Source organism: Oncorhynchus clarkii, chromosome 6, assembly GCF_045791955.1.
Source record: "Oncorhynchus clarkii lewisi isolate Uvic-CL-2024 chromosome 6, UVic_Ocla_1.0, whole genome shotgun sequence".
In the NCBI taxonomy this organism is placed as follows: Eukaryota; Metazoa; Chordata; class Actinopteri; order Salmoniformes; family Salmonidae; genus Oncorhynchus; species Oncorhynchus clarkii.
The window spans coordinates 86,509,668-86,653,846 of NC_092152.1; the positions used below are offsets into that span (position 1 = coordinate 86,509,668).

At 46.8% G+C, this 144,179-nt stretch overlaps 2 protein-coding genes across 5 annotated transcripts in view; both read right to left on the minus strand.

The window, feature by feature from the left end:
* Positions 1–32,329: 32,329 nt before the first annotated feature.
* LOC139411753 (liprin-alpha-1-like) lies at positions 32,330–120,404 on the minus strand. 4 transcript variants are annotated; one of them, XM_071158454.1, is made up of 31 exons: positions 119,426–120,404; positions 110,537–110,794; positions 80,371–80,472; positions 79,271–79,435; positions 79,092–79,166; positions 69,867–69,968; positions 69,276–69,497; positions 68,646–68,792; positions 66,332–66,466; positions 61,897–61,938; positions 58,811–58,894; positions 58,354–58,485; positions 55,605–55,667; positions 55,143–55,225; positions 54,785–54,935; positions 53,821–54,047; positions 53,355–53,580; positions 48,478–48,507; positions 47,073–47,197; positions 46,280–46,479; positions 45,970–46,063; positions 41,770–41,851; positions 41,241–41,441; positions 40,039–40,101; positions 36,844–37,019; positions 36,158–36,273; positions 34,686–34,861; positions 34,441–34,509; positions 34,053–34,221; positions 33,754–33,821; positions 32,330–32,397 (listed from the first exon to the last, which is right to left on the minus strand). In XM_071158454.1, the coding sequence occupies exons 2-30, from the start codon at positions 110,792–110,794 to the stop codon at positions 33,763–33,765; spliced, it is 3,774 nt and encodes a 1,257-aa protein (XP_071014555.1). In that variant the 5' UTR covers positions 119,426–120,404; the 3' UTR covers positions 32,330–32,397; positions 33,754–33,762. The 4 variants fall into 4 exon arrangements, with proteins under 4 accessions (XP_071014555.1, XP_071014558.1, XP_071014557.1 ...); XM_071158457.1 differs by lacking the exon at positions 61,897–61,938 and having other exon boundaries at positions 36,176–36,273; positions 46,301–46,479; XM_071158456.1 differs by lacking the exon at positions 40,039–40,101 and having other exon boundaries at positions 36,176–36,273; positions 46,301–46,479.
* Positions 120,405–134,394: 13,990 nt separating this feature from the next.
* Positions 134,395–144,179, minus strand: part of LOC139412468 (ZP domain-containing protein-like) — an 11,900-nt gene continuing 2,115 nt past the window's right edge. The window contains exons 3-10 of the mRNA XM_071159256.1: positions 142,805–142,946; positions 139,505–139,648; positions 138,876–138,934; positions 137,729–137,919; positions 136,947–137,347; positions 136,517–136,616; positions 135,790–135,982; positions 134,395–135,414 (exon numbers count right to left, since the gene is read on the minus strand). Coding sequence (XP_071015357.1) covers positions 135,284–135,414; positions 135,790–135,982; positions 136,517–136,616; positions 136,947–137,347; positions 137,729–137,919; positions 138,876–138,934; positions 139,505–139,648; positions 142,805–142,946 — 1,361 coding nt within the window. The 3' untranslated portion in view covers positions 134,395–135,283. The remainder of the gene's footprint in view (positions 135,415–135,789; positions 135,983–136,516; positions 136,617–136,946; positions 137,348–137,728; positions 137,920–138,875; positions 138,935–139,504; positions 139,649–142,804; positions 142,947–144,179) is intronic.

The following is a 144,179-nucleotide window of genomic DNA, read 5'->3' on the forward strand; positions in this document are numbered from 1 at the left end:
CAAATAATTACAATTATGCAGATGTAAAGGTAGAGATATTGGTGTGCAAAAGAGCAGAAAAATAAATAAATAAAAACAGTATGGGGATGAGGTAGGTGAAAATGGGTGGCTATTTACCAATAGACTATGTACAGCTGCAGCGATCGGTTAGCTGCTCAGATAGCAGATGTTTGAAGTTGGTGAGGGAGATAAAAGTCTCCAACTTCAGTGATTTTTGCAATTCGTTCCAATCACAGGCAGCAGAGAACTGGAACGAAAGGCGGCCAAATGAGGTGTTGGCTTTAGGGATGATCAGTGAGATACACCTGCTGGAGCGCGTGCTACGGATGGGTGTTGCCATCGTAACCAGTGAACTTGGCTTGGGCTAGTTTAAGAGTGGGGGTTGGGCCTGCTGAGCATCTGGTACATGCCATTGGCTTGGGCTAGTGTAAGAGTGGGGGTTGGGCCTGCTGAGCATCTGGTCCATGCCATTGGCTTGGGCTAGTGTAAGAGTGGGGGATGGGCCTGTTTGCCTGCTCATTGCCTGGGCATATGTGTGACTTTCATGTTGAGGCCCTCTTTGCGGGAGTGGAGTGTATGGGGTGGTCAGGAGGGGCATAGGTTGGATGTAGGTCCTCCCAGTGTGTGTGTGGGGGGGGGGGGTCCCCGCAGGTCTGGCAGAGTGTCTTGCTGGTCTGGGCGGGGTGTCTATTGATCTGCTGCTCCTGTGTGAAGTGTTGGGGCTGCGTTTGAGGGCGATGTCCTTTAGGGTCCGAGCGAAGGTGGGCACTGCTGCCTTGTATAGGTGGACCTGGTCATAAGAGGCTGTTCAAGTCCAGGGTGGAGTGCTGGGCCAAATAAACATTTGGTTTTGAGGCACAGTCACAAGAAATACTTGCGTTTACCCTCTGTATGGAAGCAGGGTGGAAGTCTTTTCATGGTAGCAAGGTAGAGATAACCACGTCTCTCTCTCTTTTTCTCTCTCTGAGAGATGACTGTGTCCCCAATAACACCATATTGCTTATACAGTGGACTACTTTATACCAGGACCCATTGGGCTCTGGTCAAATGTAATGTGTCCTAACAGAGTGGTCTTCTTCTATATGTCTCAGCAGACTGTAGTGTCCCAACAGAGTGGTCTTCTATATGTCTCAGCAGACTGTGGAGTGTCCCAACAGAGTGGTCTTCTTCTATATGTCTCAGCAGACTGTGGAGTGTCCCAACAGAGTGGTCTTCTATATGTCTCAGCAGACTGTGGAGTGTCCCAGCAGAGTGGTTCTATATGTCTCAGCAGACTGTGGAGTGTCCCAACAGAGTGGTCTTCTTCTATATGTCTCAGCAGACTGTGGAGTGTCCCAACAGAGTGGTTATATATGTCTCAGCAGACTGTGGAGTGTCCCAACAGAGTGGTTCTATATGTCTCAGCAGACTGTGGAGTGTCCCAACAGAGTGGTTATATATGTCTCAGCAGACTGTGGAGTGTCCCAGCAGAGTGGTCTTCTTCTATATGTCTCAGCAGACTGTGGAGTGTCCCAACAGAGTGGTTCTATATGTCTCAGCAGACTGTGGAGTGTCCCAACAGAGTGGTCTTCTTCTATATGTCTCAGCAGACTGTGGAGTGTCCCAACAGAGTGGTCTTCTATATGTCTCAGCAGACTGTGGAGTGTCCCAGCAGAGTGGTCTTCTTCTATATGTCTCAGCAGACTGTGGAGTGTCCCAACAGAGTGGTCTTCTTCTATATGTCTCAGCAGACTGTGGAGTGTCCCAACAGAGTGGTCTTCTTCTATATGTCTCAGCAGACTGTGGAGTGTCCCAACAGAGTGGTTCTATATGTCTCAGCAGACTGTGGAGTGTCCCAGCAGAGTGGTTCTATATGTCTCAGCAGACTGTGGAGTGTCCCAACAGAGTGGTCTTCTTCTATATGTCTCAGCAGACTGTGGAGTGTCCCAACAGAGTGGTCTTCTATATGTCTCAGCAGACTGTGGAGTGTCCCAACAGAGTGGTTCTATATGTCTCAGCAGACTGTGGAGTGTCCCAACAGAGTGGTTCTATATGTCTCAGCAGACTGTGGAGTGTCCCAACAGAGTGGTCTTCTTCTATATGTCTCAGCAGACTGTGGAGTGTCCCAACAGAGTGGTTCTATATGTCTCAGCAGACTGTGGAGTGTCCCAACAGAGTGGTCTTCTTCTATATGTCTCAGCAGACTGTGGAGTGTCCCAACAGAGTGGTCTTCTTCTATATGTCTCAGCAGACTGTGGAGTGTCCCAGCAGAGTGGTTCTATATGTCTCAGCAGACTGTGGAGTGTCCCAACAGAGTGGTCTTCTTCTATATGTCTCAGCAGACTGTGGAGTGTCCCAACAGAGTGGTTCTATATGTCTCAACAGACTGTGGAGTGTCCCAACAGAGTGGTCTTCTTCTATATGTCTCTGCAGACTGTGGAGTGTCCCAACAGAGTGGTCTTCTATATGTCTCAGCAGACTGTGGAGTGTCCCAACAGAGTGGTCTTCTTCTATATGTCTCAGCAGACTGTGGAGTGTCCCAACAGAGTGGTCTTCTTCTATATGTCTCAGCAGACTGTGGAGTGTCCCAGCAGAGTGGTTCTATATGTCTCAGCAGACTGTGGAGTGTCCCAACAGAGTGGTCTTCTTCTATATGTCTCAGCAGACTGTGGAGTGTCCCAACAGAGTGGTCTTCTTCTATATGTCTCAGCAGACTGTGGAGTGTCCCAACAGAGTGGTTCTATATGTCTCAGCAGACTGTGGAGTGTCCCAACAGAGCGGTCTTCTTCTATATGTCTCAGCAGACTGTGGAGTGTCCCAACAGAGCGGTCTTCTTCTATATGTCTCAGCAGACTGTGGAGTGTCCCAACAGAGTGGTCTTCTTCTATATGTCTCAGCAGACTGTGGAGTGTCCCAACAGAGTGGTCTTCTTCTATATGTCTCAGCAGACTGTGGAGTGTCCCAGCAGAGTGGTCTTCTTCTATATGTCTCAGCAGACTGTGGAGTGTCCCAGCAGAGTGGTTCTATATGTCTCAGCAGACTGTGGAGTGTCCTAACAGAGTGGTCTTCTTCTATATGTCTCAGCAGACTGTGGAGTGTCCCAACAGAGTGGTTCTATATGTCTCAGCAGACTGTGGAGTGTCCCAACAGAGTGGTCTTCTTCTATATGTCTCAGCAGACTGTGGAGTGTCCCAACAGAGCGGTCTTCTTCTATATGTCTCAGCAGACTGTGGAGTGTCCCAACAGAGTGGTCTTCTTCTATATGTCTCAGCAGACTGTGGAGTGTCCCAACAGAGTGGTTCTATATGTCTCAGCAGACTGTGGAGTGTCCCAACAGAGTGGTCTTCTTCTATATGTCTCAGCAGACTGTGGAGTGTCCCAACAGAGTGGTCTTCTTCTATATGTCTCAGCAGACTGTGGAGTGTCCCAGCAGAGTGGTCTTCTTCTATATGTCTCAGCAGACTGTGGAGTGTCCCAACAGAGTGGTCTTCTTCTATATGTCTCAGCAGACTGTGGAGTGTCCCAACAGAGTGGTCTTCTTCTATATGTCTCAGCAGACTGTGGAGTGTCCCAACAGAGTGGTCTTCTTCTATATGTCTCAGCAGACTGTGGAGTGTCCCAACAGAGTGGTCTTCTTCTATATGTCTCAGCAGACTGTGGAGTGTCCCAACAGAGTGGTTCTATATGTCTCAGCAGACTGTGAAGTGTCCCAACAGAGTGGTCTTCTTCTATATGTCTCAGCAGACTGTAGTGTCCCAACAGAGTGGTCTTCTTCTATATGTCTCAGCAGACTGTGGAGTGTCCCAACAGAGTGGTTCTATATGTCTCAGCAGACTGTGGAGTGTCCCAGCAGAGTGGTCCTGAATTTCCCAGTTGAAATACCCCAGCTGTATATCTGACTGGTTGTATTTTCTCAAAATAATGGACCGTTAATGAACAACTAACATAGGGAAGTGTGTGTGCATTCCTGGACATGGGTGGGTCTGTATGGCTGTGTGTGCATGTGCGGCCATCTGTGTGTGTGTGGGCGTCCGTACATCTCTCTTACTCTCTCTCTCTGTGTGTGTAAAGGTTGTACTGGTACTAACAGTCAACAGTAGTGAATCCATCCGCCCTCCCCTTCCCCTGTCCATGGAATCTTACTCATAATGATAGAAAAAGACAAATGAATTCTAGATCAGCATTACTCTGTGACACTTTGTGAATTCAGGCCCAGAAGTCTTGTGTTAGTTCAGCTCCCTGAGCTAATGTTGCCCTAGATCAAATGTAGTCTTATAATGCTACAACGACCCAGGTTCAAACCCAGTCAAAAGCCTACATATGACATTACAATGAGTGGGGTAAACATAGAGATTCTATAATGTAATCCTATGGGTGTAAATACATTTTGGGCTCCTGAGTGGCGCGGCGGTCTAAGGCACTGCATTTCAGTGCTAGAGGGGTCACTACAGACCCTGGTTCGATCCCGGGCTGTATCACAACCAGCCGTGATCGGGAGTCCCACAATTAGCCCAGCGTCGTCCGGGGTTAGGGAGTGTTTGGCCATCATTGTAAAATAATAATTTGTTCTTAATTAACTGACTTGCCTAGTTAAATAAAGGTTCAATATTATTATAATATATTTTTTACATCTATCCTATCTCTTACACAGGCAGCCCAATTCTGATATGTTTTTCACTAATTGGTCTTACCAATCACATCAGATATTTTCAAATCAGATCTTGTTCAGAGCTGAACTGATTGGACAAAATACCAATTAGTGGGGGAAAAAGTTCAGAATTGGGCTGCCTGTGTAAATGCAGCATTAAATGTCCAGCTTCTAACAGGCAGACTAAAACAGATGTCTGTAATATTCGTCCCTCAACCCAGAATCCTGCTCTGTAGTTTTATGTGAGTTTTAACAGTGGCTTGGTAACGTTTAGAGTTCTTTCTAAAAATGAGTCCAGTGCATTAGGATGGATCTGGCCTGTTAAACATCAGACAGCGTGTGTGTGTTTGTGTGTCTGTGTGTGTCTGTCTGTTCAGAGAAACGATCAGATGAATCTACCGTCTGTTTCTAGAGAAATATTTAGAAAAAGGATGTTAGGCGAGACTCTCTCTCTCACACAGCACCGTTAATAATTACATATCGTTTTTATTTTCGAGTGTTTGTGTGTGGTGACTGTATGCGAGTAACGCTGTAGGAGTAAAGTTAGTCAGTATCGCCACCTGCTGTCAGGAACAAGAACAGCAGAGGTGAGAATTAGTAAGAGATTATCAACGAGGGGCTATTAAAAATAATGAACGATTTGTTTATTTTTATTTCACCTTTATTTAACCAGGTAGTCTAGTTGAGAACAGGTTCTCATTTACAACTGCGACCTGGCCAAGATAAAGCAAAGCAGTTCGACACAAACAACAACACAGAGTTACACATGGAATAAACAAACATACAGTCAATAATACAGTAGAAATGTCTATATACAGTGTGTGCAAATGAGGTAAGATAAGGCAAGAAAGAATGAACTATAGTCATTGAATTCTACCGTGCAAATATACCGTGCGTTATTTAAGCAATAAGGCCAGAGGAGGTGTGGTATATGGTCAATATACCACGGCTAAGGGCTGGTCTTATGCATCACGCAACGCGGAGCGCCTGGATACAACCCTTAGCCGTGGTATATTGGCCAGAGGAGCCGTATTGCTATTATAAACTGGTTAGCAACGTAATTAGAGCAGTAAAACGAAACATTTTGTCATACCCGCTGTATACGGTCTGATATACCATGACTTTCAGCCAATCAGAATTCAGGGCTCAAACCACACAGTTTCTAACAGTATATAACCAACAGGGGTCAGGAGAGGCTAAGGGAGGCCCAGTAGGCTGACTGGAGAGAGAGAAGCGTTTAAGGATAGAAAATGTATAAATGCTAAATGAACTTAGTTAAACTGTCGGACCCCATCAGAACCCAAAACACAAGCTTGTTTTACAAACACTGTAAACAAACACTGTAGCCTCAAAACACGTTTAAAAATATATAATTGAAGGTCAATCCTTGCATCCAAAGCATTTTCTATTAATTTTCAAGTGGTTACATTTCTCTAGCCCCATCCCTAAACTGTTTACCAAACCAGTGATGTCTGTCCGCTTTGTTGTTGTTTCAACAGCAGATTGCTTCTTTAAAAATCATCCTCCAAATCTGAATTTATTGATGATGACAACAATGTCCTTTAATATTTATAATACCACTGATGATTTTAGATGGGAGAAGAAGATATCTGAGAGATTTAAGGAACACATTTACTTATGGATAATGACAACAATTATTGAATATTATCAATAAAGTGGAATGGATTCAAAACATGTGGTCTTGTGAAGTAGGATGTATGTGGCTCTGTGAGTAGTGTTGTGTTCTTGTGAAGTGTGATGTATGTGGCTCTGTGAGTAGTGTTGTGTTCTTGTGAAGTAGGATGTATGTGGCTCTGTGAGTAGTGTTGTGTTCTTGTGAAGTGTGATGTATGTGGCTCTGTGAGTAGTGTTGTGTTCTTGTGAAGTAGGATGTATGTGGCTCTGTGAGTAGTGTTGTGTTCTTGTGAAGTGTGATTTATGTGGCTCTGTGAGTAGTGTTGTGTTCTTGTGAAGTGTGATGTATGTGGCTCTGTGAGTACTTTTGTGTTCTTGTGAAGTGTGATGTATGTGGCTCTGTGAGTAGTGTTGTGTTCTTGTGAAGTAGGATGTATGTGGCTCTGTGAGTAGTGTTGTGTTCTTGTGAAGTGTGATGTATGTGGCTCTGTGAGTAGTGTTGTGTTCTTGTGAAGTAGGATGTATGTGGCTCTGTGAGTAGTGTTGTGTTCTTGTGAAGTGTGATTTATGTGGCTCTGTGAGTAGTGTTGTGTTCTTGTGAAGTGTGATGTATGTGGCTCTGTGAGTAGTGTTGTGTTCTTGTGAAGTGTGATGTATGTGGCTCTGTGAGTAGTGTTGTGTTCTTGTGAAGTAGGATGTATGTGGCTCTGTGAGTAGTGTTGTGTTCTTGTGAAGTGTGATGTATGTTGCTCTGTGAGTAGTGTTGTGTTCTTGTGAAGTGTGATGTATGTGGCTCTGTGAGTACTTTTGTGTTCTTGTGAAGTGTGATGTATGTGGCTCTGTGAGTAGTGTGTTCTTGTGAAGTGTGATGTATGTGGCTCTGTGAGTAGTTTTGTGTTCTTGTGAAGTGTGATGTATGTGGCTCTGTGAGTAGTGTTGTGTTCTTGTGAAGTAGGATGTATGTGGCTCTGTGAGTAGTGTTGTGTTCTTGTGAAGTGTGATGTATGTGGCTCTGTGAGTAGTGTTGTGTTCTTGTGAAGTAGGATGTATGTGGCTCTGTGAGTAGTGTTGTGTTCTTGTGAAGTGTGATTTATGTGGCTCTGTGAGTAGTGTTGTGTTCTTGTGAAGTGTGATGTATGTGGCTCTGTGAGTACTTTTGTGTTCTTGTGAAGTGTGATGTATGTGGCTCTGTGAGTAGTGTTGTGTTCTTGTGAAGTAGGATGTATGTGGCTCTGTGAGTAGTGTTGTGTTCTTGTGAAGTGTGATGTATGTGGCTCTGTGAGTAGTGTTGTGTTCTTGTGAAGTAGGATGTATGTGGCTCTGTGAGTAGTGTTGTGTTCTTGTGAAGTGTGATTTATGTGGCTCTGTGAGTAGTGTTGTGTTCTTGTGAAGTGTGATGTATGTGGCTCTGTGAGTAGTGTTGTGTTCTTGTGAAGTGTGATGTATGTGGCTCTGTGAGTAGTGTTGTGTTCTTGTGAAGTAGGATGTATGTGGCTCTGTGAGTAGTGTTGTGTTCTTGTGAAGTGTGATGTATGTTGCTCTGTGAGTAGTGTTGTGTTCTTGTGAAGTGTGATGTATGTGGCTCTGTGAGTACTTTTGTGTTCTTGTGAAGTGTGATGTATGTGGCTCTGTGAGTAGTGTGTTCTTGTGAAGTGTGATGTATGTGGCTCTGTGAGTAGTTTTGTGTTCTTGTGAAGTGTGATGTATGTGGCTCTGTGAGTAGTGTTGTGTTCTTGTGAAGTAGGATGTATGTGGCTCTGTGAGTAGTGTTGTGTTCTTGTGAAGTGTGATGTATGTGGCTCTGTGAGTAGTGTTGTGTTCTTGTGAAGTAGGATGTATGTGGCTCTGTGAGTAGTGTTGTGTTCTTGTGAAGTGTGATGTATGTTGCTCTGTGAGTAGTGTTGTGTTCTTGTGAAGTGTGATGTATGTGGCTCTGTGAGTACTTTTGTGTTCTTGTGAAGTGTGATGTATGTGGCTCTGTGAGTAGTGTGTTCTTGTGAAGTGTGATGTATGTGGCTCTGTGAGTAGTTTTGTGTTCTTGTGAAGTGTGATGTATGTGGCTCTGTGAGTAGTGTTGTGTTCTTGTGAAGTAGGATGTATGTGGCTCTGTGAGTAGTTTTGTGTTCTTGTGAAGTGTGATGTATGTGGCTCTGTGAGTAGTGTTGTGTTCTTGTGAAGTAGGATGTATGTGGCTCTGTGAGTAGTTTTGTGTTCTTGTGAAGTGTGATGTATGTGGCTCTGTGAGTAGTTTTGTGTGAAACCTGAAGACTAGGCTTTAGCTCGGCAGGCTAACAGAGACACGCAGGACATCCAGGGTTTCTCGTCAGTCATAAAGTCCATAAAGGATATTGTTTGAATGATTAAGCAGGGACCTTCGTGTGTGTGTGTAAAACTGCACACTTTATTGCTTTGCAGGGACAAAGTCCCAAAACCCCGTTTTATCAGAAAACATTCATAGTGAAAGTTAGAAAAGAACAAGCCACGGAAAGCAAGAGCAAGTGACACAATTCTGTCGGATAAAATTAGGAGGCTTCTCTCAGGTATGTATGTGATCAGTGATTGGACATTGACAGTTACGGTACCTGTAGGTTGTTTTATGAGCATTCTCCTTTCTGGTTCAATGAAAAGTGAACCTCTTCAGAGGTTTAACAGCAGATTGATTTGCTTATCTGGCAGTTATTTTCTTATTGATCATAATGTGATTGTTCACAAATATGTTTCAGTTAATCAAAATAGAAAACATGTCAGATAACATACTGTATGTTTGTGACTATTACTACAATTTCTTAGTAATGTTATAGTGTATAATAGGTGTGTCTGTATCATGTCTCTTAGTAATGTTATAGTTTATAATAGGTGTGTCTGTATCATGTCTCTTAGTAATGTTATAATGTATAATAGGGGTGTCTATCATGTCTCTTAGTAATGTTATAGTTTATAATAGGTGTGTCTATCATGTCTCTTAGTAATGTTATAGTGTATAATAGGGGTGTCTATCATGTCTCTTAGTAATGTTATAGTTTATAATAGGTGTGTCTGTATCATGTCTCTTAGTAATGTTATAGTGTAAAATAGGGGTGTCTATCATGTCTCTTAGTAATGTTATAGTTTATAATAGGTGTGTCTGTATCATGTCTCTTAGTAATGTTATAATGTATAATAGGGGTGTCTATCATGTCTCTTAGTAATGTTATAGTTTATAATAGGTGTCTGTATCATGTCTCTTAGTAATGTTATAGTGTATAATAGGGGTGTCTATCATGTCTCTTAGTAATGTTATAGTTTATAATAGGTGTGTCTGTATCATGTCTCTTAGTAATGTTATAGTGTATAATAGGTGTGTCTGTATCATGTCTCTTAGTAATGTTATAGTTTATAATAGGGGTGTCTATCATGTCTCTTAGTAATGTTATAGTGTATAATAGGTGTGTCTGTATCATGTCTCTTAGTAATGTTATAGTGTATAATTGTAACGACGTTCGTCTGTATAAGGAGAAGCAAACCAAAAAGCAGCGTGGTGTTACTCATGTTCTTTAATGGAAAACTGAACGATACATGAAATAACTTAAATCTACCAAACAACAAACGGAACGTGAAAACCTATACAGCCTATCCTGTGACAACAAACACAGAGACAGGAACAATCACCCACAAACACACAGTGAAACCCAGGCTACCTAAGTATGATTCTCAATCAGAGACAACCAATGACACCTGCCTCTGATTGAGAACCATACTAGGCCGAAACATAGAAAAGCCCCAAAACATAGAAAAACAAACATAGACTGCCCACCCAACTCACGCCCTGACCATACTAAATAAATACAAAATAACGGAAATCAAGGTCAGAACGTGACAGTACCCCCCCCCCCCCCCCCCAAAGGTGCGGACTCCGGCCGCAAAACCTTGACCTATAGGGGAGGGTCTGGGTGGGCGTCTGTCCGCGGTGGCGGCTCTGGCGCGGGACGCGGACTCCACTTCATCATTGTCTTAGTCCGCCTTATTGTCCGCCTCCGTGGCTTTCTCACCATGGCCACCCCTCTCAATGACCCCACTGGACAGAGGGGCTGCTTGGGACAGAGGGGAGGCTCGGGACAGAGGTGAAACAGCTGCTCGGGACAGAGGGACAGCTGCTCGGGACAGAGGGGCAGCTGCTCGGGACAGAGGGGCAGCTGCTCGGGACAGAGGGGCGGCAGCAGCTTGGGACAGAGGGGCGGCAGCAGCTCGGGACAGAGGGGCGGCAGCTGCTCGGGCGGCCCCTGGCTGACTGGCGGCACTGGCGGCCCCTGGCTTACTGGCGTCCCCTGGCAGACGGGCGGCACTGGGCAGACGGGCGGCACTGGCGGCGCTGGGCAGACGGGCGGCACTGGCGGCGCTGGGCAGACGGGCGGCACTGGCGGCGCTGGGCTGACGGGCGGCACTGGGCAGACGGGCGGCACTGGCGGCGCTGGGCAGACGGGCGGCACTGGCGGCGCTGGAGAGGAGGAAGGCTCTGGAAGCGCCGGACTGAGTAGCTCTCGTAGCGCCGAACAGGCGGGAGACTCTGGCAGCGCTGGACAGGAGGAAGGGTCTGGTAGCGCCGGAGAGGCGGGAGACTCCGGCAGCGCTGGAGAGGAGGAATCCCCTGTAAGGATGGGCCGGAGAGACAGCCTGGTACGGGGGGCTGCCACCGGAGGGCTGGTGCGTGGAGGTGGTGACGGATAGACCGGGCCGTGCAGGCGCACTGGAGCTCTTGAGCACTGAGCCTGCCCAACCTTACCAGGTTGAATGGTCCCGGTCGCCCTTCCAGTGCAGCGAGGTAGAATAGCCCGCACTGCGCTATGCAGGCGAACCGGGGACACCGTGCGCAAGGCTGGTGCCATGTAAGCCGGCCCAAGGAGACGCACTGGAGACCAGATGCGTAGAGCCGGCTTCATGGCACTTGGCTCGATGCCCACTCTAGCCCGGCCGATACGCGGAGCTGGAATGTACCACACCGGGCTGTGCACCCGCACTGGGGACACCGTGCGCTCCACAGCATAACACGGTGCCTGTCCGGTCTCTCTAGCCCCCCGGTAAGCACAGGGAGTTTGCGCAGGTCTCCTACCTGGCATAGCCATACTCCCCGTTAGCCCCCCCCCCCCAAGAAATTTTTGGGGCTGACTCTCAGGCTTCCATCCACGACGCCGCGCTGCCTCCTCATACCGGCGCCTCTCCGCTTTCGCCGCCTCCCGTTCTTCCTTGGGGCGGCGATATTCTCCTGGCTGAGCCCAGGGTCCTTTACCATCCAAATCTTCCTCCCATGTCCATTTCTCCAAATAGTGCAGCCTCTCCCACTGCTGCTGCTGCTGCTCCTGTTGCTGCTGCCTCTGTTGCTTCTCCTGCTGCTCCTCTTGTCGTTGCCCGTTACCACGCCGCTTGGTCCTGTTGTGGTGGGTGATTCTGTAACGACGTTCGTCTGTAGGAGGAGAAGCGGACCAAAAAGCAGCGTGGTGTTACTCATGTTCTTTAATGGAAAATGAACGATACATGAAATAACTTAAATCTACAAAACAACCAACGGAACGTGAAAACCTATACAGCCTATCCTGTGACAGGAACAATCACCCACAAACACACAGTGAAACCCAGGCTACCTAAGTATGATTCTCAATCAGAGACAACCAATGACACCTGCCTCTGATTGAGAACCATACTAGGCCGAAACATAGAAAAGCCCCAAAACATAGAAAAACAAACATAGACTGCCCACCCAACTCACGCCCTGACCATACTAAATAAATACAAAATAACGGAAATCAAGGTCAGAACGTGACAATAATAGGTGTGTCTGTATCATGTCTCTTAGTAATGTTATAGTTTATAATAGGTGTGTCTGTATCATGTCTCTTAGTAATGTTATAGTTTATAATAGGTGTGTCTGTATCATGTCTCTTAGTAATGTTATAGTTTATAATAGGGGTGTCTATCATGTCTCTTAGTAATGTTATAGTTTATAATAGGTGTGTCTGTATCATGTCTCTTAGTAATGTTATAGTTTATAATAGGTGTGTCTGTATCATGTCTCTTAATGTTATAGTTTATAATAGGTGTGTCTGTATCATGTCTCTTAGTAATGTTATAGTTTATAATAGGTGTGTCTGTATCATGTCTCTTAGTAATGTTATAGTTTATAATAGGTGTGTCTGTATCATGTCTCTTAGTAATGTTATAGTTTATAATAGGTGTGTCTGTATCATGTCTCTTAGTAATGTTATAGTTTATAATAGGTGTGTCTGTATCATGTCTCTTAGTAATGTTATAGTTTATAATAGGTGTGTCTGTATCATGTCTCTTAATGTTATAGTTTATAATAGGTGTGTCTGTATCATGTCTCTTAGTAATGTTATAGTTTATAATAGGGGTGTCTATCATGTCTCTTAGTAATGTTATAGTTTATAATAGGTGTGTCTGTATCATGTCTCTTAATGTTATAGTTTATAATAGGTGTGTCTGTATCATGTCTCTTAGTAATGTTATAGTTTATAATAGGTGTGTCATGTCCTAGGAGGCTGGTGCTGCAGTGACTCAATCTGTGTTGTTGGTCTGGTGTTATCTCCATTCACAGGGTCTAAAGGTTTCACATTGTTATATGGTCTATGGCAGTTACAAATAATGGTATTATAATGCAGTCAATTTCTTATAATTGGTCCCAATAGCTCTTTCTCAGATCTACATTCAGTTAGATGTATTGAAGAAGGGTTTCATTGATCTATTTTATACTTATTCTTTAGTCTGTGTATATTTCTTCACCTTTCAACCCTTATTGGTGGGTCGCGACTCAACAGACACCGCAGTTGGTGGGTCACGACTCAACAGACACCTCAGTTGGTGGGTCGCGACTCAACAGACACCTCAGTTGGTGGGTCGCGACTCAACAGACACCGCAGTTGGTGGGTCGCGACTCAACAGACACCTCAGTTGGCGGGTCGCGACTCAACAGACACCTCAGTTGGCGGGTCACGACTCAACAGACACCTCAGTTGGTGGGTCACGACTCAACAGACACCTCAGTTGGTGGGTCACGACTCAACAGACACCGCAGTTGGTGGGTCACGACTCAACAGACACCTCAGTTGGTGGGTCGCGACTCAACAGACACCTCAGTTTGTGGGTCGCGACTCAACAGACACCGCAGTTGGTGGGTCACGACTCAACAGACACCGCAGTTGGTGGGTCACGAAGCAAAATATGTGAGAACTCCTAGTCTACATAGATAGACCATATAACAATCTGAAACTTTTAGGTGGTTCATTATGCATCTTGTACTGTCTCACTGTGTTGTTATAGGACTATAATATGTGTCTGTGTACTGTCTCTCTGTGTTGTTATAGGACTATAATTAGGTGTCTGTGTACTGTCTCTCTGTGTTGTTATAGGACTATAATAAGTGTCTGTGTATTGTCTGTGTTGTTATACAACTATAATAGGTGTCTGTCTACTGTCTCTCTGTGTTGTTATACAACTATAATAGGTGTCTGTGTACTGTCTCTCTGTGTTGTTATACAACTATAATAGGTGTCTGTCTACTGTCTCTCTGTGTTGTTATACAACTATAATAGGTGTCTGTGTACTGTCTCTCTGTGTTGTTATACAACTATAATAGGTGTCTGTGTACTGTCTCTCTGTGTTGTTATAGGACTATAATAGGTGTCTGTGTACTGTCTCTCTGTGTTGTTATAATAGGTGTCTGTGTACTGTCTCTCTGTGTTGTTATAGGACTATAATAGGTGTCGGTGTAATGTCTCTCTGTGTTGTTATAGGACTATAATAGGTGTCTGTATACTGTCTCTCTGTGTTGTTATAGGACTATAATAGGTGTCTGTGTACTGTCTCTCTGTGTTGTTATACAACTATAATAGGTGTCTGTGTACTGTCTCTCTGTGTTGTTATAGGACTATAATAGGTGTCTGTATACTGTCTCTCTGTGTTGTTATAGGACTATAATAGGTGTCTGTGTACTGTCTCTCTGTGTTGTTATAGGACTATAATAGGTGTCTGTGTACTGTCTCTCTGTGTTGTTATAGGACTATAATAGGTGTCTGTGTACTGTCTCTCTGTGTTGTTATATGACTATAATAGGTGTCTGTGTACTGTCTCTCTGTGTTGTTATACAACTATAATAGGTGTCTGTGTACTGTCTCTCTGTGTTGTTATACAACTATAATAGGTGTCTGTGTACTGTCTCTCTGTGTTGTTATAGGACTATAATAGGTGTCTGTGTACTGTCTCTCTGTGTTGTTATAATAGGTGTATGTGTACTGTCTCTCTGTGTTGTTATAGGACTATAATAGGTGTCGGTGTAATGTCTCTCTGTGTTGTTATAGGACTATAATAGGTGTCTGTGTACTGTCTCTCTGTGTTGTTATAATAGGTGCCTGTGTACTGTCTCTCTGTGTTGTTATAATAGGTGTCTGTGTACTGTCTCTCTGTGTTGTTATAGGACTATAATAGGTGTCTGTATACTGTCTCTCTGTGTTGTTATAGGACTATAATAGGTGTCTGTGTACTGTCTCTCTGTGTTGTTATAGGACTATAATATGTGTCTGTGTACTGTCTCTCTGTGTTGTTATAGGACTATAATAGGTGTCTGTGTACTGTCTCTCTGTGTTGTTATATGACTATAATAGGTGTCTGTGTACTGTCTCTCTGTGTTGTTATACAACTATAATAGGTGTCTGTGTACTGTCTCTCTGTGTTGTTATACAACTATAATAGGTGTCTGTGTACTGTCTCTCTGTGTTGTTATAGGACTATAATAGGTGTCTGTGTACTGTCTCTCTGTGTTGTTATAATAGGTGTATGTGTACTGTCTCTCTGTGTTGTTATAGGACTATAATAGGTGTCGGTGTAATGTCTCTCTGTGTTGTTATAGGACTATAATAGGTGTCTGTGTACTGTCTCTCTGTGTTGTTATAATAGGTGTCTGTGTACTCTCTCTCTGTGTTGTTATAATAGGTGTCTGTGTACTGTCTCTCTGTGTTGTTATAGGACTATAATAGGTGTCTGTATACTGTCTCTCTGTGTTGTTATAGGACTATAATAGGTGTCTGTGTACTGTCTCTCTGTGTTGTTATAGGACTATAATAGGTGTCTGTGTACTGTCTCTCTGTGTTGTTATATGACTATAATAGGTGTATGTGTACTGTCTCTCTGTGTTGTTATAGGACTATAATAGGTGTCTGTATACTGTCTCTCTGTGTTGTTATAGGACTATAATAGGTGTCTGTGTACTGTCTCTCTGTGTTGTTATAGGACTATAATAGGTGTCTGTATACTGTATCTCTGTGTTGTTATAGGACTATAATAGGTGTCTGTGTACTGTCTCTCTGTGTTGTTATAATAGGTGTCTGTATACTGTATCTCTGTGTTGTTATGATATGTGCCTGTGTACTGTCTGTGTTGTTATAGGACTATATTAAGTGTCTGTGTAGTGTCTGTGTTGTTATACAACTATAATAGGTGTCTGTGTACTGTCTCTCTGTGTTGTTATAGGACTATAATAAGTGTCTTTGAATTTTCTGTGTTGTTATACAACTATAATAGGTGTCTGTGTACTGTCTCTCTGTGTTGTTATAGGACTATAATAGGTGTCTGTGTACTGTCTCTCTGTGTTGTTATAGGACTATAATTAGGTGTCTGTGTACTGTCTCTCTGTGTTGTTATAGGACTATAATACATGTCAGTTAAGAACAATTTCTTATTTACAATGACGACTCTCTGATGAGAGTTTCTCTCTTCTGGTTTTCTGTTCCCTCCAGTTGTATGTCAGTAACATCAATGACGACTCTCTGATGAGAGTTTCTCTCTTCTGGTTTTCTGTTCCCTCCAGTTGTATGTCAGTAACATCAATGAAGAGTGACCGTTCAATGGATTCCCCTCGTTATTTCAAAGAGAGAGAAAAGGTCTCTCAGCCAAAAGCAGAGTAAGACCCTCTATTCTACCTTCCAAAACAGAGAAACTACAAGGATGCTACTGCTTTACCTCATTATAATAAAATATTAAAGGATGCTACTGCTTTACCAGCCTATAATAAAATATTAAAGGATGCTACTGCTCTACCTCATTATAATAAAATATTAAAGGATGCTACTGCTTTACCAGCGTATAATAAATTATTAAAGGATGCTACTGCTTTATCTCATTATAATAAAATATTAAAGGATGCTACTGCTTTACCAACATATAATAAAATATTAAAGGATGCTACTGCTTTACCTCATTATAATAAAATATTAAAGGATGCTACTGCTTTACCAGCGTATAATAAAATATTAAAGGATGCTACTGCTTTACCAGCGTATAATAAAATATTAAAGGATGCTACTGCTTTACCTCCATATAATAAAATATTAAAGGATGCTACTGCTTTACCTCATTATGATAACATTAAAGGATGCTACTGCTTTACCTCATTATGATAACATTAAAGGATGCTACTGCTTTACCAGCGTATAATAAAATATTAAAGGATGCTACTGCTTTACCGCCATATAATAAAATATTAAAGGATGCTACTGCTTTACCTCATTATGATAACATTAAAGGATGCTACTGCTTTACCAGCGTATAATAAAATATTAAAGGATGCTACTGCTTTAACAACATATAATAAAATATTAAAGGATGCTACTGCTTTACCTCATTATAATAAAAAATATTAAAGGATGCTACTGCTTTACCTCATTATAATAACATATTAAAGCATGCTACTGCTTTACCTCATTATAATAAAATATTAAAGGATGCTACTGCTCTACCAGCGTATAATAAATATTAAAGGATGCTACTGCTTTACCAGCGTATAATAAAATATTAAAGGATGCTACTGCTTTACCTCATTATAATAAAATATTAAAGGATGCTACTGCTTTACCAGCGTATAATAAAATATTAAAGGATGCTACTGCTTTACCTCATTATAATAAAATATTAAAGGATGCTACTGCTTTACCAGCGTATAATAAAATATTAAAGGATGCTACTGCTTTACCTCATTATAATAAAATATTAAAGGATGCTACTGCTTTACCAGCGTATAATACATTATTAAAGGATGCTACTGCTTTACCTCCATATAATAAAATATTAAAGGATGCTACTGCTTTACCTCATTACGATAACATTAAAGGATGCTACTGCTTTACCTCATTATAATAATATTAAAGGATGCTACTGCTTTACCAGCGTATAATAAAATATTAAAGGATGCTACTGCTTTACCTCCATATAATAAAATATTAAAGGATGCTACTGTTTTACCTCATTATAATAACATATTAAAGGATGCTACTGCTTTACCTCATTATAATAAAATATTAAAGGATGCTACTGCTTTACCAGCGTATAATAAAATATTAAAGGATGCTACTGCTTTACCTCATTATAATAACATATTAAAGGATGCTACTGCTTTACCTCATTATAATAAAATATTAAAGGATGCTACTGCTTTACCAGCGTATAATAAAATATTAAAGGATGCTACTGCTTTACCTCATTATAATAAAATATTAAAGGATGCTACTGCTTTACCTCATTATAATAAAATATTAAAGGATGCTACTGCTTTACCAGCGTATAATAAAATATTAAAGGATGCTACTGCTTTACCTCATTATAATAAAATATTAAAGGATGCTACTGCTTTACCTCATTATAATAAAATATTAAAGGATGCTACTGCTTTACCAGCGTATAATAAATTATTAAAGGATGCTACTGCTTTACCAGCGTATAATAAAATATTAAAGGATGCTACTGCTTTACCTCCATATAATAAAATATTAAAGGATGCTACTGCTTTACCTCATTATAATAACATATTAAAGGATGCTACTGCTTTACCAGCGTATAATAAAATATTAAAGGATGCTACTGCTTTACCTCATTATAATAAAATATTAAAGGATGCTACTGCTTTACCTCATTATAATAAAATATTAAAGGATGCTACTGCTTTACCAGCGTATAATAAAATATTAAAGGATGCTACTGCTTTACCTCATTATACTAAAATATTAAAGGATGCTACTGCTTTACCTCATTATAATAAAATATTAAAGGATGCTACTGCTTTACCTCATTATAATAAAATATTAAAGGATGCTACTGCTTTACCAGCATATAATAACATATTAAAGGATGCTACTGCTTTACCAGCATATAATAAAATATTAAAGGATGCTACTGCTTTACCTCATTATGATAACATTAAAGGATGCTACTGCTTTACCTCATTATGATAACATTAAAGGATGCTACTGCTTTACCAGCGTATAATAAAATATTAAAGGATGCTACTGCTTTACCGCCATATAATAAAATATTAAAGGATGCTACTGCTTTACCTCATTATGATAACATTAAAGGATGCTACTGCTTTACCAGCGTATAATAAAATATTAAAGGATGCTACTGCTTTAACAACATATAATAAAATATTAAAGGATGCTACTGCTTTACCTCATTATAATAAAAAATATTAAAGGATGCTACTGCTTTACCTCATTATAATGACATATTAAAGGATACTACTGCTTTACCTCATTATAATAAAATATTAAAGGATGCTACTGCTCTACCAGCGTATAATAAATATTAAAGGATGCTACTGCTTTACCTCATTATAATAAAATATTAAAGGATGCTACTGCTCTACCAGCGTATAATAAATATTAAAGGATGCTACTGCTTTACCAGCGTATAATAAAATATTAAAGGATGCTACTGCTTTACCTCATTATAATAAAATATTAAAGGATGCTACTGCTTTACCAGCGTATAATAAAATATTAAAGGATGCTACTGCTTTACCTCATTATAATAAAATATTAAAGGATGCTACTGCTTTACCAGCGTATAATAAAATATTAAAGGATGCTACTGCTTTACCTCATTATAATAAAATATTAAAGGATGCTACTGCTTTACCAGCGTATAATACATTATTAAAGGATGCTACTGCTTTACCTCCATATAATAAAATATTAAAGGATGCTACTGCTTTACCTCATTACGATAACATTAAAGGATGCTACTGCTTTACCTCATTATAATAATATTAAAGGATGCTACTGCTTTACCAGCGTATAATAAAATATTAAAGGATGCTACTGCTTTACCTCCATATAATAAAATATTAAAGGATGCTACTGTTTTACCTCATTATAATAACATATTAAAGGATGCTACTGCTTTACCTCATTATAATAAAATATTAAAGGATGCTACTGCTTTACCAGCGTATAATAAAATATTAAAGGATGCTACTGCTTTACCTCATTATAATAACATATTAAAGGATGCTACTGCTTTACCTCATTATAATAAAATATTAAAGGATGCTACTGCTTTACCAGCGTATAATAAAATATTAAAGGATGCTACTGCTTTACCTCATTATAATAAAATATTAAAGGATGCTACTGCTTTACCTCATTATAATAAAATATTAAAGGATGCTACTGCTTTACCAGCGTATAATAAAATATTAAAGGATGCTACTGCTTTACCTCATTATAATAAAATATTAAAGGATGCTACTGCTTTACCTCATTATAATAAAATATTAAAGGATGCTACTGCTTTACCAGCGTATAATAAATTATTAAAGGATGCTACTGCTTTACCAGCGTATAATAAAATATTAAAGGATGCTACTGCTTTACCTCCATATAATAAAATATTAAAGGATGCTACTGCTTTACCTCATTATAATAACATATTAAAGGATGCTACTGCTTTACCAGCGTATAATAAAATATTAAAGGATGCTACTGCTTTACCTCATTATAATAAAATATTAAAGGATGCTACTGCTTTACCTCATTATAATAAAATATTAAAGGATGCTACTGCTTTACCAGCGTATAATAAAATATTAAAGGATGCTACTGCTTTACCTCATTATACTAAAATATTAAAGGATGCTACTGCTTTACCTCATTATAATAAAATATTAAAGGATGCTACTGCTTTACCTCATTATAATAAAATATTAAAGGATGCTACTGCTTTACCAGCATATAATAACATATTAAAGGATGCTACTGCTTTACCAGCATATAATAAAATATTAAAGGATGCTACTGCTTTACCTCATTATGATAACATTAAAGGATGCTACTGCTTTACCTCATTATGATAACATTAAAGGATGCTACTGCTTTACCAGCGTATAATAAAATATTAAAGGATGCTACTGCTTTACCGCCATATAATAAAATATTAAAGGATGCTACTGCTTTACCTCATTATGATAACATTAAAGGATGCTACTGCTTTACCAGCGTATAATAAAATATTAAAGGATGCTACTGCTTTAACAACATATAATAAAATATTAAAGGATGCTACTGCTTTACCTCATTATAATAAAAAATATTAAAGGATGCTACTGCTTTACCTCATTATAATGACATATTAAAGGATACTACTGCTTTACCTCATTATAATAAAATATTAAAGGATGCTACTGCTCTACCAGCGTATAATAAATATTAAAGGATGCTACTGCTTTACCTCATTATAATAAAATATTAAAGGATGCTACTGCTTTACCAGCGTATAATAAAATATTAAAGGATGCTACTGCTTTACCTCATTATAATAAAATATTAAAGGATGCTACTGCTTTACCAGCGTATAATAAATTATTAAAGGATGCTACTGCTTTACCTCCATATAATAAAATATTAAAGGATGCTACTGCTTTACCTCATTACGATAACATTAAAGGATGCTACTGCTTTACCTCATTATAATAATATTAAAGGATGCTACTGCTTTACCAGCGTATAATAAAATATTAAAGGATGCTACTGCTTTACCTCCATATAATAAAATATTAAAGGATGCTGCTGCTTTACCTCATTATGATAACATTAAAGGATGCTACTGCTTTACCAGCGTATAATAAAATATTAAAGGATGCTACTGCTTTAACAACATATAATAAAATATTAAAGGATGCTACTGCTTTACCTCATTATAATAAAAAATATTAAAGGATGCTACTGCTTTACCTCATTATAATAACATATTAAAGGATGCTACTGCTTTACCTCATTATAATAAAATATTAAAGGATGCTACTGCTCTACCAGCGTATAATAAATATTAAAGGATACTGCTTTACCTCATTATAATAAAATATTAAAGGATGCTACTGCTTTACCTCATTATAATAAAATATTAAAGGATGCTACTGCTTTACCTCATTATAATAAAATATTAAAGGATGCTACTGCTTTACCTCATTATAATAAAATATTAAAGGATGCTACTGCTTTACCAGCATATAATAACATATTAAAGGATGCTACTGCTTTACCAGCATATAATAAAATATTAAAGGATCCTACTGCTTTACCTCATTATAATAAAATATTGAAGGATGTTACTGCTTTACCTCATTATAATAAAATATTAAAGGATGCTATTGCTTTACCAGCGTATAATAACATACTAAAGGATGCTACTGCTTTACCAGCCTATAATAAAATATTAAAGGATGCTACTGCTTTACCTCCATATAATAAAATATTAAAGGATGCTACTCCTTTACCTCATTATAATAACATATTAAAGGATGTTACTGCTTTACCTCATTATAATAACATATTAAAGGATGCTACTGCTTTACCAGCGTATAATCAAATATTAAAGGATGGTATTGCTTTACCTCATTATAATAAAATATTAAAGGATGCTACTGCTTTACCTCATTATAATAAAATATTAAAGGATGCTACTGCTTTACCTCATTATAATAAAATATTAAAGGATGCTACTGCTTTACCTCATTATAATAAAATATTAAAGGATGCTACTGCTTTACCTCATTATAATAAAATATTAAAGGATGCTACTGCTTTACCTCATTATAATAAAATATTAAAGGATGGTATTGCTTTACCAGCGTATAATAACATATTAAAGGATGCTACTGCTTTACCAGCCTATAATAAAATATTAAAAGATGCTACTGCTTTACCTTCATATAATAAAATATTAAAGGATGCTACTGCTTTGCCTCATTATAATAACATATTAAAGGATGCTACTGCTTTACCAGCCTATAATAAAATATTAAAGGATGCTACTGCTTTACCTTCATATAATAAAATATTAAAGGATGCTACTGCTTTACCTCATTATAATAACATATTAAAGGATGCTACTGTAGTGAAACAGATCAAGGTTATTATATACTGAACAAAAATATAAGCGCAACACACATGTAAAGTGTTGGTCCCATGTTTTCATGAGCTGAAATAAAAGACCCAAGAAATGTTCCATAAAAAGCTTATTTCTCTCAAATGTTGTGCACAGATCCATACAAATTTGAATGGGTGTCCACATACTTTTTTTGTATACTGTATAGTGTACATTTCTGCAACAACTAGGAACGTTGAAGTATGACTCTAAACTTCTCTGCTGTTTTGTTCCCGTAGCTACCGCGGTTAGCAGAGTGAAGCGCACCCCGGCACATGCGCAGATTCTCTGTGTGATCGTGTGAGACCAAAGTCTTGCATCGTCTCAATGGCCGATTTTGGGCGGATCACTTTTGTCAAGTCTTTCAAAGTGTTTTACATTCTGGGGATAAAAATGTTCTGACTGAATGTCGAATTGATGAACTTGACAAAAAAAATCATGTGATCTAAGATCATGAAGTGTCGACTGCAAGTTTCTGCAGTTGCTCTTCAACTTCATCCTGTTGCATTGTGGGAGGATCATGTAGTTGATAGAATGTGTAGTAAATCTAACAGGTGTTTTTATTGATTCATGTAGGTGATAGAATGTGTAGTAAATCTAACAGGTGTTTTTATTGATTCATGTAGGTGATAGAATGTGTAGTAAATCTAACAGGTGTTTTTATTGATTCATGTAGGTGATAGAATGTGTAGTAAATCTAACAGATGTTTTTATTGATTCATGTAGGTGATAGAATGTGTAGTAAATCTAACAGATGTTTTTATTGATTCATGTAGTTGATAGAATGTGTAGTAAATCTAACAATGTTTTATTGATTCATGTAGGTGATAGAATGTGTAGTAAATCTAACAGATGTTTTATTGATCCATGTATTTGATTAGTAGGTCATTCCTCTTTTCTTTTCCCAATCAATAACCAGACCAGGAGAACCATGTGACATCTGCTCTGAGCGCAAAGCCATGAAGCTTTGTCTGACCTGCTCTGTCTACTACTGTGAGAAACACATTAGGAAGCACTTCATAATACAAGCACTGAGGAGACACGTCATGGTGGATGTCACTGAAGAAGTCGTACTACAGAGAAACACCTCGGAGAAGAAGAGGAGAGAGGAGCAGGAGGAAGAGGGAAGGAGACAGGGACAGGAGGAGGGGCTGAGGTGGCAGACGAGGAAGGAGGACTTTAGGGAAGAGGAGAGGGGGCACCAGGAGGCTGGGGAACAACAGTGCAGAGAGGAGAGGAAGAGAGAGCGAGAGAAGGAGAGGGAGAAAGAGAAAGAGAGGGAGAAGCAGCAGCAATCGATAGGGGACTCCTATGGCTATACTGGCCAGGTCCAGCCTGAGACATCCAGGGTAGACAGGGCAAAGTCCAAATCCATTCCTGAGCTGGACCATGTGGAGAAACCAGAGATCAACGTGACTAGCAGTGATGGGCTGGGTGAGGCATCATGGATAAAGGGCCAGCAGACCCTGCCCAAGGCGCAGCTGGAGAGGCAGCAGATCATGCCCAAGGCGCAGCTGGAGAGGCAGCAGATCATGCCCAAGGCGCAGCTGGAGAGGCAGCAGATCCTGCCCAAGGCGCAGCTGGAGAGGCAGCAGATCCTGCCCAAGGCGCAGCTGGAGAGGCAGCAGATCCTGCCCAAGGCGCAGCTGGAAAGGCAGCAGATCCTGCCCAAGGCGCAGCTGGAGAGGCAGCAGATCCTGCCCAAGGCGCAGCTGGAGAGGCAGCAGATCCTGCCCAAGGCGCAGCTGGAGAGGCAGCAGATCCTGCCCAAGGAGCAGCTGGAGAGGCAGCAGATCCTGCCCAAGGAGCAGCTGGAAAGGCAGCAGATCCTGCCCAAGGAGCAGCTGGAGAGGCAGCAGATCCTGCCCAAGGAGCAGCTGGAGAGGCAGCAGATCCTGCAGATGAAAAAGAGAGTCAGACTACGCAACGACAACAGCTGGATCCGCCAGTGTTCCACCAGCAAGCCTCCTGCCGCCGGACTCATCAGGAAAGGCAAGTCTCTCGACAACCTGGACATCTGCTCTTCCTGGCACTCGTCGTGGACACCGGAGAGCACCTCCTCCATCCTCAACTACAGTTGGCCTCACTCTGCCCTCAACAGCTACATCGGCCGGGTCGGAGGTCATTCCGGCTCAGCCACTATGTCCTCTCTCTCCATGAGCTCCCTCAGAGGAGCCGGGGTTGGAAGCCCCAAGTCCCAGTCATTCCTCTCCGTGCATGAAAGCAGCAGGACAGTGAGTGGCAAGGAAATGTGTACGTTGTGTGGCACGGCGCTGGTCAAGGGAGCCGCCATGGTCATCGAGTCCCTGGGGCTCGTTTATCATTTGATGTGTTTCAAGTGCATCAACTGTAAGTCCGAGCTGCTGGGCGCATCGGAGGTCGGAGCGGAGGTCAGAATACGGAACCGACGCCTCTTCTGTGACTCCTGCTACGTGACTGAAAAGTGGACAGTCAACCTCCGTGAGAAACGAGTCAAAAGATTTTCAGAAGTAAAGCAAGATACACCAGCAGTGTTGTTTCCAAAGGGAGCAAATGAAACACAGTGGGCAGAACAAGGAGTTTCAAGTGAAGTTTTATTGTCACATGCACAGGATTAAGCAGGTCTAACACAGTACAGTGAAACGTTAACTTGTGAACTCTTTCCCAACGATGCACAAGGAAGCCAGTGAGAAAGAAATAAAAACAGGACATGAGAGAAGAAACATGAGGATGCTGTTATATACAGGTCTGATATACAGGTCTGATATACAGGTCTAATATACAGGTCTAATATACAGGTCGTCTGATATACAGGTCTGATATACAGGTCTGATATACAGGTCTAATATACAGGTCTGATATACAGGTTGTCTGATATACAGGTTGTCTGATATAAAGGTCTGATATAGAGGTCTGATATACAGGTCGTCTGATATACAGGTCGTCTGATATACAGGTCTGATATACAGGTCTGATATACTGGTCTGATATACAGGTCTAATATACAGGTCGTCTGATATACAGGTCTGATATACAGGTCTGATATACAGGTCCGATATACAGGTCCGATATACAGGTCTGATATACAGGTCTGATATAGAGGTCTGATATGACCTGAGAATGGGCATAGAGTGAGTGCAGATAGTCTGTGGTAGAGAGGAAGGACATTGGTAGTTATATATACAACAGTTTTATGGCCTGGGGAAAGAAGCTACACTGAACTAAAATATAAACACAACATGTAAAGTTCTGGTCCCATGTTTCATGAGCTGAAATAAAAGATCCCAGAAATGTTCTACACGCGCAGAAAGCTTACTTCTCTGAAATGTTGTGCACAAATGTGTTTACATCCCTGTTAGTGAGCATCTCTCACTTCGCCAAGATAATCCATCAACCTGACAGGTGTGGCATATCAAGACACTGATTGAACAGCATGACTATTACACAGGTGCACCTTGTACAGGGGACAATAAAAGGCCAGTCTAGACATCTGTGGCATTGTGTTGTGTGACAAAACTACTACAACTTTTAAAGTTAAGGGAGAGTGCAATTTGTATGCTGACTGCAGGAATGTCCACCAGAGCTGTTGGCAGAGTTTCACGTTAATTTCTCTACCATAAACTGCCTCCAATGTCGTTGGTTGGTTGTTGGTTGGTTGGTCGTTGGTTGGTTGTACATCCAACCGGCCTCCCAACCGCAGACCACATGTATGGAGTTGTGTGAACGGTTTGCTGATGTCAACGTTGTGAACAGAGTGTCCCATGGTGGCAGTGGGGTTATGGTATGGGCAGGCAAAAGCTACGAACACAATTGCATTTTATCGATTGGCAATTTGAATGTTCTAAAAATACTGCGACGAGATCCTGAGGCCCATTTAAAAATGCTCATCTGTATTCCCAGTCGTGTGAAATCAATAGATTAAGGCCACATTAATTTATTTAAATTGACTGATTTTCTCGTATGAGCTGTAACTCAGTGAAATGGTTGGAATTGTTGCATGTTGCGTTTTTGTTCAGTATATTTCGGAGCCCGTTGGTCCACGACTCGATGCTCCGGTACCGCCTGCCAGGCAGGAGCAGATAGAACATTCCATGGCTCAGGCGGCTGGAGTCCTTGTCAGTTTTTCGGGCATAAATGTATTGGATGGCCGTTGGCACCACCCTCTCTAGGGCCTTGCGGTCGTGGACGGAGCAGTTGCCATACCAGGCGGTGATAAAACCAGTCAGGAGGCTTTCGATGGTACACCTGTAAAAGTTCCTGAGGAACTGAGGGGCCAAATCTCTTCAGTGTCTGAAGGGGAAAGAGGCACTGTCACACCTTCTTCATGACTGTGCTGGTGTGAGAGGACCATGTTAAGTTCTCAGTAATGTGGACGCCAAGGAACACAGGTATTCCTCGTTTCTCGGCGGGAGAGGACAGCGTGGAGTGAATTTGAGATTGCATCGTCTGTGGATCTGTTGGGGCCCCAAATTGGAGTGGGTCCAGGGTGTCTGGGATGATGTGTGCCACGAACAGCCTTTCAAACCACTTCATGATTACAGATGTGAGTGCTACAGGGCGGTAGTTATTGAGGCAGGTTGGGAACAGGAATGATGGTAGTCAACTTGAAACATTGGGATTACAGACTGGGACAAGGTGAGATGGAAAATATCTGTAAAAGATGCCTCCCAGCTGGTCTGCACGTGCCCTGAGGACACAGCCTGGAATACCGTTTGTCCCTGCGTTCTTTTCGGTGTGTTGACCCGTTTGAAAGCCTTATGTCAGCCTCGGAGAGTGATATCTCCCAGTCCTCCGGATCAGCGGGCCCTCATGCAAGGCTCTGTTGTTTTTATAGAAGAGTGCATGGAAGAAACAAATAGAGAAAACATTTTGTACAAAACAGCAAAGTTGTGTCGAAGCTCACAAGACCATACGACACAGCGACATCTTGCAGGTGGGCAGAGCCAAGCGCGGTCTAGCAGGTATTTGCATATTTCCGTTATGGAATGCCTACTCTGTGAAGTGTGCGCGTGCAGTAACTCAATTCGTCCTTGCTCTCCTAAATAATGCAATTTCAAAAAAAAAATTTTAGTCAAGTCTACAAAACTTAGTCCACTCTGTTCACTACAGATTTTTGATTTTGGAACAGAAAACTGCATTGAGATCGAATGTTTCATCGATGAGAGAATTAGCAAAATGTCAGCCAAGTTTCATCGAGCTTCAACTTCACCCACAACTGGACTTCTAAACGAATGCTTCAGATTCTTTCATCCTGCGAGAGATCTTGCTCCTTGTTACTACAGACACCCTGGTTTGAGTCCAGGCTGTATCACAACCCGGCCGTGATTGTGAGTCCCATAGGGCGGCGCACAATCGGCCCAGCGTCGTCTGGGTTAGGCCGGTGTAGGCTGTCATTGTAAATAATAATTTGTTCTTATTAATTAACTTGCCTTGTTAAATAAAATGTTAAAGAAATATTCTGTGACACTGTGCTACAGCGGATAGAGGAAGAGATGCCATGAACACTGCAACCAGCCATAAACACTTCACTAAATGACAACTGTAGTAGATGTTATAAATATATAAATATAAAATGGCCACAACATTGTACATCAGAATTGACTATGAATTAATTCAGGGTTGGTGTTTGATGTGATCTAAAGTAGACTCAGTTTAAAACAATACTTGTCTCGGGATTTTTTAAACAGACAATTCTTGTTTGTTTTACTAGCCATTCAGAGAAAGAAAAGGGGGGATACCTGTACAACTGAAATGTGTCTTTCCCGACAATGATACCTGTACAACTGAAATGTGTCTTTCCAGACAATGATACCTGTACAACTGAAATGTGTCTTTCCAGACAATGATACCTGTACAACTGAAATGTGTCTTTCCGGACAATGATACCTGTACAACTGAAATGTGTCTTTCCGGACAATGATACCTGTACAACTGAATGAATTCAACTGAAATGTGTCTTTCCGGACAATGATACCTGTACAACTGAAATGTGTCTTTCAGGACAATGATACCTGTACAACTGAAATGTGTCTTTCCGGACAATGATACCTGTACAACTGAAATGTGTCTTTCCGGACAATGATACCTGTACAACTGAAATGTGTCTTTCCGGACAATGATACCTGTACAACTGAATGAATTCAACTGAAATGTGTCTTTCCGGACAATGATACCTGTACAACTGAAATGTGTCTTTCCAGACAATGATACCTGTACAACTGAAATGTGTCTTTCCGGACAATGATACCTGTACAACTGAAATGTGTCTTTCCGGACAATGATACCTGTACAACTGAATGCATTCAACTGAAATGTGTCTTTCCGGACAATGATACCTGTACAACTGAAATGTGTCTTTCCGGACAATGATACCTGTACAACTGAAATGTGTCTTTCCGGACAATGATACCTGTACAACTGAATGAATTCAACTGAAATGTGTCTTTCCGGACAATGATACCTGTACAACTGAAATGTGTCTTTCCAGACAATGATACCTGTACAACTGAAATGTGTCTTTCCGGACAATGATACCTGTACAACTGAAATGTGTCTTTCCGGACAATGATACCTGTACAACTGAATGAATTCAACTGAAATGTGTCTTTCCGGACAATGATACCTGTACAACTGAAATGTGTCTTTCCGGACAATGATACCTGTACAACTGAAATGTGTCTTTCCGGACAATGATACCTGTACAACTGAATGAATTCAACTGAAATGTGTCTTTCCGGACAATGATACCTGTACAACTGAAATGTGTCTTTCCGGACAATGATACCTGTACAACTGAAATGTGTCTTTCCGGACAATGATACCTGTACAACTGAATGAATTCAACTGAAATGTGTCTTTCCGGACAATGATACCTGTACAACTGAAATGTGTCTTTCCCAACAATGATACCTGTACAACTGAAATGTGTCTTTCCCAACAATGATACCTGTACAACTGAAATGTGTCTTTCCCGACAATGATACCTGTACAACTGAAATGTGTCTTTCCCGACAATGATACCTGTATTTTTTTTATTGCACAGTTCTTCTCTTTTATATAGATATTGCAACAGATACAATTCTGGACACTGGACACATTTTAAAACCAAACGATAGCTATTCCATGTTAAAGTGTTCATATACATTACTCTGTATCTTGAAAATCAAATTACATTTGAATAAAACAATAAAATAAAGACCCATTACCAGTCACACCAGAAGATGCTCGTTATTTGTGAAATCATGTCATCTTGGTCTTTTACATTTGAAGCACCATGCAATGGCTCAGACATTCTCCCCGCTAGGTTTGGAACAGAATTGAAGGAGTCATGAATTGTTCAGTAGGAAGGTTTAGCCCAAACAATAACTATAGGTGCCAAACTGGTACAAAGAACTGAAGAGGAAAAATATTTACATTTTACACCATAAAACAATGCAGTTGTTTAATAGAGCAATTCATTTGAATCAATGGGATGAAGTGAAATGGCTAGTTTAGGCTGTATTGAAAGGTTATGACCACATCATTTGCCACTAGATGGCCTCTTTAACCACAGAAAGAGATCTTGATGACAGCTCACTGCAGTTGTAAAGATCATCGGTCACTCGTTACTTTCATGTTCACTGTGAAATTCACGAGGGCTTTGTGAATCGGGCTGCAAACACACGGCTCAAAAAAAATAATCTACATTTCCTTGCAACCCCTTTGGCAAATATAATTTCCAAATAAAAAGTTGACAACGCTGAATCTAAAGCATTGCCAAGCGCCAGCTGAGCGACCAGGGTTGTGAAATCCCAGTAACTTTCCCCAAATTCCCAGAAATAAACAAGAAATCTGGAATCGTCCATCCAGGAATTCTGGAGGAAACATGGGACATTTAAGTAAAGTTACCAGAATATTTCAACCCTGTGAGCCACAAATGACAATATTTCTGTATTTTCTTCCCCTTCATGTGTAATCAAAGTTAGCAGGGGAACCCTCGTCATCATGTGTAATCAAAGTTAGCAGGGGAACCCTCGTCATCATGTGTAATCAAAGTTAGCAGGGGAACCCTCGTCATCATGTCTAATCAAAGTTAGCAGGGGAACCCTCGTCATCATGTGTAATCAAAGTTAGCAGGGGAACCCTCGTCGGGACATACAGTGGTGTACAACTACAAGCCCCAACCGAGTCACTGGAAGGTGTTTCTAGTCTTTACAGTCGTGTTAAGAACCACGTGTTAAGAACCACGTGTTAAGGCAAGAGATGCATTAAAAACACAAAGACTTCAGCTTTTTATTGGCAGTGGAAAATAAGTTTCAGTATTTTATTGAAAGTAAATCCATAAATAATACTGTGATAAAATAGTTAAGTACTCAGACTGTACATCATTTTGTTACCAGAGCAGGAGAATAAAATGGGGGAAAACTGAAGATTAAAAAATAATAATAATAATAATATCAGCATTTGCATTGTGCATTATAAAATGACTAAATCACAAAGGGAATAACATAACTAATGTAGGGTGGACAGGAAGTCTTTGCCTCCGTGACATTATCTGTCTTGAAAAAGTATTGCCACGGCAACCTGTGTTAAAACACTCAGAAACAGCTTTTAAAAAATGGCAACTCCTAAAAATCAACTGAGAAAGCAACAAACACGACGACGGAGATGACGAATAAATAAGACAGCCAGAGAAATAAGGTAAGAAAAACTCCATCAGGCTGGATTAGAAGTGTCCGTAGTAAAAATAGTTGGTTAAAGATTTGTGGGTAGATCGCTCCACCTCGGGTGAGTAGCTAGTCGCTGGGATCAGTTTAGGCCACAGTGGACTTGGTCCGTCGATAGTAGAGCCGCCACGCTTTCGGCTCGGGTACAAGCAAATTAATCTTCACGCACGTCTGGCCTCCCGTTAGCGCGCTCCAGGGGGAAGGCAGGGAAAAGAGAGGGATGAGGAGAAGGAGGAAAAGAGGAATGGAGAGTTTGGGCATGCGAGGTTGACTGGAGAATGGGAGATCCTACACAGTGGAACGGTCTCTTACCAAGCGATGCATCTGAAAACAGCCCTGGTCTTCACTACTGTTTATGGCTTTTGTTTCAGTCTTTCTACAGGTTTGGTTTCACAGGAAAATAACAAAGAGAGTTGTTTCACGTGTCACCTGTCGTCACAGTTACCTAGGGCCTTGTTGTGGTTACGGTCCGCCCGGTGCTTAGCGACCACAGCGCTGTAGCAGTTGGTGAAACAATGTCAGTCAGAACTCCAGCAATATTTCTGATATTCACATATTCTCATTGTCCTATAAGAGCTGCATTTACAAATAATCACCATGGATACGCTTGAAGATAACAGGCTGGGGTCGAAGGGAAATGGGGTCCAATTCAGATAGAAAGTCACTTATTAAAGTCACTTGATCATCAGTTCAATGATTAAAAACAACAGAGGACAGAGAAATAAAAACATACATCTGGTCAATACAAGATCAGGAATATATATATATATATATATATATATAAAATGATTAGATAATGTCTGTTGAAAAAATATACAAACTCCAGACCATCTAAAAACATTCAGTTACATCTGAGAGTTAACCTTGATAAGGACACAGTTGGAACAGTTTTTTAGAAAATAGGGATATTTCCATTTAGCCGGGAGACACGGGTGAAGTAACAGATAGATACATAACAAATCTAAAATCATTCAAATGTCCCACCAGCTTTCTAACATAAATAGAACTATAAAGATTGATACATCTAGGACACGGGCCCTCTAGTACGGAGATTGGTGATGTGGTTGCTACTTCTTCTATCGCTGTGATAACAATAAAACTCTGTGTCCTTGCAGGGTCAGCAGCTGCTCCTGATGGGGGGGGGGGGGGGGGGGGGGGAGGAACTCACCCCTCATCCGCCAACCAGCAGTCACCTATAGAAATAATGAGGATCAACTAAGACAAGAGGAGAGAGAAAGAGAGAGAGGTAGAGAGAGAGAGGTAGACAGAGAGAAAGAGAGAGAGGTAGACAGAGAGAAAGAGAGCGAGGCAGACAGACAGAGGTAGAGAGAGGCAGACAGAGAGGTTGAGAGAGGCAGGGAGAGAGAGAGACAGAGAGAGGTAGACAGAGAGAAAGAGAGAGGTAGACAGAGAGAAAGAGAGAGGTAGACAGAGAGAAAGAGAGAGGTAGACAGAGAGAAAGAGAGAGAGGTAGACAGAGAGAAAGAGAGAGGTAGACAGAGAGAAAGAGAGAGGTAGACAGAGAGAAAGAGAGAGGTAGACAGACAGGTTGAGAGAGGCAGAAAGGTAGAGAGAGACAGAAAGAGAGAGAGAGACAGAAAAAGAGAGAAAGAGACAGAAAAAGAGAGAAAGAGACAGAAAGAGAGAGACAGAAAGAGAGAGACAGAAAAAGAGAGAAAGAGACAGAAAAAGAGAGAAAGAGACAGAAAAAGAGAGAAAGACAGAAAAAGAGAGAAAGAGACAGAAAGAGACAGAAAGAGACAGAAAGAGACAGAAAGAGACAGAAAGAGACAGAAAGAGAGAGACAGAAAAGCAGCAGATGAAGATGACAGAGGAGTAGAGGAGGAGAATGGAGGAGGAGAGGAGGAGAATGGAGGAGTAGAGGAGGAGAATGGAGGAGGAGAATGGAGGAGTAGAGGAGGAGAATGGAGGAGGAGAATGGAGGAGGGGAGGAGAATGGAGGAGGAGAGGAGGAGGAGAGGAGGAGGAGAGGAGGAGAATGGAGGAGGAGAGGAGGAGTAGAGGAGGAGAATGGAGGAGGAGAGGAGGAGAATGGAGGAGGAGAGGAGGAGAATGGAGGAGGAGAGGAGGAGAATGGAGGAGTAGAGGAGGAGAATGGAGGAGGAGAGGAGGAGAATGGAGGAGGAGAGGAGGAGAATGGAGGAGGAGAGGAGGAGAATGGAGGAGGAGAGGAGGAGAATGGAGGAGGAGAGGAGGAGAATGGAGGAGGAGAGGAGCGTAGACATGCATTAATATAGCCAAGACCACAGAGGCACAAGAAGCTGCTTGAACAGAAGAGATCCACTGTGAAGTGTGTGTGTGTGTGTGTGTGTGTGCGTGCGTGCGTGCGTGCGTGCGTGCGTGTGTGTGTGTGTAAACTTACTGTGTTGTGTTAGCAGGAGTATGTCCTGACAGTGGCAGTGTGTGTGTGTGTGTGTGTGTGTGTGTGTGTGTGTGTGTGTGTGTAAACTTACTGTGTTGTGTTAGCAGGAGTATGCCCTGACAGTGGCAGTGTGTGTGTGTGTGTGTGTGTGTGTGTGTGTGTGCGCGCGTGCGTGTGTGTAAACTTACTGTGTTGTGTTAGCAGGAGTATGTCCTGACTGTGGCAGTGTCCAGCCTCTGTATTGCAGACTGACTCCCTACATCCCCACAGCAAAACCACATGCAGAAACATGCTGTTAGTTAGTCACTCACAACCTCCGGCATAACACACCCACCACACACACTAGAGCTGGGAGAACACGAACCCATTGTTGACAGCATGTTGTGTATCGGTGGTCTCCGTAACAAGACGCAGCGGTGCCATGCCTAACCACACACAGACACAACGAGCCCTCATTCCCCCGTGGACCCAAACCCTTTGGTCCTACCGTCCATGTGGCTCCTTTTCGTCTGCGTGGAGGGGGACGCTGCGTTGCTATTGGTCAGTCTGAAGTTGGCGGGCAGGGTGTCGGCTGAGCCCGGGGACATCCCCCGTGCGTCTTTGGGCCGGAACTTCTTCCTCCAGGAGGGGGCGCGCCGGAAGTTGTTATCGTCCTCCTGGAAGAGATTCAGAGAGAGGAGGAAGCAGGAAGGAGATAAGGATGTGGATATACACGGAGGAGTGATTTAGAAGGTGTGTGTGTGTGTGTGTGTGCGTGTGTGAACGCTTTAGAAAGTGTGTGTGCGCTCGTGTGAGTGAGTGTGCGCGTGTGTGTGTGTGTGAGAGTGAGCTTTAGAAAGTGTGTGTGTGTGGTCCATCATATGTGTGTGTCTCACCTCATCCAGTCTCCTCTCTGTACCGATGGCCAGTAGACTGTTGTACTCACTCTCCAGAGCTGCTCTCGCCTACAACACAGGAAGGAGGGAGAGACAGAGAAAGAGACAGTCGATGAATGAGTGTGTCTCCTCTCTCTTCGGCGCGGAGGAGACGAGAGCGGACGTCTCAGCTGGGAGCACCGTTTGACTGGCAGGGTGGTTCACCGCCACCCACCAATGCTGGTAGTGTGTGTGTGTGTACCTACCTGTGTGTTCTGGGTGGGGATCTGCAGCAGCAGGGCCAGGGCGTTGTGGTCGAAGGTTTCATCCAGGGCCAGCAGGGCTCCGTGCACGCCGCTCTCCAGCAGGTTGTTACTGTACTCCTTCAGCCCCATGGCCTGCACCCAGCTGATCACACGCTCGTTGCTCCACACCAGCACGTCTGCTCAGGGTACACAAAATGGTAACCAGTTGGAACAGAAACGTTTGGGGAATGATCAGGGAACACAAAGAGAATAATTCCTCTGTAAGAAAAATAACAATGGAAGGTGACATTTTCGACTGGGAAGTATTTCTCTATGTGTTAGAAAAACGTTGATACGATCAGGAAATAAATCCGGAGGAGAAGTCCAAAGAAATCCAATGTACAAAAAAAACTATCATTTCTAAATGTGTATATGGACGCAATAGAAGGAAAAATACTAACACACTTCAGATTCTCTTGTTGCGTTATTAGCTTAGCGTAGCTGACACTTCAGATTCTCTTGTTGCGTTATTAGCTTAGCGTAGCTGACACTTCAGATTCTCCCGTTGCGTTATTAGCTTAGCGTAGCTGACACTTCAGATTCTCCCGTTGCGTTATTAGCTTAGCGTAGCTGACACTTCAGATTCTCCCATAGTGTTATTAGCTTAGCGTAGCTGACACGTCAGATTCTCCCATAGCGTTATTAGCTTAGCGTAGCTGACACTTCAGATTCTCCCATAGCGTTATTAGCTTAGCGTAGCTGACACTCCAGATTCTCCCATAGCGTTATTAGCTTAGCGTAGCTGACACTTCTAATTCTCCCATAGTGTTATTAGCTTGGTGTTATTAGCTTAGCGTAGCTGACACTTCAGATTCTCCCATAGCGTCATTAGCTTAGCGTAGCTGACACTTCAGATTCTCCCATAGTGTTAATAGCTTAGCGTAGCTGACACTTCAGATTCTCCCATAGTGTTATTAGCTTAGCGTTGCTGACACTTCTAATTCTCCCATAGCGTTATTAGCTTGGTGTTATTAGCTTAGCGTAGCTGACACTTCAGATTCTCCCACAGTGTTATTAGCTTAGCGTTGCTGATACTTCAGATTCTCCCATAGTGTTATTAGCTTAGCGTTGCTGACATTTCTAATTCTCCCATAGTGTTATTAGCTTAGCGTTGCTGACATTTCTAATTCTCCCATAGTGTTATTAGCTTAGCGTAATTAGCTTAGCGTAGCTGACACTTCAGATTCTCCCATAGTGTTATTAGCTTAGCGTAGCTGACACTTCAGATTCTCCCGTAGTTTTCTTAGCTTAGCGTAATTAGCTTAGCGTAGCTGACACTTCAGATTCTCCCATAGCGTAATTAGCTTAGCGTAGCTGACACTTCAGATTCTCCCATAGCGTTATTAGCTTAGCGTTGCTGAGCTAACTAAATGATGAGTGAATCTGAACAGTGTGGTCATTTCTCCCTTTGGTCGACTGTCATTTTCTCTCACCGTTATCCCAGCTGTTACCTTGCAGCTCCAGCTGGGTCTCGTCACGCCTCCTCTCCAGCTCCTTCCTGTCGTAGTTCAGTCTCCTCAGACACATCACCCCACACTGGAAACTGTTCCTGTTACACAGACACATTGACTGGTTAAACATTTAGACAGAAACAAAATTAACATCCCTAGTTGTCCATGGCACCATTTTGGCCCTTAATAGTGGGAACTGTCCACCATTTATTTTGGCCCTTACCTATGGAAACTGTAAACCATTTTGGTTCCTAATACCTGTGGAAACTGTCCACCATTTTGGTTCCTAATACCTGTGGAAACTGTCCTCCATTTTGGTCCCTAATACCTGCGGAAACTGTCCACCATTTTGAGCTTTTTACCTGTGGAAACTGTCCACCATTTTGAGTTTTTTACCTGTGGAAACTGTCCACCATTTTGAGCTTTTTACCTGTGGAAACTGTCCACCATTTTGAGCTTTTTACCTGTGGAAACTGTCCACCATTTTGAGCTTTTTACCTGTGGAAACTGTCCACCATTTTGAGTTTTTTACCTGTGGAAACTGTCCACCATTTTGAGCTTTTTACCTGTGGAAACTGTCCACCATTTTGAGCTTTTTACCTGTGGAAACTGTCCACCATTTTGAGTTTTTTACCTGTGGAAACTGTCCACCATTTTGAGCTTTTTACCTGTGGAAACTGTCCACCATTTTAAGCTGTCCCCTCATGTCCTTCTTGGTGAGGTGGTCCAGCATGCGTGCGTCTACCAGGGACTCCATGAAGTAGGACCGGTACTGGGGCAGACCCAGGCTGGGCAGCCACTCGTTACCAATCCACTCATGGTTCATGTCTCCATACGCCAGCGTCTGTGGGAGGGAGGGACAGGGGCTAGGTCAGTGTTTGGAGTCTATTGAAGAGTCAAAAGTTAGTGGGGGATGGCTAACATCGCTATGAAAGAAAATGGCTAGGTGGGAAAGTGATGGAAATCACCCCATTAAAATCTAGAGTGTGCACGTGTCTGTACGATCATGTTTGTGTGTAAGTTACAGCAGGTTTAAGAGCAGCTACGACCACAGATCAGAACTAGGGCCAGTGAGAGAACTAGACTGATCTGTGTGTTCTGATAGGTGGGAGGTCAGAGAACTAGACTGATTTGTGTGTTCTGATAGGTGGGAGGTCAGAGAACTAGACTGATTTGTGTGTTCTGATAGGTGGGAGGTCAGAGAACTAGACTGATTTGTGTGTTCTGATAGGTGGGAGGTCAGAGAACTAGACTGATGTGTGTTCTGATAGGTGGGAGGTCAGAGAACTAGACTGATGTGTGTTCTGATAGGTGGGGGAGGGGAAGGAAGTAGCCCAACTGTAAACAACTTCTAAACAGCAGAGGCTTCTAATAAATCTCTCCTGTCCTGTCTGTGGCTTCTAAACAGGACATCTGAGTAAATGTCTGTCTGCCACCACAAGAATTTGATGAAGAAGCCTTATCACAATGTGTATAACTACATTATTCTAGCTGCAATATCCTCTGTCTCCCGATACCTCCAGATTTACATGCAGGTTAAATGTGCAGCTGACTAAAGTAACGGAGACCAAGAGCCATACTGTTGTCAAGGATCCGTGCAAGGAAAAAAACAAACAAAAAAACTATCCGTCCAACTGAAATAAGGTGAAATGTCCTCGTCGTCTACCACAGCCAGAGAAAAGAGACAGACAGGGGTGTGCAAACCTGGGCCCAGCTGCCCTCGTCATCATCCTGTTGTTAGCATGGTTAGCATGGTGAGAGAAGAGAAGCGGGTTAGAGTTAGTGACTGTGGCAGTGCTGGGTTCGGCAGCTCAACATCAACATGCTACTTAACCCGTGTTAATGTTAAGACAACTGGACATGCAACCAACAGCTCATGCTTTAGGCTACATTGGCGTCCCGTTGTCAATGAACCTGGGATTGATCTAGAATTCATTTTAATATCTAATACCACTATTTGACCCGTTGAAGCATCCATTGTACCACATGTATTAGTAAATCCCAGGTTGAAACAGGACTGTAAATATAGCATTGAGCAAAAGTGTTTAAATGAAATACAGTTTTATAACTTGACATACAGGGGCCTGCGAAAGTATTCCCCTTTGGCATTTTACAACCTGGAATTAAAATAGATTTTTTGGGGGGGGTTTGTATCATTTGATTTACACAACATGCCTACTACTTTGAAGATGCAAAATATGTTTTCTTGTGAAACAAACAAGACAACAAAAAAAACTGAAAACTTGAGCGTGCATAACTGTTCACCCCCCCCCCCCCAAAGCCACCTTTTGCAGAAATTACAGCTGCAAGTCTCTTGGGGTGTGTCTCTATAAGCTTGGCACATCTAGCCACTGGGATTTTTGCCCATTCTTCATGGCAAAACTGCCCCAGATCCTTCAAGTTGGATGGGTTCGCTGGTGTATAGCAATCTTTAAGTCAAACCACAGATTCTCAATTGGATTGAGGTTTGGGCTTTGACAAGGTCATTCTAAGACATTTAAATGTTTCCCCTTAAACCACTCGAGTGTTGCTTTAGCAGTATGCGTAGGGTCATTGTCCTGCTGGAAGGTGAACCTCTGACCCAGCCTCAAATCTCTGGAAGACTGAAACTGTATTTAGCGCCATCAATCATTGCTTCTATTCGGACCAGTTTCCCAGTCCCTGCTAATGAAAAACATCCCCACAGCATGCTGCCACCACCATGCTTCACTGTGGGGATGGGTATTCTCGGGGTGATGAGAGGTGTAGGGTTTGCGCCAAACATAGCGTTTTCCTTTATGGCCAAAAAGCTAAATTTTAGTCTCATCTGACCAGAATACCTTCTTCCATATGTTTTGGGAGTCTCCCACTTTAGCTGAACACCAAACGTGTTTGCTTATTTTTTTCTTTAAGCAATGGCTTTTTCCTGGCCACTCTTCCGTAACGCCCAGCTCTGTGGAGTGTACGGCTTAAAGTGGTCCTATCGACAGATACTCCAATCTCCGCTGTGGAGCTTTGCAGCTTCTTCAGGGTTATCTTTGGTCTTTTTGTTGCCTCTCTGATTAATGCCCATCTTGTCTGGTCCGTGAGTTTTGGTGGGTTGGCCCTCTCTTGGCAGATTTGTTGTGGTGTCATATCCTTTCCATTTTTTAATAATGGATTTAATGGTGCTCCGTGGGATGTTCAAAGTCTCTGATATTTTATTTTTATAGTCCAACCCTAATCTGTACTTCTCCACAACTTTGTCCCTGACCTGTTTGGAGAGCTCCTTGGTCTTCATGGTTCCCCTTGCTTAGTGGTGTTGTAGACTCTGGGGCTTTTCAGAACAGCGGTATATATATACACTGAGATCATGTGACAGATCATGTGACACTTAAATAAAAGTCCACCCGTGTGCAATCTAACAAATGATGTGACTCCTGAAGGTAATTGGTTGCACGAGATCTTATTTAGGGGTGAATAGATATGCACTCATCACTTTTCCGTTGAATTTATTTAAATTTTACATTTGAAACATGTTATTTTTTTCATTTCAATTCACCAATTTGGACTATTTTGTGTCTGTCCATTACATGAAATCCAAATAAATCTATTTAAAATTACAGGTTGTAATGCAACAAGGCCTGAAACATAAAGACAAGACAAATCTATATGTTAACCAGTCATTTCTGTTCAAAAGCTAAGTCAGTACTGAACTTAGCCTTCAACCAAACTGACAGACACACAGAAAACACACGTACTGACACCAAAAGCCCAAACCAAGATACAGACATGGACAAACAGGGCCGTGAGAAAAGTACACACAGGGAGTAACACCCAACTACCAACCAGATCACTACCAGTCGCCTGCGTCAGTGACTGCCCAATGGCTTGGGGAGACTAACCGTGGAGGGCGTGGCCGCTAGGCACTCCAACTCTTCGTGCGTGACCCACACGTTCCCCGTGGACTGATCATGTGACAACCCCAAGAGTCACCAGTGATGCAAGCGTGTGAGAAGAAAGGGAGGAGGGAGAGGAGAGGGAGGAGGAGGGAGAGGAGAGTGAGGAGAGGGAGGCAGGGGTGTGAGGATTTGTTTATATTAAGAACAGAGGGAAGATGGGAAGGAAAATAAGACCAAACAGTATTGTTATTATCACATCACATGATTCAGAGAGAGAGAGAGAGGGAGAGAGAGAGAACGAGAGAGAGAGTTTTAGAGAGAGAGACAGAAAGAAAGAGGGACAGAGACAGAAAGAGAGAGACAGAAAGAGAGAGACAGAGAGAGAGAAAGAGAGAGCGAAAGAGAGAGAGACAGAGACAGAGAGAGACAGAGAGAAAGAGACAGAAAGAGAGAGAGAAAGAAAGAGAGAGAGAGAGAAAGAAAGAGAGAGAGAAAGAAAGAGAGAGAAAGAGAGAGAGAGAGAGAGAAAGAGAGAGAGAGAGAGAAAGAGAGAGAGGCCCCAATCAGGGCAGTCCTTGTGAGTGAGTGATGCTCCGTGAACTCTGATTGGTGGAAAGGTTACAGTGAGAAACGCTATTAGCTGGTTAGAGGAGTGACAGCAGCATGCTCCAATCAGGTGGTGAGGAGAGGAAGAAGAGGGCAGGGCCCTCCAGGGTCCACGGCTGCACTGGACTTCTTTGGACGGTCTTAACTTTGGAGCTACCAGTATCTTTGGTGTCTGTGTGTGTGTGTGTGTGTGTTGTCGTGTTTGTGTGTGTGTTTGTGTGTGTGTGTTTTGTCTTGTGTGTGTGTTTTGTCTTGTGTGTGTGTGTGTGTTTGTGTGTGTGTGTTTTGTCTTGTGTGTGTGTGTGTGTGTTGTCGTGTTTGTGTGTGTGTGTTTTGTCTTGTGTGTGTTGTCGTGTTTGTGTGTGTGTGTTGTCGTGTTTGTGTGTGTGTGTTTTGTCTTGTGTGTGTGTTTTGTCTTGTGTGTGTGTGTGTGTTTGTGTGTGTGTGTTTTGTCTTGTGTGTGTGTGTGTGTGTTGTCGTGTTTGTGTGTGTGTGTTTTGTCTTGTGTTTGTGTGTGTGTGTTGTCGTGTTTGTGTGTGTGTGTTTTGTCTTGTGTTTGTGTGTGTGTGTTGTCGTGTTTGTGTATCTCTCTCTCTTACGGTTCTGGAGGTCGGGGGGGCAGAGGGGGAGGTGAGAGACATGATCTCCTGGATGGCCAGTCTCAGTTTGAGGCGGTGCAGGGGGTTACTGATGCCAATCTCCCTCTGGATCTCTGTGTCTGACAGGGCAGACATGATGGCACCGCTCTTCACATTGGCACGACACGCCGCCACGTACCAGGCTGGCATACCCACCCACAGCTACAGAGGAGACAGAGGGGGCAGGGGGGGACAGAGGATGGGAGGGGGGGGGGGGGGGGGCAGAGGATGGCAGGGGAGGACAGAGAGGGGACAGAGGATGGGAGGGGGGGGGGGGGGGGCAGAGGATGGCAGAGAGGAGACAGGAGAAAGGATTGGGTTATTTTTGTGTTTTGAATGTGTGTGCGTGCACATGATCGTTTTTGTTGTGTGTGTCCATGTGAGAGTGATGGTGTGTGTGTCCATGTGAGAGTGATGGTGTGTGTGTCCATGTGCGAGTGATGGTGTGTGTGTCCATGTGAGAGTGATGGTGTGTGTGTGTGTGTCTCACCTCCAGCCAGACCACTACAGTAGGGCCATCCCACTGGGCGAAGGGAAGACTCTGCCTGCGAGCCTCCTCCAGCAACTCATGCCTATAACAACACACATGGTTAGAGAGAGAGAGACACACACAAACACACAGAGAGAGAGAGCCCGTTTCACCAAACACACACCTCAACCTGCACACCATGAAAACACAGTACCTCACACACACATGCACACAGACACTGTTGTAAACATGCCGAGGTAAAAGGGAGAGAAAGCTGAGGATTTTAACCCTGCGGCAGGTCAGACCTAGAGAGAGAGAGGGAGAGAGAGAAAGACCAACCCCAGATCATTTCCAGAACATTCTGGCCAGGTAAACAGGTCAGAAGTTTAAAAGCTGTTGACCACTTCAAAGCTTGGCAGGAGTCCCATTTAAATCAATACATTTGGTGGACGATTCGTGTTCCTCAGTCTAGAAGGAGACCCACCTTTATGCCAAGCCACTGTTACATAACCAGTATCTTTGTGGCCAACAGACTAAAGGCATCATGGGAAATGGAGTTCACACAACGGTTCAATACTAGGGGAAAACGTGTGTTAGAATGCAACCATAAGACAACAGTCAGTAGAGGACAGAATACATGCAATAAAATACATGGGGAAAAACCTTCAGATGGTTTGTCTATTTTTGTGAGTAATATATTTTTGGTCCACAAGATGGCACCATCCCACCACTTAATTATAATAGCAGCATCGCATTAACCTGTGGAAAGATCCCACTAGTGTCTGACCTAGAAACCTGGCAAGACTGACTCCGTGTCTTAGTGGTCACTTCCAGGGGTTGTTAGTCTACATCTGTGTTTACCAAACACGTGACAAAATATAACATTTGAATTCAGGAAGTACACTGAAAATCCAATTCTCTACCGTGCTTTTCAAATTAGGACATTTTGGAATTGAGTTGACTTTCTGAATTGAAATGGAATTGACACCAACCCTGATAAGATCATCCTAGAACCTTAACACCGGAAGAGGCTCAGAGAAAGCTTTGTAAAAACAGCAGGTAGACACATTCCTGTTAGTTGAGATGGTACTGTAGGTATAGCAGAGAGGAAAACACATCAGGTCTGAGGAGAGCTGGTGAGGAGAGCTGGTGAGGAGAGCTGGTGAGGAGAGCTGGTGAGGGCAGCATGAAGCCAACTGTTTAGAGCCAAAGAAGGCAAAGCAACAAGCAACATGGAGGAGATGACTCACCCTGTCGTTGGACTACAGATGGAATGAGAGAGGGATGAAATAAGAGTCAGAATCAGCTAAATAAAAAGAACTGAAGCCAATTAAAAATAACCTAACTAGGCCATGGAGAGCTCCTGGTGGCGATGGCCAATGAGAACCAAGCTTGGACTCCTGGTGGCGATGGCCAATAAGAACCAAGCTTGGACTCCTGGTGGCGATGGCCAATAAGAACCAAGCTTGGACTCCTGGTGGCGATGGCCAATAAGAACCAAGCTTGGACTCCTGGTGGCAATGGTCAATGAGAACCAAGCTTGGACTCCTGGTGGCGATGGCCAATGAGAACCAAGCTTGGACTCCTGGTGGCGATGGCCAAATGAGAACGTAGCTTGGACTCCTGGTGGCGATGGCCAATGAGAACCAAGCTTGGACTCCTGGTGGCGATGGCCAATGAGAACCAAGCTTGGACTCCTGGTGGCGATGGCCAATGAGAACCAAGCTTGGACTCCTGGTGGCGATGGCCAATGAGAACCAAGCTAGGACTCCTGGTGGCGATGGCCAATGAGAACCAAGCTTGGACTCCTGGTGGCGATGGCCAATGAGAACCAAGCTTGGACTCCTGGTGGCGATGGCCAATGAGAACCAAGCTTGGACTCCTGGTGGCGATGGCCAATGAGAACCAAGCTTGGACTCCTGGTGGCGATGGCCAATGAGAACCAAGCTTGGACTCCTGGTGGCGATGGCCAATGAGAACCAAGCTAGGACTCCTGGTGGCGATGGCCAATGAGAACCAAGCTTGGACTCCTGGTGGCGATGGCCAATGAGAACCAAGCTTGGACTCCTGGTGGCGATGGACAAATGAGAACCAAGCTTGGACTCCTGGTGGCGATGGCCAATGAGAACCAAGCTTGGACTCCTGGTGGCGATGGCCAATGAGAACCAAGCTTGGACTCCTGGTGGCGATGGCCAATGAGAACCAGTCTTTGACTGTATCAAACTAACGTAGCTCTATCAAAAGTGTCATTAAATGTTAGGTTCAAAACACCAAACTAATTCAACCGCCTTATATTTGAAAGACATACAGCTATGATCAAGTCACCCCTTGATTACCTAAAGGAAGAAGGGGGACATTAGTTCAGAAACATGAATGAAAGTGAAATGGAAGCCTGGCTGATACACTGCATCACATCAAGCTGAACTAGAAGCATGAAGCTGTACAAACAGACAGGGCTGGTTTCCCAGACACAGGTAGAGTCCACCTCTGGACTAACAAGCATTCATTAACAGGAGACCGGGAAACTGGCCCTTACAAAATCACATCCTGGCAGAGTGGCTGAGGAGCTGCAGTGAATTGTATGATGGGAGATCGAGTTTGTGTGGACGGGACAGGCGGGGGCATGAGGCCAGGACCCTGGGAGGGACAGCATGGGGCGTGAGACCAGGACCCTGGGAGGGACAGCATGGGGCGTGAGACCAGGACCCTGGGAGGGACAGCATGGGGCATGAGACCAGGACCCTGGGAGGGACAGCATGGGGCATGAGACCAGGACCCTGGGAGGGACAGCATGGGGCGTGAGACCAGGACCCTGGGAGGGACAGCATGGGGCATGAGACCAGGACCCTGGGAGGGACAGCATGGAGCATGGGGCATGAGACCAGGATCCAGGGAGGGGCGGCAGGGTAGCCTAGTGGTTGGACTAGTAACCGAAAGGTTTCTGGATCAAATCCCCGAGCTGACAAGGTAAAGATCTGTTGTTCTGCCCCTGAACAGCCAGTTAACCCACTGTTCCTAGGCCGTCATTGAAAATAAGAATTTGTTCTTAACTGACTTGCCAAGTTAAATAAAGGTTAAATGAATAAATAAAAAAGGGACAGCATGGAGCGGGGGCTGTGTGAGAGAGAGAGAGTGGCAGTATGCTGCACGGCAGGGTGAACATAGAGCAACACAGGGCTGTTACAGTGCTGGGGTCAGATCTACAACGGACATATAGAACACACAAGCATAAACAACAGCATGGCTGGAGCCATCAACCAGATCTATCTGAGCAAGATTGACCTCTCTAGTACAGCAAGATCTATGGTTGATCGAGTAGATTCATATCTATTGGATGGAAGCAGAAAACACCAGTCCCTCTACCGTTAACGAGAGGGAACCAGTCCCTCTACCGTTAACGAGAGGGAACCAGTCCCTCTACCGTTAACGAGAGGGAACCAGTCCCTCTACCGTTAACGAGAGGGAACCAGTCCCTCTACCGTTAACGAGAGGGAACCAGTCCCTCTACCGTTAACGAGAGGGAACCAGTCCCTCTACCGTTAACGAGAGGGAACCAGTCCCTCTACCGTTAACGAGAGGGAACCAGTCCCTCTACCGTTAACGAGAGGGAACCAGTCCCTCTACCGTTAACGAGAGGGAACCAGTCCCTCTACCGTTAACGAGAGGGAACCAGTCCCTCTACCGTTAACGAGACGGAACCAGTCCCTCTACCGTTAACGAGACGGAACCAGTCCCTCTACCGTTAACGAGAGGGAACCAGTCCCTCTACTGTTAACGAGACGGAACCAGTCCCTCTACTGTTAACGAGACGGAACCAGTCCCTCTACTGTTAACGAGACGGAACCAGTCCCTCTACTGTTAACGAGAGGGAACCAGTCCCTCTACTGTTAACGAGAGGGAACCAGTCCATCTACCGTTAACTAGACGGAACCAGTCCATCTACCACTAGTACTATCTTCTGTTAACGAGACGGAACCAGTCCCTCTACTGTTAACGAGAGGGAACCAGTCCCTCTACTGTTAACGAGACGGAACCAGTCCCTCTACTGTTAACGAGAGGGAACCAGTCCCTCTACTGTTAACGAGACGGAACCAGTCCATCTACCACTAGTACTATCTTCTGTTAACTAGATGGAACCAGTCCATCTACCACTAGTACCACTACTGATGTATCTATGTTGCGTCACTGACAGAAGTGGTGACAAGATGTGGCAACACCTACTTCTTCTGCAGTTTCCTGTTCTTCTCAGCGGGGCCGCCTAGTTTGCCCAGCCCCAGTGCATCCTGGGGAGAGGTCTCTGCCTCGGGGGTACCAGCTGTGAGGAGAGATGGAGGGTCAGAGGTTAAAGTCAGTGCAGGTAGTCCCTTCCTGTTTCAGCTTGTTTTCTTCTGTTTGCTGCCTAATGAACTTGAACCAGCAGGCATGTTTTAGGGAGGGGGGGACTGACCATGGCTGCCAGGGGACTGACCTTGGCTGCCAGGGGACTGACCTTGGCTGCCAGGGGACTGACCTTGGCTGCCAGGGGACTGACCTTGGCTGCCAGGGGACTGACCTTGGCTGCCAGGGGACTCCTTGCTCCCTGGGGGGCCTGGTCGACCCTTCTCCTTCTTGCCGAAGAGGCGCCCGATGGAGGACTTGATGCTCTTCTTCTTGGCTGCCTTGTTCAGAGAGTCCTGACTGCTATTGCTGCTGCTGGGGTTACTACCCTGGCCGTCCTGTAGGGTGGTCATACTGAGACAGAGAGAGGAGGGGTGAGAGGAAGAGCGAGATGGGGGGAGAGGGGAAGAGGGAAAAGGTGGACGAGAGAGAGAAAAAGGGGAGCGAGAGAGAGAGAGAAGGGGGAGCGAGAGAGAGAGAAGGGGGAGCGAGAGAGAGAGAAGGGGGAGCGAGAGAGAGAAGGGGGAGCGAGAGAGAGAGAGAAGGGGGATCGAGAGAGAGAGAGAAGGGGGATCGAGAGAGAGAAGGGGGAGCGAGAGAGAGAAGGGGGAGCGAGAGAGAGAAGGGGGAGCGAGAGAGAGAAGGGGGAGCGAGAGAGAGAAGGGGGAGCGAGAGAGAGAAGGGGGAGCGAGAGAGAGAAGGGGATCGAGAGAGAGATTAGGGGATCGAGATGAGCATGAATGCATAAAGAGATATACAGAGAAAGAAAGAGAGAAAGCGAGGGAGAGAGATAGATAGATAGATAGATTGAAAGATCAGAAACAGAGGGATGAAGGGATGGATGAACGGGACAGATAAGAGAACGACAGAAGGAGAGAGAGAGAGAGAAACATGGCTATTGTAGAAAACAGAGTGAGATATTGGTTAGGCAGAAAGGGGCTTCCTACCTGCGGATGTCCCTGATGTCCTCATGGCTGGCAGTGTGGCTGGCCCCCTTGTGCAGGCGCATGGAGCGCGGGGTGGTGGGAGGAGACGTCTCACACTGGATTGTGGTCTTGTCGTCCTGGGCAGACTAGACATAACATGGGGACAACTCAGTCAGTCACTGTCTTCTAAACGGGAAAAGGGGGTAGAGGAGGAGAGCTTTTAAAAAGCGACTCCTCCCTCTCTGTATTGAGTGGATGAGGAGGAGAGCTTTTAAAAAGCGACTCCTGCCTCTCTGTATTGAGTGGATGGGGAGGAGAGCTTTTAAAAAGCGTCTCCTCCCTCTCTGTATTGAGTGGATGAGGAGGAGAGCTTTTAAAAAGCGACTCCTGCCTCTCTGTATTGAGTGGATGGGGAGGAGAGCTTTTAAAAAGCGTCTCCTCCCTCTCTGTATTGAGTGGATGAGGAGGAGAGCTTTTAAAAAGCGTCTCCTCCCTCTCTGTATTGAGTGGATGAGGAGGAGAGCTTTTAAAAAGCGTCTCCTTCCTCTCTGTATTGAGTGGATGAGGAGGAGAGCTTTTAAAAAGCGTCTCCTCCCTCTCTGTATTGAGTGGATGAGGAGGAGAGCTTTTAAAAAGCGACTCCTGCCTCTCTGTATTGAGTGGATGGGGAGGAGAGCTTTTAAAAAGCGTCTCCTCCCTCTCTGTATTGAGTGGATGAGGAGGAGAGCTTTTAAAAAGCGTCTCCTCCCTCTCTGTATTGAGTGGATGAGGAGGAGAGCTTTTAAAAAGCGTCTCCTTCCTCTCTGTATTGAGTGGATGAGGAGGAGAGCTTTTAAAAAGCGTCTCCTCCCTCTCTGTATTGAGTGGATGAGGAGGAGAGCTTTTAAAAAGCGTCTCCTCCCTCTCTGTATTGAGTGGATGAGGAGGACAGCTTTTAAAAAGCGTCTCTTCCCTCTCTGTATTGAGTGGATGAGGAGGACAGCTTTTAAAAAGCGACTCCTCCCTCTCTGTATTGAGTGGATGAGGAGGAGAGCTTTTAAAAAGCGTCTCTTCCCTCTCTGTATTGAGTGGATGAGGAGGAGAGCTTTTAAAAAGCGTCTCTTCCCTCTCTGTATTGAGTGGATGAGGAGGACAAGAGGAGAAGACAGACTAGTTCTTCAACCTAGAAGAAAATAACGGTCTCCCCTCTCTTTGTGACATGTTCATTTCAGGATGTTCAAGACACTCAGGGTTTGGGAAGTGCAGAGGTGAGACACGTGTGACGGGGGGGTCAAGGTTTGAGGAAGTTAGGGAGTGTGGGGTTGGGAAGTCACGTTTTAGGGGGGGGTGTAGAGACTAGACTACAGGTTATGGTTGGGAAGGTGCAGGCAGGCAGGGTAGAGGTCAGAGAGAGAGAGAGCAGTAACTAGCGAGGTCTCTAGATTACCTTCCTGCGGTGCTTGCGCAGGTCACTAGGCTGAAGCATGGCAGCGGAGGAGGAGAGAAGAGAGGACATTAGATACACACACTACCAGCAGAACAGAAAGCCCAGCACAGGATACACACACTACCAGCAGAACAGAAAGACCAGCACAGGCACACACACTACACAAGGTGTGTGTGGAGGGGGAGTGTCTTCCAAAGAGACACACACACACACAGAGACACACACACACAGAGACAGACACACACACAGAGACAGACACACACACAGAGACAGACACACACACAGAGACAGACACACACACAGAGACAGACACACACACAGAGACAGACACACAGACCAGTGAAAAAGTAAAGTCCAACATGCAGTTGAGGACAAAACTGTGGAAATCAGGTCGACCATGTTACACACACAGGCCTCTACTGTCTGTCTCCCCCACCACCCTGCATTACTACATCAATCTACCGTCTCCTCCCTACCACCACCCTGCATTACTACATCACTCTACTGTCTCCCCCACCACCCTACATTACTACATCACTCTACTGTCTCCTCCTACCACCACCCTACATTACTACATCACTCTACTGTCTCCCCCCCTACCACCACCCTGCATTACTACATCAATCTACCGTCTCCTCCCTACCACCACCCTACATTACTACATCACTCTACTGTCTCCCCCCTACCACCACCCTGCATTACTACATCACTCTACTGTCTCCCCCCTACCACCACCCTACATTACTACATCACTCTACTGTCTCCTCCCCTACCACCACCCTGCATTACTACATCAATCTACTGTCTGTCTCCCCCACCACCCTGCATTACTACATCAATCTACCGTCTCCTCCCTACCACCACCCTACATTACTACATCACTCTACTGCTCCTCCCCTACCACCACCCTGCATTACTACATCACTCTACTGTCTCCCCCCTACCACCACCCTACATTACTACATCACTCTACTGTCTCCTCCCTACCACCACCCTGCATTACTACATCACTCTACTGTCTCCCCCCTACCACCACCCTGCATTACTACATCACTCTACTGTCTCCTCCTACCACTACCCTACATTACTACATCACTCTACTGTCTCCCCCCTACCACCACCCTGCATTACTACATCACTCTACTGTCTCCTCCCTACCACCACCCTGCATTACTACATCACTCTACTGTCTCCCACTGCATTACTACATCACTCTACTGTCTCCTCCCTACCACCACCCTACATTACTACATCACTCTACTGTCTCCCCCCTACCACCACCCTACATTACTACATCACTCTACTGTCACCCCCCTCCCTACATTACTACATCACTCTACTGTCTCCCCCCTACCACCACCCTGCATTACTACATCACTCTACTGTCTCCTCCTACCACCACCCTACATTACTACATCACTCTACTGTCTCCCCCCTACCACCACCCTGCATTACTACATCACTCTACTGTCTCCTCCCTACCACCACCCTGCATTACTACATCACTCTACTGTCTCCTCCCTACCACCACCCTGCATTACTACATCACTCTACTGTCTCCCACTGCATTACTACATCACTCTACTGTCTCCTCCCTACCACCACCCTACATTACTACATCACTCTACTGTCTCCCCCCTACCACCACCCTACATTACTACATCACTCTACTGTCACCCCCCTCCCTACATTACTACATCACTCTACTGTCTCCCCCCTACCACCACCCTGCATTACTACATCACTCTACTGCCCCCCCCCCCCTATATTACTACATCACTCTACTGTCACCCCCCTACCACCACCCTACATTACTACATCACTCTACTGTCTCCCCCTACAACCACCCTACATTACTACATCACTCTACTGTCTCCTCCTACCACCACCCTGCATTACTACATCACTCTACTGTCTGTCTCCCCCCTACCACCACCCTACATTACTACATCACTCTACTGTCTACATTACTCTACACAGTCTGAAATCTGGGGAAATCACACTGAGGTCAAAGATCAGAGGAGGGAGCAGAGTGAAACCACTGCAAAACACTCTCCGGGAGGGGGAGGGATTCAGTCTGCTCGTAGCTAATGGCTGAGCTACTACTTTATGGGGTCGCACTCACACAGAGACCGTGCCCTCACACAGCGACCGTGCCCTCACACATGGGTGTTCTTAAAAAACAAACATTTGAGTATTAATTGGTTTAAGTTGATAAAGAAAATGAAACACACAACAGACTGTTTACCTAAAGGAACGGGACTGTTTACCTAAAGGATCAGGACTGTTTACCTAAAGGAACGGGACTGTTTACCTAAAGGAACGGGACTGTTTACCTAAAGGAACGGGACTGTTTACCTAAAGGAACGGGACTGTTTACCTAAAGGATCGGGACTGTTTACCTAAAGGATCGGGACTGTTTACCTAAAGGATCGGGACTGTTTACCTAAAGGAACGGGACTGTTTACCTAAAGGAACGGGCCTGTTTACCTAAAGGATCGGGACTGTTTACCTAAAGGAACGGGACTGTTTACCTAAAGGATCGGGACTGTTTACCTAAAGGAACGGGCCTGGGTAGTGTTCAGGGGGCACAACATGAAGAAAACCAGCATCAACGTGTCCAATTTTGAAATGTTTTGCCACGGTGTGCCCTACTGAACACAACCTAGGACTGTGGTAATAATATTTGACTCGTGTCATGTGACAGGGGATTGAGGCAGAAAGGGATATGGGACTCGTGTCATGTGACAGGGGAGTGAAGCAGCCAGGGATATGGGACTCGTGTCATGTGACAGGGGAGTGAGGCAGCCAGGGATATGGGATTCGTGTCATGTGACAGGGGATTGAGGCAGCCAGGGTTGATGTGCCCCTGCAAGCCTTTTCTCCAGCTTGGCATCTCTAGAGTAAATAAACAAATGGAGTATCAGCACATATTTCCACGGAAGGTTCTCCTCGTCCTGCTCCGAACACAGGAAGAGATAAGAGAACCAGGAAAGGGGGGGGGAGGACAGAACTCAAACGCAGAACTTAATCAAGCTGAGGGGAAAAGACTTCATGTAACTCTGTCGTGTCTGAAATGAAGTCTGAATTGAGCACAACAAGGCTCTACTTTAACTGATATCAAAATCAACAGCCATTCTGTCTGGCGTGTGATGAGCCAACAGCCATTCTGTCTGGCGAGTGATGAGCCAACAGCCATTCTGTCTGGCGAGTGATGAGCTAACAGCCATTCTGTCTGGCGTGTGATGAGCTAACAGCCAAACAGAGTTTTTCCATTTGCTCCGCATCTTCATTGGTTAAGCTACCTGCCTGATCTTTTTCTGAAGTCCAATGGGGGCCCAGCATTCTAGGACAACTTCAAAACCCTCCCATGCGAGGCTAGTGAACAGCTAGTGATTACTGTGTGGCCCCACAGATGGACCGTGGGACAGGGGGCGGTGTGTGTGAGTGCGACCCCAGGCTGACTGAACCCTGCCTGGGTAAGAGAGGACGACGGTAGGGGGGTGATACCTGGAAGTAGCATGGAGCATAGCTACAGGCAGGGGGGGCAGGTAAGCTAATGCTAGCAGCAGGGTAGGGCAGGTAAGCTACTGTCTGCTGGTGGGACAGGGACCTCTGGATCACATAGGGGTTATAGAGGTAGTGCTGGGGGAACACAGGTACAGATTACACACACGGCACCTACCAAATACAAAACGCCAAACGAGTAGCTAGTTCCATGAACGTGTCAGAAACACTGAACAGATGAAAACATTCGATTCTAACAGACACAGATGTGACAACACAGATCTCCTGGGACTAGTATGAACAGGGGGTGGTATTATGATCCAATAATGACATATGACAGTTAGAGAAGCTCAAGGAGTGGCGAGAGAGAGAGAGAGAGAGAGAGAGCAGAGATGAGATAGACAAGAGAAGGAGGACGAGGTCAATCTAGACAAAGGTTATTCTAGAGGAGGGCGAGGTCATTCTAGGGGAGGGCGAGGTCATTCTAGACAAAGGTCATTCTAGAGGAGGGCGAGGTCATTCTAGACAAAGGTCATTCTAGGGGAGGGCAAGGTCATTCTAGGGGAGGGCGAGGTCATTCTAGGGGAGGGCGAGGTCATTCTAGGGGAGGGCGAGGTCATTCTAGAGGAGGGCGAGGTCATTCTAGGGGAGGGCGAGGTCATCCTAGGGGAGGGCGAGGTCATCCTAGGGGAGGGCGAGGTCATCCTAAAGGAGGGCGAGGTCATCCTAAAGGAGGGCGAGGTCATTCTAAAGGAGGGCGAGGTCATTCTAAAGGAGGGCGAGGTCCTCCTAAAGGAGGGCGAGGTCCTCCTAGGGGAGGGCGAGGTCCTCCTAGGGGAGGGCGAGGTCATCCTAGGGGAAGGCGAGGTCATCCTAGGGGAGGGCGAGGTCATCCTAGGGGAGGGCGAGGTCATCCTAGGGGAGGGCGAGGTCATCCTAGGGGAGGGCGAGGTCATCCTAGGGGAGGGCGAGGTCATCCTAGGGGAGGGCGAGGTCATCCTAGGGGAGGGCGAGGTCATCCTAGGGGAGGGCGAGGTCATCCTAGGGGAGGGCGAGGTCATTCTAGGGGAGGATGATTGAAAGGCTGCTTGTTTCAGAGAGGAAGAAAGAGGAGCTGGTTGATCAACATGGATGGACTGAAGCTGAATGAGTAAAAGGAGACTGATGATGGATGGAGTGTAGGGCCCAATCTCAACTCCCCTCTAAACCCTACGCCCTGCACCCTAAACCCTACGCCCTTGTGGAGAACAGAGGATATAACAAGCGTAGGTAATATGATGAGAGCTCCACTTGTTCTCTGATAGGCTAGTTGGAACTTTCACCAATCAAATCCTCTCAGATCTCCACAAGGGCATAGGTCTCTCTCTCACCAGGGTCATGACTCCCATGCGGTCCACCTCTCGGTTGGGGCTGCGGTTGGGGATGCGTCGCGGGGTGGAGGAGCCTGAGCCGGGGGGCGACGAGCCCCCCATGGAGGAGGGGGGGATGGAGCTCATGGAGCGGAAGCGGCTGGCCCCCAGGCTGTCCCCGCTGCCCACACGGCTCTCCATCTCCTCTGCCAGCATGGCTGTGTTCTCCTTCTCCTCCTGAATCATCCTGGAGGGGGGTGGGGGGGAGGAGAGAGAAGGGAGAGGAGAGACGAGGGGGAGAGAGAAGGGAGAGGAGAGACGAGGAGAGGGAGAGCGAGGAGAGGGAGAGCGAGATGTTAGTGCTAGCATCACCTTGTTTTCTCTAAAATAAGAAAGGGAAAATGCTGCTCAACAAATACTAGAATGAATCTCCAGAATGATGTTGAAATACATCCAACATGCTGATAGTAGGGGTGCGTGTGTGTACCTGATCTCGTTGTTGATGGCGTCCAGCTGCTCCTGCAGCATGAGGGCCAGGGTCTGAGCGTCGGCCTGGCCGGCAGGGGACAGCAGGTCCACGGAGCTGAAGATGGTCTCGCGCTCATCGTCCTCCAGGTCTGACGTCTCCAGGTCAGACTCAAACGCCTGAGCAACGTTGGCCAGAACATTAGCCTGCTGCACGCGCTCCCACTCCTGTTCATTCAGAGTCTGGACCTGAGGAGAGAAGGGGGAGGGAGGGAGAAGGGATGGAGTGAGAGGAAGTAAAAGTTACAGAGAAAGTTAGCCTAACCGTATCAGAGTCTCCAGAATATCTTTCAGCCATGCTCTGTAAAACACACTCCACAGCAATGACTACAGACCAACACTATCAAATCAACCTCTCATCATTATGGTTGTCTTCACTCTGACTTACATGTCTCTGATGTCCAGAGAGGAAGCAGAGAGAGAGAGAGAGAGAACACCATCAGATACAGAACAAATGAGAGGAAGCAGAGAGAGAGAGAGAACACCATCAGATACAGAACAAATGAGAGGGAAGGAGAGAGAGAGAGAGAGAACACCATCAGATACAGAACAAATGAGAGGGAAGGAGAGAGAGAGAGAGAACACCATCAGATACAGAACAAATGAGAGGGAAGGAGAGAGAGAGAGAGAGAGAACACCATCAGATACAGAACAAATGAGAGGGAAGGAGAGAGAGAGAGAACACCATCAGATACAGAACAAATGAGAGGGAAGGAGAGAGAGAGAGAACACCATCAGATACAGAACAAATGAGAGGAGACAGACAACAGTTTGTGGGCCGGAGATGACTTCAACACAGACAATAGATATCTGAGCTGAATGATCTAGAACATCAGTATCTAGATCCACCAGACAGACAGACACCAGCTGTCAATATTCCATTTAAACTGTCCCTCACTAGGACACACACGGCTGCGGGGGTTCACCTTGGAGGGTTCGTCCCGTAGCGCGGCGAGACGCCCCTTCTGGGGCCGCCTCAGCACCAGCGCGCTGCCGTAGTGGTCCGAGTGGCTGTCCATCATGGAGGAGGCCGACACCGGGTACCGGAAGTCTGGGGTGCTGCCTTGGTGAGACCGTCTGAGAGTGCACATACATCACACACACACATACATCACACACACACATACATCACACACACACAGACATCACACACACACACAAGGACAGACATGCAACACAAAATATAAATCACAAAGAAAAAAGGTGGACAGAGAGGCCAGAGCACTGGCCAATCGTGTGTGGGCCAGAGTCCAGGGTAGCCAATGAGAAAGCTGATTATTTTACCCATGGTGCAGCAGTGAGTTGCTCCTGTTCCTGCCTTGCTCGTTCTCCGCCCGCATCGTCTCAATCTGGATCAATAGCTGCTCCTGAAGGAGGGAGAGAGGAAGCGAGGGAGAAAGAGAGGGAAGGAGGGGGAGAGGTGGGGAGGAGGAGATAGGAAGAGAGGGAGGGGGAGGGAGAGAGGAGGGGGGAGGAAGCGGGGGAAGGAGGGGGAGAGGGAGAGGGAGGGGGAGAAGGGGGAGGAAAAGGGGGAAGGAGGGGGATAGGGAGGGAGGAGAGAGGAGGGAGTAGGAAGAGAGGGAAGGAGGTAGAGAGGGAGGGGGGAGAAGAGGGGGTAGGAAGAGAGGGAGAGAGAGGGGAGAAAGACAGACATGAGGAGTGTCATTGGCAATGAGAATCCAAACACAGTGATGACAACTCTCCAGTTGTTCAGAGGAGACAGCAGCCAGAGTCAACAGTCCTTACCTTCTCATGGTGCGTTTCCTCAACCAGCTTCTTACTGTGCTCCAGATCTCTGATCAGGCCGTTCTGGTGGAGGACACACAGCACATGGAGAATCAGCACAGCATTGTCCCAGATTGGTTCAGCTATAGATAATGACCACAGCATTGTCCCAGCTTGGTTCAGCTATAGATAATGACCACAGCATTGTCTCAGCTATAGATAATGACCACAGCATTGTCCCAGCTTGGTTCAGCTATAGATAATGACCACAGCATTGTCCCAGCTTGGTTCAGCTATAGATAATGACCACAGCATTGTCCCAGCTTGGTTCAGCTATAGATAATGACCACAGCATTGTCTCAGCTATAGATAATGACCACAGCATTGTCTCAGCTATAGATAATGACCACAGCATTGTCCCAGCTTGGTTCAGCTATAGATAATGACCACAGCATTGTCCCAGCTTGGTTCAGCTATAGATAATGACCACAGCATTGTCTCAGCTATAGATAATGACCACAGCATTGTCTCAGCTATAGATAATGACCACAGCATTGTCCCAGCTTGGTTCAGCTATAGATAATGACCACAGCATTGTCCCAGCTTGGTTCAGCTATAGATAATGACCACAGCATTGTCTCAGCTATAGATAATGACCACAGCATTGTCCCAGCTTGGTTCAGCTATAGATAATGACCACAGCATTGTCCCAGCTTGGTTCAGCTATAGATAATGACCACAGCATTGTCCCAGCTTGGTTCAGCTATAGATAATGACCACAGCATTGTCTCAGCTATAGATAATGACCACAGCATTGTCTCAGCTATAGATAATGACCACAGCATTGTCCCAGCTTGGTTCAGCTATAGATAATGACCACAGCATTGTCCCAGCTTGGTTCAGCTATAGATAATGACCACAGCATTGTCCCAGCTTGGTTCAGCTATAGATAATGACCACAGCATTGTCTCAGCTATAGATAATGACCACAGCATTGTCCCAGCTTGGTTCAGCTATAGATAATGACCACAGCATTGTCCCAGCTTGGTTCAGCTATAGATAATGACCACAGCATTGTCCCAGCTTGGTTCAGCTATAGATAATGACCACAGCATTGTCCCAGCTTGGTTCAGCTATAGATAATGACCACAGCATTGTCTCAGCTATAGATAATGACCACAACATTGTCCCAGCTTGGTTCAGCTATAGATAATGACCACAGCATTGTCTCAGCTATAGATAATGACCACAGCATTGTCTCAGCTATAGATAATGACCACAGCATTGTCTCAGCTTGGTTCAGCTATAGATAATGACCCCAGCATTGTCCCAGATTGGTTCAGCTATAGATAATGACCCCAGCATTGTCCCAGATTGGTTCAGCTATAGATAATGACCCCAGCATTGTCCCAGATTGGTTCAGCTATAGATAATGACCCCAGCATTGTCTCAGCTTGGTTCAGCTATAGATAATGACCACAGAATTGTCTCAGCTATAGATAATGACCACAGCATTGTCTCAGCTTGGTTCAGCTATAGATAATGACCAAAGCATTGTCCCAGATTGGTTCAGCTATAGATAATGACCACAGCAGTGTCTCAGCTTGGTTCAGCTATAGATAATGACCACAAGCATTGTCCCAGATTGGTTCAGCTATAGATAATGACCACAGCATTGTCCCAGATTGGTTCAGCTATAGATAATGACCACAGCATTGTCCCAGATTGGTTCAGCTATAGATAATGACCACAGCATTGTCTCAGTTTGGTTCAGCTATAGATAATGACCACAAGCATTGTCCCAGCTTGGTTCAGCTATAGATAATGACCACAGCATTGTCCCAGATTGGTTCAGCTATAGATAATGACCACAGCATTGTCCCAGATTGGTTCAGCTATAGATAATGACCACAGCATTGTCCCAGATTGGTTCAGCTATAGATAATGACCACAGCATTGTCCCAGATTAGTTCAGCTATAGATAATGACCACAGCATTGTCCCAGAGGTACAGAGGTACGGATATAATGACATGCCATTTAGCATGTCCCACCCACCTTGTCCTCTAGGGCAGACATCCTCTCCTTGAGGTGAAGCTGTAACCTAACCCACCCACCCACCTTGTCCTCTAGGGCAGACATCAGCTGTAACCTAACCCACCCACCTTGTCCTCTAGGGCAGACATCCTCTCCTTGAAGGGAAGCTGTAACCTAACCCAGCCACCTTGTCCTCTAGGGCAGACATCCTCTCCTTGAGATGAAGCTGTAACCTAACCCACCCACCTTGTCCTCTAGGGCAGACATCAGCTGTAACCTAACCCACCCACCTTGTCCTCTAGGGAAGACATCCTCTCCTTGAGGTGAAGCTGTAACCTAACCCACCCACCTTGTCCTCTAGGGCAGACATCAGCTGTAACCTAACCCACCCACCTTGTCCTCTACGGCAGACATCAGCTGTAACCTAACCCACCCACCTTGTCCTCTAGGGCAGACATCAGCTGTAACCTAACCCCCCCACCTTGTCCTCTAGGGCAGACATCCTCTCCTTGAGGTGAAGCTGTAACCTAACCCACCCACCCACCTTGTCCTCTAGGGCAGACATCAGCTGTAACCTAACCCACCCACCTTGTCCTCTAGGGCAGACATCCTCTCCTTGAGGGGGAGCTTTAACCTAACCCACCCACCTTGTCCTCTAGGGCAGACATCAGCTGTAACCTATCCCACCCACCTTGTCCTCTAGGGCAGACATCAGCTGTAACCTAACCCACCCACCTTGTCCTCTAGGGCAGACATCCTCTCCTTGAGGTGAAGCTGTAGCCTCTCGTTGGACTCTGACAGCAGCTTGTCCACCGTCTCCGACAGACGCCTGTTGTGCTCCTCGTTCATCTTCTCCCTCTGGCGCGCCTTCACAACACAAACACACACGCTAATCAGAAGAGCTCCCAGGCAGAGAAGGAAAAACTACCGCTTCCTTTATGACAGGAAACATTTCACAACACACATTTTAATTGTTTTCTTTCCATGTTCTGTTAATTAATGGATCTTTCAGTTATATGAGGTAAAATCTTCACTGACTTATTTGAATGAGAATGAATATATTGTCTACAATGAAAGTGCAATGCTAAATGAAGACAGTCCAATGACCACATCGGTAAACAATTTCTGCCCAACAACACAGACTGACTGACTGCCTGCCAGACAGACGACCTTTGACCCTATCTTGTCTCACCCTGAGCAGTTCCTGGTTCTTCTCCTCCAGCTGAGCCTCCATCTGCCTCACCCTCTCCTCCACGTTGCCATGACGCTCCTCCGCCTGCGGGACAGACAGAGTCAAACACCTCATACTTGCAAAAAAACAACAACCAAAAAACATTCCCTAACCTCTACCCTTTAGGAATTTGTACAGATCTGAGAGGGCTGGGTCGGTGTAAGAGGACTGGAGAAGTTGAAGAGGGCTGGCTAGGTGTGTAGCTTCTTTCAGATCAATACAAATGACCCTGGAGAAGGATGGAACTGAAAAGGCCCAGTCAGAGGCTTAGTACCATATAGGTTCATGTTAGGGGTTATGGGGGGTTGAGGTGCCCATCTACCCACAAACACCAGCACCAAGAACCAGACACCAACCAACTGCAGCCAACCAGTAGCAGCCATGCACCAGCAGAGACAGGGGACACAGAGCAGTACAGTCAGCCAGTAGCAGCCATGTTGCAGCCATGCACCAGCAGAGACAGGGGACACAGAGCAGTACAGCCAACCAGTAGCAGCCATGCACCAGCAGAGACGGGGGACATGGACACAGAGCACTGCAGCCAGCCAGTAGCAGCCATGCACCAGCAGAGACAGGGGACACATCAGTACAGGCAGCCAGTAGCAGCCATGCACCAGCAGAGACAGGGACACAGAGCAGTAGTCAGCCAGTAGCAGCCATGCACCAGCAGAGACAGGGGACATGGCAGAGGGACACAGAGCAGTACAGCCAGCCAGTGGCAGCAGAGACAGGGGACACAGAGCAGTACAGTCAGCCAGTAGCAGCCATGCACCAGCAGAGACAGGGGACAGGGACACATAGCAGTACAGCCAGCCAGTAGCAGCAGAGACAGGGGACACAGAGCAGTACAGTCAGCCAGTAGCAGCCATGCACCAGCAGAGACGGGGGACAGGGACACAGAGCAGTACAGCCAGCCAGTAGCAGCCATGCACCAGCAGAGACGGGGGACATGGACACAGAGCAGTACAGCCAGCCAGTAGCAGCCATGCACCAGCAGAGACAGGGGACACATCAGTACAGGCAGCCAGTAGCAGCCATGCACCAGCAGAGACAGGGACACAGAGCAGTACAGTCAGCCAGTAGCAGCCATGCACCAGCAGAGACAGGGGACAGGGACACAGAGCACTACAGCCAACCAGTAGCAGCCATGCACCAGCAGAGACAGGGAACAGGGAAACAGAGCACTGCAGCCAACCAGTAGCAGCCATGCACCAGCAGAGACAGGGGACAGGGAGACAGAGCACTGCAGCCAACCAGTAGCAGCCATGCACCAGCAGAGACAGGGGACACATCAGTACAGCCAGCCAGTAGCAGCCATGCACCAGCATAGACAGGGGACACATCAGTACAGCCAACCAGTAGCAGCCATGCACCAGCAGAGACAGGGGACAGGGACACAGAGCACTGCAGCCAACCAGTAGCAGCCATGCACCAGCAGAGACGGGGGCCAGGGACACAGAGCAGTACAGCCAGCCAGTAGCAGCAGAGACAGGGGACACAGAGCAGTACAGTCAGCCAGTAGCAGCCATGCACCAGCAGAGACAGGGGACAGGGACAGTAGCAGTACAGCCAAGCCCCATAAAAGCACCATGACTACATTCCAGACAGAATACACAGACTAGAAACAAGGGGATCTGAGAGGGGGAAGAAGGGGAAACTGTTGTCATGTTAATGGCTCTACAATGTGCTTAGACACATGTGGAAAGGGGAGAGAGTTAGTGGCTAAAGGGAAGTGTACTGTAGCTAAAGGGAAGTGTACTGTAGCTAAAGGGAAGTGTACTGTAGCTAAAGGGAAGTGTACTGTAGCTAAAGGGAAGTATACTGTAGCTAAAGGGAAGTGTACTGTAGCTAAAGGGAAGTGTACTGTAGCTAAAGGGAAGTATACTGTAGCTAAAGGGAAGTGTACTGTAGCTAAAGGGAAGTATACTGTAGCTAAAGGGAAGTGTACTGTAGCTAAAGGGAAGTGTACTGTAGCTAAAGGGAAGTGTACTGTAGCTAAAGGGTAGTGTACTGTAGCTAAAGGGAAGTGTACTGTAGCTAAAGGGAAGTGTACTGTGGCTAAAGGGAAGTATACTGTGGCTAAAGGGAAGTATATTGTAGCTAAAGGGAAGTGTACTGTAGCTAAAGGGAAGTATACTGTAGCTAAAGGGAAGTGTACTGTAGCTAAAGGGAAGTATACTGTGGCTAAAGGGAAGTATATTGTAGCTAAAGGGTAGTGTACTGTAGCTAAAGGGAAGTGTACTGTAGCTAAAGGGAAGTGTACTGTAGCTAAAGGGAAGTATACTGTGGCTAAAGGGAAGTATATTGTAGCTAAAGGGAAGTGTACTGTAGCTAAAGGGAAGTGTACTGTAGCTAAAGGGAAGTGTACTGTAGCTAAAGGGAAGTGTACTGTAGCTAAAGGGAAGTGTACTGTAGCTAAAGGGAAGTGTACTGTAGCTAAAGGGAAGTGTACTGTAGCTAAAGGGTAGTGTACTGTAGCTAAAGGGAAGTGTACTGTAGCTAAAGGGAAGTGTACTGTAGCTAAAGGGAAGTGTACTGTGGCTAAAGGGAAGTATACTGTGGCTAAAGGGAAGTGTACTGTAGCTAAAGGGAAGTGTACTGTAGCTAAAGGGAAGTGTACTGTAGCTAAAGGGAAGTGTACTGTAGCTAAAGGGAAGTGTACTGTAGCTAAAGGGAAGTATACTGTAACAATCCAGTGTGGGGTGGTCCAATGTAACCAAGAACATTTAAACATTAAAATAAAAAGGGCGAGTTTGGAGAACAGAATTAGTCCGGAGAAAGCGGTCTCCTTAGTGTCCGGGCACTATTCTAAAATCCTGATGCCCCCCATCAGGGGGGAGGGAATTAAGTAGCACTTCCTGTTTTTGTTAGATCATAAACTATTTTTAGAGGTTGGGGGAGGGGAGTTGTGCACAGAAATAGACTTTAAACATAGATCAGCAGTACCAAGCTAGGCAGGCAGAGTTAGACCACTGGGCGGGGGTAAGAGATGGGGCTGGGATGTGAGGGTATAGGGGGAGGTTTAGGGGTGATTGTAGCCAGTCTACCTTCCTCTGTGTCTTGGCGTCCTTAGAGACCGAGGCGTCAGGCTAGGGGGGGTTGGGGAGGAGGGGGAGGTAAAGGTTGAGGACAGGCCAAAGGAGGAACAGAGAGGAGAAGACGACAGTGTGAGAGATGAGAGCAAGACAGAGAGCAGGAGGTACTTTAGGACAAGAGGGAATAGAGTTTTAGTGCAGCTAAAGACCGCGGACCGGCCGACAGGACTAAAGACCGCGGACCGGCCGGCAGGACTAAAGACCGAGGACAGACAGGACTAAAGACAGAGGACAGACAGGACTAAAGACTGCGGACCGGCCGACAGGACTAAAGACTGCGGACAGACAGGACTAAAGACAGATGACAGACAGGACTAAAGACAGATGACAGACAGGACTAAAGACTACAGACAGGACTAAAGACTGCGGACAGGCCAACAGGACTAAAGACCGCGGACAGGCCGACAGGACTAAAGACCGCGGACAGACAGGACTAAAGACCGCGGACAGACAGGACTAAAGACCGCGGACAGACAGGACTAAAGACCGCGGACAGACAGGACTAAAGACCGCGGACAGACAGGACTAAAGACCGCGGACAGACAGGACTAAAGACAGAGGACAGACAGGACTAAAGACAGAGGACAGACAGAACTAAAGACCGCGGACAGACAGGACTAAAGACTGCGGACAGACAGGACTTCAGCAGAGATTCCTAGACAGGACTTAATGACAATAACAAGAGACTGGAGGATGATAAGTGGTGGAGGTAGCTGGGTGGTTGGGTGGAGGTAGCTGGGTGGGTGAGTGGAGGTAGCTGGGTGGGTGAGGAGGTAGCTGGGTGGGTGAGTGGAGGTAGCTGGGTGGGTGAGTGGAGGTAGCTGGGTGGGTGAGTGGAGGTAGCTGGGTGGGTGAGTGGAGGTAGCTGGGTGGGTGAGTGGAGGTAGCTGGGTGGGTGAGTGGAGGTAGCTGGGTGGGTGAGTGGAGGTAGCTGGGTGGGTGAGTGGAGGTAGCTGGGTGGGTGAGTGGAGGTAGCTGGGTGGGTGAGTGGAGGTAGCTGGGTGGAAGTAGCTGGGTGGTTGGGTGGAGGTAGCTGGGTGGTTGGGTGGGTGGAGGTAGCTGGGTGGAGGTAGCTAAAGGGCTGGGTGAAGGTAGCTGGGTGGAGGTAGCTAGAGGGCTGGGTGGTTGGGTTGGTGGGCGGCGGTAGCTAGAGGGCTGGGTGGGTGGAGGTAGCTGGGTGGTTGGGTGGGTGGAGGTAGCTAGAGGGCTGGGTGGTTGGGTGGGTGGAGGTAGCTAGAGGGCTGGGTGGAGGTAGCTGGGCGTTTAGGTGGAGGTAGCTGGGCGGTTGGGTGGAGGTAGCTGGGCGGTTGGGTGGAGGTAGCTGGGCGGTTGGGTGGAGGTAGCTGGGCGGTTGGGTGGAGGTAGCTGGGCGGTTGGGTGGAGGTAGCTGGGCGGTTGGGTGGAGGTAGCTGGGCGGTTGGGTGGAGGTAGCTGGGCGGTTGGGTGGAGGTGGCTGGGCGGTTAAGTGGTGGTAGCTGGGTGGTTAAGTGGTGGTAGCTGGGTGGTTAAGTGGTGGTAGCTGGGTGGTTAAGTGGTGGTAGCTGGGTGGTTAAGTGGTGGTAGCTGGGTGGTTGGGTGGGTGGAGGTAGCTGGGTGGAGGTAGCTAAAGGGCTGGGTGAAGGTAGCTGGGTGGAGGTAGCTAGAGGGCTGGGTGGTTGGGTTGGTGGGCGGCGGTAGCTAGAGGGCTGGGTGGGTGGAGGTAGCTGGGTGGTTGGGTGGGTGGAGGTAGCTAGAGGGCTGGGTGGTTGGGTGGGTGGAGGTAGCTAGAGGGCTGGGTGGAGGTAGCTGGGCGTTTAGGTGGAGGTAGCTGGGCGGTTGGGTGGAGGTAGCTGGGCGGTTGGGTGGAGGTAGCTGGGCATTTGGGTGGAGGTAGCTGGGCGGTTGGGTGGAGGTAGCTGGGCGGTTGGGTGGAGGTAGCTGGGCGGTTGGGTGGAGGTAGCTGGGCGGTTGGGTGGAGGTAGCTGGGCGGTTGGGTGGAGGTAGCTGGGCGGTTGGGTGGAGGTAGCTGGGCGGTTGGGTGGAGGTAGCTGGGCGGTTGGGTGGAGGTGGCTGGGCGGTTGGGTGGAGGTGGCTGGGCGGTTGGGTGGAGGTGGCTGGGCGGTTGGGTGGAGGTGGCTGGGCGGTTGGGTGGAGGTAGCTGGGCGGTTGGGTGGAGGTAGCTGGGCGGTTGGGTGGAGGTAGCTGGGCGGTTAAGTGGTGGTAGCTGGGTGGTTAAGTGGTGGTAGCTGGGTGGTTAAGTGGTGGTAGCTGGGTGGTTAAGTGGTGGTAGCTGGGTGGTTAAGTGGTGGTAGCTGGGTGGTTAAGTGGTGGTAGCTGGGTGGTTAAGTGGTGGTAGCTGGGTGGTTAAGTGGTGGTTGCTGGGTGGTTGGGTGGAGGTAGCTGGGCGGTTGGGTGGAGGTAGCTGGGCGGTTGGGTGGAGGTAGCTGGGCGGTTGGGTGGAGGTAGCTGGGCGGTTGGGTGGAGGTAGCTGGGCGGTTGGGTGGAGGTAGCTGGGGGGTTGGGTGGTGGTGGCTGGGCGGTTGGGTGGAGGTGGCTGGGCGGTTGGGTGGAGGTGGCTGGGCGGTTGGGTGGAGGTGGCTGGGCGGTTGGGTGGAGGTGGCTGGGCGGTTAAGTGGAGGTGGCTGGGCGGTTGGGTGGAGGTGGCTGGGCGGTTGGGTGGAGGTAGCTGGGCGGTTGGGTGGAGGTAGCTGGGCGGTTGGGTGGAGGTAGCTGGGCGGTTGGGTGGAGGTGGCTGGGCGGTTGGGTGGAGGTGGCTGGGCGGTTGGGTGGAGGTGGCTGGGCGGTTGGGTGGAGGTGGCTGGGTGGTTAAGTGGAGGTGGCTGGGCGGTTGGGTGGAGGTGGCTGGGCGGTTGGGTGGAGGTAGCTGGGCGGTTGGGTGGAGGTAGCTGGGTGGTTAAGTGGTGGTAGCTGGGTGGTTAAGTGGTGGTAGCTGGGTGGTTAAGTGGAGGTAGCTGGGTGGTTAAGTGGTGGTAGCTGGGTGGTTAAGTGGTGGTAGCTGGGTGGTTAAGTGGTGGTAGCTGGGTGGTTAAGTGGTGGTAGCTGGGTGGTTAAGTGGTGGTAGCTGGGTGGTTAAGTGGAGGTAGCTGGGTGGTTAAGTGGTGGTAGCTGGGTGGTTAAGTGGTGGTAGCTGGGTGGTTAAGTGGTGGTAGCTGGGTGGTTAAGTGGTGGTAGCTGGGTGGTTAAGTGGTGGTAGCTGGGTGGTTAAGTGGTGGTTGCTGGGTGGTTAAGTGGAGGTAGCTGGGTGGTTAAGTGGAGGTAGCTGGGTGGTTGAGTGGTGGTAGCTGGGTGGTTAAGTGGTGGTAGCTGGGTGGCTAAGTGGAGGTAGCTGGGTGGTTAAGTGGAGGTAGCTGGGTGGTTGGGTGGAGGTAGCTGGGCGGTGTGGCAGTGACAGGTTCTACACTGAACTCTCTGCCTCTTAAATAGTTAAAAGGAAGAGAGGAAAGAGACATGTTTTTTGGTATCCTTCCCCAGATCTGTGCCTCGACACAATCCTGTCTCGGAGCTCTACGGTCAATTCCTTTGACCTCAATTCTTGGTTTTTGCTCTGACATGTCTTGTCAAATGTGGGACCTTAAATAGACAGGTGTGTGCCTTTCCAAATCATGTCCAATCAATTGAATTTACCCCAGGTGAACTCCAATCAAGTTGTAGAAACATCTCAAGGATGATCAATGGAAACAGGATGCACCAGAGCTCAATCACGAGTCTCATAGCAAAGGGTCTGAATACTTATGTAAATAAGTTATTTCAGTTTTTATCTAATGGCAAAAAAATTGTTTTTTTTGCTTTGTCATTATGGGGTATTGTGTGTAGTTGATCAGGGGGAAAAATATATATTTAAATCTATTTTAGAATAAGGCTGTAACGTAATAAAATGTGGAAAAGGTCAAGGGGTCTGAATACTTTCTGAATGCCCTGTATATAGTCTCCCCATTTGAACATGTTTTATTTCTCTTCAATAAGTATTTTCACAAATTCCCTTCTAGTGTACTAAAGTCATCCAAAGGTTAGTATTTGGTCCCATATTCCTAGCACGCACTGAATACATCCAGCTGGTGACTACAAACTTGTTGGATGCATTTTAAGTTTGTTTAAGGTTGTGTTTCAGATTAGGTTTTTTGCCCCAATAAGAAACTGAATTGTGAACTACGTATTGTGTCACTTTTATTGTAAATAGGAACCGAATATGTTTCTAAACAATTCTATATTTAAAAACGTGGATGCTACCGCGATTATGGATAATCATGAATGAATCCTGAATAATGATGTGGGAAAGTTAGAGGAACGAAGCACGTGCACACACACACAAGCACGCACGGGGGGGATGAGAAATGGAGGAGTCTCTCTCAGGAGGCATGATGTTTGACGGCGTGGAGGCGGGACTGACCTTGGTGAGGGCCGCCACCCTCTGGGCTAGCTCCGCCTCCACCTCGGGCAGAGTCTCCGCCTTCCTGATGGTCTGCTGTAGCTTCTGCTCAGCCAGCTCTAAACGCTCCTGCAGCTGCCTGTTCCTCTCCTCAGTCTGTAGATCAAACACAATAATCAATCATATTAATCAACACATTACAACGGTTCCTCTCCTCCGTCTGTAGATCAAACACAATAATCAATCATATTAATCAACACATTACAACGGTTCCTCTCCTCAGTCTGTAGATCAAACACAATAATCAATACATTACAACGGTTCCTATCCTCAGTCTGTAGATCAAACACAATACACAGTGTTTAGGTACCGTCTTGTTGCCCTGGGGGATGATACAGTGTTTAGGTACCGTCTTGTTGGCCTGGGGGATGATACACGGTGTTTAGGTACCGTCTTGTTGGCCTGGGGGATGATACACAGTGTTTAGGTACAGTCTTGTTGGCCTGGGGGATGATACACAGTGTTTAGGTACCGTCTTGTTGGCCTGGGGGATGATACACAGTGTTTAGGTACCGTCTTGTTGGCCTGGGGGATGATACACAGTGTTTAGGTACCGTCTTGTTGGCCTGGGGGATGATACACAGTGTTTAGGTATCGTCTTGTTGGCCTGGGGGATGATACACTGTTTAGGTACCGTCTTGTTGGCCTGGGGGATGATCCAGTGTTTAGGTACCGTCTTGTTGGCCTGGGGGATGATACACAGTGTTTAGGTACCGTCTTGTTGGCCTGGGGGATGATACACAGTGTTTAGGTACTGTCTTGTTGGCCTGGGGGATGATACACAGTGTTTAAGTACCGTCTTGTTGGCCTGTGGGATGATACACAGTGTTTAGGCACCGTCTTGTTGCCCTGGGGGATGATACAGTGTTTAGGTACCGTCTTGTTGGCCTGGGGGATGATACACAGTGTTTAGGCACCGTCTTGTTGGCCTGGGGGATGATACAGTGTTTAGGCACCGTCTTGTTGGCCTGGGGGATGATACACAGTGTTTAGGCACCGTCTTGTTGGCCTGGGGGATGATACAGTGTTTAGGCACCGTCTTGTTGGCCTGGGGGATGATAGTGTTTAGGTACCGTCTTGTTGGCCTGGTGGATGACTTGATAAACTCCAATCTGGATGTAATCTCCCTGCTATAACAAGGCTAGCTATTTTCTCTGTTAGCCGTTTCCCTCCCTCCTCTCCCCTCCCCTCCAGCAGCGTGCTGGCCCAGTTCTGGCAGCATGGAGGCCCAGAATAAAAGAGAAACCACCAATAGAGATTAGAAAAAGAGAGAAGAGATCGAGGCAAGAAAGAAAACAGAAGGGAGGGGAAGAGGACATACAAGAGAAGAGCAGGCAAACCAGAGAGAAAACAGAGAGAGAAGTGAATGTGCCTGCTGCGTTGGGCAGTCTGTGAATGCACGAGAAGGGGTCCAGGACCCCGCAGGCTCATCCTGCTGTCGGAAAGAGCCGACAATCACACTAACCCCCCAAATACACAAATCCTCAAAACACACACACACATCCAACCAAAATTGAAAAACCTATGTGGGAAAACTCAACTGAGGCTTTCTTACTAGTGGGCTGTAGACCTGAGATACTCTAGGCTTCCTTACTGGTGGGCTGTAGACCTGAGATAGTGTAGGCTTCCTTACTGGTGGGCTGTAGACCTGAGATACTGTAGGCTTCTACTGGTGGGCTGTAGAACTGAGATACTGTAGGCTTCCTTACTGGTGGGCTGTAGACCTGAGATACTGTAGGCTTCCTTACTGGTGGGCTGTAGACCTGAGATACTGTAGGCTTTCTTACTGGTGGGCTGTAGACCTGAGATACTGTAGGCTTCCTTACTGGTGGGCTGTAGACCTGAGATACTGTAGGCTTCCTTACTGGTGGGCTGTAGACCTGAGATACTATAGCTTTCTTACTGGTGGGCTGTAGACCTGAGATACTGTAGGCTTCCTTACTGGTGGGCTGTAGACCTGAGATACTGTAGGCTTCCTTACTGGTGGGCTGTAGACCTGAGATACTGTAGGCATCCTTACTGGTGGGCTGTAGACCTGAGATACTGTAGGCTTCCTTACTGGTGGGCTGTAGACCTGAGATACTGTAGGCTTCCTTACTGGTGGGCTGTAGACCTGAGATACTGTAGGCTTCCTTACTGGTGGGCTGTAGACCTGAGATACTGTAGGCTTCCTTACTGGTGGGCGTGTATAGTCTCTGTACAGTATGACTGCTCTGATCTTTCTGTTGGTTCGATGTGTGTGTGTGTGTGTGTGTGTGTGTGTGTGTGTACTGACCTGTCGGAACAGGGACTCCTTGTTGGCCACTTCGCTCTCCAGCTTGTCGTTGAGGTCGTGTACGGAGGTGGCCTCTCGCTGCGCTGCCAAGTACCTCTTCTCCAGGGTGACGATACGCTCCTCTATGTCCTCCTTCTGGGCCATAGACTAGACGGGACAGAGAGAGAGACGGATACGTTTAGCACACACACTACACCCATATACATACACACACACACACACTACACCCGTATACACACACAGACACACTACACCCGTATACACACACAGACACACTACACCCGTATACATACACACACACACACACACCCGTATACACACACACACACACACACTACACCCGTATACACACACACACTACACCCGTATACACACACACACACACACACACACACTACACCCGTATACACACACTACACCCGTATACACACACACATCATTACACAAACATACACAATCCTTACATGAAAACACATCTGTCTCTCTGCAGGTGTGTTAATGCTAGTAATGTTAACATCCAGTACGTACCTCTCGTATGTCTCTCTGCAGGTGTTAGTAACGTTAATATCCAGTACATACCTCTCGTATGTCTCTCTGCAGGTGTTAGTAACGTTAATATCCAGTACATACCTCTCGTATGTCTCTCTGCAGGCGTGTGTTCACGTCTTCACTCTTGATGAGGTCCTTGCGTGCCGTGTCCAGGTCCTCCTCCAGCTCGCTGATGCGTCCCGTCATGGCCGCCATGCGCTCCATCATCTGCCCCAGGTCTGACGTCTGTCTCGCCACCACCTCCTGCAGCTCTCCCACCTTCCCCTGGTCCTCCTCCTGGCTCAGAGAGCCATCTGACGACCGCTAGGGACAAGACAGGGTTTAGGTTCCTTAAATATAAACAGACACAACTAGGACATGACCTATAACCCCTGACCCTTCCCCTGGTCCTCCTCCTGGCTCAGAGAGCCATCTGACGACCGCTAGGGACAAGACAGGGTTTAGGTTCCTTAAATATAAACAGACACAACTAGGACATGACCTATAACCCCTGACCCTTCCCCTGGTCCTCCTCCTAGCTCAGAGAGCCATCTGATGACCACTAGGGACTAGTTGAGAGAGGAGGACAGTAGATATTAAATGCTGCAGGGCACGGCCTTGGAGGCTTGTGGTTGTTTTATCTTCCTTATTTAAATGCACTGACTAAGTCTCTCTGGATAAAAGGTTTCCTACCTTGCCGTTTGTGCTTGGGGTGTTTTCAGAGTTGTGGTTGAGCCCTTCCATTCCATCGCCTAGCGACCTCTTCTGGATGTTCTGCTCTCTCAGGTAAGACATCTAGGAGAAGATGGTACTTTAATAAATACCCCAAATTGGGGACATTTGATTGGACCAGCCAATACATAGAAGACCAATAAATACCCAAGAAAAACACAACAGAACCCAGACACTAACAGCAGCACATCATTAATGATTAGAAAAAACTAAGGGTTCATGTTAAAGAGACTCCTATCACGGAACGCAAACCGGCTGCGCCAAGGTGCATAAATGTAACCCCCCCCCCACATCAAACACGACATCACGACACGCAGGTTAAAATATCAAAACAAACTCTGAACCAATTACATGAATATGGGGACAGGTTGAAAAGCATAAAACATTTATGGCAATTTAGCTAGCTAGCTTGCTGTTGCTAGCTAGCTTGCTGTTGCTAGCTAATTTGTCCAGGGATATAAACATTGAGTTGTTATTTTACCTAAAATGCACAAGGTCCTCTACTCCGACAATTAATCCACACAAAAAAACTGTCTACCGAATCGTTTCTAGTCATCTCTCTTGCTTCCAGGCCTTTTCTTCTCTGGACTTTATATAGCGATTGGCAACTTCCATAAATTAGGTGCATTACCGTCACCGACCTCATTCGTCTTTGTGACCCACATGGGTATAACCAATGAGATGGCAGGTGGGTACCTGCTTCTATAAACCAATGAGGAGATGGGAGAGGCAGGACTTGCAGCGCGATCTGCGTCACAAATAGAACTGACTTCTATTTTAGCCCATGGCAACGCAGATGCTCATTGGCACGCGCGAGCAGTGTGGGTCCAATAATTGAATAATATAGATTTCTACATTTATTTTGTAACACTCGCGCACGCGACGCGAGCGGTGTAGTCTGGGTATAAGGGACTCCACAGTCTGATCAGAGCACTGTTAAAAAGCCCCCTAAGGGACTCCACAGTCGGATCGGAAGTCTTCTCAAAGTTAGCAGGCTAACTCATTCATTGATCCCACTTTGTCAAATCCCCAAATACAGATGACCCTCTCTGACATTAAAACACACACACACACACACACACACACACACACACACACACACACACAGACACACACACACACACACTATTGCTTTAGAGGCAAGAGAAGATTCCTACTGAAACGTACAGCTGAACCGTGGGGGGTATCACAGGAGGTTGGTGGCACCTTAATTGGGGAGGACAGGCTCGTGGTAATGGCTGGAGTGGAATCCGTGGAATGGTGTCAAATACATCAAACACGTGGTTTCCATGGTTTCCTTGACTTTGATGCCATTCCATTCGCTCCGTTCCAGACATTATTATGAGCCGTCCTCCCCTCAGCAGCCTCCCCTGGTGTGTGTGTGTACTTGTGTGTGTTGTCTGGCCACCATTTTAAAAACAGTGAGTGAACTCATGAGACTGAAGCACCAGGGAAGAGTCCAGCTTGGGCCGTGAGCCTGACCACAACTATTCTAGTGCCGCCGGCCCACGGTCAGGGACCAACCACACAAACGCATATATCCCTCCACTGACGGGCAGACACGCTCTCCCCATCTTTCACAGGTCAGACGGTAGAGCTTGCAACTCCAGGATAGTGGGTTTGATTCCCGGGACCGGCAGCACGTAAAACATATTTCACACATGACTAAAGTCCCGTTGGATAATAGTGTCTGTTAAACGCCCAACTCACACACATTCATGCAGGCTGACACACATAAGGAGAAGCGTAAGAGAAGTGTGTGTGTGTGTGTGTGTGTGTGTGTGTATGTGTGTGTGTGTGTGTGTGTGTACTGCTAGGCTAATTCCCTACTCTCTGAGAAGAAGAGAATCATAAGGAGAGATGTAGAGGACAGGAGAGAAATCTAGTCCACTTTCCCATGATCCTCGAGCCCTTTTGTCCATTCGAATCCCACTCACGACTCATCTCCCCTGAGAGCGCTGTGCATTCTGTGTGTGTGTGTATACGTCCATTCGTGGAGTCCCAGTATCAGGCTCTCAGTTAATAAGTCTCATATCAATGTGTGACTCATGTCCCTATAACACCTGTATCTGTGTACAGTGGAACATTACAGATACTGTGTAACCACAAGACAACATTACAGATACTGTGTAATCACTAGACAGTATAACATTACAGATACTGTGTAACCACAAGAGAACATTACAGATACTGTGTAATCACTAGACAACATTACAGATACTGTGTAATCACTAGACAACATTACAGATACTGTGTAATCACTAGACAGAATAACATTACAGATACTGTGTAATCACTAGACAGAATAACATTACAGATACTGTGTAATCACTAGACAGAATAACATTACAGATACTGTGTAATCACTAGACAGTATAACATTACAGATACTGTGTAATCACTAGACAGTATAACATTACAGATACTGTGTAATCACAAGACAACATTACAGATACTGTGTAATCCCTAGACAGGATAACATCACAGATACTGTGTAAACCCTAGACAGAATAACATTACAGATACTGTGTAATCACTAGACAGTATAACATTACAGATACTGTGTAATCACTAGACATAATAACATTACAGATACTGTGTAATCACTAGACATAATAACATTACAGATACTGTGTAATCACTAGACAGTATAACATTACAGATACTGTGTAATCACTAGACAGTATAACATCACAGATACTGTGTAATCACTAGACAACATTACAGATACTTTGTAATCACTAGACAACATTACAGATACTTTGTAATCACTAGACAACATTACAGATACTGTGTAATCACTAGACAGTATAACATTACAGATAATGTGTAATCACTAGACAGTATAACATCACAGATACTGTGTAATCACTAGACAACATTAGATACTTTGTAATCACTAGACAACATTACAGATACTGTGTAATCACTAGACAACATTACAGATACTTTGTAATCACTAGACAACATTACAGATACTGTGTAATCACTAGACAGTATAACATTACAGATGCTGTGTAATCACTAGACAGTATAACATTACACATACTGTTTAATCACTAGACAGTATAACATTACAGATACTGTGTAATCACTAGACAGTATAACATTACAGATACTGTGTAATCACTAGACAACATTATAGATACTGTGTAATCACTAGACAACATTACAGATACTGTGTAATCACTAGACAGAATAACATTACAGATACTGTGTAATCACTAGACAGAATAACATTACAGATACTGTGTAATCACTAGACAGAATAACATTACAGATACTGTGTAATCACTAGACAGTATAACATTACAGATACTGTGTAATCACTAGACATAATAACATTACAGATACTGTGTAATCACTAGACAGTATAACATTACAGATACTGTGTAATCACAAGACAACATTACAGATACTGTGTAATCCCTAGACAGTATAACATCACAGATACTGTGTAATCCCTAGACAGAATAACATTACAGATACTGTGTAATCACTAGACAGTATAACATTACAGATACTGTGTAATCACTAGACATAATAACATTACAGATACTGTGTAATCACTAGACAGTATAACATTACAGATACTGTGTAATCACTAGACAGTATAACATCACAGATACTGTGTAATCACTAGACAGTATAACATTACAGATACTGTGTAATCACTAGACAGTATAACATTACAGATACTGTGTAATCACAAGACAACATTACAGATACTGTGTAATCCCTAGACAGTATAACATCACAGATACTGTGTAATCCCTAGACAGAATAACATTACAGATACTGTGTAATCACTAGACAGTATAACATTACAGATACTGTGTAATCACTAGACATAATAACATTACAGATACTGTGTAATCACTAGACAGTATAACATTACAGATACTGTGTAATCACTAGACAGTATAACATCACAGATACTGTGTAATCACTAGACAGTATAACATTACAGATACTGTGTAATCACTAGACAGTATAACATTACAGATACTGTGTAATCACTAGACAGTATAACATCATAGATACTGTGTAATCACTAGACAGAATAACATTACAGATACTGTGTAATCACTAGACAGTATAACATCACAGATACTGTGTAATCACTAGACAACATTACAGATACTTTGTAATCACTAGACAACATTACAGATACTGTGTAATCACTAGACAGTATAACATTACAGATAATGTGTAATCACTAGACAGTATAACATCACAGATACTGTGTAATCACTAGACAGTATAACATCACAGATACTGTGTAATCACTAGACAGTATAACATTACAGGTACTGTGTAATCACTAGACAGAATAACATTACAGATACTGTGTAATCACTAGACAGTATAACATTACAGATACTGTGTAATCACTAGACAGTATAACATCACAGATACTGTGTAATCACTAGACAGTATAACATTACAGATACTGTGTAATCACTAGACAGTATAACATTACAGATACTGTGTAATCACTAGACAGTATAACATTACAGGTACTGTGTAATCACTAGACAGAATAACATTACAGATACTGTGTAATCACTAGACAGTATAACATTACAGATACTGTGTAATCACTAGACAGTATAACATCAGATACTGTGTAATCACTAGACAGTATAACATTACAGATACTGTGTAATCACTAGACAGTATAACATCATAGATACTGTGTAATCACTAGACAGAATAACATTACAGATACTGTGTAATCACTAGACAGTATAACATCACAGATACTTTGTAATCACTAGACAACATTACAGATACTTTGTAATCACTAGACAACATGACAGATACTGTGTAATCACTTTACAGTATAACATTACAGATACTGTGTAATCACTAGACAGTATAACATCACAGATACTGTGTAATCACTAGACAGTATAACATCACAGATACTGTGTAATCACTAGACAGTATAACATCACAGATACTGTGTAATCACTAGACAACATTACAGATACTTTGTAATCACTAGACAACATTACAGATACTGTGTAATCACTAGACAGTATAACATTACAGATACTGTGTAACCACAAGACAGTATAACATCACAGATACTGTGTAATCACTAGACAGTATAACATTACAGATACTGTGTAATCACTAGACAGTATAACATTACAGATACTGTGTAATCACTAGACAACATCACAGATACTGTGTAATCACTAGACAGTATAACATTACAGATACTGTGTAATCACTAGACAGTATAACATTACAGATACTGTGTAATCACTAGACAGTATAACATTACAGATACTGTGTAATCACAAGACAACATTACAGATACCGTGTAATCACAAGACAACATTACAGATACCGTGTAATCACTAGACAGTATAACATTACAAATACTGTGTAATCACTAGACAGTATAACATCACAGATACTGTGTAATCACTAGACATAATAACATTACAGATACTGTGTAATCACTAGACAGTATAACATCACAGATCCTGTGTAATCACTAGACAGAATAACATTACAGATCCTGTGTAATCACTAGACAGTATAACATCACAGATCCTGTGTAATCACTAGACAGAATAACATTACAGATACTGTGTAACCACAAGACAGTATAACATCACAGATACTGTGTAATCACTAGACAACATTACAGACACTGTGTAATCACTAGACAGAATAACATTACAGATACTGTGTAATCACTAGACAGTATAACATCACAGATACTGTGTAATCACTAGACAGAATAACATTACAGATACTGTGTAACCACTAGACAGTATAACATCACAGATACTGTGTAACCACTAGACAGTATAACATCACAGATACTGTGTAACCACAAGACAGTATAACATCACAGATACTGTGTAACCACAAGACAGTATAACATCACAGATACTGTGTAACCACTAGACAGTATAACATCACAGATACTGTGTAATCACTAGACAGAATAACATTACAGATACTGTGTAACCACAAGACAACATTACAGATACTGTGTAATCACTAGACAGTATAACATCACAGATACTGTGTAACCACTAGACAGTATAACATCACAGATACTGTGTAACCACTAGACAGTATAACATCACAGATACCGTGTAATCACTAGACAGTATAACATCACAGATACTGTGTAATCACTAGACAGAATAACATTACAGACACTGTGTAATCACTAGACAGTATAACATCACAGATACTGTGTAACCACAAGACAGTATAACATCACAGATACTGTGTAATCACTAGACAGTATAACATCACAGATACTGTGTAACCACTAGACAGTATAACATCACAGATACTGTGTAATCACTAGACAGTATAACATCACAGATACTGTGTAACCACTAGACAGTATAACATCACAGATACTGTGTAACCACTAGACAGTATAACATCACAGATACCGTGTAATCACTAGACAGTATAACATCACAGATACTGTGTAATCACTAGACAGAATAACATTACAGACACTGTGTAATCACTAGACAGTATAACATCACAGATACTGTGTAACCACAAGACAGTATAACATCACAGATACTGTGTAACCACTAGACAGTATAACATCACAGATACTGTGTAATCACTAGACAGTATAACATCACAGATACTGTGTAATCACTAGACAGAATAACATCACAGATACTGTGTAATCACTAGACAGAATAACATCACAGATACGGTGTAATCACTAGACAGTAGAACATTACAGATACTGTGTAACCACTAGACAGTAGAACATCACAGATACTGTGTAATCACCACACGAAGCCTGTTCTTCTTTGTTAAACATGGGGATGATGACATAAGGTCCATAGTCATTTGAGATGGATTGGTTTTTTATTCCCCCGGGAAAACGAGTGAGGACTGTTGTCATGGATACGATTTGCTGATTGTCGGGCGAGAGTGAGTCGCCATTGGCAAGATGACTGGGAACATGGTTGAATCCCTCCACGAGGCAAACAAACAGGCAAAATGTCAGTACAGAGACAAAGTGGAGTCGCAATTCAACGGATCAGACATGAGATGGATGTGTCAGGGTCGATAGACAATCAACTGATTACAAAGGGAAGACGAGCCACGTCACGGAGACACCGATGTCTCGCTCCTCAGAAAAGACAAACAGCTTCTTCACCCGCTTTGAGGACAACACAGTGCCACCATCGCGGCCCGCTTTGAGGACCACACAGTGCCACCATCGCGGCACGCTTTGAGGACAACACAGTGCCACCAACGCGGCCCGCTTTGAGGATAACACAGTGCCACCATCGCGGCCCGCTTTGAGGACCACACAGTGCCACCAACGCGGCCTGCTTTGAGGACAACACAGTGCCACCATCGCGGCCCGCTTTGAGGATAACACAGTGCCACCAACGCGGCCCGCTTTGAGGATAACACAGTGCCACCATCGCGGCCCGCTTTGAGGACAACACAGTGCCACCCCAACGCGGCCCGCTTTGAGGATAACACAGTGCCACCAACGCGGCCCGCTTTGAGGATAACACAGTGCCACCATCGCGGCCCGCTTTGAGGACCACACAGTGCCACCAACGCGGCCCGCTTTGAGGACAACAGTGTCACCAACGCGGCCCGCTTTGAGGATAACACAGTGCCACCATCGCGGCCGCTTTGAGGATAACACAGTGCCGCCAACGCGGCCCGCTTTGAGGATAACACAGTGCCACCATCGCGGCCTGCTTTGAGGATAACACAGTGCCACCATCGCGGCCTGCTTTGAGGACAACACAGTGCCACCATCGCGGCCCGCTTCCAAGGAATGTAAGGGCTTGTTCTCAGTGGCCGACGTGAGTAAGACATTTAAGCTTGTTAGCCCTCGCAAGGCTGCCGGCCCCCCTAGCCGCGACCTCAGAGCATGCGCAGACCAGCTGGCTGGAGTGTTTACGGACATATTAAATCTCTCCCTTTCCCAGTCTGCTGTCCCCACTTACTTCACGATGTCCACCATTGCTCCTGTACCCAAGAAAGCAAAAGGTAACTGAACTAAGGCTTGGGGCTAGTTAAGGATCACATCACCTCTACCTTACCAGACACCCTAGACCCTCTTCAATTTGCATACCGCCCCCAATAGATCCACAGACGATGCAATCGCCATCGCACTGCACACTGCCCTATCCCATCTGGACAAGAGGAATACCTATGCAAGAATGCTGTTCATAGACTATAGCTCATCCTTCAATACCATAGTACCCACCAAGCTCATCACTAAGCTCAGGGTCAAGGGACTGAACCCATCCCTGTGCAACTGGGTCCTGGACTTCCTGACGGGTCGCCCTTAGGTGGTGAAGATAAGAAACAACACCTCTTCGCTGAACCTCAACACTGGGGCCCCACAAGGGTGCATGCTCAGCCCCCTCCTGTACTCCCATAACTGCGTGGCCAAGCACCTCTCCAACTCAATCCTCAAGTTTGCAGATGACACAACGGTATTAGGCTTGATTACCAACAACGATGAGACAGCCGACAGGGAGGTGGTCAGGGCTCGGAGTGTGGTACCAGGTAACCTCTCCCTCAACAAAACTAAGGAGCTGATTGTGGACTTCAGGAAACAGCAGAGGGAGCACGCCCCTATCCACATCTTCGGGACCGCAGTTGAGAAGTTGAAAAGCTTCAAGTTCTTCGGACTTCATCACTGACATCCTGAAATGGTCCACCCACACAGACAGTGTGGTGAAGAACGCGCAACAGCGCCTCTTCAACCTCAGGAGGCTGAAGAAATTTGTCTTGACACCTAAAACCCTCACAAAAACTTTTACAGATGCACAATTAAGAGCATCCTGTCGGGCTGTATCACCGCCCGCTACCGCAGGGCTCTCAAGAGGGTGGAGGCCAACAGACTGTTAAATAGCCATCACTAGCCGGCTACCACTCGGTTACTCAACCCAGCACCTTAGAGGCTGCTGCCCAATATTCATAGACATGGAATCACTGGTCACGTTAATAATGTTTACATACTGCTTTACCCATTTCATAGGAATATATTGTATATTAGCCTACTGTATTTTCGTCTATGCCACTCCGACATTGCTCGTCCTAATAGTATATGCATCTTAATTCCATGATTGTACTTTTAGATGTGTGTGTACACAGGGTTACCACGGGGTCACCACAGGGTGGTCCGATGAGGCTTACCTCTTTGTGTTGTGATGTGAGCTGTTCTTCCAGTTGGCTGCATCTTTCTAAAGCCACACGCAGTCTCTCCCTGACCTGGAAAACAGACAATTATTAGTCTCCATCATTTTACACACTTGCCATTACATCTCTACAAAAGAAGAGATTAGCAGGCAGACGATGTCCTCCACTCTACCAACCTTCTCGTCCAGGGCTTTGTGGTGTTCGAACAGGGACTTGAGTGCCTTGAGGACCTCTACCTCGCTGGAGACCCCGGCAGGAGACTGGGCCTGCCTCTTCACCACCGTCATCCTCAGACTGCGTTCATGACGAGACACCAGACACTCCAGATGCTCCAGGAGAAGCTACGGTCATCACAGAACACACATCAGATGTTACACACACACACCTTCCAGGAAAAGCTACGGTCATCACAGAATAAACAAGTTTCAAACAGCTTGTTCACGCCACACACACACACACACACACACACACACACACACACACAGGATTGGGAAATAGTACAGACATGTCTACACACGAGTGTGTGTTGTGCTCAATCCCATGTGGTTCAGCAGCTCAGGGGGGTCCCATCAGAGCTGCAGGCTGACAAAGCCCAGACTCTTCCCTTAATCTCCCCTTCCCCCTTCATATCCCCCCTCTCTACCCCCTTCCTCCCATATTCTACCCTCCCTCTCTCCTCCCTCTCATATTCTACCCTCCATCCTCCCTCTCCCCTTCCTCCCATATTCTACCCTCCATCCTCCCTCTTCCCTTCCTCCCATATTCTACCCTCCATCCTCCCATATTCTACCCTCCATCCCCTCTCCTCCTCCTCCCACCCCCTCTTTCAATTCCTCCTCCCTCCCCTCTCTAATTCCTCCCCCTCCCTCCTCTCCCCAGTCAGTGTCCATCGTTCCTAATTAGACTGACCCAGACTCTGCTCATTGCAACTGGACTGGCAGGCGGATTAACCAGTTAGAGCCGTCATCTGCCACTAGGCCTGAGCAGAGAAGTGACAGACAGGGGAATTATCCTATGGCTGTCTGCACTGTGACCTGGGAGGGCGGGTGCTCTGTCAACCACTCATTAGGGGTGACCTAATCCTCAGAACAAAGATCAAGCCCTCTCTTAAAAACACTCGTAAATACACACACACACACACACACACACACACTACTAAAACACAAACAGAAACGAATACTCACAGGTCAAACCAGTGGGAGTCTGACACTGTTAATGGACTATGCTAGGGACTGGAAGGGGACTGTGTGTGTGTGTGTGTGTGTGTGAGACTGACCCGTGTGTTGTTCCTCTCAGCCTTGAGCTCAGCGATCTCCTCCTCCCTCTCCATCAAATGCTCTCGACACACATTCACCTCCTTGGTCAGCGCAGCAAACTCCTGGACAACAACAACAACACATTAACACAACGTTAGAGACAGCAAACTCCTGGACAACAACAACACATTAACACAACGTTAGAGAGACAGCAAACTCCTGGACAACAACAACAAAAACACATTAACACAACGTTAGAGACAGCAAACTCCTGGACAACAACAACAACACCACATTAACACAACGTTAGAGAGACAGCAAACTCCTGGACAACAACAACACATAAACACAACGTTAGAGAGACAGCAAACTCCTGGACAACAACAACAACAACACATTAACACAAAGTTAGAGACAGCAAACTCCTGGACAACAACACATTATCACAACATTAGAGAGACAGCAAACTCCTGGACAACAACAACAACAACACATTAACACATTGTTAGAGAGACAGCAAACTCCTGGACAACAACAACAACAACCACACATTAACACAACATTAGAGAGACAGCAAACTCCTGGACAACAACAACACATTATCACATTAGAGAGACAGCAAACTCCTGGACAACAACAACACATTATCACAACATTAGAGAGACAGCAAACTCCTGGACAACAACACAACATTAGATAGACGGCAAACTCCTGGACAACAACACATTAACACATCGTTAGAGAGACAGCAAACTCCTGGACAACAACAACAACCACCACATTAACACAACGTTAGAGAGACAGCAAACTCCTGGACAACAACAACAACAACCACATTAACACAACATTAGAGAGACAGCAAACTCCTGGACAACAACAACAACAACACATTAACACAACGTTAGACCGGCAGGTCAAATCAATCAAATGGATTTTAGCCCTTTTAAGTCTTTCATAAAGTTAAGTCTGTTGTTATGGAAACTCTTCTCAACACTTAACAGGAGTAACAAGCTGCATCTGAATTGGCACCCTATTCCCTATATAGTGGCACTACTATAGACCAGAGCCCTATTCCCTATATAGTTCACTACTATAGACCAGAGCCCTATTCCCTATATAGTGCACTACTATAGACCAGAGCCCTATTCCCTATATAGTGGTACTACTATAGACCAGAGCCCTATTCCCTATATAGTGGTACTACTATAGACCAGAGCCCTATTCCCTATATAGTGGTACTACTATAGACCAGAGCCCTATTCCCTATATATAGTGGCACTACTATAGACCAGAGCCCTATTCCCTATATAGTACACTACTATAGACCAGAGCCCTATTCCCTATATATAGTGGCACTACTATAGACCAGGGCCCTATTCCCTATATAGTGGTACTACTATAGACCAGAGCCCTATTCCCTATATAGTGGCACTACTATAGACCAGAGCCCTATTCCCTATATAGTACACTACTATAGACCAGAGCCCTATTCCCTATATAGTGGTACTACTATAGACCAGAGCCCTATTCCCTATATATAGTGGCACTACTATAGACCAGAGCCCTATTCCCTATATAGTACACTACTATAGACCAGAGCCCTATTCCCTATATATAGTGGCACTACTATAGACCAGGGCCCTATTCCCTATATAGTGGTACTACTATAGACCAGAGCCCTATTCCCTATATAGTACACTACTATAGACCAGAGCCCTATTCCCTATATAGTGGTACTACTATAGACCAGAGCCCTATTCCCTATATATAGTGGCACTACTATAGACCAGAGCCCTATTCCCTATATAGTACACTACTATAGACCAGAGCCCTATTCCCTATATAGTTCACTACTATAGACCAGGGCCCTATTCCCTATATAGTGGTACTACTATGGACCAGAGCCCTATTCCCTATATAGTGGTACTACTATAGACCAGAGCCCTATTCCCTATATAGTGTACTACTATAGACAAGAGCCCTATTCCCTATATAGTGGTACTACTATAGACCAGGGCCCTATTCCCTATATAGTGCACTACTATAGACCAGAGCCCTATTCCCTATATAGTTCACTACTATAGACCAGAGCCCTATTCCCTATATAGTGCACTACTATAGACCAGAGCCCTATTCCCTATATAGTTCACTACTATAGACCAGAGCCCTATTCACTATAAAGTGGAACTACTATAGACCAGGGCCCTATTCCCTATATAGTGGTACTACTATAGACCAGAGCCCTATTCCCTATATAGTGGTACTACTATAGACCAGAGCCCTATTCCCTATATAGTGTACTACTATAGACCAGGGCCCTATTCACTATATAGTGGTACTACTATAGACCAGAGCCCTATTCCCTATATAGTGGTACTACTATAGACCAGAGCCCTATTCCCTATATAGTGGTACTACTATAGACCAGAGCCCTATTCCCTATATAGTGGTACTACTATAGACCAGAGCCCTATTCCCTATATAGTGGTACTACTATAGACCAAAGCCCAGAGGCTGCATACATAATACGTTTCCATGTTGGTAAACAGGTAGGGTAACTACACACATCCTGACAGTCAACAGGTAGGGCAACTACACACATCCTGACAGTCAACAGGTAGGGCAACTACACACTTTCTGGCAGTCAACAGGTAGGGCAACTACACACATCCTGGCAGTCAACAGGTAGGGTAACTACACACATCCTGACAGTCAACAGGTAGGGTAACTACACACATCCTGACAGTCAACAGGTAGGGCATCTACACACATCCTGACAGTCAACAGGTAGGGCACCTACACACATCCTGGCAGTCAACAGGTAGGGCAACTACACACATCCTGGCAGTCAACAGGTAGGGCAACTACACACATCCTGGCAGTCAACAGGTAGGGCAACAACACACATCCTGGCAGTCAACAGGTAGGGCAACAACACACATCCTGACAGTCAACAGGTAGGGCAACTACACACATCCTGGCAGTCAACAGGTAGGGCAACTACACACATCCTGACAGTCAACAGATAGGGCAACTACACACATCCTGACAGTCAACAGGTAGGGTAACTACACACTTCCTGACAGTCACCTTTCAGCTGTATGTTCATGTGAGAATTTAATAAAAAATACGATTGAAGTATTGAACGAGTATTACCACGAATCTGACTGAAAAATACAACTTGGGTTTCAGAGTACGTTCCCTCACTAAAATTATAATATATCTATTCAGAGAGGTCGAGTTCTCCATCTCTCAGAGGACCAGGTGGACACAACCACAGTAAGAGCAGCACACACTGACTACAACCATCAGGAGAGGAGGAGAGATGGAGAGGGGACAGTAGAGGAGGAGAGATGGAGAGGGGACAGTAGAGGAGGAGAGATGGAGAGGGGACAGTAGAGGAGGAGAGATGGAGAGGGGACAGTAGAGGAGGAGAGATGGAGATGAAGAGGGGACAGTAGAGGAGGGGAGATGAAGAGGGGACAGTAGAGGAGGGGAGATGAGGGAGAGGGGACAGTAGAGGAGGAGAGAGGGAGATGGAGGGGACAGGAGAGGAGGACAGATGAGAGATGGAGGGGACAGGAGAAGAGGACAGATGAGAGATGGAGGGGACAGGAGAGGAGGACAGATGAGGGAGAGGGGACAGTAGAGGAGGAGAGAGGGAGATGGAGGGGACAGGAGAGGAGGACAGATGAGAGATGGAGGGGACAGGAGAAGAGGACAGATGAGAGATGGAGGGGACAGGAGAGGAGGACAGATGAGAGATGGAGGGGACAGTAGAGGAGGACAGATGAGAGATGGAGGGGACAGTAGAGGAGGACAGATGAGAGATGGAGGGGACAGGAGACACCTTTCCTTTGCCTTCATATTCCAAAGTCTCCCTCCACTCTTCCATCATCCCATTCAATCAACAGTCACCATGCATTAAGACTACATGCAGTTTACCAACCAGAGACTCTTGCCCTATACCACCCCCCCACCCACCCAGCCCTTAACAGATTCCGTGATGGTTGTGCCGACAGAATGAACCATCCTGATGTTTGGTTCCCTGAGTATCCAGGCCTTCTTTGCGGACGGACACACACACACACACCATGGCCTGAGGAAGCTGTCTTCTTTCCCCCTCTTATATATTGATCTACTTCTTTGGAGACTGGCACCGATTCCACACGAGAGACCATGGGAGTTTTTGATTGGCCTGACCATGCATAAGTGCCCGTCCTTTAGCCAGTGAGGGAGGAGTAGGAGGCGGGCAAAGGGGTTATTATGTGGGGAGTTGGAATGTTGGATTCCTGAATTCCAGAGCAGAGTCTGATGTACAACCAGCCGCCAGAGAGAGGGAGAGAGAGGGAGAGAGAGAGAGGGAGGGAGAGAGAGGGAGAGAGAGGGAGAGAGAGGGAGAGAGAGGGAGAGAGAGGGAGAGAGAGGGAGAGAGAGGGAGAGAGAGGGAGAGAGAGGGAGAGAGAGGGAGAGAGAGGGAGGGAGAGAGAGAGAGGGAGAGAGAGAGAGAGGGAGAGAGAGGGAGAGAGAGGGAGAGAGAGGGAGAGAGAGAGAGGGAGAGAGAGGGAGAGAGAGAGAGGGAGAGAGAGAGCGAGAGCGAGAGGCCCTGCCTGTCTGGCTACTTCAGTACAGCCTGCCCTGCATACTCTCTCCTTTCCTTCCATTTACCCACGCTCTCCTTCTTGGTCTCCCTTCATCTCTCTGTCTCGTCTCATCACTGTCTGTCTGAAATCTGTCTTGCCTACTACTAACCAAAAAGCCAAATACTGTGTACTAACCATACAACATACTATTTAGTAGAAATGTATGCAGCCGTTCACTCATCGTACAACATACTATTTAGTACATAGTGTTTAGCAGAAGAGTATTCAGTAAGCAACAAATAGCAACATATTAGGGTCTCCCATACTGACAATCGGTGTTGGGGTTAGTTACCTGGAAACTAATATATTACATATTACTCTGTACATTTAACAAAAGGTAACGCGTTACTTTATAATATTACTTTGCATGTCGAAGGGAGCCGGCGTTATAGTCATGAAAAAAAATCTCTAAACGTTTTGGACTGTCGGAGGGAGTCGCGCGCTCTACCAAAGATAGGCTGGTTACTAGGCTGGTTACTAACTCAGGTCTGATCACTGGTTCCTCCTTCCATCTGATAGGCTGGTTACTAACTCAGGTCTGATCGCTGGTTCTTCCTTCCATCTGATAGGCTGGTTACTAACTCAGGTCTGAACACTAGTTCCTCCATTCATCTGTGGCACTGCTTTCCTGTGCTTGTCTAGTGTGCAGCACTGTCATCTGAGCTGCTGAATTATCCATATATACTGGAGGACAAACATCTGTACAGGTTAGCTGGCTTTTCATTCAAAATCTCTCTCTCACGTCGCCAGTTCTGGTTAAATGAGGAAACAAGTTGAGATCGGATCATGAAAACGCTCACCCGGTAGGGTTATGATTCTAAAAATAACACACTTTACTTCACAAAGTAACTATTAATGTATTACCAAGTGTTGAAAAGTAATACATGATATTGCTAGTTACTCGTAAAAGTAATCGGATTACATTTCATTACTTTTGTTGCCCCCCCCCATCGTTGCATCCCTTGTTTCATTTTTCTCCAGCCCCGCCCCCTTCTCTAATAATTATGCTAATTATCAGTTGTCGTCAAACACGAGGGTCTCGAAACAAGATTCCCTTCCCCAATAGTGTTTTATTTTACCTTTATTTAACTAGGCAAGTCAGTTAAGAACAAATTCTTATTTTCAATGACGGCCTAGGAACAGTGGGTTAAGTGCCTGTTCAGGGACAGAACGACAGATTTGTACCTTGTACCTTTGTACCTTGTCAGCTCGGGGATTTGAACTCGCAACCTTCCGGTTACTAGTCCAACGCTCTAACCACTAGGCTACCCTGCCGCCCCAGCGTGCGGCGAATCAAACTAGACGAAAAGCCAAATTGAGTATGAAATCCTGGCACTTTAAAAAAACACTACATTTTCAAAATGTCACAAACTATGAAAATAAATCTGCGACCTCTGTGTCACTTTCTTTTTCACCTCTGTGGTGCCCCTGTGCGTCTCTCTCCTCTTTGTACTAAAGACATGTGACCAAACCGGACACCAAAGGGCAGCTTTTCTCTTTTCTACATCATCAAAGGCAAAAAAGGCTTCAGTCAGACATGCTTTAATGTTCAGCACACAAGTCTATCTAGGCTAAGGGCCCCGTGGTAACGGCCTAATGTGGGCTCGACTGATAAGCAGCGTGTCTGTCTGTCCACTGTCCATCCATCAGTGCAGCACTAAGAGGCCTGAGAGCAGAGTGGGACAAAAGCACAGCTGAATGCTCTCCTTGTCATTTCTGACCTAGCGCTTCGGGGGGGAAGAGAGAAATACCACTGAAGATCATTTATCTTACTCCTGTCAGCACGGCTTCCTAGAATATATGTTGAGAGTGTGATATGTGTGTGCGTCTAAGTGAGTGCACCGAGCGTCCCCGTGTGCTTGGTGTCCCCGTGTGCTTGGTGTCTCCATGTGCCTGGATATCCTAACTCCCCCTGAGACACCCTCGGAGACTGGGGTCACAGCCAGGGTCAACCATTATCAACACAGACCCCTGGAGCAACTAGGATTAAGTGCCTTGCACATCAACTTGTGTTTCACCTTGTTGGCATGGGGATTCAGGAATAGCGACCTTTGGATAACTTGGTCACCGCTAGGCTACCTGCAACCTGTTGTCCTCCTGGTATTACAGTCTAGATAGGACATCTGGTGGGATAAATGAACACAGAAACTGTTCTGTATTAACAGAAACCTGTATTTGCTGCTGTGGGACACCACCAGCGTCGGGAAGGTTTCTTGCCTGCCTCCCTCCCTCCCTCCCTCCAGCATGACAGCTCCCTCCCTCCCTCCCTCCCTCCAGCATGACAGCTCCCTCCCTCCCTCCCTCCCTCCAGCATGACAGCTCCCTCCCTCCCTTCTTCCCTCCCTCCAGCATGACGGCTCCCTCCCTCCCTCCTTCCCTCCCTCCAGCATGACGGCTCCCTCCCTCCCTCCCTCCAGCATGACGGCTCCCTAACTCCCTCCCTCCCTCCCTCCCTCCAGCATGCCGGCTCCCTCCCTCCCTCCCTCCAGCATGACGGCTCCCTCCCTCCCTCCCTCCCTCCAGCATGACGGCTCCCTCCCTCCCTCCCTCCAGCATGACGGCTCCCTCCCTCCCTCCCTCCAGCATGACGGCTCCCTCCCTCCCTCCCTCCAGCATGATGGCTCCCTCCCTCCCTCCATCATGACGGCTCCCTCCCTCCCTCCCTCCAGCATGACGGCTCCCTAACTCCCTCCCTCCCTCCAGCATGACGGCTCCCTCCCTCCCTCCCTCCAGCATGACGGCTCCCTCCCTCCCTCCAGCATGACGGCTCCCTCCCTCCCTCCAGCATGACGGCTCCCTCCCTCCCTCCAGCATGACGGCTCCCTCCCTCCCTCCAGCATGACGGCTCCCTCCCTCCCTCCAGCATGACGGCTCCCTCCCTCCCTCCAGCATGACGGCTCCCTCCCTCCAGCATGACGGCTCCCTCCCTCCAGCATGACGGCTCCCTCCCTCCAGCATGACGGCTCCCTCCTCCTCTCGTGTTACCTTTATTTAACTAGGCAAGTCAGCTAAGAATGAATTATTATTTACAATGATGGCCTAGACCGGCCAAACCCAGATGACGCTGGGCCAATAGTGCGCCGCCCTATGGGACTCCCAATCATGGCTGGTTGTGAAACAGCCTTGATTCGAACCTGGGTGTCTGTATTGATGCCTCTCAGCACTGAGCAGTGCCTTAGACCGCTGCCCCACTCAGTAGCCCCAAAATTCATTCCAGTATGACAGCTCCCTCCCTCATTCCAGAAGGACACTTCAGAGAGAGACCTCATTAACAGGTTTGTGTAAACCCAAACAGAACAGTCCTCATTAACAGGCCTGTGTAAAGCCAAACAGAACAGTCCTCATTAACAGGTCTGTGTAAAGCCAAACAGAACAGTCCTCATTAACAGGTCTGTGTAAAGCCAAACAGAACAGTCCTCATTAACAGGTCTGTGTAAACCCAAACAGAACAGTCATCATTAACAGGTCTGTGTAAATCCAAACAGAACTGTCCTCATTAACAGGTCTGTGTAAACCCAAACAGAACAGTCATCATTAACAGGTCTGTGTAAAGCCAAACAGAACAGTCCTCATTAACAGGTCTGTGTAAAGCCAAACAGAACAGTCCTCATTAACAGGTCTGTGTAAAGCCAAACAGAACAGTCCTCATTAACAGGTCTGTGTAAAGCCAAACAGAACAGTCCTCATTAACAGGTATGTGTAAAGCCAAACAGTGTAGACAGTAGTCATGAAAAACACACACCACCATATGGTGTGGTCTGTGATGCGTCAGACAGAGACAGGTGACAGGGAGCAGCCCTGTTTGTTTAAACACAGAGGTAAACTCACTTTACATGTTTACACCACAACGACAACCTCTGACAGAGAGACACGGGGAATGAGAGAGAGAGACACGGGGAGTGAGAGAGAGACGGGGAGTGAGAGAGAGAGAGAGACGGGGAGTGAGAGACGGGGAGTGAGAGAGCGAGAGACGGGGAGTGAGAGAGCGAGAGACGGGGAGAGAGAGAGAGACGGGGAGTGAGAGAGAGAGAGACGGGGAGTGAGAGAGAGAGAGACGGGGAGTGAGAGAGAGAGAGACGGGGAGTGAGAGAGAGAGAGACGGGGAGTGAGAGAGAGAGAGACGGGGAATGAGAGAGACGGGGAATGAGAGAGAGACGGGGAATGAGAGAGACGGGGAATGAGAGAGACGGGGAATGAGAGAGAGACGGGGAATGAGAGAGAGACGGGGAATGAGAGAGAGAGACGGGGAATGAGAGAGAGAGAGAGACGGGGAATGAGAGAGAGAGACGGGGAATGAGAGAGAGAGAGAGATGGGGAATGAGAGAGAGAGAGATGGGGAATGAGAGAGAGAGAGAGAGAGAGAGAGGGAATGAGAGAGAGAGAGAGACGGGGAATGAGAGAGAGAGAGAGACGGGGAATGAGAGAGAGAGAGAGACAGGGAATGAGAGAGAGACGGTGAGGAGAGAGAGAGACGGTGAGGAGAGAGAGAGACGGGGAATGAGAGAGACGGGGAATGAGAGAGAGAGACGGGGAATGAGAGAGAGAGACGGGGAATGAGAGAGAGAGAGATGGGGAATGAGAGAGAGAGAGAGACGGGGAATGAGAGAGAGAGAGAGACGGGGAATGAGAGAGAGAGAGAGACGGGGAATGAGAGAGAGAGAGAGACGGGGAATGAGAGAGAGAGAGAGACGGGGAATGAGAGAGAGAGAGAGACGGGGAATGAGAGAGAGAGAGAGACGGGGAATGAGAGAGAGAGAGAGACGGGGAATGAGAGAGAGAGAGAGAGAGGGAATGAGAGAGAGAGAGAGAGAGAGGGAATGAGAGAGAGAGAGAGGGAATGAGAGAGAGAGAGAGACGGGGAATGAGAGAGAGAGAGAGACGGGGAATGAGAGAGAGACGGTGGGGAGAGAGAGAGACGGGGAATGAGAGAGAGAGACGGGGAATGAGAGAGAGAGACGAGGAATGAGAGAGAGAGACGAGGAATGAGAGAGAGAGAGAGAGAGATGGGGAATGAGAGAGAGAGAGAGACGGGGAATGAGAGAGAGAGAGACGGGGAATGAGAGAGAGAGAGACGGGGAATGAGAGAGAGAGAGACGGGGAATGAGAGAGAGAGAGACGGGGAATGAGAGAGAGAGAGAGAGACGGGGAATGAGAGAGAGAGAGAGACGGGGAATGAGAGAGAGAGAGAGACGGGGAATGAGAGAGAGAGAGAGACGGGAATGAGAGAGAGAGAGAGAGACGGGAATGAGAGAGAGAGAGAGAGACGGGGAATGAGAGAGAGAGAGAGAGAGACGGGGAATGAGAGAGAGAGAGAGAGAGACGGGGAATGAGAGAGAGAGAGAGACGGGGAATGAGAGAGAGAGAGAGACGGGGAATGAGAGAGAGAGAGAGACGGGGAATGAGAGAGAGAGAGAGACGGGGAATGAGAGAGAGAGAGAGACGGGGAATGAGAGAGAGAGAGACGGGGAATGAGAGAGAGAGACGGTGAGGAGAGAGAGAGACGGGGAATGAGAGAGAGAGAGAAACGGGGAATGAGAGAGAGAGAGAAACGGGGAATGAGAGAGAGAGAAAACGGGAATGAGAGAGAGAGACGGGGAATGAGAGAGAGAGACGGGGAATGAGAGAGAGAGACGGTAAGGAGAGAGAGAGACGGAGAATGAGAGAGAGAGACGGAGAGGAGAGAGAGAGACGGGGAATGAGAGAGAGAGAGAGACGGGGAATGAGAGAGAGAGAGACGGGGAATGAGAGAGAGAGAGAGACGGGGAATGAGAGAGAGAGAGAGACGGGGAATGAGAGAGAGAGACGGGGAATGAGAGAGAGAGACGGGGAATGAGAGAGAGAGACAGGGAATGAGAGAGAGAGACGGGGAATGAGGGAGAGAGACGGGGAATGAGAGAGAGACGGTGAGGAGAGAGAGAGACGGGGAATGAGAGAGAGACGGTGAGGAGAGAGAGAGACGGGGAATGAGAGAGACGGTGAGGAGAGAGAGAGAGACGGTGAGGAGAGGAGAGAAACACTAAATATACATATTCACCCTTTGAATGGCACACATACACAATCCATGTCTCCAGGCTTTTAAATCCTTCTTTAACCCGTCTCCTCCCCTTCATCTACACTGATTGAAGTGGATTTAACAGGTGACATCAATAAGGGATCGTATCTTTCACCTGTTCAGTCTGTGTCATGGAAAGAGCAGGTGTTCCTAATGCTTTGTACACACACAGAGAGACAGAGAGAAAGAGAGAGAGGGGATCTACCGGATGTCATGTTTGATAAGATTGGACATTTCCAAGTGAATGTAAACAAGAGACATTGTGCAAATAGACGCACGTTTGTCTGAAGAAAGAACAGTACTGGCTCTGGAACAGCATGTACACACACACACACACACACACACACACACACACACCTCTATTAAATATGTAAGGTGGAGCACGTGCATACACCCATTTGGATGAAATGGGAGCAGCCTCTCTGTGTTCGCTGGGCAGATGTCCGGTGGGTAACAGAGAGGGTGTGATGTTACCGCGGGTCGTCTCGTCTGTCAGGAGGTGAGCCCTCGACCGCGGGTCGTCTCGTCTGTCAGGAGGTGAGCCCTCGACCGCGGGTCGTCTCTTCTGTCAGGAGGTGAACCCTCTACCGCGGGTCGTCTCGTCTGTCGGGAGGTGAGCCCTCTACCGCGGGTCGTCTCGTCTGTCAGGAGGTGAGCCCTCTACCGCGGGTCGTCTCGTCTGTCGGGAGGTGAGCCCTCTACCGCGAGTCGTCTCGTCTGTCAGGAGGTGAGTCCTCGACCGAGGGTTCAAGTTCCAGACGGGTGAGTCACATTGGTGGAACTCCCAATTGATAGGAGGCCGGGCCCACATGGTGGAAGATACAGGGGGGAAATGACACAGCACAGCTTCTTCCAGAAAGACAGTTGCTTTCAAACGAGGGATTTGGTGGCAAAAACAGTCAATCTGTATGTACGAACGACACATTGACACATCCAGCCCACAGCGAGAGGTTAAAAAACAAACACTTTGTCAGCATGTCTTTAATAAGCACGTAGGATGTTAGGGAACTGTAAAACAATTTCACATGTAGAATACAATGTAAATGCCAATGGTGTTGATACCAGGCTGCCAACAGCACTCTGCAATCTGAAGCCACGGAGACGTTTCGCCCTGAACCACACAACTCCAGGCATCTGCGGGTCAAAAGCCAAAGTACCCCAGACAACGGGCTTCCGGCTCGGGGCACACCAGGGCACTTGAGCACTACACACTGTAAAGACAGAAAGGACCTTGGCTGAACAGTGTGTTGAGCTGGAGCCTGGCCCATGGCAGGCAGCATCTCCTGAAACTGTTATCTACTCTGCTATTCCATCTGGGTAGAGACTGCAGCAACACTGGTCTAACAGACTCTCTACTCTGCTATTACATCTGGTAAGAGACTGCAGCAACACTGGTCTGAATCTACTCTGCTGTTACATCTGGTAAGAGACTGCAGCAACACTGGTCTGACTCTCTACTCTGCTGTTACATCTGGTAAGAGACTGCAGCAACACTGGTCTGACTCTCTACTCTGCTATTACATCTGGTAAGAGACTGCAGCAACACTGGTCTAACTCTCTACTCTGCTGTTCCATCTGGTAAGAGACTGCAGCAACACTGGTCTAACAGACTCTCTACTCTGCTGTTTCATCTGGTAAGAGACTGCAGCAACACTGGTCTAACTCTCTACTCTGCTGTTCCATCTGGTAAGAGACTGCAGCAACACTGGTCTGAATCTACTCTGCTATTACATCTGGTAAGAGACTGCAGCAACACTGGTCTGAATCTACTCTGCTATTACATCTGGTAAGAGACTGCAGCAACACTGGTCTAACAGACTCTCTACTCTGCTGTTACATCTGGTAAGAGACTGCAGCAACACTGGTCTGAATCTACTCTGCTATTACATCTGGTAAGAGACTGCAGCAACACTGGTCTGACTCTCTACTCTGCTATTACATCTGGTAAGAGACTGCAGCAACACTGGTCTGACTCTCTACTCTGCTATTACATCTGGTAAGAGACTGCAGCAACACTGGTCTGACAGACTCTCTACTCTGCTGTTCCATCTGGTAAGAGACTGCAGCAACACTGTTCTAACAGACTCTCTACTCTGCTGTTTCATCTGGTAAGAGACTGCAGCAACACTGGTCTAACAGACTCTCTACTCTGCTGTTCCATCTGGTAAGAGACTGCAGCAACACTGGTCTAACAGACTCTCTACTCTGCTGTTACATCTGGTAAGAGACTGCAGCAACACTGGTCTGAATCTACTCTGCTATTACATCTGGTAAGAGACTGCAGCAACACTGGTCTAACAGACTCTCTACTCTGCTGTTACATCTGGTAAGAGACTGCAGCAACACTGGTCTGAATCTACTCTGCTATTACATCTGGTAAGAGACTGCAGCAACACTGGTCTGACTCTCTACTCTGCTATTACATCTGGTAAGAGACTGCAGCAACACTGGTCTGACTCTCTACTCTGCTATTACATCTGGTAAGAGACTGCAGCAACACTGGTCTGACAGACTCTCTACTCTGCTGTTCCATCTGGTAAGAGACTGCAGCAACACTGGTCTAACAGACTCTCTACTCTGCTATTACATCTGGTAAGAGACTGCAGCAACACTGGTCTGACTCTCTACTCTGCTATTACATCTGGTAAGAGACTGCAGCAACACTGGTCTGACAGACTCTCTACTCTGCTATTACATCTGGTAAGAGACTGCAGCAACACTGGTCTGAATCTACTCTGCTATTACATCTGGTAAGAGACTGCAGCAACACTGGTCTGAATCTGCTCTGCTATTACATCTGGTTAGAGACTGCAGCAACACTGGTCTGAATCTACTCTGCTATTACATCTGGTAAGAGACTGCAGCAACACTGGTCTGACAGACTCTCTACTCTGCTATTACATCTGGTAAGAGACTGCAGCAACACTGGTCTGACTCTCTACTCTGCTATTACATCTGGTAAGAGACTGCAGCAACACTGGTCTGACTCTCTACTCTGCTATTACATCTGGTAAGAGACTGCAGCAACACTGGTCTGACAGACTCTCTACTCTGCTATTACATCTGGTAAGAGACTGCAGCAACACTGGTCTGAATCTACTCTGCTATTACATCTGGTAAGAGACTGCAGCAACACTGGTCTGAATCTGCTCTGCTATTACATCTGGTTAGAGACTGCAGCAACACTGGTCTGAATCTACTCTGCTATTACATCTGGTAAGAGACTGCAGCAACACTGGTCTGAATCTACTCTGCTTTTACATCTGGTAAGAGACTGCAGCAACACTGGTCTGACAGACTCTCTACTCTGCTATTACATCTGATAAGAGACTGCAGCAACACTGGTCTGACTCTCTACTCTGCTATTACATCTGGTAAGAGACTGCAGCAACACTGGTCTGAATCTACTCTGCTATTACATCTGGTAAGAGACTGCAGCAACACTGGTCTGACTCTCTACTCTGCTATTACATCTGGTAAGAGACTGCAGCAACACTGGTCTGAATCTACTCTGCTATTACATCTGGTAAGAGACTGCAGCAACACTGGTCTGAATCTACTCTGCTATTACATCTGGTTAGAGACTGCAGCAACACTGGTCTGAATCTACTCTGCTATTACATCTGGTAAGAGACTGCAGCAACACTGGTCTGAATCTACTCTGCTATTACATCTGGTAAGAGACTGCAGCAACACTGGTCTGAATCTACTCTGCTGTTACATCTGGTAAGAGACTGCAGCAACACTGGTCTGACAGACTCTCTACTCTGCTATTACATCTGGTAAGAGACTGCAGCAACACTGGTCTGAATCTACTCTGCTATTACATCTGGTAAGAGACTGCAGCAACACTGGTCTGACACACTACTCTGTTATTACATCTGGTAAGAGACTGCAGCAACACTGGTCTGACAGACTCTCTACTCTGCTATTACATCTGGTAAGAGACTGCAGCAACACTGGTCTGACAGACTCTCTACTCTGCTATTACATCTGGTAAGAGACTGCAGCAACACTGGTCTGACTCTCTACTCTGCTATTACATCTGGTAAGAGACTGCAGCAACACTGGTCTGAATCTACTCTGCTATTACATCTGGTAAGAGACTGCAGCAACACTGGTCTGAATCTACTCTGTTATTACATCTGGTAAGAGACTGCAGCAACACTGGTCTGACAGACTCTCTACTCTGCTATTACATCTGGTAAGAGACTGCAGCAACACTGGTCTGACAGACTCTCTACTCTGCTATTACATCTGGTAAGAGACTGCAGCAACACTGGTCTGACACACTACTCTGTTATTACATCTGGTAAGAGACTGCAGCAACACTGGTCTGACAGACTCTCTACTCTGCTATTACATCTGGTAAGAGACTGCAGCAACACTGGTCTGACAGACTCTCTACTCTATTATTACATCTGGTAAGAGACTGCAGCAACACTGGTCTGACAGACTCTCTACTCTGCTATTACATCTGCTAAGAGACTGCTCTTCTCTTCTGTCCCTCTTTCTCCCCCTCTCTCGCTCCTTTGTCTCAGTCTCCTGTTCTGTCCCTCTTTCTCCCCCTCTCTAGCTCCTTTGTCTCAGTCTCCTGTTCTGTCCCTCTTTCTCCCCCTCTCTCGCTCCTTTGTCTCAGTCTCCTGTTCTGTCCCTCTTTCTCCCCCTCTCGCGCTCTTTTGTCTCAGTCTCCTGTACTGTCCCTCTTTCTCCCCCTCTCTCGCTCCTTTGTCTCAGTCTCCTGTTCTGTCCCTCTTTCTCCCCCTCTCGCGCTCTTTTGTCTCAGTCTCCTGTACTGTCCCTCTTTCTCCCCCTCTCTCGCTCCTTTGTCTCAGTCTCCTGTTCTGTCCCTCTTTCTCCCCCTCTCGCGCTCTTTTGTCTCAGTCTCCTGTACTGTCCCTCTTTCTCCCCCTCTCTCGCTCTTTTGTCTCAGTCTCCTGTACTGTCCCTCTTTCTCCCCCTCTCGCGCTCCTTTTCTCCGTCTCTCACACTCTCTCGGTAAGTCACTGATTTATCCCCCTCTCTGTCCCAGTCTCAGTTTGGTTCCTTGGATGTTATTTGTATCCTGGGAGGAAAACATTGGTGGTGAATGTCCCTGTATGTCCAATGTCCCCATGCAGGGGCTCTATGTTCATATACGCTGTGTCTATTGGTGGAATAGTGGGTCTAAGGAGGACTGGAACTAATTCTACATGCCGTTCCACTGCCCTGTTTGGGGGGGGTGATCTAGATCAGTGGTTCTCTAACCTCTCCTCGGGACCCCCAGACATTACATGGAGGGGTGGGTCCCCCGAGGAGAGGTTAGAGAACCAGTGGTCTGGCCCTTTAAGTATTATAGCTACAGTGATGTCTGGGTTAGATGGCTCCACTGCTACAAGGCCTTATGAGGCCACAACACCCTCTACTGTGGTAAGCCACTCTCAGGTTAAGGAGCTTTACATCAGCCAACACAGTCTCTCACACACACACACACACACACACACACACACACACACACACACACACACACACACACACACACACACACACACAATTAGTGGAATGAAACAAAGTGCAAACAGAGATGGGGAGTAATTCAGAGAAGCCTGTCATGTCAGCCCCCAGAGAGCCACGGGTCAGCCCCCAGAGAGTCACGGGTCAGCCCCCAGAGAACCAGGGTTCAGCCCCCAGAGAGTCAGGGGTCAGCCCCCAGAGAGCCACGGGTCAGCCCCCAGAGAGTCACGGGTCAGCCCCCAGAGAGCCAGGGTTCAGCCCCCAGAGAGTCACGGGTCAGCCCCCAGAGAGCCAGGGTTCAGCCCCCAGAGAGTCACGGGTCAGCCCCCAGAGAGTCAGGGTTCAGCCCCCAGAGAGTCAGGGTTCAGCCCCCAGAGAGTCAGGGTTCAGCCCCCAGAGAGTCAGGGTTCAGCCCCCAGAGAGCCACGGTTCAGCCCCCAGAGAGCCACGGGTCAGCCCCCAGAGAGTCAGGGTTCAGCCCCCAGAGAGCCAGGGGTCAGCCCCCAGAGAGTCAAGGTTCATCCCCCAGAGAGTCAAGGTTCAGCCCCCAGAGAGCCAAGGTTCAGCCCCCAGAGAGCCACGGGTCAGCCCCCAGAGAGTCAGGGTTCAGCCCCCAGAGAGTCAGGGTTCAGCCCCCAGAGAGTCAGGGTTCAGCCCCCAGAGAGTCAGGGTTCAGCCCCCAGAGAGCCACGGTTCAGCCCCCAGAGAGCCACGGGTCAGCCCCCAGAGAGTCAGAGTTCAGCCCCCAGAGAGCCAGGGGTCAGCCCCCAGAGAGTCAAGGTTCATCCCCCAGAGAGTCAAGGTTCAGCCCCCAGAGAGCCAAGGTTCAGCCCCCAGAGAGCCACGGGTCAGCCCCCAGAGAGCCACGGGTCAGCCCCCAGAGAGCCAGGGGTCAGCCCCCAGAGAGCCACGGGTCAGCCCCCAGAGAGCCACGGGTCAGCCCCCAGAGAGCCACGGGTCAGCCCCCAGAGAGCCACGGGTCAGCCCCCAGAGAGCCAGGGGTCAGCCCCCAGAGAGCCAGGGGTCAGCCCCCAGAGAGCCACGGGTCAGCCCCCAGAGAGCCAGGGGTCAGCCCCCAGAGAGCCACGGGTCAGCCCCCAGAGAGCCACGGGTCAGCCCCCAGAGAGCCACGGGTCAGCCCCCAGAGAGCCACGGTTCAGCCCCCAGAGAGCCACGGGTCAGCCCCCAGAGAGCCAGGGGTCAGCCCCCAGAGAGCCACGGGTCAGCCCCCAGAGAGCCACGGTTCAGCCCCCAGAGAGTCAAGGTTCATCCCCCAGAGAGCCACGGGTCAGCCCCCAGAGAGCCAAGGTTCAGCCCCCAGAGAGTCAAGGTTCATCCCCCAGAGAGCCAGGGGTCAGCCCCCAGAGAGTCAAGGTTCATCCCCCAGAGAGTCAAGGTTCAGCCCCCAGAGAGCCAAGGTTCAGCCCCCAGAGAGCCACGGGTCAGCCCCCAGAGAGCCACGGGTCAGCCCCCAGAGAGCCAGGGGTCAGCCCCCAGAGAGCCACGGGTCAGCCCCCAGAGAGCCAGGGGTCAGCCCCCAGAGAGCCACGGGTCAGCCCCCAGAGAGCCAGGGGTCAGCCCCCAGAGAGCCAGGGGTCAGCCCCCAGAGAGCCACGGGTCAGCCCCCAGAGAGCCAGGGGTCAGCCCCCAGAGAGCCACGGGTCAGCCCCCAGAGAGCCACGGGTCAGCCCCCAGAGAGCCACGGGTCAGCCCCCAGAGAGCCACGGTTCAGCCCCCAGAGAGCCACGGGTCAGCCCCCAGAGAGCCACGGGTCAGCCCCCAGAGAGCCAGGGGTCAGCCCCCAGAGAGCCACGGGTCAGCCCCCAGAGAGCCACGGTTCAGCCCCCAGAGAGCCACGGGTCAGCCCCCAGAGAGCCAAGGTTCAGCCCCCAGAGAGCCAAGGTTCAGCCCCCAGAGAGCCAAGGTTCAGCCCCCAGAGAGCCAAGGTTCAGCCCCCAGAGAGCCAAGGTTCAGCCCCCAGAGAGCCAAGGTTCAGCCCCCAGAGAGCCACGGGTCAGCCCCCAGAGAGCCACGGGTCAGCCCCCAGAGAGCCACGGGTCAGCCCCCAGAGAGCCACGGGTCAGCCCCCAGAGAGCCACGGGTCAGCCCCCAGAGAGCCAAGGTTCAGCCCCCAGAGAGCCAAGGTTCAGCCCCCAGAGAGCCAAGGTTCAGCCCCCAGAGAGCCAAGGTTCAGCCCCCAGAGAGCCAAGGTTCAGCCCCCAGAGAGCCACGGGTCAGCCCCCAGAGAGCCACGGGTCAGCCCCCAGAGAGCCACGGGTCAGCCCCCAGAGAGCCACGGGTCAGCCCCCAGAGAGCCACGGGTCAGCCCCCAGAGAGCCACGGGTCAGCCCCCAGAGAGTCACGGTTCAGCCCCCAGAGAGCCACGGGTCAGCCCCCAGAGAGCCACGGGTTCAGCCCCCAGAGAGCCACGGGTCAGCCCCCAGAGAGCCAAGGTTCAGCCCCCAGAGAGCCACGGGTCAGCCCCCAGAGAGCCACGGGTCAGCCCCCAGAGAGCCACGGGTCAGCCCCCAGAGAGCCACGGGTCAGCCCCCAGAGAGCCACGGGTCAGCCCCCAGAGAGCCACGGGTCAGCCCCCAGAGAGCCACGGGTCAGCCCCCAGAGAGCCAAGGGTCAGCCCCCAGAGAGCCACGGGTCAGCCCCCAGAGAGCCACGGGTCAGCCCCCAGAGAGTCACGGGTCAGCCCCCAGAGAGCCACGGGTCAGCCCCCAGAGAGCCACGGGTCAGCCCCCAGAGAGCCACGGGTCAGCCCCCAGAGAGCCACGGGTCAGCCCCCAGAGAGCCAAGGTTCAGCCCCCAGAGAGCCAATGTTCAGCCCCCAGAGAGTCACGGGTCAGCCCCCAGAGAGCCACGGGTCAGCCCCCAGAGAGCCACGGGTCAGCCCCCAGAGAGTCACGGGTCAGCCCCCAGAGAGTCACGGGTCAGCCCCCAGAGAGTCACGGGTCAGCCCCCAGAGAGTCACGGGTCAGCCCCCAGAGAGCCACGGGTCAGCCCCCAGAGAGCCACGGGTCAGCCCCCAGAGAGCCACGGTTCAGCCCCCAGAGAGCCACGGGTCAGCCCCCAGAGAGTCACGGGTCAGCCCCCAGAGAGTCACGGGTCAGCCCCCAGAGAGCCAAGGTTCAGCCCCCAGAGAGCCAAGGTTCAGAGGAGGGGTCTCATTCCTCTACTGGGTTCAATCCATTCCTGAACCCCCATGCTAGTCCTTGCCCTACTCCAGTTCCAAACCATGGATTATTTATCTGGAGGGCAAGACGCCACTCTAATTTCCACTGATCAGAGTCCCTCTGATATCAGAGATTAGCAGAGCCCCCAACCCCTTAATCTGGGTTAGGGCAGGGAGGGAGGGCTGCCTCAAGGAGACTACTGCTGCCTCATAGGTCTGTGTTATAGAGGTGCTTCGTGGCAGCAGGCAGAAAACAGTGCATTGCAGTAATGTGCAATGTTGACAGAGAGCCTGTGGACTGAGTCAGGAGCAAACATGACAGTCTTAGAGAGTCAGAGGGTCCTAAAGGGGACCTGACCCAACCTGCCAGACCGGACCGTGACCACGAGTGGCCAAACCCAGAGTGGGAGGGAGAAAGGAGGGGACCTGACCCAACCTGCCAGACCGGACCGTGACCACGAGTGGCCAAACCCAGAGTGGGAGGGGACTTGTATGGGAACCGGTACCAGGACCTGGGTCTCAAAGTCCATGCAGAGAAATTCAACCTTTCTGTCACAGATGTCCAAAACTAAGACTACACAACCATATACAAAAAAAAAAACCTCACGTCTGGAACTTAGGTTAGATTGTTTTGTGGGGGTTACTGTACTCCCCCCTCTCTCTGTGTTTCTCTGCCCCTCTCAGGGTCCCCTCAGTGGATAGAAGGAGGAATGATCCCCTGGCTATGCTCCACCAACTCCATACTTCCACCAGTGAATGAAAAAAAATAAACTTTCCCTCGTCACATTTTCCATGGAATACAGAGTGAGGCTGGATTTATTCGCCACAATCAATAGAATACAGTTCTCCCTCCCTCCCTAGGAAACTACAAAAGATGCTAAAACAAGATGCTAAAACAAGGAAGATAACTCTAAAAGGACTTTGAAGAGAGGAAAGGAGAGAGAGAGTGAATGTGGGAATAAATAAAAATAGGCAGAGGCACACGAGGAGAAAAACAGAGATATTTTATAGAAGCCCTCTAAACCAAGACGCCACGGAAACAAATCACATTTGGAGTTGAGTGAGGCAAAAAGAGTAGGGGAGGGAAAGAGGGAGGCAAAAAGAGTAGGGGAGGGAAAGAGGGAGGCAAAAAGAGTAGGGGAGGGAAAGAGGGAGGCAAAAAGAGTAAGGGAGGGAAAGAGGGAGGCAAAAAGAGTAGGGGAGGGGAAAGAGGGAGGGGAAAAGGGAGAGAAACGAGGAGGAAGGAAGAGTTTAAAACAGTAAAGGACACAGTGAGCAAGAGAGGCGGGAAGAGAGGCGGGAAGAGAGGCGGGAAGAGAGGCGGGAAGAGAGGCGGGAAGAGAGGCGGGAAGAGGCGGGAAGAGAGGAGAGAAGAGGCGGGAAGAGAGGAGAGAAGAGAGGCGGGAAGAGAGGCGGGAAGAGAGGCGGGAAGAGGCGGGAAGAGGCGGGAAGAGGCGGGAAGAGGCGGGAAGAGGCGGGAAGAGGCGGGAAGAGAGGAGGGAAGAGAGGCGGGAAGAGGCGGGAAGAGGCGGGAAGAGAGGAGAGAAGAGGCGGGAAGAGAGGAGAGAAGAGGCGGGAAGAGAGGAGGGAAGAGAGGCGGGAAGAGAGGCGGGAAGAGAGGCGGGAAGAGAGGAGAGAAGAGAGGAGGGAAGAGAGGAGGGAAGAGAGGAGGGAAGAGAGGAGGGGAGAGAGGAGGGAAGAGAGGAGGGAAGAGAGGAGGGAAGAGAGGCGGGAAGAGAGGCGGGAAGAGAGGCGGGAAGAGAGGCGGGAAGAGAGGCGGGAAGAGAGGCGGGAAGAGAGGCGGGAAGAGAGGCGGGAAGAGAGGCTGGAAGAGAGGAGGGAAGAGAGGATGGAAGAGAGGCGGGAAGAGGCGGGAAGAGAGGAGAGAAGAGGCGGGAAGAGAGGAGAGAAGAGGCGGGAAGAGAGGAGAGAAGAGAGGCGGGAAGAGAGGCGGGAAGAGAGGCGGGAAGAGAGGCGGGAAGAGGCGGGAAGAGGCAGGAAGAGGCGGGAAGAGAGGAGGGAAGAGAGGCGGGAAGAGGCGGGAAGAGGCGGGAAGAGAGGAGAGAAGAGGCGGGAAGAGAGGAGAGAAGAGGCGGGAAGAGAGGAGGGAAGAGAGGCAGGAAGAGAGGCGGGAAGAGAGGCGGGAAGAGAGGCGGGAAGAGAGGCGGGAAGAGAGGAGGGAAGAGAGGAGGGAAGAGAGGAGGGAAGAGAGGAGGGAAGAGAGGAGGGGAGAGAGGAGGGAAGAGAGGAGGGAAGAGAGGAGGGAAGAGAGGAGGGAAGAGAGGAGGGAAGAGAGGCGGGAAGAGAGGCGGGAAGAGAGGCGGGAAGAGAGGCGGGAAGAGAGGCGGGAAGAGAGGCGGGAAGAGAGGCTGGAAGAGAGGAGGGAAGAGAGGATGGAAGAGACAGAGCTATGAAACACCTCACTGCTCTCTGTTAGTATGGGTATATGAGACTTTACTAAATCTCCATCTTATAATAAGAGCATTACTACAGTCCTCTACTGGCCCCCCATCACCAGACCAGTAAGCTCTCCCTGCCGGCCTCTCTCATTCTCCCTCTCTGGCCTTATCACGTGAAGAGGCTCCTGCTTTCCCCACCCACACCAAGCAGCCACTGTGCCGAAATGTCACTCAGACCCCACGCCCTCCACTCAGACCCCACGCTCTTCATCTGGTCTGTCTCTCTCTCTCCATCTTGTCTGTCTGTTACCCTCTCTCTCTCTCACCATTTTCACTTCCTCCCCTTCCTCTCCCCCCTCCCCGTCCTCTCCCTCCCTCCTCCATCCACCCCCTCCTAGAGTGGTGGTACACCATCCAGCAAAGCACCGCTTTTCATTAACCCCCCCCTTCTCCCTTTAAACTTCCATCACCTCCTCCCTTGTGTAGAGCCATAGAAACACCACCAGGCCTGAAGAACAGATTTAATTCACCACACACACACAGAGAGAGAGAGAGAGAGAGACAGAGCGTGAGAGAGCTCAGAGAAAAACAGTTCCCCACTTTAACAAAACCACACTGTGCTTCAAAATGGCACTGACCTCAACGACACAATTAGCCCAATTCCACCATCTGGGGCATAACATTAGATTAAACCTGCTGGGGCTGAACACAACACCACCCCCGTGTCAACAGTCTAAAACAGAAGGGATCACAAATATATTCATGGCGCTGGTCGTGTGAATTAGTGTGTGTGTGTGGTCGTTTGAATGAGTGTGTGGTCGTGTGAATGAGTGTGTGTGCTCGTGTGAATGAATGAGTGTGTGTGTGCTCGTGTGAATGAATGAGTGTGTGTGTGCTCGTGTGAATGAATGAGTGTGTGTGGTCGTGCGAATGAATGAGTGTGTGTGTGGTCGTGCGAATGAATGGGCCATCCTGGTCAATTAGGGGGAAAAGAATGGCAGTTGAGAATCAACTGTCCCGACAGTCAGCGGTCAACTGTCCCGTCAGTCAGCAGTGAACTGTCCCGGCAGTCAGCAGTGAACTGTCCCGGCAGTCAGCAGTGAACTGTCCCGACAGTCAGCAGTGAACTGTCCCGACAGTCAGCAGTGAACTGTCCCGACAGTCAGCAGTGAACTGTCCCGACAGTCAGCAGTGAACTGTCCCGACAGTCAGCAGTGAACTGTCCCGACAGTCAGCAGTGAACTGTCCAGTCAGACAGCAGTGAACTGTCCCCTCAACCCCGACAGTCAGCAGTGAACTGTCCCGACAGTCAGCAGTGAACTGTCCCGACAGTCAGCAGTGAACTGTCCCGTCAGTCAGCAGTCAACTGTCCCGACAACCCCGTCAGTCAGCAGTCAACTGTCCCGACAACCCCGCCAGTCAGCAGTCAACTGTCCCGACAACCCCGCCAGTCAGCAGTCAACTGTCCCGACAACCCCGCCAGTCAGCAGTCAACTGTCCCGACAACCCCGCCAGTCAGCAGTCAACTGTCCCGACAACCCCGCCAGTCAGCAGTCAACTGTCCCGACAACCCCGTCAGTCAGCAGTCAACTGTCCCGACAACCCCGTCAGTCAGCAGTGAACTGTCCCCTCAACCGTCAGTCAGCAGTGAACTGTCCCGCCAGTCAGCAGTGAACTGTCCCGTCAGTCAGCAGTCAACTGTCCCGACAACCCCGCCAGTCAGCAGTGAACTGTCCCCTCAACCCCGTCAGTCAGCAGTGAACTGTCCCGCCAGTCAGCAGTGAACTGTCCCGACAACCCCGTCAGTCAGCAGTGAACTGTCCCCTCAACCCCGTCAGTCAGCTGTGAACTGTCCCCTCAACCCCGTCAGTCAGCAGTGAACTGTCCCCTCAACCCCGTCAGTCAGCAGTGAACTGTCCCGACAACCCCGTCAGTCAGCAGTGAACTGTCCCGTCAACCCCCTCAGTACAGTTTACTACTAACTGACAGGGTTGACAGTGAGGTTCACTACCGACTGTGAGGGTTGAGGAGCTGTGGATGTATGAGCACGCTGCCCTGGAATGTTGGTACATTCCACTAGAGGGGCAACTCTCTGGGGGAGGGGGAAAGCAGGAGACGTGAGGGAGAGGTGTGGCCCTATTAGCAAGCAGGCTGATAACTTTCAGGTAAAGCCACTCCCCACCTACCCAGTGCTTCCCAAAACCAGACAGAGAAATTGAAAAAAATAAATTGAATTAAGAGGAAGAGAGAGAGCGAGAGAGTGAGAGAGCGAGAGACAGAGACAGAAAGGAGAGAGGGACAAAGAGACAGAAATGACAGAGAGAGAGAAAGGAGAGAGAGGGACAGAGGGACAGAGAAATGACAGAGAGAGAGAGAGAAAGGAGAGAGAGGGACAGAGGGACAGAGAAATGACAGAGAGAAAGGAGAGAGAGGGACAGAGGGACAGAGAAAGGACAGAGATAGAGACAGAAAGGAGAGAGAGAAAGGAGAGAGGGACAGAGAGACAGAGAAAGGACAGAGAGAGAGATAGGAGAGAGAGGGACAGAGAGACAGAAAGGAGAGAGAGAAAGGAGAGAGGGACAGAGAGACAGAAAGGAGAGAAAAAAAGGAGAGGGACAGAGAGACAGAGAAAGGACAGAGAGAGAGAAAGGAGAGAGAGGGACAGAGAGACAGAGAAAGGAGAGAGAGAAAGGAGAGAGGGACAGAGAAAGGAGAGAGAGAAAGGAGAGAGGGACAGAGAGACAGAAAGGAGAGAGAGAGAGAGAGAGAGAAAGAAGGAGAGGAACATGGTGTGTAATGGTGCCAAATAAAAGCAATGGGATGACATGGCAGGAGGGGGGGGGGGGCAACACATACAGTGCCTTGCGAAAGTATTCGGCCCCCTTGAACTTTGCGACCTTTTGCCACATTTCAGGCTTCAAACATAAAGATATAAAACTGTATTTTTGTGTGAAGAATCAACAACAAGTGGGACACAATCATGAAGTGGAACGACATTTATTGGATATTTCAAACTTTTTTAACAAATCAAAAACTGAAAAATTGGGCGTGCAAAATTATTCAGCCCCTTTACTTTCAGTGCAGCAAACTCTCTCCAGATGTTCAGTGAGGATCTCTGAATGATCCAATGTTGACCTAAATGACTAATGATGATAAATACAATCCACCTGTGTGTAATCAAGTCTCCGTATAAATGCACCTGCACTGTGATAGTCTCAGAGGTCCGTCAAAAGCGCAGAGAGCATCATGAAGAACAAGGAACACACCAGGCAGGTCCGAGATACTGTTGTGAAGAAGTTTAAAGCCGGATTTGGATACAAAAAGATTTCCCAAGCTTTAAAAATCCCAAGGAGCACTGTGCAAGCGATAATATTGAAATGGAAGGAGTATCAGATCACTGCAAATCTACCAAGACCTGGCCGTCCCTCTAAACTTTCAGCTCATACAAGGAGAAGACTGATCAGAGATGCAGCCAAGAGGCCCATGATCACTCTGGATGAACTGCAGAGATCTACAGCTGAGGTGGGAGATTCTGTCCATAGGACAACAATCAGTCGTATATTGCACAAATCTGGCCTTTATGGAAGAGTGGCAAGAAGAAAGCCATTTCTTAAAGATATCCATAAAAAGTGTCGTTTAAAGTTTGCCACAAGCCACCTGGGAGAAACACCAAACATGTGGAAGAAGGTGCTCTGGTCAGATGAAACCAAAATTGAACTTTTTGGCAACAATGCAAAACGTTATGTTTGGCGTAAAAGCAACACAGCTCATCACCCTGAACACACCATCCCCACTGTCAAACATGGTGGTGGCTGCATCATGGTTTGGGCCTGCTTTTCTTCAGCAGGGACAGGGAAGATGGTTAAAATTGATGGGAAGATGGATGGAGCCAAATACAGGACCATTCTGGAAGAAAACCTGATGGAGTCTGCAAAAGACCTGATACTGGGACGGAGATTTGTCTTCCAACAAGACAATGATCCAAAACATAAAGCAAAATCTACAATGGAATGGTTCAAAAATAAACATATCTAGGTGTTAGAATGGCCAAGTCAAAGTCCAGACCTGAATCCAATCGAGAATCTGTGGAAAGAACTGAAAACTGCTGTTCACAAATGCTCTCCATCCAACCTCACTGAGCTCGAGCTGTTTTGCAAGGAGGAATGGGAAAAAAATTCAGTCTCTCGATGTGCAAAACTGATAGACATACCCCAAGCGACTTACAGCTGTAATCGCAGCAAAAGGTGGCGCTACAAAGTATTAACTTAAGGGGGCTGAATAATTTTGCACGCCCAATTTTTCAGTTTTTGATTTGTTAAAAAAGTTTGAAATATCCAATAAATGTCGTTCCACTTCATGATTGTGTCCCACTTGTTGTTGATTCTTCACAAAAAAATACAGTTTTATATCTTTATGTTTGAAGCCTGAAATGTGGCAAAAGGTCGCAAAGTTCAAGGGGGCCGAATACTTTCGCAAGGCACTGTATTATTGCTATAGGTCCCCCTCTTACAGTCTGGCTCCATAACCAGTGTCTCTCTACACAGTGCATAGGAGGCACCTGTAATTAGTGCATGTTTGGCCTGTTACCCCAGGTTACCGTGAATTAGCTAGGCTACCAATCAGTCACGTCAGAGGCACCCCCTTCCTGTTCCAGCTTTATAAGTCAGATATGCAGCCACTGAGTACAGCCAAACGAAAGAGCAACAGCCACCCCCCCCCTCCAAAAGTCAGGTCCCAAGCCCCCCCCCAAAAGCCAGGTCCCAAGCCCCCACCCACCCACTCCAACAGCCTAGTGCCAAGCTCTCCCACCAGTCTTTCACATTCCACAACCTTTACTATGTAGTAACATGTCTGAGGTGTTGCCACAGGGCTCCTATAGTGAGGGAGTGGCAAGAGCAGACCTGTCCTGACGTGGTGTACTGTAGACACCATCACCTAGCAGAATGACAGACTGAGCCCAGGAAGACAGAGGAAACACACACTGATAAAGGGTTCACCTCCATGGTTCCTGTTCACAGCTCTGTGTGCTGGGGGCACCCCCACAGACAGAGTTTAATTAGCCCTGGCATCGTAGCATGTTAGCAGGGTACCCGTAGCGCCACACGGTCCCGAGCGGCAGGGTGACAGACACGTCCCGAGCGGCAGGGTGACAGACACGTCCCGAGCGGCAGGGTGACAGACACGTCCCGAGCGGCAGGGTGACAGACACGTCCCGAGCGGCAGGGTGACAGACACGTCCCGAGCGGCAGGGTGACAGACACGTCCCGAGCGGCAGGGTGACAGACACGTCCCGAACGGCAGGGTGACAGACACGTCCCGAGCGGCAGGGTGACAGACACGTCCCGAACGGCAGGGTGACAGACACGTCCCGAACGGCAGGGTGACAGACACGTCCCGAACGGCAGGGTGACAGACACGTCCCGAGCGGCAGGGTGAGGTCCCGGGACTGGAAGTTAACTGGTGAGTGGTAACAGTGCAGAACCCAATAAAGTTGAAAATCCTGAGTAGAGATTGACTCCATTTCTAGAGTAGAAAAAAAGTAAAGAACATGTCTAGGAATTAATTTCCATCAGCAATAGAACTGCTTCTCTTCAGAGTTCTGCATTCTGACGACCACTCAGGGCATCAGTCCATTTCTGCCCCGAACAAATGGTTAAAACCCTCTGGCTTCCTCTCTGGTGCACCAGATGTGAGAAGGGTTAACAGGAAAGCGAGGCGTGTGTTCCCAAGGACAGTGTTACGCTGTGTGAGGTCAGCGACCGCTCCAAAGACAAGAAGAGAAGCTAAACGGAATGAGGAACAAGGTAGAAAACTGGGCAGGGTACAGGAAACCAACAGCTTTTTATGGGATTCTCATCCTATTGTCCAGCTATGGAGAATAGAACTAACTATTTCCCTCCTCTGGATAACACTAGTCTGATAGTTTAATTTAATTAAACTCTGTTAAGTATCCAATGTGCTTTTGTATTAGTGTCGGCCATCGTCTGGCGAGCCCAGAACAGCTTGTTTAATTGAACTCCAGGTCCTTGTGCATTATTAACAGAGGACACCCAATCCACTCAGGGCCTGGTTCACAACGTAAAACCACCCAATCCCCCCAGGGCCTGGTTCACAACGTAAAACCACCCAATCCCCCCAGGGCCTGGTTCACAACGTAAAACCACCCAATCCCCCCAGGGCCTGGTTCACAGCGTAAAACCACCCAATCCCCCCAGGGCCTGGTTCACAGCGTAAAACCACCCAATCCCCCCAGGGCCTGGTTCACAGCGTAAAACCACCCAATCCCCCCAGGGCCTGGTTCACAGCGTAAAACCACCCAATCCCCCCAGGGCCTGGTTCACAGCGTAAAACCACCCAATCCCCCCAGGGCCTGGTTCACAACGTAAAACCACCCAATCCCCCCAGGGCCTGGTTCACAGCGTAAACACCCAATCCCCCCAGGGCCTGGTTCACAACGTAAAACCACCCAATCCCCTCAGGGCCTGGTTCACAATGTAAAACTATGAGGATGTGCCTTGTGAGAGGGACTGAAACCCGAGCCTCCATCATACACACATACAGAGAGACAGACCAGACGGGTGCAAGGCTTAATCGAGAGAGAGAGAAAACGTGTAGGGGGGGCAGAAAGAGAGAGAAAACGTGTGGGGGGCAGAGAGAGTGAGAGAAAACGTGTGGGGGGGCAGAGAGAGAGAGAGAGAAAACGTGTGGGGGGGGGGGGGGCAGAGAGAGAGAGAGAAAACGTGTGGGGGGGGCAGAGAGAGAGAGAGAGAAAACGTGTGGGGGGGCAGAGAGAGAGAGAAAACGTGTGGGGGGGCAGAGAGAGAGAAAACGTGTGGGGGGGGGCAGAGAGAGAGAGAGAAAACGTGTGGGGGGGGCAGAGAGAGAGAAAACGTGTGGGGGGGCAGAGAGAGAGAAAACGTGTGGGGGGGGGGCAGAGAGAGAGAAACTTTTCTTCATCACAGTAGAAAGAGAAATGCAGGACTCTACCATCTCATGCTATAAACAAACTAACTAATACTAACCAACAGCTGAAGACACGGTCAGAATGAATAAAGACCAACCAAAGTCCACAACCAAAGCCACAAAGGTCACTTCATTAGACAAATGTCCTCACCAGCCAAACCACAGACGTTCCTGAATTTACCTCAGCGACACAGTATGCAAAACTGAGTTCTTCTCTGGTTGAGGTGCTTCCTGCTCATGACCTACCCAGTTCAGATACGCAAGTGATATGAACACTTTAGAATTACACAAGAGCAATAATTTCAAAGCCACACCGCGGTTCTGTTTCCCTCCATGGCAGAAACGTTGGCGATTACATGCATGTCACAGTCCGTAGGACTACTTCCTGTAGGAACACAATTTTATTTACCTTTATTTAACTAGGCAAGTCAGTTAAGAACAAATTCTTATTTTCAATGACGGCCTAGTGGGTAACTGCCTGTTCAGGGGCAGAACGACAGATTTGTACCTTGTCAGCTCGGGGATTTGAACCTGCAACCTTCCAGTTACTAGTCCAACCACTAGGCTACCCTGCCGCCCCATTACATGAGTCTCAATGCCATTACATGAGTCTCATCTCACCAGAAACCTCTCCAGCACTCGTTTTATTGGACCAGCCAGAGAGGCCTAGCAGTGTGTGTGTGTGTGTGTGTGTGTGTGTGATCCGTGAGGTCAGCAGTGGCCGTTACAGAGGGCAGAGGAGGATCAAGCCCATCATACATATTCTAGCACCGCGTGACACAGTAACGGCAGTTCATCTGACGGACGGACAAGTGCTTTGTGTAACCTTGGAGAGCGTCCAGAATGACAACAGAAGGTTAAAATTCAAGCGTTTTACACTGGCTGGTTGAGGGACTACAGTAATGGGAGGGGGAGACTTACCACCAACCCCCCCCCCCCCCTTAACCAGAGTCCCTGTGGAGTCTCAATCACTAAGGCCATCTGCTGAGGGAGAAGGCTGCATTAAGGCCTTTCATCCCGTAGCTAAACACACACAACAAAATGCAGCTAGTATGGACTTATACAGTAGCTTCCCTCTCCGTTTGTGGGAACAAACTCTACTCTCTCTCTACCCCAGTAGTCTAGAATTAAATGGTATATTTAAGCAATAAGGTCGGGGGGGGGGGGGGGGGGGGGGGTGTATATTAGCCATATATCACAAACCTCTGAATTAGAAACTGCTTACCAACTTAATTAGAGCAGTAAAAAGAAATGTTGTCATACGGTCTGATTTACCACAGATGTCAGCCAATCAGCATTCAGGGCTAGAACCACCCAGTTTGTAACAGGCCTTATGTGATTTCACCACATATCAAAAATAACAAATAAAAACACAGAGCAGTGTAAACCTAAGCCATGTGTCCCGTACAGTAGCATCAGCAGCCTCACTATCTACACCAGCAGCAGGTCTCTTACCTGGGGCAGGGCGGTGTTAAGCTGCCTCTGCAGCGAGTCCCTCTCGTGGCTGACCTCGTGCAGCTTGCCCTGGGTCAGGCCTAGGTTCTCCTGGGTCTCCCTCAGCGTGTCCAGTAGCCGGTCGCGTTCCTCCAGCATGGAAACCATCAGAGATTCAAAGTGCCCCTCCGAGTCCGAATGAAGAGGCGAGCCAGACCCCCGCCGGCCACCCGAAGGCCCCTCCGACTCGCTGATGGTGGGCATCACCTCGCACATCATCTAGGATAGGAGGAGAGGGGTAGAGAGAGAAATGGGAGAGAGGAATAGAGACAGAGAGGGAGAAAATGTCAGAGAAAGAAGTCGCCAACACATACAAGGACAACGCCTCGGAGCTCAACAGCGTCTTGATCTTTACATCAGAGTTGAATGACTTATCACACATCAGGATCAATGACAACGTCACTAAGCGGCGCTCTCCATGGAAAACCATTACGAACACGGAAACATGAAACCGCAAGGTGACCATGAACATACAACATTGTATTTTCTTCATATTTGACTCTGGGGAAATCATTAATTTCATTCACAACCGAGAGCACAGAAAGATAGCCAGGGAGGGCTGGACACAACAACCTGCCAGCACTGCCACGATGGGCCGCGAGACACTGGGCCGCGAGACACTGGGCCGCGAGACACTGGACCTCACACTTGTGTTAAGTTACGAGTGCTGACATTTCTGTGTGGCGCCATCTCTGGTGTTCTGTGTGACAGAGTGCTTGCAGAGATTCTATGAAGTTTGTCTCTAAACACACTCAAAATACACACGTACACAGCCCATCAACAGAAACACCTGGCCCCATCAACAGAAACACCCGGCCCCATCAACAGAAACACCCGGGCCATCAACAGAAACACCCGGGCCATCAACAGAAACACCCGGGCCATCAACAGAAACACCCGGGCCATCAGAGACACCCGGCCCATCAACAGAGACACCCGGCCCATCAACAGAGACACCCGGCCCATCAACAGAGACACCCGGCCCATCAACAGAGACACCCGGCCCATCAACAGAGACACCCCCCCCCCCCGGCTAGATAAAGATCCAGCGCAACGTGACAACGGTACTCTCACCATCTCCCCATCTGCACTCAATAAACCAGCACCTTGAGCCAAGCTGTTGTCTGAAGGGTAGTGGCAGGCACGCATGGAGATAACGTTCATTTGCGGTGAGAAAACAGAACACAGTGGGGAAGGCCTCCACACACAATCAGGCCGTATATATTGCACCAACTGGTTACTGCAAGGTTGCTGATGTATGATTTAGTAAACAAAAACTACTTGGCAGGTCTGCTGTAAACCACTGTATTAAACAAGAGGAGAGCCCAGTCAAAGCACTCTTTTCTGCAACCGGTTTGTTAAGCACAACTCCATTAATATAATAAATGGGCTTTTCTGCAACCTGTTTGTTAAGCACAACTCCATTAATATAATAAATGGGCTTTTCTGCAACCTGTTTGTTAAGCACAACTCCATTAATATAATAAATGGGCTTTTCTGCAACCTGTTTGTTAAGCACAACTGCATTAATATAATAAATGGGCTTTTCTGCAACCGGTTTGTTAAGCACAACTCCATTAATATAATACTGGGCTTTTCTGCAACCTGTTTGTTAAGCACAACTCCATTAATATAATAATGGCCTTTTCTGCAACCGGTTTGTTAAGCACAACTCCATTACTATAATAATGCATCTAATTATAATGATAATAATTAATGCCATTTAACAGATGCCCTTATCCAAAGCAACTGAAAGTCATGCTAGCGGGAATCAAACCCACTATCCTGGCGTTGCAAGTGCCATTTTCTAACGACTGAGAGAGAAATGGCCTTCTTCGTCACGGCCCTGGTCCGCAGAGAGAAATGGCTTCTTCATTAAATAAAATGCTATTGGTCACATCCACATAGTTAGCAGATGTTATTGAGGCTGTAGAGAAATGCTTGTCTTCCTAACTCCAATAGTGTAGTATCTAAAAATTCACAACAATACAAACAAACCTAAAAAGTAGAAGAATGGAATTAATAAATAAATAAAAATAAATATAATATTATATATACATCTGAATGAATTAAATATTTGTATTAAATACTTTTTTCTTTACATAGTTGAATGTGCTGACAACAAAATCACAAAAATTATCAATGGAAATCAAATGTATTAACCCATGGAGGTCTGGATTTGGAGACACACTCAAAATTAAAGTGGAAAACCACACTACAGGCTGATCCAACTTTGATGTAATGTCCTTAAAACAAGTCAAAATGAGGCTCAGTAGTGTGTGTGGCCTCCACGTGCCTGTATGACCTCCCTACAACGCCTGGGCATGCTCCTGATGAGGTGGTGGATGGTCTCCTGAGGGATCTCCTCCCAGACCTGGACTAAAGCATCCGCCAACTCCTGGACAGTCTGTGGTGCAAAGTGGCGTTGGTGGATGGAGCGAGACATGATGTCCCAGATGTGCTCAATTGGATTCAGGTCTGAGGAACGGGAGGGCCAGTCCATAGCATCAATGCCTTCCTCTTGCAGGAACTGCTGACACACTCCAGCCACATGAGGTCTAGCATTGTCTTGCATTAGGAGGAACCCAGGGCCAACCGCACCAGCATATGGTCTCACAAGGGGTCTGAGGATCTCATCTCGGTACCTAATGGCAGTCAGGCTACCTCTGGCGAGCACATGGAGGGCTGTGCGGCACCCCAAAGAAATGCCACCCCACACCATGACTGACCCACCGCCAAACCGGTCATGCTGGAGGATGTTGCAGGCAGCAGAACGTTCTCCACTGCGCCTCCAGACTGTCACGTGCTCAGTGTGAACCTGCTTTCATCTGTGAAGTGCACAGGGCGCCAGTGGCGAATTTGCCAATCTTGGTGTTCTCTGGCAAATGTCAAACGTCCTGCACGGTGTAGGGCTGTAAGCACAATCCCCATCTGTGGACATCGGAACCGCATACCACCCTCATGGAGTATGTTTCTGACCGTTTGAGCAGACACATGCACATTTGTCCGGGGGTGTCCTCGGATGGGGCCACAGTGTCTCCTGACCCCTCCTGTCTCAGCCTCCAGTATTTATGCTGCAGTAGTTTATGTGTCGGGGGGCTAGGGTCAGTTTGTTATATCTGGAGTACTTCTCCTGTCCTATTCGGTGTCCTGTGTGAATTTAAGTGTGCTCTCTCTAATTCTCTCTTTCTTTCTCTCTCTCGGAGGACCTGAGCTATAGGACCATGCCCCAGGACTACCTGACATGATGACTCCTTGCTGTCCCCAGTCCACCTGGCCATGCTGCTGCTCCAGTTTCAACTGTTCTGCCTTATTATTATTCGACCATGCTGGTCATTTATGAACATTTGAACATCTTGGCCATGTTCTGTTATAATCTCCACCCGGCACAGCCAGAAGAGAACTGGCCACCCCGCATAGCCCGGTTCCTCTCTAGGTTTCTTCCTAGGTTTTGGCCTTTCTAGGGAGTTTTTCCTAGCCACCGTGCTTCTACACCTGCATTGCTTGCTGTTTGGGGTTTTAGGCTGGGTTTCTGTACAGCACTTTGAGATATCAGCTGATGTACGAAGGGCTATATAAAAATACATTTGATTTGTGGCCTGCTGGAGGTCATTTTGCAGGGCTCTGGCAGTGCTCCTCCTTGCACAAAGGCGGAGGTAGCGGTCCTGCTGCTGGGTTGTTGCCCTCCTACGGCCTCCTCCACGTCTCCTGATGTACTGGCCTGTCTCCTGGTAGCGCCTCCATGCTCTGGACACTACGCTGACAGACACAGCAAACCTTCTTGCCACAGCTCGCATTGATGTGCCATCCTGGATGAGCTGCACTACCTGAGCCACTTGTGTGGGTTGTAGACTCCATCTCATGCTACCACTAGAGTGAAAGCACCGCCAGCATTCAAAAGTGACCAAAACATCAGCCAGGAAGCATAGGAACTGAGAAGTGGTCTGTGGTCCCCACCTGCAGAACCACTCCTTTATTGGGGGTGTCTTGCTAATTGCCAATCATTTCCCCATGTTGTCTATTCCATTTGCACAACAGCATGTGACATTTATTGTCAATCAGTGTTGCTTCCTAAGTGGACAGTTTGATTTCACAGAAGTGTGATTGACTTGGAGTTACATTGTGTTGTTTAAGTGTTCCCTTTATTTTTTTGAGCAGTATATATATATCAATATGACCCTGGTCTGCAGAGAGTCAGTATACATCTCATACACTAATAGTTGTATTAGTTCCCATCCTGACAGACACCTTGTTAAGTTCGCTGATGACACTGCCTGTTGATCAGCCTGTTGCATGATGATGAGGAACGTCCTAAATGACTGAAGAGTGGTGTGACCAATCACACTTGGTCCTCCACACCAACAAGACCAAAGAGATGTGCATAGACGTCAGGAAGAGAACACCACCTACCTCTGCAACATCTATCAGAGGTCAGAACATAGAGATTGTAGAGGAATACACATACCTGGGTGTCCTCTTGGACAATAAGCTTCAGTGGAGTAAATGTACAGACCTGATCTACATTAAAAAAAAGAGTCAACAGAGATGGACTTTTCTCAGAAAGCTGGGATCTTTTAATGTTAATTGTACTATACTGACTCTGTTTTACAAATCTTTCAGTGAGAGTATTTTAACTGTTTGTATTGTTTGTTGGTTTGGCAATGCCACCGTCAGCCAGACAAATATGCCGAGAAGGATTATCACCACAGCAAGCAAGGTACTTGGAGTCAAACAGACAGGCCTGGATGAGATCTTTAAGGTCAGGGCCCTCCACAAGGTACTTGGAGTCAAACAGACAGGCCTGGATGAGATCTTTAAGGTCAGGGACCTCCCCAAGGTACTTGGAGTCAAACAGACAGGCCTGGATGAGATCTTTAAGGTCAGGGCCCTCTGCAAGGCTCACAAAATCATTTTAGACCCAAGCCACCCCCTGTACCTGGACTTTGAACTACTCCCCTCTGGGCGCAGGTATAGGGCACCCCGAAACAAGAAAAACACAACTAGACAATAATTTGTGCCAGGTGTGATATCCCCCCCCCCTAAATAGCTTGGGCTAATGTTCCTATTGACCCAGTAAGGCCAGCAGGCTAATGTTCCTATTGACCCAGTAAGGCCAGCAGGCTAATGTTCCTATTGACCCAGTAAGGCCAGCAGGCTAATGTTCCTATTGACCCAGTAAGGCCAGCAGGCTAATGTTCCTATTGACCCAGTAAGGCCAGCAGGCTAATGTTCCTATTGACCCAGTAAGGCCAGCAGGCTAATGTTCCTATTGACCCAGTAAGGCCAGCAGGCTAATGTTCCTATTGACCCAGTAAGGCCAGCAGGCTAATGTTCCTATTGACCCAGTAAGGCCAGCAGGCTAATGTTCCTATTGACCCAGTAAGGCCAGCAGGCTAATGTTCCTATTGACCCAGTAAGGCCAGCAGGCTAATGTTCCTATTGACCCAGTAAGGCCAGCAGGCTAATGTTCCTATTGACCCAGTAAGGCCAGCAGGCTAATGTTCCTATTGACCCAGTAAGGCCAGCAGGCTAATGTTCCTATTGACCCAGTAAGGCCAGCAGGCTAATGTTCCTATTGACCCAGTAAGGCCAGCAGGCTAATGTTCCTATTGACCCAGTAAGGCCAGCAGGCTAATGTTCCTATTGACCCAGTAAGGCCAGCAGGCTCGTCTCTTTTTATTGGTATGTAACTGTTATGAAAGTCGTACTGTCAATTTGTTTTGCTATTTAAACACCATTTTAAACATGTACTTGACACTGCAACAACATTTCCCCATGGCGACAAAAAAGTCAGTAAAGTAAAGAATAATGACTTCTTCATCATGACCTTGGTCTGCAGAGAGTCAGTATACTGAGTAATGACTTCTTCATCATGACCCTGGTCCACAGAGAGTCAGTATACTGAGTAATGACTTATTCATGACCCTGGTCTGCAGAGAGTCAGTATACTGAGTAATGGCTTCTTCATCATGACCCTGGTCTGCAGAGAGTCAGTATACTGAGTAATGACTTCTTCATCATGACCCTGGTCTGCAGAGAGTCAGTAGACTGAGTAATGACTTCTTCATCATGGCCCTGGTCCACAGAGAGTCAGTAGACTGAGTAATGGCTTCTTCATCATGGCCCTGGTCCACAGAGAGTCAGTAGACTGAGTAATGGCTTCTTCATCATGACCCTGGTCTGCAGAGAGTCAGTATACTGAGTAATGACTTCATCATGACCCTGGTCTGCAGAGAGTCAGTAGACTGAGTAATGACTTCTTCATCATGGCCCTGGTCCACAGAGAGTCAGTAGACTGAGTAATGGCTTCTTCATCATGGCCCTGGTCCACAGAGAGTCAGTAGACTGAGTAATGGCTTCTTCATCATGACCCTGGTCTGCAGAGAGTCAGTATACTGAGTAATGACTTCTTCATCATGACCCTGGTCTGCAGAGAGTCAGTAGACTGAGACTTCATCATGACCCTGGACTAAGTAATGACTTCTTCATCATGACCCTGGTCTGCAGAGAGTCAGTAGACTGAGTAATGACCTCTTCATCATGACCCTGGTCTAGAGAGTCAGTAGACTGAGTAATGGCTTCTTCATCATGACCCTGGTCTGCAGAGAGTCAGTAGACTGAGACTTCATCATGACCCTGGACTAAGTAATGACTTCTTCATCATGACCCTGGTCTGCAGAGAGTCAGTAGACTGAGTAATGACCTCTTCATCATGACCCTGGTCTAGAGAGTCAGTAGACTGAGTAATGGCTTCTTCATCATGGCCCTGGTCCACAGAGAGTCAGTAGACTGAGTAATGGCTTCTTCATCATGGCCCTGGTCCACAGAGAGTCAGTAGACTGAGTAATGACTTCTTCATCATGACCCTGGTCTGCAAAGAGTCAGTAGACTGAGTAATGGCTTCTTCATCATGGCCCTGGTCTGCAGAGAGTCAGTAGACTGAGTAATGACTTCTTCATCATGACCCTGGTCTGCAGAGTCAGTAGACTGAGTAATGGCTTCTTCATCAGGACCCTGGACCACAGAGAGTCAGTATACTGAGTAATGGGTTCTTCATCAGGACCCTGGTCCACAGAGAGTCAGTATACTGAGACTTCATCATGATCCTGGTCTGCAGAGAGTCAGTATACTGAGTAATGGGTTCTTCATCATGACCCTGGTCCACAGAGAGTCAGTAGACTGAGACTTCACCAGGACCCTGGTCCGCAGAGTGTCTGTATACGCTGCTAGAACATGTTATAAGGAGGGGGTCCTTTATGCTTTCCAAGGGCCAATTCCTAACTGGAGATTTGTGCTTGATGAGGTTTGCACCAAAGCCTGTGGTGCATCAGATGATGAAGCCAGACCACTACTCAGCCCTTCCATTGACCAGACACTAAGAAACCCAATGTACACAAACACATGTAGACCTAGCCTACACTCACAATCACTCTGGATGTGTGTGTACACTAATATGGTTTTCCATTGTAAATGGGCAGGCATAAGATGTTGGGGATGCAGGCCTGACTGAGTGGTTGACTTCATCCACTGGCTCCACAACAGGGGGCTCAACACTGGCAATTAGGCCCTGTAGACGGGCAGGCATAAGATGTTGGGGATGCAGGCCTGACTGAGTGGTTGACTCCATCCACTTGCTCCACAACAGGGGGCTCAACACTGGCAATTAGGCCCTGTAGACGGGCCTCCAGGCGGGAAAGCCCAGAATCATGTGAGCTACATTTTTTTTTTTAAACAAACGGAACTGCAGCTAATGAATTGGAACGAAGTGCATTTTTTTACTGGGTGGCCGGGGAGGACTAGGGCTTTCCTTTCTTCTTCTTCCACGGCCTTCAACGCCAAAGGCACTTGCTTTCAGAAGCCACTGTGTTCAGTTCAGGGACCTGAGCAGTGGCACTGTACCTTAGGAGCTTGTTTACAAAGCAGGCCCGTCACTGAGCCAAAACCATCCAAATCCCCCCCACATATCGAGGTGAGAAATATTATGATTGGCTACTGCAAAATGTAACCTAATTTTCACCTAGTCAAAATGGACAGCAGCTCTCCAGTAAACAAGGTCAAACCAAAAAAACAATGGAGTTTATGAGGGGGAGGAGCCCTACTGAAGCGCACGAGACAGAATGACAGACGGTAACAATACTCTGTAGTGTAACTACCTCAATGTACAAAACAACAACAAGTCCATCATGTCAGTAGGCTTCAAAGTATGGCAGTTCAGTTGTAGACATCTCAATGCAGTGAGTTGGGAGGAGGGGGGGTACACCTACATCACCAGGTAGCGTTACATAAGGCTGAAGTCCCTATGCACATCCATTGAACAAAACGTACACAGCGTTTGTACTGGACGGGCTGCTAACATACCAGCGTAAACAAGGCTGCAAACAAGGCTGCTACAGGTAGGCTGAAGTCCGAAGAGAGAGAGACAAGAGGGTCAAAGTCCGGTAACATTAATGTGTAAACCATAACAGCAAGGTCACGGGGAAAGCCTAACGCTAATACTTTCGGTCTGGAATGTGACTGTTTTTGATAAACAAACTAGCTGCCAAGGCGCGTTGTGTTGGTACTGTAGGTCTAGTGTAGAACAGTCCTAACTCTTTCAAACTCAAGGCAGGAGGCATAAAATCTGAGTACGGACACCTAGCTAACTAGATCAATCAATTGGCAGTTATCGAAAAGGTTTTCGAGGTATTTAAGTTAAATAAGTTAATTAAGTTACTGCCAAATGCACTCCTTTCTAGAGCTGTGAACCAAATGGACATATAACATGACATGCCTGGTAGAAAGTTAGTAAAGCTGGTACAACAAAAAAGATTATACATTAATACAAACAGATCAATGGTTAGCTAACGTTACCTTTGCAGAGTAGGCGAAATTCCTTTGTGGATGTCCACTTTTCTATCTATGTTGCCGAGCTTTCTTCAACTTAACTTCTAGCCAGTTCGTTCAACTAATACAACGGTACAATTGTATGAATAATCCAAGCCATTCAAAACATTAAATCCAATGAAAATGTTGAAAACCATCCAGACTGAAAGGTCCCCGACGGCGAACAAAAAAAGATAACTCCAAAAGGCCGCACCGCCAGACCCACATCAGAGGGCAACAACTCTAGCTAGCTATTTCGCTAACGGTAGTGACTTCTGCATTGCACAAAGATAAAAGTGAGTCAAACTGATTATTAGTGTTTGCACATATAATATACAGACACACAATTATTAACTCATCCTAACATTTTCTATACTTTGTTCAAGGGAAGAAAAAAAAAGTGTAGTTAGGCAACACTCCTTACAAGAAACAAAAGTGGAAACAGATGTAGCTAGATAGCTAGCTACCGTTAGCAATCAAATGTCCAGCGCTAGCTCGGCACTACAGCCGGTTACGATAGCTCATTGGACTGCAACTAAAAAGTGTAATGTTACTGTCCAAGACAATACCAGGCAAAGCATATATATATATATAAAAAAGTGTTTATAATCCAACTTCAAGGGTCAAATGAAAAAAAAAAAAATGAAGACGAAGTCAGAAAACTAAAAAATCTAAAAACACATATTCTCTGGTGTATTTTGCCAGCTAACGTTAGCTTAGCTTCCCGTCGACGAGCCGCGTCACCACATCACAGCCTGGCAAAAAAGAAAACTGTGAGATCCAAGAGAGGAGATTGCGGAAACTTAAAACTCCTTGGATTGAGCTCGAAACGCACTTGATATATATGTATCCACGGCCAATTTGTCCATGGGTTACCAACGTATCAAATAAACCAGGTTTCCGTCCGAATGCAAGCTTTTAATCCAGTTTTCTTTGGTAGTCCAGCTCGACAGGAGCCGTCCCTCTCCCGGTCGGCTCAGGAGTCACTTCTTGTTGTCTATCGTTTCCTGCTCTCCTGTGCGTCAATACGTTGGAACGGTGGAAAGCACGTCGGTACGTCGCAGGCTACCGTCGGCGACCAAGGTTGCCGCTCATTCAGTCTGCCTTTAGATTTACAGTATATTATCTTTGAGTGTGTTTTAGGTCATTGTGATTAGCCTATGTGTGGTGGAATAATGGCAGCATTTTCCCTCTTGTCACTTGATTTTTTAAAACATTTATAATGGAAGAGATTTAGTTATCTTTGAAAAATCACACACACACACACACACACACACACACACACACACACACACACACACACACACACACACACACACACACACACAGCACTCCAGAGACACTCCACAGGGTGTCTTTATTAAATGAATTATGCCCTCCATGTACACTATGAGACAGATATTGCCAATTTCTTTGTGAACAATTTAAATGTTTATTATCCTCAGCGTCCGGTCTGACCTGAATAATTTATGTCTTAGAGACCTTCTGGGAATTTCCAGTCAATCAAGTGAGTAGACGTTTTGCTTCAGGGACCTGCAATATTGGCAGTAATAAGTCAACATAATCATCCCGAGCTCCAACATCCTCTCCAGCTTTTGAGAGTGAAGGAGAAAGAGAGAGGGGAAAAGCCAGAGAGAGAAAATGTGAGGGTGGGTTTTGCTTAAATTAGTTATGGAGCCTCAGGATGGTCCTGTTAGACTACAGGATGGTTCTGTTAGACTACAGGATGGTTCTGTTAGACTACAGGATGGTTCTGTTAGACTACAGCAGTAGGATGGTTTTGTTAGGCTACAGGATGGTTCTGTTAGACTACAGGATGGTTCTGTTAGACTACAGGATGGTTCTGTTAGACTACAGCAGTAGGATGGTTTTGTTAGGCTACAGGATGGTTCTGTTAGACCACAGGGTGGTCCTGTTAGACTACAGGATGGTTCTGTTAGACTACAGGATGGTTCTGTTAGACTACAGGATGGTTCTGTTAGACTACAGGATGGTCCTGTTAGACTACAGGATGGTTCTGTTAGACTACAGGATGGTCCTGTTAGACTACAGGATGGTTCTGTTAGACTACAGGATGGTTCTGTTAGACTACAGGATGGTCCTGTTAGACTACAGGATGGTTCTGTTAGACTACAGGATGGTTCTGTTAGACTACAGGATGGTTCTGTTAGACTACATCAGTAGTAATGAGACCCAACCCCTTCTCATAATGGCGTTATTGGGGGATGATGGAATTGCTAAACAGACAGTCACACTCGTATGACATAGCAGCGTGTGGTGGAACTGCAAAGTGACATCAGACCTGCTTCCCTGATCATCCATCAGACCTGCTTCCCTGATCATCCATCAGATCTGCTTCCCTGATCATCCATCAGATCTGCTTCCCTGATCATCCATCAGACCTGCTTCCCTGATCATCCATCAGACCTGCTTCCCTGATCATCCATCAGATCTGCTTCCCTGATCATCCGTCAGACCTGCTTCCCTGATCATCCATCAGACCTGCTTCCCTGATCATCCATCAGATCTCCTTCCCTGATCATCCATCAGACCTGCTTCCCTGATCATCCATCAGATCTGCCTCCCTGATCATCCATCAGATCTGCCTCCCTGATCATCCATCAGATCTCCTTCCCTGATCATCCATCAGATCTCCTTCCCTGATCATCCATCAGATCTGCTTCCCTGATCATCCATCTGATCTGCTTCCCTGATCATCCATCAGACCTGCTTTCCTGATCATCCATCAGATCTGCTTCCCTGATCATCCATCAGATCTGCTTCCCTGATCATCCATCAGACCTGCTTCCCTGATCATCCATCAGATCTGCTTCCCTGATCATCCATCAGACCTGCTTCCCTGATCATCCATCAGATCTGCTTCCCTGATCATCCATCAGATCTGCTTCCCTGATCATCCATCAGATCTGCTTCCCTGATCATCCATCAGATCTGCTTCCCTGATCATCCATCAGATCTGCTTCCCTGATCATCCGTCAGATCTGCTTCCCTGATCATCCGTCAGATCTGCTTCCCTGATCATCCGTCAGATCTGCTTCCCTGATCATCCATCAAATCTGCTTCCCTGATCATCCATCAGATCTGCTTCCCTGATCATCCATCAGATCTGCTTCCCTGATCATCCATCAGGCTTCCAGTTCGATTTCATACTTTATTGATTTGTTGATGTTTTATGTTTGTACTTATATTCACAATTCAGCTTTCAGTTGCCATGTATGCAAAATAAAACTAAACTATAATGCAGGTTACTGTGTGCTAGACTGTTCTGTATGTGAACTATAATGCAGTTTACTGTGTGCTAGACTGTCCTGTATGTGAACTATAATGCAGTTTACTGTGTGCTAGACTGTCCTGTCTGTGAACTATAATACAGTTTACTGTGTGCTAGACTGTCCTGTCTGTGAACTATAATGCAGTTTACTGTGTGCTAGACTGTCCTGTATGTGAACTATAATGCAGTTTACTGTGTGCTAGACTGTCCTGTCTGTGAACTATAATACAGTTTACTGTGTGCTAGACTGTCCTGTATGTGAACTATAATGCAGTTTACTGTGTGCTAGACTGTCCTGTCTGTGAACTATAATACAGTTTACTGTGTGCTAGACTGTCCTGTATGTGAACTATAATGCAGTTTACTGTGTGCTAGACTGTCCTGTCTGTGAACTATAATACAGTTTACTGTGTGCTAGACTGTCCTGTATGTGAACTATAATGCAGTTTACTGTGTGCTAGACTGTCCTGTATGTGAACTATAATGCAGTGTACTGTGTGCTAGACTGTCCTGTATGTGAACTATAATGCAGTTTACTGTGTGCTAGACTGTCCTGTCTGTGAACTATAATACAGTTTACTGTGTGCTAGACTGTTCTGTATGTGAACTATAATGCAGTTTACTGTGTGCTAGACTGTTCTGTATGTGAACTATAATGCAGTTTACTGTGTGCTAGACTGTCCTGTCTGTGAACTATAATACAGTTTACTGTGTGCTAGACTGTCCTGTATGTGAACTATAATGCAGTTTACTGTGTGCTAGACTGTCCTGTATGTGAACTATAATGCAGTGTACTGTGTGCTAGACTGTCCTGTATGTGAACTATAATGCAGTTTACTGTGTGCTAGACTGTCCTGTCTGTGAACTATAATACAGTTTACTGTGTGCTAGACTGTTCTGTATGTGAACTATAATGCAGTTTACTGTGTGCTAGACTGTTCTGTATGTGAACTATAATGCAGTTTACTGTGTGCTAGACTGTCCTGTCTGTGAACTATAATGCAGTTTACTGTGTGCTAGACTGTCCTGTCTGTGAACTATAATGCAGTTTACTGTGTGCTAGACTGTCCTGTCTGTGAACTATAATGCAGTTTACTGTGTGCTAGACTGTCCTGTCTGTGAACTATAATGCAGTGTACCGTGTGCTAGACTGTTCTGTATGTGAACTATAATGCAGTGTACTGTGTGCTAGACTGTTCTGTATGTGAACTATAATGCAGTTTACTGTGTGCTAGACTGTTCTGTATGTGAACTATAATGCAGTTTACTGTGTGCTAGACTGTTCTGTATGTGAACTATAATGCAGTTTACTGTGTGCTAGACTGTCCTGTCTGTGAACTATAATGCAGTTTACTGTGTGCTAGACTGTCCTGTCTGTGAACTATAATGCAGTTTACTGTGTGCTAGACTGTCCTGTCTGTGAACTATAATGCAGTTTACTGTGTGCTAGACTGTCCTGCCTGTGAACTATAATGCAGTATACTGTGTGCTAGACTGTCCTGCCTGTGAACTATAATGGGAATGGGACATTTATGTTGTGTATGAGGTAACCGGTTAACCAACCCTTTGAAACTTGAGGAAGGTACCCAGCACTCTACCTGTAAGGTCACACTGATGACAGGTCTAATGAGGTGTCTGTCACTACAGTCTTATCAATCCCTCCCCCCTCTCCCCATCACCCCCTAGCTATCTCCCTTCTCCCCCTCTACCCATCTCCCCTCTCCTCCTCATCCCCTAGTCCTCCTCCCTCCCCCTCTACCCATCTCCCCTCTCTCGCTCTCCCCCTCTACCCATCTCCCCTCTCTCGCTCTCCTCCTCTACCCATCACCCCCTAGCCCTCCTCCCTCCCCCTATCCATCTCTCCCTCTACCCTCTCCCCTGTCTCCGCTCTCGTGTTTCACATAGACCTACACCCAAACCCAACCCCTGTCTGCCACCCCTGTCTGCCAGTCAGCGAATCACAGGACAGCCGTGCGTTTCCGTAACTCTTGACCTCTGAGCTTTACCCTGTCGCTTCCTGCCCGTTTCAACACTTTAAAAATAGATGGCCACCAATGACCACCACTTCCTCCCCAAGCTCTGACAGCTGACACACCCTACAGGAATGTGCCATGATCACGCCAGGTCTGCCCAACTACAGTTGAAGTGGGAAGTTTACATAAGGTCACGGCTCTCTTGGAAAGGAGTGGACCAAAGCGCAGCGTGGAAAGTGTTCATGATTTTTATTATTTAAAAAAAACCACTCAAACAAAAATAACAAACAGTTCTGTCAGGTACAGACACTAAACAGAAAACAACATCCCACAAAACTCAAACGGAAAATGCCAACTTATATATGATCCCCAATCAGAGACAACGATAGACAGCTGCCTCTGATTGGGAACCACTCGAACATAGAAACTAGAATGCCAGGAAACTATAAGGAAACTAGAATGCCAGCCCTAGTCACACTCTGAACTAACCAAAATAGAGAATAAAAACCTCTCTATGGCCAGGGAGTGACACATACACTTAGGTGGGAGTCATTAAAACTCGTTTTTCAACCACTCCACAAATTTCTTGTTAACAAACTATGGTTTTGGAAAGTCTGTTAGGACATCTACTTTGTGCATGACACAAGTCATTTTTCCAACAATTGTTTGCAGACAGATTATTTCACTGTATCACAATTCCATTGGGCCAGAAGTTTAAATACACTAAGTTGACTGTGCCATTAAACAGCTTGGAAAATTCCAGAAAATTATGTCATGGCTTTAGAACCTTCTGATAGGCTCATTGACATCATTTGAGTCAAATGGAGGTGTACCTGTGGATGTATTTCAAGGCCTACCTTCATACTCAGTGCTCTTTGCTTGACATGGGAAAATCAAAAGAAATCAGCTAAGACCTCAGAAAAAAATTGTAGACCTCCACAAGTCTGGTTCATCCTTGGGAGCAATTTCCAAACGCCTGAAGGTACCACGTTCATCTGTACAAACAATAGTATGCAAGTATAGACACCATGGGACCACACAGCCATCCTACCGCTCAGGAAGGAGACGCGTTCTGTCTCCTAGAGATGAATGTACTTTTGTGCGAAAAGTGCAAATCAATCCCAGAACAACAGCAAATGACCTTGTGAAGATGCTGGAGGAAACAGGTACAAAAGTATCTATATCCACACTAAAACAAGTCCTATATCGACATAACCTGAAAGACCGCTCAGCAAGAAGGGATGTCTGATGATGAGGATGACGATGATCTGTCAGTGATGGTGGATTATCACTGGCCCCATTATGAAGTACTTCATTTATCTGCAACTAAAACGTAAGTTACAAATATACTGTAACTATGGCGAACTAGACAAGACATACCATTATGCTTGAATTAATACTACATACTACAATAGATACTGTTAGTCTGGGTGATAATAATCCTTGGATTTAACTCCTATTTGACCACAGGAGGGCAGTGTAAATCAACATACTTATACTACAGTACTTGGGTCATTCTTAGGCTGCGGAAATATTTGAAAATTATATATTAATTTTTTTACTAGAATAAATGCATTTTCTGAACAGCGCATGACATTAAGTAGATATTAAACCTTCAAGAAAACCCATTCTCCCACCTCAGGCATTAAAGCCCTTGTTTATTATTGTCCATTTTTGTCTGATATGGACACCATTTATCTTCAACCTCGTCACAGACAAAATGGAAGATGTCTGAATGTAAAAAATATACATTTACCTGATGCTTATGTGTTCCCCCAAAACATGTTCAATTATTATAAATATAAAATGTCAAATCTCTGAATGTTGCTTTATGAAACTCTGAGATAAGACACATTATTTAAATAAAAAACAAGCTTTCAATTCAGCATTTCAACACGAATCTAATCTTTATGGGATTGTCCTTAACATTTCAGACTGAGCTCAGAAAACACTAAATTCATATTTATTCATCTTTGCCATGTTATTGAACAAATATTGTCATGTGACAGAGTTGAGACTAGGGTGACAGGGTTGAATACTGTAACGGGGTTGAGACTAGGGTAACAGGGTTGAATACTGTAACAGGGTTGAGACTAGGGTGACAGGGTTGAATACTGTAACAGGGTTGAGACTAACGTGGCAGGGTTGAATACTGTAACAGGGTTGAGACTAGGGTGACAGGGTTGAATACTGTAACAGGGTTGAGACTAGGGTGACAGGGTTGAATACTGTAACAGGGTTGAATACTGTAACGGGGTTGAGACTAGCGTGACAGGGTTGAATACTGTAACAGGGTTGAATACTGTAACAGGGTTGAGACTAGCGTGACAGGGTTGAATACTGTAACAGGGTTGAATACTGTAACAGGGTTGAATACTGTAACAGGGTTGAGACTAGGGTGACAGGGTTGATACTAGGGTGACAGGGTTGAATACTGTAACAGGGTTGAGACTAGGGTGACAGGGTTGAGACTAGGGTGACAGGGTTGAATACTGTAACAGGTTTGAGACTAGCGTGACAGGGTTGAATACTGTGACGGGGTTGAGACTAGGGTGACAGGGTTGAGACTAGGGTGACAGGGTTGAATACTGTAACAGGGTTGAATACTGTAACAGGGTTGAATACTGTAACAGGGTTGAGACTAGCGTGACAGGGTTGAATACTGTAACAGGGTTGAATACTGTAACGGGGTTGAGACTAGCGTGACAGGGTTGAATACTGTAACAGGGTTGAATACTGTAACAGGGTTGAATACTGTAACAGGGTTGAATACTGTAACGGGGTTGAGACTAGCGTGACAGGGTTCAATACTGTAACAGGGTTGAGACTAGCGTGACAGGGTTGAATACTGAAACAGGGTTGAGACTAGCGTGACAGGGTTGAATACTGTAACATGGTTGAGACTAGCGTGACAGGGTTGAATACTGTAACATGGTTGAGACTAGCGTGACAGGGTTGAATATTGTAACAGGGTTGAGACTAACGTGGCAGGGTTGAATACTGTAACAGGGTTGAGACTAACGTGGCAGGGTTGAATACTGTAACAGGGTTGAGACTAACGTGGCAGGGTTGAATACTGTAACAGGGTTGAGACTAACGTGGCAGGGTTGAATACTGTAACAGGGTTGAGACTAACGTGACAGGGTTGAATACTGTAACAGGGTTGAATACTGTAACAAGGTTGATTACTGTAACAGGGTTGAGACTAGCGTGGCAGGTTTGAATACTGTAACAGGGTTGAGACTAATGTGGCAGGGTTGAATACTGTAACAGGGTTGAATACTGTAACAGGGTTGAATACTGTAACAGGGTTGACTAGCGTGGCAGGGTTGAATACTGTAACAGGGTTGAGACTAGGGTGACAGGGTTGAATACTGTAACAGGGTTGAGACTAGCGTGACAGGGTTGAATACTGTAACAGGGTTGAATACTGTAACAGGGTTGAGACTAGCGTGACAGGGTTGAATACTGTAACGGGGTTGAGACTAGGGTGACAGGCTTGAATACTGTAACAGGGTTGAGACTAGCGTGACAGGGTTGAATAATGTAACAGGGTTGAGACTAGCATGACAGGGTTGAATACTGTAACAGGGTTGAATACTGTAACAGGGTTGAATACTGTAACGGGGTTGAGACTAGGGTGACAGGGTTGAATACTGTAACAGGGTTGAATACTGTAACAGGGTTGAATACTGTAACAGGGTTGAGACTAGCGTGACAGGGTTGAATACTGTAACAGGGTTGAGACTAGCGTGACAGGGTTGAATACTGTAACAGGGTTGAGACTAGCGTGACAGGGTTGAATACTGTAACAGGGTTGAGACTAGCGTGACAAGGTTGAATACTGTAACAGGGTTGAGACTAGCGTGACAGGGTTGAATACTGTAACAGGGTTGAATACTGTAACAGGGTTGAGACTAGGGTGACAGGGTTGAGACTAGGGTGACAGGGTTGAATACTGCAACAGGGTTGAGACTAGGGTGACAGGGTTGAATACTGTAACAGGGTTGAATACTGTAACAAGGTTGAGACTAGCGTGACAGGGTTGAATACTGTAACAGGGTTGAGACTAGCGTGACAGGGTTGAATACTGTAACAGGGTTGAGACTAGCGTGACAGGGTTGAATACTGTAACAGGGTTGAATACTGTAACAGGTTTGAGACTAGAGTGACAGGGTTGAATACTGTAACAGGGTTGAGACTAGCGTGACAGGGTTGAATACTGTAACAGGGTTGAGACTAGCGTGACAGGGTTGAATACTGTAACAGGGTTGAATACTGTAACAGGTTTGAGACTAGAGTGACAGGGTTGAATACTGTAACAGGGTTGAGAATAGCGTGACAGGGTTGAATACTGTAACAGGGTTGAATACTGTAACAGAGTTGAGACTAGGGTGACAGGGTTGACTACTGTAACAGGGGTGAATACTGTAACAGGGTTGAGAATAGCGTGACAGGGTTGAATACTGTAACAGGGTTGAATACTGTAACAGGGTTGAGACTAACGTGACAGGGTTGAATACTGTAACAGGGTTGAATACTGTAACAGGGTTGAATACTGTAACAGGGTTGAGACTAGCGTGACAGGGTTGAATACTGTAACAGGGTTGAGACTAGGGTAGCAGGGTTGAATACTGTAACAGGGTTGAGACTAGCGTGACAGGGTTGAATACTGTAACAGGGTTGAATACTGTAACAGGGTTGAGACTAGCATGACAGGGTTGAATACTGTAACAGGGTTGAATACTGTAACAGGGTTGAATACTGTGACGGGGTTGAGACTAGCGTGACAGGGTTGAATACTGTAACAGGGTTGAATACTGTAACAGGGTTGAGACTAGCATGACAGGGTTGAATACTGTAACAGGGTTGAATACTGTAACAGAGTTGAATACTGTAACAGGATTGAATACTGTAACAGGGTTGAATACTGTAACAGGGTTGAGACTAGCGTGACAGGGTTGAATACTGTAACAGGGTTGAGAATAGCGTGACAGGGTTGAATACTGTAACAGGGTTGAATACTGTAACAGGGTTGAATACTGTAACAGGGTTGAATACTGTAACAGGGTTGAATACTGCAACGGGGTTGAGACTAGCGTGACAGGGTTGAATACTGTAACAGGGTTGAATACTGTAACAGGGTTGACTAGCGTGGCAGGGTTGAATACTGTAACAGGGTTGAATACTGTAACAGGGTTGAGACTAGCATGACAGGGTTGAATACTGTAACAGGATTGAATACTGTAACAGGGTTGAATACTGTAACAGGGTTGAGACTAGCGTGACAGGGTTGAATACTGTAACAGGGTTGAGACTAGCGTGACAGGGTTGAATACTGTAACAGGGTTGAATACTGTAACAGGGTTGAATACTGTAACAGGGTTGAGACTAGCGTGACAGGGTTGAATACTGTAACAGGGTTGAATACTGTAACAGGGTTGAATACTGTAACAGGGTTGAAGAGACACATCGGTTTCCATATAAACTAGTTTAATTTACTATCAAAATCCCTCCCAGATTTACACCAAAACATTACATTTCATTGTACGCAACCATGTAATAAGGACATTAGATATATTTTGAATAATCTGGGTTTTATAAAAATTTTTTTTTACCAAACTGCAGTAAATATCGAAACAAATAAAAACACATCAGGCGGGTAGTTAATAACATTCAACAGGTTTCATCAGAAAGGTTCAGCGTGTCATCAAACTGTAGGAACATTTTCCAAGGGCATTTAGAATGTTAGAGCAGCTGTTAACTACAGCACTAGTGTCACCATGACGACCCTTCTTCTCAGGAGCAACATATTCATTCATTCATTCATTCATTAGTGGCTTTCTTCCTGAGAGCCCAATCATCTCTCTCAACCTCTACATGGTGGGTTGTCACACGCTGTGGGGGTGTGGAATCATCTCAAGGATTTCATCAAACTGATACCAGTGGATGTCGTCTTGAGAAGGCCAGAAAAATATCTGTTTGGTCCTAAATGATGCATACATTTCACTTGTACACTCATTTCATCCGTGTCGAGGATGATGCCTGGATGAAGGTGATCATATTCCACTACACACCACTGACCAAGAAGACCTGGATTTACCCACTGGATTTCGTCCACAGCTTGTGGATTTTCCTCATTGGCTGTTCTGGAGCAGCCAGGACCTCCTGCCTGAACCTGAAGGGCTGTTCTGGAGCAGCCAGGACCTCCTGCCTGAACCTGAAGGGCTGTTCTGGAGCAGCCAGGACCTCCTGCCTGAACCTGAAGGGCTGTTCTGGAGCAGCCAGAACCTCCTGCCTGAACCTGAAGGGCTGTTCTGGAGCAGCCAGAACCTCCTGCCTGAACCTGAAGGGCTGTTCTGGAGCAGCCAGGACCTCCTGCCTGAACCTGAAGGGCTGTTCTGGAGCAGCCAGGACCTCCTGCCTGAACCTGAAGGGCTGTTCTGGAGCAGCCAGAACCTCCTGCCTGAACCTGAAGCGCTGTGTGTTAAAGCATGTACAGTTTAGCTCTTTCTTTGTTGAACGAAGACAGCCGACATCACGAGACATCAGCTCACCAGGAGCAAGGCTGATATTCTCATGGTGGAGGGCATCGCTTTTATCGGGCCTTGGCATCATCTCCATCGCACGTTCAACATCGGCCCTCTTCACAAAGAACAGGTTCACTGACGTGTTTGTCTCACGGAGGGCTTTGTCAAAGCTCCTGTGCATCGCTGATATCACAGCCCTTAGCCACCAGCCTGTTCTCTTCAACGTTCCTCCCACACCACCAGGAGCCCCTTTTCCATGGCTTGACTCAAAAGAGGTCCATGTACCAGCTTTGAATCCCCGTTTGTGTAATTATTGTTGTGAAAAGCAGGAAGTTGCCTCTCTGCTTATACTGTGTGCAAGAACCATCAGTAAAAACGTGCAATACAGACACTTGTGGATGTGTGTCCTGAAGGGAGTCCAGCACTGGATGGAGGTGTTTCCATATAGGAGGAGGGCCTTTGTGCCTAGAGGGGGAGATGGTTGTCAAGCATATCGGCTCCTGTTGGTCTACATACAGTAAGTACCCCAGTATGTAGACTTCCGGGCCTTTGTGCCTAGAGGGGGAGATGGTTGTGAAGCGTATCGGCTCCTGTTGGTCTACATACAGTAAGTACCCCAGTATGTAGACTTCCGGGCCTTTGTGCCTAGAGGGGGAGATGGTTGTGAAGCGTATCGGCTCCTGTTGGTCTACATACAGTAAGTACCCCAGTATGTAGACTTCCGGGCCTTTGTGCCTAGAGGGGGAGATGGTTGTGAAGCGTATCGGCTCCTGTTGGTCTACATACAGTAAGTACCCCAGTATGTAGAGAGGGCTGCAGGTGTGGAGCCCCAAAGGCAACAGCTTGGATCTCCCATGTGTATCTGCAGACATAGTTGTCTGAAAAGTCCACATGGATCAAGGTCTCCTCTGTTGCCATGTTTTTCCTGAGCTCACGGCAGCAGGTGTATTGCTGTTTAATGTTGAACAGGTGTTTACTTAAACTTGTGAATGTAGTTGTGGAGCAACTCGGTAAGGTTCTGCTGGGTGCTCTCAACAGTTCTCTTGACAGGGATCCTAAATGAGGAACTTTCTTTTCATTGGCCTTTGTCTTCTGTGACCCATTAGAGAAAGGAAACTTTTACCATACCATCACATTTACCTGAAGAGGAGGACAGACTTTTACCATCACATTTACCTGGAGAGGAGGACAGACTTTTACCATACCATTTACCTGGAGAGGAGGACAGACTTTTACCATCACATTTACCTGGAGAGGACAGACTTTTACCATCACATTTACCTGGAGAGGAGGACAGACTTTTACCATCACATTTACCTGGAGAGGAGGACAGACTTTTACCATCACATTTACCTGGAGAGGAGGACAGACTTTTACCATCACATTTACCTGGAGAGGAGGACAGACTTTTGTTTGCACAAAGCACACTCCCCCCCCGTACATGCACTTCTTGCTAGATGATTCGCAGGATAACATCTCTGTCAAGCTCTCCAGATTTGAGGTCTCAATTACCTTCAGGAGATTCAGCTTCTCAGCCACACATCAGATTGTCATGGAGCTTACATAAATAAGAATTTGTCTCAGTCAGACATGGAAGAGTGAACAGCCCAATAAGGTCTCAGGTGACAAAAACAGAGCATAAGAGAGATTCTCAGTGTTCTCGGATAAAAAATCTTCTGTGCAGGTTTTTCATGGTGTCCTCCAGGAACCTTTTCTGCATCTTGACTTCGGCTTCTCATGTGGTGAAGGACAGGGGACCACATGGTGTGCATGAAATGAATAGATTGTATATTTTTTATGGGTTAAAGTATCATTTTGAAAAGTACTAGTTTTCCATCTTTATTTCATGTAACGGGGTTGAGTTGGTCAGCTCGACCATCCCCACCTGACTTTAAAAAACAACAAAAAACAGATATAAAAGAACGTGATTACTTGCCTGTTTCTGTACCATGAAGATGGAAATTGTTAAATGATGTCACTTCCTGTTAATGATGGCACATAAAGGGTGGACTGAGCATTTTTATTAGCAGAGTTTGGTTGGTGTGACGGGGTTGAGTATAGACTGAGGGACAGAGGTCAAATTGTGTCATTTTAATCAATAATCATGTATTTATTTGATAAAAATACATCCTCAACAAAATAACACACATCTGTTTACATTAATGGAAGAAGTTATTAATTATGTGCACAATTTTCATATTAATTTCCCAAGTAAAAATGATGTCAAACGCCTGGGGGACATGACACAATTCTTAGTGTCAGTTAAAAAATAAGATGTTTTTTATAATAAGGTTTAAATTAATACTATATTTATTTCAATTCATTATACTGGACATTTCAATGTTTATACAAAATGTGTTAACGTTTCATTTCGGTGACCCAATACTTAAAATATAATATAAAAAGTCAAAGGGACTGAAATATTACCCCAGCCCAAGAATGACCCACTTGTATTCAACACTGAACTGTGTCAACCACAGAAGGTTGGTGGCACTTTAATTGGGGAGGACAAGTAATTGATAATGTCTGGAGAGGAATAAGATGGAATGGTGTCAAATACATCAAACATGTGGTTTCCATGGTTTCCTTGTGTTTGATGCCATTCCATTCGCTCCGTTCCAGCCATTATTATGAGCCGTCCTCCCCTCAGAAACATCCACTGATGTCAACTTATTTAGAGTTGAGTTTTATTCCAGTAAACATGGCAGCTTCAAGATGAATTGTGTAAACAACAAGGAATTCACTTATTTAAAAAACATCTATAAATAATTTCTTTGCATTTGGCCTATAGGTCTACATTTCCTAAGCAGAATGCGAATCAAAGCACTTCTGCTCCACTGATGACCACATGTAACAGGGCAGCCATGTTGGATCAGGCAGAATGTTAATCAAAGCACTTCTGCTCCACTGATGACCACATGTAACAGGGCAGCCATGTTGGATCATACAGGATGTTAATCAAAGCACTTCTGCTCCACTGATGACCACATGTAACAGGGCAGCCATGTTGGATCATACAGGATGTTAATCAAAGCACTTCTGCTCCACTGATGACCACATGTAACAGGGCAGCCATGTTGGATCATACAGGATGTTAATCAAAGCACTTCTGCTCCACTGATGACCACATGTAACAGGGCAGCCATGTTGGATCAGGCAGGATGTTAATCAAAGCACTTCTGCTCCACTGATGGCCACATGTAACAGGGCAGCCATGTTGGATCATGCAGGATGTTAATCAAAGCACTTCTGCTCCACTGATGACCACATGTAACAGGGCAGCCATGTTGGATCAGGCAGAATGTTAATTAAAGCACTTCTGCTCCACTGATGACCACATGTAACAGGGCAGCCATGTTGGATCAGGCAGAATGTTAATCAAAGCACTTCTGCTCCACTGATGACCACATGTAACAGGGCAGCCATGTTGGATCAGGCAGGATGTTAATCAAATCACAATACAGACAGTAAGAAGAAGCAGGAGTTAAACTGGTCAAACAAGTTGTAGGAGACATTTGGGCCAAACCCTCTACGGTTGTTGTGTGGATTATAGCTGTTCTGTATTTGTAAATTACATTTTGTTTGTACACTAGAGGGCACTATATGGGTCAAATGCGTATAGGACAGGCTACAGTAAATATATATATATACACATCACAGGAGGTTGGTGGCACCTTAATTGGGGATCACGGGACCATGGTAATGGCTGGAGTGAAACGAGTAGAGTGGAATCAAATACCATTCATTCAATTCTCTCCATTCCAGACATTATAAGCTGTGCTCCCCTCAGCAGCTTCCTGTGATGTATGAACACCTGCAATCCTATTGGTGCTCGAGTGGCTATTCAGAACTTTAACCTGGTCAGCCAAGACACATTGTTATAATCGGAGTCACCGCTAAGTACGTTTACGGATTAATGCATATTCTTGTATTGATCTCAAGAGACATTTCATCGTTAAAGTCAAAGAGACCACTTTTCAAATGTTCAATATTTCCCACCATCCTTCTTTCTATAATGCAGACTCTATGTGAAAGGATGGTTGCCATGGGACTAAGTCTCAAATGTTGTCAGGGGCTGGTATTTAACGCCTGATGTTTTGGACTTGTAGAGCATCACTCCGCACAGCACGGCAACGGCTGCTACGATACACCCAACCATCAACCCCATGTTCACGTTGGTCACTGGGAAGACAAGAAAACACACAAACACCTTTTATAACACAGAAACTCTTTGTGAAACAAAAACCACCTGTTTATGCAGAGATGTTATTTCCTGTTGAAAAATTCCACTGTAGAGGAGGTCCTTCCTAAACGTGTAGTCATTTAGCAGACACTCTCTTAACCAGAGCAACTTACACTAGTGGTACATCCTCATGTCTTTTCTTCTGGGATATGAACCCACAACCCTGGCATTGCAAGTGTCACACTTTACCAGCTGAGCAACAGAGGACCATTGATAATATACTGTAATATACTGTATCGTCAATAACACAAAGTACAACATTTAATTTGTAGCTCATCTAAAGCTACAGCCGTTTCCCCTCAGGGTTAGCGTACCTGAGCTCTCTGAACTCTTTCTCAGGCGCAAAGGACCCTGGGAGATGTGGTGTTTGGCCGTTTGCATGGCGGCCTCTCTCTTTCGGTGGTGGTGACCAGCAGGCTGGGGGGAGGTGGAGTTGACGCAGCCCTGGGCACACCGGGTGTTGGGGTTCCCAGCCTCACACAGGATCACTGAACAGCTGATGTACACCTATAGCCAGAGGGTGCAAAGGTCACTGAACAGCTGATGTACACCTATAGCCAGAGGGTTCAAAGGTCACTGAACAGCTGATGTACACCTATAGCCAGAGGGTTCAAAGGTCACTGAACAGCTGATGTACACCTATAGCCAGAGGGTGCAAAGGTCACTGAACAGCTGATGTACACCTATAGCCAGAGGGGTTCAAAGGTCACTGAACAGCTGATGTACACCTATAGCCAGAGGGTTCAAAGGTCACTGAACAGCTGATGTACACCTATAGCCAGAGGGTGCAAAGGTCACTGAACAGCTGATGTACACCTATAGCCAGAGGGGTTCAAAGGTCACTGAACAGCTGATGTACACCTATAGCCAGAGGGGTTCAAAGGTCACTGAACAGCTGATGTACACCTATAGCCAGAGGGGTTCAAAGGTCACTGAACAGCTGATGTACACCTATAGCCAGAGGGTTCAAAGGTCACTGAACTGAGAGGATATAACCCTTGATACGATCCTTGAATGATGCAGCAATCTGTCCCCATCTACCTGGTCATGCATTCCGATGAATTTGAAAGCCTCCATTCCGAACTGGAAATGTCTCTGGTGACGCGGTGAGAAGATTTGAACCGTCTCGTCCACAATGCACCTGGTAAAAAAAAAAACACACAGTTAAAACCTAGAGTACAGTAAATATGTAAAGTACATACAGTAAGTGCAGTAAAAATATTTTAGTCTAGAATATTCCCCAGCATCTATTATCATCTCACATTACTGACAAGTGTCCACCCTGAGGTTGATGAATGCCTCAGTGTTTATATTTTAATATATATGTGTGTGTTTCCTTTCTCTAATCACCATTACTATTATTATTATTTAGAATGTTATTGTTGATGTCTTTATCTCACTTTGCTTTACCAACAGTAGCCTTGCCACTCGTGCTAATAAAGCTGATCTGAATCTGTGTGCTCAGTCTCACCCGTTTTCTATGATGGGGTAGGTGGGATGGTAGTCGGGGTTGTCGTACGGCGCCGCTCTGCAGGACTCCACGAAGAGCTCAGTGTTGTTCACAGTGGACACGGCCTCGATGTCCATGTAGATCATCTGCTTCACCTCCACGTCTAACGGGTAGTCACGGGGATCCACCATGTTGGCGAACTGGCTGGTCTGGTAGAACTCAAACTGGTAGGTGAACGTGCCGAAGCCTTTCTCCACCACCGTGATGCTGTCCCTGTGTGCAGTGAAGCCCAGGGACACGTTGCCACGTTTGGCGTACTGGCAGTAGAACTGGAACTCCACCTGGTGGTGCCTGGTGATGATGTCGTTGGGGTTGTCGAAGGTGGTGATTTGGTTCTTGAAGATGAGGTTGTCGTCGTCCTCCTGGATTGAGAGAGATGGAGAGGAAAATCATCTAGACAGTTACATTTGTGGGCACTGAACTTTACACACACGTCACCCAGATCAATCGCTTCAGTTCTGATATTGCTGTGAACCTCTTGGAGTTATGAGTGAGCATGTTGGTGTCTCTTTTGATGCAAAACTGTTCTGAGGGCAAATCTTCCCACAGGCAGCATAAATCCACCCTTCACCAAAACCAATTCAAGATCTGTCAGCCTAGCTGGTGCCTTGGGGTGAATATCCCCTCGAACCAGGTTCAATATAGAGAACGCAGACACACACAGGAGTGAATGGGTCTCACACAAAGTGGAATACTGTACATGTGTCATCCCACTGTAATATTTGACATCTCGGAGGCCTCACCTCTATCTGAGTGCCACAGGCATTGAGGGGGATGACTCCAATGATGTGGGTGCTGTTAGAGAGGCGTTGCAGGTCGCAGGCAGAGTTACTGGGATCGTTGAGGCGGAGGTGGTCCTCGTGAATTTCAGTAACAGAGGACTTCTCCACTTCTACCGTCATCTTGGTCTCGTCACACACCACCTTGGCTTTGACTGTCACGGGAGATGTTTTCTTATTGTTGTATTTCTTCCCATCTTTTGCATAAATGTCTTAATCAAAACAATCTGACTGTGACCCATGATGTGAGTTGGTTGGGGTCATTTCGAGTTTCATTTTTATCTTTCCTTCATGTTTGGTGATTTCAGATGTGTTGTCTAGGTATAGTATGTATCATACAGTATTCAGAGCTTCTGTTATTAAAGTGCACAATTATACAATCACACGCCTCACCATATTGTCCAATCACACACACCACACCATATTGTCCAATCACACACCAGAGCATATTGTCCAATCACACACCACAGCATATTGTCCAATCACACACCACAGCATAATGTCCAATCACACACCAGAGCATATTGTCCAATCACACACCAGAGTATATTGTCCAATCACACACCACATAGTCCAATCACACACCACAGCATATTGTCCAATTACACACCACAGCATATTGTCCAATCACACACCACATAGTCCAATCACACACCACAGCATATTGTCCAATTACACACCACAGCATATTGTCCAATCACACACCACAGCATATTGTCCAATCACACACCACAGCACATAGTCCAATCACACACCACAGCATATTGTCCAATCACACAACACAGCATATTGTCCAATCACACACCACAGCACATAGTCCAATCACACACCACAGCATATTGTCCAATCACACACCACAGCATATTGTCCAATCACACACCACAGCATATTGTCCAATCACACACCACAGCACATAGTCCAATCACACCAGAGCATATTGTCCAATCACACACCACACCATATTGTCCAATCACACACCACAACATATTGTCCAATCACACACCACAGCATATTGTCCAATCACACACCACACCATATTGTCCAATCACACACCACACCATATTGTCCAATCACACACCACAACATATTTATGGTGGAATAATGTACAAACCCTTTCTGCGTCCGACCTCCACCACAACACATCTCATCTCAGACTGATAGACACTAGATCTGAAAGTGTTAGAGAAGATCAGGGTGAACAACAGCACAATATTATCATTACATGTATTATTAGTCTCTCTCTCTCATGTGAAATTAAATATCATAAAAAGAGGAAACTCCAGAGGGAAGTAGCACAACATACAGGAAGTAGCAGAACACACAGGAAGTAGCAGAACACACAGGAAGTAGCAGAACACACAGGAAGTAGCAGAACGTACAGGAAGTAGCAGAACGTACAGGAAGTAGCAGAACATACAGGAAGTAGCAGAACATACAGGAAGTAGCAGAACACACAGGAAGTAGCAGAACACACAGGAAGTAGCAGAACACACAGGAAGTAGCAGAACGTACAGGAAGCAGCAGAACATACAGGAAGTAGCAGAACGTACAGGAAGTAGCAGAACATACAGGAAGTAGCAGAACATACAGGAAGTAGCAGAACACACAGGAAGTAGCAGAACACACAGGAAGTAGCAGAACACACAGGAAGTAGCAGAACACACAGGAAGTAGCAGAACGTACAGGAAGTAGAACAGCAGTTCTGGTGATGTTTCTAGCATTATAAAACATAAGACCTACCCAGAAATCCCCTCAGTGATGAAGCAAATGGGGAAATACTCCCCCAGATTGTCCCGGATGGGTGTCCACCGGATGACAAACTCCCCCTGGGTAGTCATGTGATTGGTGATGTTCAGAGGTCCACTGACGATGACATCATTAATCCTAGAAAGGAGATCAAATGGAAAAGGTAAATGATAAGTGGGATCCTTGGATGACCCAACCCTGAATCCGAACCCTAACCTTAACCTCTCCCCTAACTTAAACCACTGTACACATCAATGATGTCGCTCTTGCTGCTGAGGATTCTCTGATCCACGTCTACCCAGACGATACCATTCTGTATACTTCTGGCCCTTCTTTGGACTCTGTGTTAACTAACCTCCAGATGAGCTTCAACGCCATACAACTCTCCTTCGGTGGCCTCCAACTGCTCTTAAATGCAAGTAAAACTAAATGCATGCTCTTCAACCGATCGCTACCAGCACCTGCCCGCCCGTCCAGCATCACTACTCTGGACGGTTTTGACTTAGAATATGTGGACATCTTCAAATACCTAGGTGTCTGGTTAGACTGTAAACTCTCCTTCCAGACTCACATTGAGCATCTCCAATCCAAAATGAAATCTAGAATCGGCTTCCTATTTCGCAACAAAGCATCCTTCACTCATGCTGCCAAACATACCCTCGTAAAACTGACTATCCTACCGATCCTTGACTTCGGCGATGTCATTTACAAAATAGCCTCCAACACTCTACTCAGCAAATTGGATGCAGTCTATCACAGTGCCATCATTTTTTTGTCACCAAAGCCCCATTTACTACCCGCCATGGCAACCTGTATGCCCTCATTGGCTGGCCCTCGTTTAATATTCGTTGCCAAAGGCACTGGCTCCAGGTCATCTATAAGTCTCTGCTAGGTAAAGCCCCGTCTTATCTCAGCTCACTGGTCACCATAGCAGCACCCACTCGTAGCACGCGCTCCAGCAGGTATATTTCACTGGTCACCACCAAAGCCAATTCCTCCTTTGGCCGCCTTTCCTTCCAGTTCTCTGCTGCCAATGACTGGAACGAATTGCAAAAATCACTGAAGCTGGAGACCCATATCTCCCTCACTAACTTTAAGCACCAGCTGTCAGAGCAGCTCACAGATCACTGCACCTTTACATAGCCTATCTGCAAATAGCCCACCCAACTACCTCATCCCCATACTGTTATTTATTTTTTGTTCCTTTGCACCCCAGTATCTCTACTTGCACATTCATCTTCTGCACATCTATTAATCCAGTCTCTATCACTCCAGTGTTTAATTGCTAAATTGTAATTATTATATTTCACCACTATGGCCTATTTATTGCCTTACCTCCCTTATCTTACCTCATTTGCACACACTGTATATAGACTTTTTTTCTATTGTGTTTTTGACTGCATGTTTTGTTTATCCTATGTGTAACTCTGTGGTGTTGTTTGTGTTGCACTGCTTTGCTTTATCTTGGCCAGGTCGCAGTTGTAATTGAGAACTTGTCTACCTGGTTATTAAATAAAAGGTGAAATATATATATATTTTTATTTAACAAACTTTACCTAACCTTAACCCTTACCTTAACCGCTTTTAAATTGCAATTTATGTGGGGTGACATCAGAGTTGGACGTCACAAGCATCTCACTTAGCGAAGCGACAGCCACACCAATCCAGATCAATCACAGAAAAGACATTTACTCTTAATTGGAAAACTCTTGGTGTTCTTAGACCTTTTGGTGAACTTATACAGTAGGCTGCATTAAGCTAAATAATTGATTGCAGAAGAAAATATTTGTAATCACTGAAAAGGTACCACAGGTGATAACATTTTTAGATACAGCCAGGATGTGTTGTTAAAATCAGGACTAAACTGTTACAGCCAGGATGCACTGTTATAGCCAGGATGCACTGTTATAGCCAGGATGCACTGTTACAGCCAGGATGCATTGTTACAGCCAGGACTGCACTGTTATAGCCAGGACTGCACTGTTATAGCCAGGATGCATTGTTATAGCCAGGACCGGACTGTTATAGCCAGGACGGACTGTTACAGCCAGGACGGACTGTTACAGCCAGGACGGACTGTTACAGCCAGGACGGACTCATCCAGACAGGATGCATTGTTACAGCCAGGATGACCTGTTACAGCCAGGACGACCTGTTACAGCCAGGATGCATTGTTACAGCCAGGATGCATTGTTACAGCCAGGACGGACTGTTACAGCCAGGATGACCTGTTACAGCCAGGATGCATTGTTACATCCAGGACGGACTGTTACAGCCAGGATGCATTGTTACATCCAGGACGGACTGATGCAGCCAGGATGCTTTGTTACAGCCAGGATGACCTGTTACAGCCAGGACGCACTGTTACAGCTAGGACGACCTGTTACAGCCAGGATGACCTGTTACAGCCAGGATGGACTGTTACAGCCAGGATGACCTGTTAGAGACAGGATGCATTGTTACAGCCAGGACGGACTGTTACAGCCAGGATGCATTGTTACAGCCAGGACAGACTGTTACAGCCAGGATGCATTGTTACAGCCAGGACGGACTGTTACAGCCAGGATGACCTGTTACAACCAGGATGCATTGTTACAGCCAGGATGACCTGTTACAGCCAGGATGACCTGTTACAGCCAGGACAGACTGTTACAGCCAGGACAGACTGTTACAGCCAGGATCTATTGTTACAGCCAGACGGACTGTTACAGCCAGGATGACCTGTTACAACCAGGATGCATTGTTACAGCCAGGATGACCTGTTACAGCCAGGACGACCTGTTACAGCCAGGACGGACTGTTACAGCCAGGACGGACTGTTACAGCCAGGATCTATTGTTACAGCCAGGATGACCTGTTACAGCCAGGACGGACTGTTACAGCCAGGACGGACTGTTACAGCCAGGACGGACTGTTACAGCCAGGACGGACTGTTACAGCCAGGATGACCTGTTACAACCAGGATGCATTGTTACAGCCAGGATGACCTGTTACAGCCAGGACGGACTGTTACAGCCAGGACGGACTGTTACAGCCAGGATCTATTGTTACAGCCAGGACGGACTGTTACATCCAGGATGACCTGTTACAGCCAGGACAGACTGTTACAGCCAGGATCTATTGTTAAAATCAGGACTAAACTGTTACAGCCAGGATGACCTGTTACAGCCAGGATGTGTTGTTACAGCCAGGACGGACTGTTACAGCCAGGACGGACTGTTACAGCCAGGAGTTCAAGCACTAGAAATATAATCCTGGGTACAATACTGTATTATAGACTATCATGTCTCTTACGTTGAGTGTGTAGCCTCGGCCTTGACCCTGAACTCCAGCTCTTTGTTGACCTCGGCGTGGAGATGTTCTCCGTTGTGTGGTGTCGGCTGCACGAACCTGGGCAGGTACATACCCTCATCGCAGGACGGAACACTAGAGTCCACTGAAGTAGAAAAGACACAAACGTACACAAGGCCAATACTTTACAAATAAATGCTTTGACGTTGTTTAAAGAATACATATGTTCAATCCTCCATCCAGGGGTGGAAGGTAGCCTAGTGATTAGAGGGGTGGCAGGTAGGGTAGTGGTTAGAGGGGGGGCAGGTAGGGTAGTGGTTAGAGGGGAGGCAGGTAGCCTAGTGGTTAGAGGGGTGGCAGGTAGGGTAGTGGTTAGAGGGGGGGCAGGTAGCCTAGTGGTTAGAGGGGGGGCAGGTAGCCTAGTGGTTAGAGGGGGGGCAGGTAGCCTAGTGGTTAGAGGGGGGGCAGGTAGCCTAGTGGTTAGAGGGGGGGCAGGTAGCCTAGTGGTTAGAGGGGGGGCAGGTAGCTTAGTGGTTAGAGGGGGGGCAGGTAGCCTAGTGGTTAGAGGGGGGGCAGGTAGCCTAGTGGTTAGAGGGGGGGCAGGTAGCCTAGTGGTTAGAGGGGGGGCAGGTAGCCTAGTGGTTAGAGGGGGTGGCAGGTAGCCTAGTGGTTAGAGGGGGGGCAGGTAGCCTAGTGGTTAGAGGGGGGGCAGGTAGCCTAGTGGTTAGAGGGGGGGCAGGTAGCCTAGTGGTTAGAGGGGGGACAGGTAGCCTAGTGGTTAGAGGGGGGGCAGGTAGCCTAGTGGTTAGAGGGGGGGCAGGTAGCCTAGTGGTTAGAGGGGGGGCAGGTAGCCTAGTGGTTAGAGGGGGGGCAGGTAGCCTAGTGGTTAGAGGGGAGGCAGGTAGCCTAGTGGTTAGAGGGGAGGCAGGTAGCCTAGTGGTTAGAGGGGAGGCAGGTAGCCTAGTGGTTAGAGGGGAGGCAGGTAGCCTAGTGGTTAGAGGGGGGGGCAGGTAGCCTAGTGGTTAGAGGGGGGGCAGGTAGCCTAGTGGTTAGAGGGGGGGCAGGTAGCCTAGTGGTTAGAGGGGGGGCAGGTAGCCTAGTGGTTAGAGGGGGGGCAGGTAGCCTAGTGGTTAGAGGGGGGGCAGGTAGCCTAGTGGTTAGAGGGGGGGCAGGTAGCCTAGTGGTTAGAGGGGGGGCAGGTAGCCTAGTGGTTAGAGGGGGGCAGGTAGCCTAGTGGTTAGAGGGGGTGGCAGGTAGCCTAGTGGTTAGAGGGGGTGGCAGGTAGCCTAGTGGTTAGAGGGGGGGGGGGGCAGGTAGCCTAGTGGTTAGAGGGGGGGGGGGGGGCAGGTAGCCTAGTGGTTAGAGGGGGGGGGGGGGG

What these genes read in the sequence shown, in the direction of transcription:
- LOC139411753 (XM_071158454.1), bottom strand. Translation starts at nt 110,794, where the DNA reads ATGATGTGCGAGGTGATGCCCACCATCAGCGAGTCGGAGGGGCCTTCG. An exon ending in GCATGGGAGTCATGACCCTG is followed by an intron (nt 48,508 to 53,354) that starts GTGAGAGAGAGA and finishes GCCATGCTTCAG; the next exon opens with CCTAGTGACCTGCGCAAGCA. An exon ending in GACATCAGGGACATCCGCAG is followed by an intron (nt 46,480 to 47,072) that starts GTAGGAAGCCCC and finishes TCTCTGTCTCAG; the next exon opens with TATGACCACCCTACAGGACG.